The sequence below is a fragment of the Amphibalanus amphitrite genome, unplaced genomic scaffold (genome assembly GCF_019059575.1).
Source record: "Amphibalanus amphitrite isolate SeventyFive unplaced genomic scaffold, NRLGWU_Aamphi_draft 000621F_arrow, whole genome shotgun sequence".
Taxonomy (NCBI): domain Eukaryota; kingdom Metazoa; phylum Arthropoda; class Thecostraca; order Balanomorpha; family Balanidae; genus Amphibalanus; species Amphibalanus amphitrite.
In genome coordinates, this window is record NW_024882115.1 from 222,900 (window position 1) to 339,745 (window position 116,846).

Sequence of the window (116,846 nt, forward strand, 5' to 3'; positions counted from 1 at the left end):
ATCTTGTCGTATGTACAGCACATTTCGTATTAGTTATAGGCACTGCAGTTCCTTCCTCAGCGGTGTGTTGAACCAAAATCAAATACATGTGTGTATGTGTAATAAGTGTATGTTGTATTGTATATCCTACCAGCATGTCGTACACTGAAAACAATTTAACCCATGGCCGGCGAGTAAACCGGTGTTTCGCGGGTACCCCTATCCGCAACCATTTTTAACCACCCTCCCAGGAGTACAGTAAGGCCCCATTGCAGTGTAGTCGTCCCTGCTCTCAGCGGACATGTCCGCTGACAGCGGTTATATCCGCTCAGAGCAAGTACGACTACACCGAAATGGGACCTAGCACTACTCCTGGGAGGGTGGTTAAAAATGGTTGCGGATAGGGGTACCCGCGAAACACCGGTTTACTCGCCGGCCATGGGTTACATTGTTTTCAGTGTAGAGGCATAAGATGTAGCCTGACGGAGACGCTGAGCTTCACTGCCGCTGCTGATTGGTGTAGGTGCGCTGTCCAATCATTGTCACGACCTCACATGGTGCTGAGTCATGGTTAGAAGTGAATAACAAAGAAAGATCCTATCTTTTGAGACGTTTCACATCTCCCCGCTATAGCCCCATTCTACAATGCCTACAGTCAAGGAAACAAAACACAAGAAGTATGAGACGACCCCGGACCAAATATGATCAGTGTGTACATATTATCATGACTTTTTGTACTGACCAGGTGGGCAATGAACACTTACACATTCTAAGTTATTGAGACAAAGTTTCAAAAGAGACAAATGTCATTCTGAACTGGTGATGTCTCATTGTATGTAGTTAAAGGAAGTACCACCGAAACATTTAGACTCCAACAGCGGTAGGTACTTTTGGCATCTTTCAACAGGGTTATGTATGACAAGTAAATGAGCTGTATTTGGCTTTATTCCTCGCCCTATTTCCGATTTAGGCCATGCTCAATTGAAAATATGACGATACTGACACCCGCAAAGAACGGTTTTGTCATATTTTCAAGCCAAAGTCATCTTTTTTCCAAATGGTTTCAAGAGGATGACTTGGGCCTAATCAAAATTCCTTTGAAAAGGCATGGTGTGTCTGGCCCAGCCTAGACATAATTTCATTACTTTTTATTTCACTCACTAGAGAGAGCAGCCGGCAGCATATCAGTGAATCATGGCTTCTAGAAAGGCGGTCATGCTAGAATATTACATGAATTTTCCCTGAACGATCAATATATGCCATCTATTTCATTTGCTTGGTACAGCACTGGATGAATCGTTCAATAAACAGTGCCGGATGATGGCCGTTTCGCCGTCTGCAGACATAATGTGAGACACCTCTTGGTAGACACCTAACTGATTTAAAATTTATCAGTTGAAGCTAATGTGTGACACTTCAAATTGATGACAGAAAGCGACGAGAGAACGAGAGGTTCGCATCTCTCGAGTCAGCTGGTTATATAAATACTAAGATGACATTCAAGATGAGATCAAACAAAGTCAGACGTTTTTATGTCAAGCGCATCGGGTTAGGTAATCGGGAAAACTATGTATCAAGTGTATCGTTAAATACTACTTCCTGTCAGAGTAGAGAATAAGGCTAATTCATACAGTTGACCTCGGATATGGAGGTCATCTTAGACTCACATTGCTATTAGCAAGTTTTTCATTGCTAACCATCGCACAGTAGTGCCCCACCCCCAAAAAAGAGCTGAAAAATCAGTTTCACGCTTTTGACGTACCACAGTTCATAGGAATAACGTACGTGCACGTACACATCTTGGAGTAATATGGCGGAGGGTGGCCGTCGCCGACTCGTCGGCACGCTGGTGCCAAGTTGGCGGGGCCGCGCCACCGCCAGTGCGGCTACGTTCCGGGTTGAAACGGGCCGATCCGCGCAAATATCCACAAACTTCGCCGGCCCTGTCTCACACCAGCTCGGGCGACTTTTGACACGTGAAGTGAGACGGCCGAAATTCGGTCACCCGTCCACACCCCGCGCGCGTGAAAATGTTCGGCATTTGAAAATCGATATGTAGGCAAGCTGGTCCAACAACTAGTACAACTTGTCTAGGCCGGTGAAGTTGTCGCGAGGACTTGCGGGGGCAGTGGGTGCTGTCAGCGGCTGACCTGGGACCTGTCACTCGGGTGTGCTGATATGGCCCAGAGATGCCGTGTCATCCACGTGTGGCAGAGAAGTTGGCGGCAGCTGCGGTTGCATCGGCTGCTTTTGTCCAGCCATGTGTCAATCAAACATATTTTTAACGATGCCCAAGTTGTGCATTTGTAGAGCATCATCGCGGATGTAACTGATTTGTCGAGAGTTACTGAGAATTCGGGGACTAATTAAGCCGCAACATTCGAGTTGGCTTGTAAAAAGGTGATCTAAATCATTCAAAACAATAAAACTGATGGTTTATAGGGTGGCTCAGGCACCCAGTGCTCTTTGAAATATGACAAGCAGCACCGCAAATTATGCCTAAATGTCAAGAAAAAAATCTTAGGATATGACCTCTATTGAATTTTCTATTCTATGTACAGCCAACAACTAAAGCTGAAACGGTTTGACAAGCTCTGTCAGGTCGGTTACGTTTCGTTGACACTCGACATGTCCGCCTGGCACTTTTTTATAAATTTAGTCCGAACCTTTTGATGGAAAGGATTCACAAGGACAGAGCCACCGCTAAGCAAAGCTTGTTGCGATTACCCTGCCCTCACTTGACCCAGAATACGGAGCAAGTGGGAAAAGACGGTGGGGTGTAAAACACTTAGCACACTAATGGTTAGCGCCGAGTACCAGCTCAGCATACGTGTAAGCCGCTTGCATTTTGCTGAGAGGGATAAGTGCAATGTCATTGATATAAGAGTTCCTTTCAGAGGCGTTCAATATGCCCGCTATGCAGCAAGCAGAAGAGGAGCAATTGGCTTACTGTCTACTTATAGTGCTTACTGCTTAGTGCGAGGTAGAATATGAGATCGCTTTTACCTTTTTGTGTTTCCTTTGTGTTTTACATTGGCGCAGCGTCCCAAATCGATAAACATCCTTATTTCTACATTAGAAAGAAAACCAAACAACTGTTTTAAGGAAAAGTTTGCTTTCATCTGCACAGTAAGTAACTGCACAGTGAGATATCGAGAGCCGAAGAGTTTTGTGAAGTCAGAAAAACTTCTTTGGGTGCAATCCCCCCCCCCTCCTGTAGCGTCCGAGACCACCGTTCTGGATCCGTTTAAGCGCTATGGTATCGATATTTACTTCATCAATTATTATTGAATATATTTTACAATATTTATATAACAATGTCAACTAAAAGGCTTGCAGAATAAGTTTGAATAAAAGCTCGGATAGTGAGGCCCGGGTTCGATTCCCCATGCCGCCCGTGCCTCGGAATGTCGTCCCGGCTGCACCGCCAGGTTGGACCACTGCATTTGCCGTTGGGAAAGACAAGAGGATGGTATCATGGTGTAATTCACCCTCCTGTAATTCGTTTTTTGGTGATCATGACCGCATCCATGACCATGAAAAGAGGAAAGAAAAAAATCAATGGTCTCAGATGTCAGAAAATCCCACATTTTTGTCTCATTTTGTTAGGAAGCGGGGCTGAAAAAGTCCGAACCAGTAAGAAAACAAGAGTTGTAACAAATAAAAATTAGCATGGAATCTCTAAATGACAGTTATGTTCCTTACGAAATAAGTATAGGTATGCGAAATGAATCTAAAATGTCTAAAGTAACAAAACGTCCGAATGCGTTTCGAAGAAAATAATCAAGCCAACGACTGATGCATGGCCATCAATCCCAAGTTATCGGTCACAGCTGAAACTTTCCCTCTGTGTGGGCGTATATGTCGAGGGCAGCAATCGGGACATGTGCCCAAAGATGCGGATCTTGTTACATGGTGAACCAGGTGACGGTTGGTTCCACGCGGATTCAATATTTCAGAAAAGCTTACTAGGTGGCTGGTAACACCATATCCTGCAGAACAAGCGCTAGAAGTCGAGCGCTGTTCGAAGTTCGAAGCGGTATGGAAGCGACAAGGATAGGTATGCTACTGTTCCTAGTTACATACATACACAAAAGCATATATGCATACATATTAAATACATTCATAGATTAGCCGCGGGAATTTATGAGTTCAAATGCCAGTTTTACCACCAGACAAATAGCCGCCTGCCGGAATTGTTTGCCTAAACTAGTCCCCGAATTTGGCCATCCAGGCGGAAAAATGATACCGATGTGACTCATTACTAGTCAGTTGGGCTGGCTGATATAATTAGTCACATCGGTGTCATTTTTTTCCGCCTGGATGGCGAAATTCGGGGTCGACTCTAGGCAATAATTCCGGCAGGCGGTGATTTTTTTTTTCTGTTGGTAAAACTGGCCTCTGATGACTGAAATTGGCTTAAAAGGCAGGAGCCTTGTCCCTGGACTAGAATCTGTTCCCCAAAATCTGTAATCTTTAGACCCTCACTGGTCAGTTTGGGGCATCAATATCCAACTTCCCAGGCAGCAGTCTGGTCCAAAGGCTTGGAACCGCCCATCTTACGTAACGACAGGGCTCACGTGCCCCAGCCGGCGTCTAGCAGACGACCAGATCAGATGTCTCACTGGGGTTCTGCTAACTGCATCTATTGTGTGGCACACAGGCCGGGACAGACGACGGTGCCTGGCAGGCCTGGTGACGAAGTTGTCCGTTACGATCGTTCATCGGCCCGTCGCTTGCAGAGCTCTCGCACCATCCTAGTCGGAGACCATGAAACACCGACCGATCATCGAAAGTCATGCACTCGCCCACTGCTAAAGCAGGCTCATGACTCGACGTGCATTGCCTGCTGGAAAATTGAATAATAAGCTGTGATCAAAATAATGATTACAAAAATGATAAACGTTAACTGAAAAGTATTCCAAAGCCGTTAAAGGATGCTGTTTCTTTAATAAGTTACTACAGATTCGCAGTAAAGGAATGGGCGAACTCGTCGAACTCGTCGTGGGTGTTGAGCTCACGCAGCCACGCCTCAGACCTATAGGTCTGAGGCGTGGCTGCTGTTTGAGGTTTGAAACACAACTATATATGGTGGTGTTTCAAACCTCAAACACAGCCACTAGCAGACTAGCAGAGAGAGCAGGCGCGGAATTAAATAAGGTGAACAATAACAACGACAGAAATGGGGACAGCGATCCGATAATGCGGAGAAATTCGAACGGAGTCGTCTCAACGCTTCGTTTATTCGTAACTTCAAATCGGTGGAAGAACCAATAAAAGCCTCCACCATGGTACATTATCAAGGTCGTTTCTTGAACGCCGGTATGGAGGGATAAGGGCCCCTACTGAGTTTATCGCATTGAATGTGCGCCATAACTTGGTGCTGCTCGAACAAGAGTGCGGAACTTTCAAACAAAATGGAGCCACGGTCTGCCACGTTTTACGATTGCAGAAGAGCTGAACGTAAAGACTTGACTCGACCCGCCGCACGTGGCCGGCAGACGAGCGGTGACGTCACAGGCACGTGAGGTCAACTGTCTGCTTCGAAGTCTGTTCATTCACAATACAGTGAGGTACCTACTCAAAAGGCAGGCAAAAAAGAGAAAGAGAGAGAGGAGGGAGAGGGAGAGAGAGAAGGAGAGAGAGGGATGGAGAGAGAGAGAGAGAGAGAGAGAGAGAGAGAGAGAGAGAGAGAGAGAGAGAGAGAGAGAGAGAGAGAGAGAGAGAGAGAGAGAGAGAGAGAGAGAGAGAGAAGGAGAGAGAGAAGATATGTGGCACACGTGAGCTACAGCTATATATGCAAGCAGGAATAAGGGAAAGAGAAGACATTATCTATTGGCAATGGCTAAGTCTATTCATATTGCACCTATATTTGCAAGCACATAGTTTGCGTAATCTGAGACTGTTCGCATTTGAACTACATACAAGCGAATAATCAATAATTTGTAAATTACAATATGCTCAGTTATTATGCTGCAGTAGAACGTACGCGCCCGCCCGCCGGAACCGTCAAGGGGGCAACAGCAGGTGAGGCACCAACTTGTCCCATACAATAGCTAGTTTACCAAGTGACGTTATTTGAAACACATATTTAGCCAGTGCCTATTTAAAGCTTATTTTCAGATGAGCTAGGGAAGGTTTCATCAAATTGTTTATTTGATAGACCATGCGACGCCAAAACTCTGCAGTGTGTAAAAGCACTTCATCAAAATATGTAGGGGAAAGTGGGTGTATTGCGCCCTCCTAACCAATTGCGCCCACCCACATTCCCACGAATTCAATGGCATGTTCAGCATTTTGTTTTCGAAAACATTATTTTCACCACTGGATAGTTCCTTTTATGGCCAAAGCTCTCCGATGAAGCCAATCAGCAAGGCTCATTACGCCATCGAAGATATTACGGCGTTTTCTTAACTTTTTGGCAGCATTTTGAACCGTTGGCTATAAAAATAGGCGATACTTGTGTGATTTTGAGAGTGATATTTGGAAAGAAAAATCCTTTTTTCATTATATTTCACTGAAACAGTAAACATCCTTTAGCATCTTTATGGTAACTTCTACGCTTTTATTAAAAACTACCTCAATTTTAATTGCGCCCATGGCAATTGCGCCAGGGGGGCGCAAATAGAATAATGGTGTAGCTATTGTATCACGACAGTATGAATGCATCATTAACTGATTGCAATAAAGAAGGAGTTTTATGTCAGGCAGGGGAGCAACCCGCCATCGTCAGTCCAAAAATTATTTCTCTCATCGAACTTATAATGTAGCTGCCATTTGGGCTATGAACTTGTGGTGTAATTGACAAAATACGGCATTTTTTACATGGACACAGGCGTGAGAGGTGACAGCTATGATACAAAGTAAAAACTGATGTCAAAAAGGTTGTAGAAGCAATACAAAATATTAATTTTGAGAGAAACGATTGAAAATATCACCGTCTAGGCGCATACGTTCATATATATCTAGTCGGTTACATCAAACGTTTTCGTTCCACTTCACAAGCATACCGGACACAAGTAAAGTTATTTACCTGCGCAAAAAAACATCGCAATTTATATCTACATTTATTATGTATCGAGCTTGATTCACATAATACATGTTCAAGTAAGCCACAATGACATAGAATGCCGGAGTGTATGCTTTCCGTCTCCTTTGCTTAGCCATGTTAAAGGATAGGGCGCAATTGGATTCTAATTGCGCCATCCCCCTGGCGCAATTTACAGCAGTTGTTGGTAAATGCGCCCTTTTGCATGTTTCTGAAAAAGCAGCTGTCAGAAGCAAACGAAACATTCTTAATTGATCGGTAGGCCCTTAAATCGTAGCCAATGAGTTCCTCTTTAAAATGGTTACCAGTGCATGCTTACATCTCAAGTGGTTTTCTTACAATTAGCGTTTTTCCTTAAGGTGGCGCAATTCACCCTCCTTCCCCTACACGAAGTAATGAGCTCGTGTAGGATTTCGCTTGCTGCTTAACACTTTCATATCTTCGGATATTGTTGTTTTTAGTTGAAAATTTGATTAGGCAAAATAATGGAAGAAATGATTGATTTATTTAATCAAAGAAAAAAATTCTGAACAGCATGGGACAGAATAGATCGAATAGGCTCTCTGCCTAATACGATTATTCCAATTCCTTCAACATATTTAAAGGTAGTGTGCCACCTTTGAAAGATTTCCCATTTTATTTTTCCTAGGATAAGAAGCTTCTGTTTTTACCTAATATCGCAAAAAAAATCAAAAATGGGCCTGGAATAGTGCCTTTTTCGCCTAAAAGTTTTTCGGTTTTTAGATATGTATAACAACTGTAGTGGGCTCACCTGCAAACAGGCGTCGGGCAACAATCGCGAATGCGGCGCACTTGTGACAATAAGCAAAGGTCATTATAGTGTTACGACCATAACCGCAGGTTGTTTGAAAAGTCTACCTGATGGCACCGGTCGCTACTCGCTTAAAACCTCGTGGCACGTGGCACGTGCGATTCCATTTTCCCCATGTTAAGTCAACGGGGTTTTGGACACTTTTTGCGCGATCGCGAATGGCGGGAAAACGAGCCAAGGAAGAGGTGGTTTTCTTCCCAGCATTTTATGGCAAACACGTTTGGGTACACGCCAGTGTGCGCCGTATACCCCTCAGAACTTCGTAACGTGTCTTTGCACGAGGTCAAAGTTGAACTTTTTTCGCTCCCCATGTTAAGTCAATGGGCGTTTTTGCAGAGACTTTTTCATTCGCTCATTGTACAAAATTATATGATACGATTTTGTTTAAACTTTCAGGACTTGTTGAGAAAAGACCATAGAACATGTTGTTATTCTTCGTTAAGCTGTCAGAATTCGTTTGTTCTTTTTGAGCTCGTTTAAAGAAGATTTTTTTTTTAACATGCAAAGTCAATGGGAGCGTCTTTGCTGCTTAATAACTTTTTACAGTTGAGATATATTTAAGTGAAAAGTTGATAGGTTATACAACTTTTGATGCTCTTTCCAATGATATATACAACTTTATTGCACGTGTTGCTGTTTTTGAGAAATATAGTAAAAAAGCACGACATTACCGAGATTTGAGCTCAGACCTATATCGTTACGGTGTCAGGCGGACACGAGGACAGGTGGCGCCGCCGCCGCCCGCATAGCGGCGGGAATGTGAACTAACCTGTTTACCAGATCTATGGTATGGTACCATCGGGGACCGGCCGCCGTCGGCACCATTTCGGGACTTTGCATCGCAATAAAAGGCTTATTTACAATTGAAAATGGACTAGCGAGAGTCGTTATGGAATCAGAATTTGATGCTCTACAAAACTAGGCTATTTTCATTGTGATGGCATCACAGACTACACCGCTAAACCCAATAAAGCAGATTTATGTCGCGTCATCGATGATTACATATAATGTTTCTTTGATATATATGTAGTCGGGTCTTTCAGCTGCGTCCCTCCCCTCCCTCGTCGCGCCGGCGGGTCGGCCATCCGCGGCTTGCCGCCCGCCGGCTGCTGGCCGGTCAGCTGGCCGGTCAGCTGGTCGCCCGCGGCTGTCGGTGCAGTGCGGGATGCCTACTTGCGGGGGGCCGTCGTGGCGGCGGCCCGGGTGGACTGGGCGAGCAGTGAGTTGGGGAGCGCTGCGCTGTCGGTGCTCTAGTTTGTATTGCGTTCGCATGATACGGCTTGAGCCAATACAGAGTAAACTCATTGAGCTGAGCAAGTCTTTATATACATTGAAAAGTAAAGCACTTTTTACTGCATCTACGGTGAGATGCTAGATAAAATTTATGGTCTACCTAATGGTACCCATTACTTAACAATTAAGTGAATCATTTCGTCGCTAAACTCTCGTAAATTCGTATGTCCGCCTCACTATGGAGTTTGGACCGTAACGTATGGCCTTTGCTCAGACAGTATACGAACAGGTGACGGGAATACCTCCCATAGAAGGATGCGACACGATTTTACTGCTAAATAGCGGCCGGCCGCCGTGGGGACGTTTTTGTACGACTTATATCTCGGCAACCACTGGGCTGATACACGTGCGGTTTTTGTGTGGGGTAGCTTTTTCCCTTCTTTCACATAGTGTGCTACTCTCGATGCATATGGGTGACCCCTAACGCACGTTCCACGTGCAAAGCCAAGAGGTGGCTGTTTTGTAATAAGCGCAATAGCTCGCGGTAATTACTGGGCCGATTGCCCTAAAACTTGGCATGGAGGTAGACACTTTCCAGGCGATGCATTTCCATGTGTCTTGGTAGGGGTGCAACTGCACGTGCGCACGTGCAGGGCGACGCTTCCAGATCTCGAGAACGGCTGGACCGATTGTGTTCAAATTTGGCATAACGCTTGATACCGATCAGTAGGTTGCAGTCATTTAGTATGTATTTCCATGTGCCACGATTGGGGGGCAACTGCACGTGCGCACGTGCAGGGTGACGCTTCCAGATCTCGAGAACGGCCGGGCCGATTGAGTTCAAATTTGGTACACCGCTAGAGACCGATTAGTAGGGTGCCGTGCGCAAGTCAGTTTGGACCCATCTTGCACGTGCGCACGTGCAGGGTGACGCTTCCAGATCTCAAGAACGGCTGGACCGATTGCACTCAAATTCGGCAAACATCTAGAGATCGATCAGTAGGGTGCCGTGCACAAGTCAGTTAGTATGTATTTCCATGTGTCACGGTTGAGATGCAACTGCACGTGCGCACGTGGAGGGGTCGTTTCAAGATCTTGAAAACGGCTGGGCCGATTGAGCTCGAATTTGGTACACCGCTAGAGACCGGCGAATAGGGTCCCATGCACAATGCAATTGGACACAGCTTACACGTGCGCACGTGCAGGGTGACGCTTCCAGATCTCGAAAATGGCCGAGCCGATTACACTCAAATTTGGCACACCGCTATAGATCAGCGAGTAGGGTGCCGTGCACGTCAGTTTGTAGCACACCGACTCCGGTCTGCACGTGCAAGGCTCATCCTCTCGTTTGGCGGCGGGCGTTTTTGCTGCGTTTACAAAGGTGCTTGCTCAAACAACCTGCGGTCCCGCGATGCGGAGCCCAGCATCGCAGATGCTGGTAACCGCAGGTTGTTTGAAAAGACAAACACTATTCGTTAGAATTGTGTTTTTCTATTGAAAAACAACCGGAGCGGTCCTTCTCCGGGCTATGTTTTGCAAGTCTGGCAGCGAATTGGGGCAAGTTGAGCCTCTCCTAAACGAATCCCTCAATCTTCGTAAAAATTTCAGGGTATGGGCTCCCGCAGGCGATCTACCTGATGGCACCGGTCGCTACTCGCTTAAAACCTCGTGGCACGTGGCACGTGCGATTCCATTTTCCTCATGTTAAGTCAATGGGGTTTTGGACACTTTTTGCGCGATCGCGAATAGCGGAAAAATCGCGGAACAAGGTATGGTTTGTTGCACACCATTTTATGACCGACACGTTCAGGTACACGCCCGTGTGCGCCGTATACCCGTCAGAATTCGTTAACTTGAGATGCACGAGTTTGAAGTTGAACTTTTTTCGCTCCCCATGTTAAGTCAATGGGCGTTTTTGCAGAGACATTTTCATTTGTTCATTGTACAAAATTATATGATACGATTTTGTTTAAACTTCCAGGACTTGTTGAGAAAAGACCATAGAACATGTTGTTATGCTTCGTTAAGCTGTCAGAATTCGTTTGTTGTCTTTAGGCTTCTTTAAAAATAAAAAATTTTAACATGGAAAGTCAATGGGAGCGTCTTTGGTGCTTAATAACTTTGTACGTTGAAGATATATTTAAGTGAAAAGTTAATAGGATATACAACTTTTGATGCTCTTTCCAATGATATATAGAGCGTTATTGCACGTTGTGACGTTTTTGAGAAATTTAGTAAAAAAAAACACGACATTACCGAGATTTGAGCTCAGACCTATATATGGTCTTGGCTCAGGCAGTATACGAACAGGTGACGGGGATACCTCCCATTGAAGGATGCGATTTAATGCTAACTATTAGTAACCGCAGGTTGTTTGAAAAGACAAACACTATTCGTTAGAATTGTGTTTTTCTACCGCAGGTTGTTTGAAAAGACAAACACTATTCGTTAGAATTGTGTTTTTCTATTGAAAAACAACCGGAGCGGTCGTTCTCCGGGCTATGTTTTGCAAGTCTGGCAGCGAATTGGGGCAACTTGGTAGGGGCCTAAACGAATCGCTCAATCTTCGTAAAAATTCCAGGGTATGGGCTCCCGCAGGCGATCTACCTGATGGCACCGGTCGCTACTCGCTAAGAAGTCTTTTGCGCGAGGCACGTGCGATTCCATTTTCCCCATGTTAAGTCAACGGGGTTTTGGACACTTTTTGCGCGATCGCGAATGGCGGGAAAACGAGCCAAGAAGGAGGTGGTTTTCTTCCCAGCATTTTATGGCAAACACGTTTGGGTACACGCCAGTGTGCGCTGTATACCCCTCAGAATCTTGGAACGGTGCTTTGCACGAGGTCAAAGTTGGAATTTTGCTGTGTTCCATGTTAAGTCAATGGACGGCGATGCCGAGACTTTGCAGAGACATTTTCATTCGATCTTTGTACAAAATTTTAGAGATAGATTTTGCCCAAACTCTTATATCTTGTAGAGGATAGAGCATAGTACATGCCGTTATGCTTCGTTAAGCTGGCAAAACTCATTTTTTCTTATAAAGTTCATTTGAAAATTAAAATTTTTAACATGGAAAGTCAATGGGAGCGTCTTTATTCCTCTATAACTTTTATCTTTAGTAAGATATATAGGTGAAAAGTTAATATAATATACAACTTTTGATGCTCTTTCCACTGATGCATTGGACGTCACCGCACGATGTGCCGTTTTTAAGAAAAGCTGTAAAAAATCAGGGCTCGACTGTGACTTGAACCCAACCACATTAGAGTATACGAACAGGTGACGGGGATACCTCCCGTGTGCGGATGCGACACTGATTATTGCTAAATATTAGCATTCGGCCGCCTTGGGGGCGCCTTGCAAAGCTTCTATCTCCACAACTACTTGACCAATTCACTCGCGGTCTTTTGTGTGGGATAGCTTCTTCCTTTCTTACACGTAGTGTGCTATTCTCGATGCGTATGGGAGACCCCTAATGCACGTGCCACGTGCAAAACGATGAGAAGTCAGTTCAGTAACAAGTCTAATAACTCTGTAGTTAGTTTGCCGATTGCGCTGGTATTTTGCATGGATGTTGGCACGCACCCGGCAATGCATTTACATGTGTCACGGTTGGGGTGCCGCTGCACGTGCGCACGGGCAGGGTGACGCTTCCAGATCTCGAGAACGGCTGGGCCGATTGTGATCAAACTTGGCACACCGCTAGAGGCTGGTTAGTAGGGTGCCGTGCACAAGTCAGATGGGACCCGTTATGCACGTGCGCACGTGCAGGCTGACGCTTCCAGATCTCAAGAACGGCTGGGCCGACTGTGCTCAAAATTGGCATACCGCTAGAGACTGGTTAGTAGTGTGCCGTGCACAAGTCAGTTAGTATGCATTTTCATGTGCCACGGTTGGGGTGCAGCTGCACGTGCGCACGGGTAGGGGTCGTTTCCCGATCTTGGAAACGGCTGGGCCGATTCAGATTAAATTTGGTACATCGCTAGAAACCGGCGAATAGAGTGCCGTGCACAAGTCAATTGGGACCCAGGTTGCACGTGCGCACGTGCATGTAACCGCAGGTTGTTTGAAAAGACAAACACTATTCGTTAGAATTGTGTTTTTCTACGTTAGAATTGTGTTTTTCTATTGAAAAACAACCGGAGCAGTCGTTCTCCGGGCTATGTTTTGCAAGTCTGGCCGCGAATTGGGGCAACTTGAGCGGGGCCTAGACGAAATGTACAATCTTCGTAAAAAGTTCAGTGTATGGGCTCCCGGAGGCGATCTACCTTATGGCACCGGTGGCTACTCGCTTAAAACCTCGTGGCACGTGGCACGTGCGATTCCATTTTCCCCATGTTAAGTCAACGGGGTTTTGGACACTTTTTGCGCGATCGCGAATGGCGGGAAAACGAGCCAAGAAAGGGGTGGTTTTCATCCCAGCATTTTATGGCAAACACGTTTGGGTACACGCTAGTGTGCGCTGTATACCCCTCAGAATCTCGGAACGTGTCTTTGCACGAGGTCAAAGTTGGAATTTTGCTGTGTCCCATGTTAAGTCAATGGACGGCGATGTCGAGACTTTGCAGAGACATTTTCATTCGATCTTTGTACAAAATTTTAGAGATAGATTTCGCCCAAACTCTTATATCTTGTAGAGGAAAGAGCATAGTACCTGCTGGTATGCTTCGTTAAGGTGGCAAAACTCATTTTTTCTTTTAAAGTTAATTTGAAATTTAAAATTTTTAACATGGAAAGTCAATGGGAGCGTCTTTATTCCTCTATAACTTTTATCTTTAGTAAGATATATACCTAGGTGAAAACTTAATATAATATACAACTTTTGATGCTCTTTCCACTGATGCATAGGACGTCACTGCACGATGTGCCGTTTTTAAGAAAAGCTGTAAAAAATCAGGGCTCGACTGTGACTTGAACCCAACCACATTAGAGTATACGAACAGGTGACGGGGATACCTCCCGTGTGCGGATGCGACACTGATTATTGCTTATTATTGGCAGTCGGCCGTTGTGGGTGCGCCTTTGCTAAGCTTATATCTCCACAACTGCTTGACCGATTCACTCGCCGTCTTTTGTGTGGGATAGCCTCTTCCATTCTTACACGTAGTGTGCTATTCTCGATGCGTATGGGTGACCCATAATGCACGTGCCACGTGCAAAACGAAGAGGTGTCAGTTCGGTAACAAGTCTAATAACTCTGTAGTTAGTTTGCCGATTGCACTGATACTTGGCATGGATGTAGGCACCCGCCGTGCAATGCATTTCCATGTGTCACGGTTGGGGTGCCGCTGCACGTGCGCACGGGCAGGGTGACGCTTCCAGATCTCGAGAACGGCTGGGCCGATTGTGATCAAACTTGGCACACCGCTAGAGGCTGGTTAGTAGGGTGCCGTGCACAAGTCAGATGGGACCCGTTATGCACGTGCGCACGTGCAGGCTGACGCTTCCAGATCTCAAGAACGGCTGGGCCGACTGTGCTCAAAATTGGCATACCGGTAGAGACTGGTTAGTAGTGTGCCGTGCACAAGTCAGTTAGTATGTATTTTCATGTGCCACGGTTGGGGTGCAGCTGCACGTGCGCACGGGTAGGGGTCGTTTCCCGATCTTGGAAACGGCTGGGCCGATTCAGATTAAATTTGGTACATCGCTAGAAACCGGCGAATAGAGTGCCGTGCACAAGTCAATTGGGACCCAGGTTGCACGTGCGCACGTGCAGGGTGTCACATCCAGATCTCGAAAACGGCCGGGTCGATTGCACTCAAATTTGGCAAACCACTAGAGACCGGTTAGTAGAGTGCAGTGCACGTCAGTTCGTGACACACCCGCTCCGGGCTGCACGTGCAAGGCTCATCCTCTCGTTTGGCGGCGGGCGTTTTTGCAGCGTTACAGAGGTGCTTGCTCAAACAACCTGCGGTCCCGCGATGCGGAGCCCAGCATCGCAGATGCTGGTACGACGTACGGGAATGAGTTATCAGCTGTCTAATCGTAGACAACACAATGTCGAGCCTTAAATTGTAACCGCAGGTTGTTTGAAAAGACAAACACTATTCGTTAGAATTGTGTTTTTCTATTGAAAAACAACCGGAGCGGTCCTTCTCCGGGCTATGTTTTGCAAGTCTGGCCGCGAATTGGGGCAACTTGAGCGGGGCCTAGACGAAACGCTCAATTTCCGTAAAAAGTTCAGGGTATGGGCTCCCGCAGGCGATCTACCTGATGGCACCGGTCGCTACTCGCTTAAAACCTCGTGGCACGTGGCACGTGCGATTCCATTTTCCCCATGTTAAGTCAACGGGGTTTTGGACACTTTTTGCGCGATCGGGAATAGCGGAAAAAATCGCGGATCAAGGTATGGCTTGCTGCCCACCATTTTATGGCCCACACATTCAGGTACACGCCCGTGTGCGCCGTATACCCGTCAGAATTCGTTTACTTGAGTTGCACGAGTTTGAAGTTGAAGTTTTTTTGCTCCCCATGTTAAGTCTATGGGCGTTTTTGCAGAGACATTTTCATTCGCTCATTGTACAAAATTATATGATACGATTTTGTTTTAAATTTCAGGACATGTTAAGAAAAGACCATAGAACATGTTGTTATGTTTCTTTAAGCTGTCAGAATTCGTTTGTTCTTTTTAGCCTCGTTTAAAAATGAAAAATTTTAACATGGAAAGTCAATGGGAGCGTCTTTGTCGCTTAATAACTGTTTACAGTTGAGATATATTTAAGTGAAAAGTTGATAGGTTATACAACTTTTGATGCTCTTTCCAATGATATATAGAGCGTTATTGCACGTTGTGCCGTTTTCGAGGAATTTGGTAAAAAAGCACGACATTACCGAGATTTGAGCTCACACCTATATATGGTCTTGCTCAGACAGTATACGAACAGGTTACGGGGATACCTCCCATTGAAGGATGCGGCTTAATGCTGAATATTAGCGGTCGGCCTCGGTGGGGACGTTTTTGTACGACTTATATCTCCGCAAGCAGGGGACCGATACACTTGCGGTTTTTTGTGTGGGGTAGCGTATACCCTTCTTAGAAGTATTTACTATATGGATGATGCATGCCGGTGACCCCTACTGCACGTGACACGTGTAAAACGGAGAGGTGTCACTTTTGTTGTAATGACAATAACACGGTAATTACTTGGCTGATTGCACTGAAACTACACAAGGATGTAGGCACCCGCCGGACCATGCCTTTCCATGTGCTACGGTTGGGGTGCAACTGCACGTGCGCACGTGCAGAGTGACGCTTCCAGATCTCGAGAACGGCCGGGCCGATTGAGCTCAAATTTGGTACACCGCTAGAGACCGCGTAGTAGGGTGCCTTGCACAGGTCAGCTGGGCCCCAGGTTGCACGTGCGCACGTGCAGGGTGACGCTTCCAGATCTCAGGAACGGCTGGGCCGATTGCATTCAAATTCGGCACATCTTTAGAGACCGGTTAGTAGATGCCTTGCACAAGTCAGTTAGTATGTATATTCATGTGTCACGGTTGGGGTGCAACTGCACGTGCGTACGTGTAGGGGTCGCTTCCAGATCTTGGAAACGGCTGTGCCGATTGAGCTTAAATTCGGTACACCGCTAGAGACCGGCGAATAGAGTGCCGTGCACAAGTCAATTGGGACTTAGGTAGCACGTGCGCACGTGCAGGGCGTCGCTTCGAGATCTCGAAAACGGCCGGGCTGATTGCACTCAAATTTTGCACACCGCTAGAGTGGTTAGTAGAGTGTCCTGTTCGTCAGTTCGTAGCACACCCACTCCGGTCTGCACGTGCCAGGCTCATCCTCTCGTTTGGCGGCGAGTAACCGCAGGCTGTTTCTTCATTAGACAAACACTATTCGTTAGAATTGTGTTTTTCTATTGAAAAAACAACCAGAGCAGTCCTTCACCGGGCTACGTTTTGCATGGTTGGCCGCGAATCGAAATGTGTTTGTGATTGCAGTAGAAGACTAGGCCAGGAAACAATCGGTAGGTTTGCTACCAAAACACATTAACCTCCGCCCGAGTGGGGCGGGGGCGTTTTTAGCCACACCTATTAGTTTTCTTGCATTTGTTAAGAAAATTACTACGCGCATTGCTATAAAGCTTTGTATGATAGATCACTTTCAGCGGCATGGTTGGACCTCTATGTAGGTACACATTGGCGACAACGGCTGAGCCAATTGCGCTTAAATCTTCATTCATGCGGCTACATACGGAAGAGGTGGCACTGCGGCGCAACATGCTTTCAGGCGTTTGACACTTCTGCGTCATCTAGCGAGTAAAACGGAATGTTTGGCTAAAATGCCAGACGCATTTACCACAATCGGTAATCGTCCTCAAAGGCTTCAGTTTCGTGCGAGTCATCAGTTCTAAAGAGATAGTGGTTTTCCCGGATCCCTCATTACTCCGCCATTCATTTAGGCGGTTGTATACAATAGAGCCGGCATTGCGGCACAGCATACAATCAGGCGTTTGACGCTTCTGCCATCTAGCGAGTAAAAAGGAATGTAAGGTGTTTTCGGCTGATATACAGATCCGTTGAAGCATCAATATTAAACTTGATATTTGGCACAAGTCAATGCCTCTGATTCGAATGGTGACGTCGACGGCGACCGTGACGTCACCATTGCGTCAATATTGATTAACCCTCGCCGGCAGAGGGGCAGCACCCGCCTCTTCCCATAGGGTTTTTCGTGATAGCTCGGGACACGCCGGCGACAAAGTGCTGAAACTTGGCATACCTGACCTATGATTCAAGCCGGATCTTATGACACCGACCACATTTTCTGGTTAGGTAAGGTCACTGACCTATGACGTCATAAGTGAACCTCTGCACTGTCCTCAGAGGTCGCAACTTCGCACCGCCCTCAGTACCAGAGAAACTTTCACAGAAAGATGAAACTTACAGGACGTAGTAGCCTCCCAGGATGTCCAACTTGTATAACTCGTATTTTTTAAGTCACATGAGGTCAGCTCGGTCATATGACCTCACTATTATAAGTCAATGGGGAAATATGGAAAATGGTATTTTGGCGCTGGAAATGATCTAAAACTATCTCAAGCGCATGATGAAATCGTGATTCCTTGCAAGGTCCAATGTTCTATTTTTAATTGTTGACATTGCGTAACGTCATTTATGACGTCACTATAGTCATAGGAGTCTTCTGTCAATAACTCCTGCTAAAATTGAGCTAGAGAGTCGAAAAAGCTACAAATGGACTCTGAAAGACCTGCCGAATCAAATGATATGCGATATGACCTCCTTCGACCAACCTCATGACCTGAGGGACTCGCAGGTTGTTTGAAGTAGACAAACACTACGAGAACGGCCGGGCCGATTGTGCTCAGATTTGGCACACCGCCAGAGACCGCGCAGTAGGGTGCCTTGCACAGGTCAGCTGGGCCCCAGGTTGCACGTGCGCACGTGCAGGGTGACGCTTCCAGATCTCAGGAACGGCTGGGCCGATTGCATTCAAATTCGGCACACCTTTAGAGACCGTTTAGTAGGGTGCTGTGCACAAGTTAGTTAGTATGTATATTCATGTGTCACGGTTGGGGTGCAACTGCACGTGCGCACGTGTAGGGGTCGCTTCCAGATCTTGAAAACGGCTGGGCCGATTGAGCTTAAATTCGGTACACCACTAGAGACCGGCAACTAGGGTGCCGTGCACAAGTCGATTGGGACCCAGGCTGCACGTGCGCACGTGCAGGGTGTCGCTTCCAGATCTCGAAAACGGCCGGGTCGATTGCACTCAAATTTGGCACACCGCTATAGACCGGCGAATAGGGTGCCGTGCACGTCAGTTCGTAGCACACCCACACCGGTCTGCACGTGCAAGGCTCATCCTCTCGTTTGGCGGCGGGCGTTTTTGCTGCGTTTACAAAGGTGCTTGCTCAAACAACCTGCGGTCCCGCGATGCGGAGCCCAGCATCGCAGATGCTGGTAACCGCAGGTTGTTTGAAAAGACAAACACTATTCGTTAGAATTGTGTTTTTCTATTGAAATAACCGCAGGTTGTTTGAAAAGACAAACACTATTCGTTAGAATTGTGTTTTTCTATTGAAAAACAACCGGAGCGGTCCTTCTCCGGGCTATGTTTTGCATGTCTGGCCGCGAATTGGGGCAACTTGGGTCAGGCCTAAACTTGTGGCTCGATTTTCTTAAAAATTTCAGTGTATGGGCTCCCGCAGGCGATCTACCTGATGGCTTCGGTCGCTACTCGCTTAAAACCTCGTGGCACGTGGCACGTGCGATTCCATTTTCCCCATGTTAAGTCAATGGGGTTTTGGACACTTTTTGCGCGATCGCGAATAGCGGGAAAACGAGCCAAGGAAGAGGTGGTTTTCTTCCCAGCATTTTATGGCAAACACGTTTGGGTACACGCTAGTGTGCGCCGTATACCCCTCAGAACTTCGTAACGTGACTTTGCACGAGGTCAAAGTTGAACTTTTTTCGCTCCCCATGTTAAGTCAATGGGCATTTTTGCAGAGACTTTTTCATTCGCTCATTGTACAAAATTATATGATACGATTTTGTTTAAACTTCCAGGACTTGTTGAGAAAAGACCATAGAACATGTTGTTATGCTTCTTTAAGCTGTGCAAATTCGTTTGTTCTTTTTAGGCTCGTTTAAAAATGAAAAATTTTAACATGGAAAGTCAATGGGAGCGTCTTTGCTGCTTAATAACTTTTTACAGTTGAGATATATTTATGTGAAAAGTTGATAGGTTATACAACTTTTGATGCTCTTTCCAATGATATATACAACTTTATTGCACGTGGTGCCGTTTTTGAGAAATATAGTAAAAAAGCACGACATTACCGAGATTTGAGCTCAGACCTATATCGTTACGGTGTCAGGCGGACACGAGGACAGGTGGCGCCGCCGCCGCCCGCATAGCGGCGGGAATGTGAACTAACCTGTTTACCATCTATGGTATGGTACCATCGGGGGACCGGCCGCCGTCGGCACCATTTCGGGACTTTGCATCGCAATAAAAGGCTTATTTACAATTGAAAATGGACTAGCGAGAGTCGTTATGGAATCAGAATTTGATGCTCTACAAAACTAGGCTATTTTCATTGTGATGGCATCACAGACTACACCGCTAAACCCAATAAAGCAGATTTATGTCGCGTCATCGATGATTACATATAATGTATCATTCTTTGATATATATGTAGTCGGGTCTTTCAGCTGCGTCCCTCCCCTCCCTCGCCGCGCCGGCGGGTCGGCCATCCGTGGCTTGCCGCCCGCCGGCTGCTGGCCGGTCAGCTGGCCGGTCAGCTGGTCGCCCGCGGCTGTCGGTGCAGTGCGGGATGCCTACTTGCGGGGGGGGGGGGGGCCGTCGTGGCGGCGGCCCGGGTGGACTGGGCGAGCAGTGAGTTGGGGAGCGCTGCGCTGTCGGTGCTCTAGTTTGTATTGCGTTCGCATGATACGGCTTGAGCCAATACAGAGTGAACTGATTGAGCTGAGCAAGTCTTTACATACATTGAAAAGTAAAGCACTTTTTACTGCATCTACGGTGAGATGCTAGATAAAATTTATGGTCTACCTAATGGTACCCATTACTTAACAATTAAGTGAATCATTTCGTCGCTAAACTCTCGTAAATTCGTATGTCCGCCTCACTATGGAGTTTGGACCGTAACGTATGGCCTTTGCTCAGACAGTATACGAACAGGTGACGGGGATACCTCTAATAGAAGGATGCGACACGATTTTACTGCTAAATAGCGGCCGGCCGCCGTGGGGACGTTTTTGTACGACTTATATCTCGGCAACCACTGGGCTGATACACGTGCGGTTTTTTTGTGTGGGGTAGCTTTTTCCCTTCTTTCACATAGTGTGCTACTCTCGATGCATATGGGTGACCCCTAACGCACGTTCCACGTGCAAAGCCAAGAGGTGCCTGTTTTGTAATAAGCGCAATAGCTCGCGGTAATTACTGGGCCGATTGCGCTAAAACTTGGCATGGAGGTAGACACTTTCCAGGCGATGCATTTCCATGTGTCTTGGTAGGGGTGCAACTGCACGTGCGCACGTGCAGGGTGACGCTTCCAGATCTCGAGAACGGCTGGACCGATTGTGTTCAAATTTGGCATAACGCTTGATACCGATCAGTAGGTTGCAGTCATTTAGTATGTATTTCCATGTGCCACGATTGGGGTGCAACTGCACGTGCGCACGTGCAGGGTGACGCTTCCAGATCTCGAGAACGGCCGGGCCGATTGAGTTCAAATTTGGTACACCGCTAGAGACCGATTAGTAGGGTGCCGTGCGCAAGTCAGTTTGGACCCATCTTGCACGTGCGCACGTGCAGGGTGACGCTTCCAGATTTCAAGAACGGCTGGACCGATTGCACTCAAATTCGGCAAACATCTAGAGATCGATCAGTAGGGTGCCGTGCACAAGTCAGTTAGTATGTATTTCCATGTGTCACGGTTGAGATGCAACTGCACGTGCGCACGTGGAGGGGTCGTTTCAAGATCTTGAAAACGGCTGGGCCGATTGAGCTCGAATTTGGTACACCGCTAGGGACCGGCGAATAGGGTCCCATGCACAATGCAATTGGACACAGCTTGCACGTGCGCACGTGCAGGGTGACGCTTCCAGATCTCGAAAATGGCCGAGCCGATTACACTCAAATTTGGCACACCGCTATAGATCAGCGAGTAGGGTGCCGTGCACGTCAGTTTGTAACACACCGACTCCGGTCTGCACGTGCAAGGCTCATCCTCTCGTTTGGCGGCGGGCGTTTTTGCTGCGTTTACAAAGGTGCTTGCTCAAACAACCTGCGGTCCCGCGATGCGGAGCCCAGCATCGCAGATGCTGGTAACCGCAGGTTGTTTGAAAAGACAAACACTATTCGTTAGAATTGTGTTTTTCTATTGAAAAACAACCGGAGCGGTCCTTCTCCGGGCTATGTTTTGCAAGTCTGGCCGCGAATCGAGACAAGTTGAGCCTCTCCTAAACGAATCCCTCAATCTTCGTAAAAATTTCAGGGTATGGGCTCCCGCAGGCGATCTACCTGATGGCACCGGTCGCTACTCGCTTAAAACCTCGTGGCACGTGGCACGTGCGATTCCATTTTCCCCATGTTAAGTCAACGGGGTTTTGGACACTTTTTGCGCGATCGCCAATGGCGGGAAAACGAGCCAAGGAAGAGGTGGTTTTCTTCCCAGCATTTTATGGCAAACACGTTTGGGTACACGCTAGTGTGCGCCGTATACCCCTCAGAACTTCGTAACGTGTCTTTGCACGAGGTCAAAGTTGAACTTTTTTCGCTCCCCATGTTAAGTCAATGGGCGTTTTTGCAAAGACTTTTTCATTCGCTCATTGTACAAAATTATATGATACGATTTTGTTTAAACTTCCAGGACTTGTTGTGAAAAGACCATAGAACATGTTGTTATGCTTCTTTAAGCTGTGCAAATTCGTTTGTTCTTTTTAGGCTCGTTTAAAAATGAAAAATTTTAACATGGAAAGTCAATGGGAGCGTCTTTGCTGCTTAATAACTTTTTACAGTTGAGATATATTTAAGTGAAAAGTTGATAGGTTATACAACTTTTGATGCTCTTTCCAATGATATATAGAGCGTTATTGCACGTTGTGCCGTTTTTGAGAAATTTAGTAAAAAAGCACGACATTACCGAGATTTGAGCTCACACCTATATATGGTCTTGCTCAGACAGTATACGAACAGGTGACGGGGATACCTCCCATTGAAGGATGCGATTTAATGCTAAATATTAGCGACCGGCCTCCGTGGGGACGTTTTTGTACGACTTATATCTCCGCAAGCAGGGGACCGATACACTTGCGGTTTTGTGTGTGGGGTAGCGTATACCCTTCTTAGAAGTATTTACTATGGATGATGCATGCCGGTGACCCCTACTGCACGTGACACGTGTAAAACGGAGAGGTGTCACTTTTGTTGTAATGACAATAACACGGTAATTACTTGGCTGATTGCACTGAAACTACACAAGGATGTAGGCACCCGTCGGACCATGCCTTTTCATGTGCTACGGTTGGGGTGCAACTGCACGTGCGCACGTGCAGGGTGACGCTTCGAGATCTCGAGAACGGCCGGGCCGATTGAGTTCAAATTTGATACACCGCTAGAGACCAGTTAGTAGGGTGCCGTGCGCAAGTCAGTTAGGACCCATCTTGCACGTGCGCACGTGCAGGGTGACGCTTCCAGATCTCAAGAACGGCTGGACCGATTGCACTCAAATTTGGCACACCTCTAGAGACTGGTTAGTAGGGTGCTGTGCACAAGTCAGTTAGTATGTATATTCATGTGTCACGGTTGGGGTGCAACTGCACGTGCGCACGTGTAGGGGTCGCTTCCAGATCTTGAAAACGGCTGGGCCGATTGAGCTCAAATTCCGTACACCACTAGAGACCGGCAACTAGGGTGCCGTGCACAAGTCAGTTGGGACCCAGCTTGCACGTGCTCCTGTGAAGGGTGCCGCTTCAAGATCTCGAAAACGACCGGGCCGATTGCACTCAAATTTTACACACCTCTAGAGTGGTTAGTAGATTGTCCTGTTCGTCAGTTCGTAGCGCACCCACTCCGGTCTGCACGTGCCAGGCTCATCCTTTCGTTTGGCGGCGGGTAACCGCAGGTTGTTTCTTCATTAGACAAACACTATTCGTTAGAATTGTGTTTTCTATTGAAAAAAAAACAACCGGAGCAGTCCTTCACCGGGCTATGTTTTGCATGGTTGGCCGCAATCGAAATGTGTCTGTGATTGCTGTAGAAGACTAGACCAGGAAAAAATCGGTGAGTGCTACCAAAACACAATAACCTCCTCCCGATTGGGGCGGGGGCGCTTGTAGCCACACCTATTAGTTTTTTTTTGCGTTTGTTAAGAAAATTACTACGCGCATTGTTATAAAGCTTTGTATGATAGATCAATTTCAGCGGCATGGTTGGACCTCTATGTAGGCACACACCTGACACCGGCGACAACGGCTGCGCCGATTGCGCTTAAATCTTCATTCATGCGGCTACATACGGAAGAGGGGGCACTGCGGCGCAACATGCTTTCAGGCGTTTGACACTTCTGCGTCATCTAGCGAGTAAAACGGAATGTTTGGATTGAAAATGCCAGACGCATTTACCACACTCGATAATCGTCCTCAAAAGCTTCAGTTTCGTGCGAGTCATCAGTTCTAAAGAGATAGTGGTTATCCCGGATCCCTCATTACTCCGCCATTCATTTAGGCGGTTATATACAATAGAGCCAGCATTGCGGCACAGCATACATTCAGGCGTTTGACGCTTCTGCCATCTAGCGAGTAAAAAGGAATGTGAGGTGTTTTCGGCTGATATAGATCCGTTGAATCATCAATATTAAACTCGATATTCGGCACAAGTCACTGACTCTGATTCGAATGGTGACGTCGACGGCGACCGTGACGTCACCATTGCGTCAATATTGATTAACCCTCGCCCGCACATGCCATTTTCCCATCCTGGAACGCACATTGGGGGGGTTGCCAACCCCCCCCCGCGCCATTTCGTTCCTGTTGGAGATAGAGCTTAGCGGTAAAGACCAAAAAGATTCTTTGGGAAGAGACAAATCCAATGGTACCCAGTTTTACCTTCTCAGGTCAGTCATTGGCCTTCCAGGTCAGGTCAAACTAAAAAATGTTGCTGTTTTGGGTCTCCGTTGGATACCAAGTGCGCTGCTTATTATATACCGATGACGATGCCGTTTTCTGGTGCCAAGCCAGCTAGAACCTCTTTCCCACACTACCCGACCAGGTTTTTGCTGCTGAGGTCATTTCAGGTCAAGTTAGGTCAAGGTCAGTTATATGTGTTTGTATGTCTGTGTGTCTGTGTGTATACTGATGTGTGCACCGAATGTTTATGTGTCCATATTACATGAAATCATGATCTGAGAAGCTTTTACCAAAAATGCAGTCAAAAAACTTCACAAAAAGTAAATTCCGCTTGCCTAAAACGCAATTATCTTAGATGACCTAGGTTGACCTTGACCCTGACCTTGACATATGTACATCGTCGAACAACATGTTCCATGATAGGTGGGAGATAAGACTGGCAAAAAAGGCCGAAATCAAGGTGTCAAAAGCTCACAAGGCCCATAGCCAACGCAAGATGTTGGGAATTGGCCATTTGGGTCATGACATGACCTGAAAAAACAAGGCCATATCTCCAAAACCAAAAACCACAGAAACTTGAAATTTTCAGTGGACATCAAGAAAGGATAGAGGAGCAGCTATACGAAAAATCAGCCTTCTAGCTCAAACAATGTTGAGTGCAGAGCAGAAAGACTACCTGGGGGGTGGCACCCCCCCCCCCATGTGCGGTCATCTAGCGAGTAAAACGGAGTTACGGAATGTTTGACTAAAATGCCAGACGCATTAACCACACTCGGTAATCGTCCTCAAAAGCTTCAGTTTCGTGCGAGTCATTAGTTCTAAAGAGATAATGGTTTTCCCGTATCCCTCATTACTCCGCCATTGATTTAGGCGGTTATATACAATAGAGCCGGCATTGCGGCACAGCATACATTCAGGCGTTTGTCGCTTCTGCCATCTAGCGAGTAAAAAGGAATGTAAGGTGTTTTCGGCTGATATACAGATCCGTTGAAGCATCAATATTAAACTTGATATTCGGCACAAGTCAATGACTCTGATTCGAATGGTGACGTCGACGGCGACCGTGACGTCACCATTGCGTCAATATTGATAAACCCTCGCCAGCAGAGGGGCAGCACCCGCCTCTTCCCATAGGGTTTTTCGTGATAGCTTGGGACACGCCGGCGACAAAGTGCTGAAACTTGGAAAACCTGATCTATGATTCAAGCCGGATCTTATGACACCGACCGCATTTTCTGGTTAGGTAAGGTCACTGACCTAATGTGCCACGATTGGGGTGCAACTGCACGTGCCCACGTACAGGGTGACGCTTCCAGATCTCGAGAACGGCCGGGCCTATTGTGCTCAGAGTTGGCACACTACTAGAGACCGCGTAGTAGGGTGCCTTGCACAGGTCAGCTAGGCCCCAGGCTGCACGTGCGCACGTGCAGGGTGACGCTTCCAGATCTCAGGAACGGCTGGGCCGATTGCATTCAAATTCGGCAAACCTTTAGAGACCGGTTAGTAGGGTGCTGTGCACAGGTCAGTTAGTATGTACATTGTACATATATTCATGTGTCACGGTTGGGGTGCAACTGCACGTGCGCACGTGTAGGGGTCGCTTCCAGATCTTGGAAACGGCTGGGCCGATTGAGTTTAAATTCGGTACACCGCTAGAGACCGGCAACTAGGGTGCCGCGCACAAGTCAGTTTGGACCCAGCTTGCACGTGCGCACGTGAAGGGTGCCGCTTCCAGATCTCGAAAACGGCCGGGCCGATTGCACTCAAATTTGGCACACCGCTAGAGACCGGTTAGTAGAGTGCCGTGCACGTTAGCTCGTAACACACCCACACCGGTCTGCACGTGCAAGGCTCATCCTCTCGTTTGGCGGCGGGCGTTTTTGCGGCGTTACAGAGGTGCTTGCTCAAACAACCTGCGGTCCCGCGATGCGGAGCCCAGCATCGCAGATGCTGGGTAACCGCAGGTTGTTTGAAAAGACAAACACTATTCGTTAGAATTGTGTTTTTCTATTGAAAAACAACCGGAGCGGTCCTTCTCCGGGCTATGTTTTGCAAGTCTGGCAGCGAATCAGTACAACTTGGGTGGGGCCTACAGTTTTGCGTCTAGGATCGTAAAAACTTCAGGATATAGACTTTTGCAGGTGATCTACCTGATGGTACCGGTCGCTACTCGCAACAAAAATCATTGCGCGTGCCACGTGCAATTGCATTTTCCCCATGTTAAGTCAATGGGGTTTTGGACACTTTTTGCGCGATCGCCAATGGCGGGAAAACGAGCCAAGAAGGAGGTGGTTTTCTTCCCAGCATTTTATGGCAAACACGTTCTGCTACACGCCAGTGTGCGCCGTATACCCGTCAGAATTCTTTAACTTGAGTTGCACGAGTTTGAAGTTGAACTTTTTTCGCTCCCCATGTTAAGTCAATGGGCGTTTTTGCAGAGGCATTTTCATTCGCTCATTGCACAAAATTATATGATACGATTTTGTTTAAACTTTCAGGACTTGTTGAGAAAAGACCATAGAACATGTTGTTATGCTTCGTTAAGCTGTCAGAATTCGTTTGTTGTCTTTAGGCTTCGTTAAAAATGAAAAATTTTAACATGGAAAGTCAATGGGAGCGTCTTTGCTGCTTTATAACTTTTTACGTTAAAGATATGTTTAAGTCAAAAGTTGATATTTTATACAACTTTTGATGCTCTTTCCAATGATATATACAACTTTATTGCACGTGGTGCCGTTTTTTGAGAAATATAGTAAAAAAGCACGACATTACCGAGATTTGAGCTCAGACCTATATCGTTACGGTGTCGGGCGCGTATTTACAAATTGCAACCGAGCTCCGCCGTGGGGTAAGGTGGGCAGGGGTTTTCGCACTACGGCTGCGATTGAACTACCGTCTGTGGTAGAAACTTCAGGACGATGGCGCGTTTCATACGAAATGTGGCGCAATGTTTGTTTGCTTCTGAACTTGTAATGTTATTGCTGTGAATTCTTGAAGTGGGAGTGTTTCAATGACAATTTGTGGATTATTTGAGTTTCTTTATATAAACATAGAATAGTATTATGAAACATTGTGTGGAAACTGCAAATACTGATATGATCAATTACTTTGTTTGGGAATTGATACACATTTTGTAGAGATCAAGATTTGTCTGGCAAATGGTGTAACAAACCTCAAGCCTATCACAATCATGATCTGAAGCTGTTGTAACAAATCAAAATTGCTTTGATGTTACATAGTGCCTTGTTGGAAAGACTGGAGCATGGTTCAAGATGATGTGTAAAAATTCAAGATTTGTGGGAAAGCTTGTGACTGAAGAACGAAAACAGTTCTATTGATGGCTCAATCAAACATGGAAATGGACGACAAAAGTAGAGTTTCAACATTCCAGCATGTGAGAATAACTTCAGAAATTCATAATTCTTGTAGTATTGCATTCTTCTTATGTACAGTTATAGGTTTTGTTAGGGTATTTGAAATTCATTGTGTCAGTTGAGATATAGATGGATTGCGGACAAATTTTAGAATCATTGCATTGGTAGCTAGGTATAAGGCACTTGTTCGGTAAAAAGGTATGTGATGAATGCCATGAGAAGGTTTTTTTATTATTTAATATATGGTCAGTGTTGTACCTACAAAAATGCAAGCTTACTAGCAACTAGTTTCTGAATCAAATCGAAAGTATTTGCCATGAATGTAAATATGTACCTGCAAAGTATGTCAATACATTTGTGTGATGTTGAACAGAGAGCTTTATCATCTGGGCATTTATGTCGCTTCTTACATTAGGTGTTAGCATAGTAATTGCGGATGAACTTTGTGCCAATATCTTCCATGCACAATGTATGTAGCATGTCTACAACCCTCACTGATCCTGCTATAGCTATAGGCATTTGGCACCAGCAAGACCAAGGGCATGAACTTCACAATTGCTCAACCTTTTGTCATGTACCACCAGTCACTTTTTTACTTAAGGTGCACATAGCAGTGCACACAACAATGTGCAGAGGGCCTACACAAAAACAACATGATTAGTGTGCACTATGCACAGGATTGTACCCTGATTATTTGAATATTTTGATCACTCAACAGTCAACAGTCAGGAAATAATTATTAAATATCACATTTATTATACATCACTTGTCAAACAAGAGCATGATGACACACATTTTGACAAGCAATCATGGTAGTATTCCAATAAGTTGGACAGTCATCTCCCTGGGCGTCATTTTTCCAGGAAGGTACCTCTGCAGGTGTTGTGGTAGGCTAGGTTGAATTGGGTCAAGTTAGGCGAAATAAGGTCAGGTGGTTAGGACCCTGTCAGACTGTAAGGGCTGGTCAGGTTGATTTTAATCTTTCATTCTAATTTGACATAGATATCTATTGCCTATGTTTTTGCTCCAGCCTGAATTTCATTAGGTAATGAGTTAATTTTGCTTTGTTTTTATCTGTCTTGTTTTGTGTTTTTGTCCCTTATATTTTGCCCCATAGGCAAGGGTGGAGCTTTTCCAGGGAAGGTGGTGGAGCATGATTGGAGGCGCTCAACCAGACGGCATAGGAGGGCACGGTTTCTGAACGCGCACTGATCTATAGATGGCCTTGGCACTGATGCCTGATTCAAGCCACGCTGTCTTCATGCGTGGCGGCGCGCTACTTAAAAGTCCTTAAAAGAACGGGAAGTGATGTCGATAGAACCTTCAATCATTCTGGGCTAACGCTTATGACTTGGAAAAAGTCGCGATCCCAATTCAATCGAAAACCTGTGGGCTCTTGTTCAGCAGGAGGTGTATGAAGAGCCACCCGCCATAAGCACCGCTCAACCGCAGGCACAGGTTTAGACGGCGTTGGTCCGCATCAAAGCCAGTGTGTTGGAGAATCCATTGGCTGAAATGCTCCAGAACATTCGCCACTGTGTTGGTTCCTCATTTCCTCTCTGACTGTCCTTTGAAACCACTCCAAAGATATGCAGAAAGCAACGAGGTGAGTAAACTGTGTTTTTTATGAAAGGTGGCTACAAGCTCAGTTAAAAGAAAAAGTACCAGATTGCTTTGTTTTTACAGCGGGAAGAAAGGTGTCCGGATAATTTCATTACACCCCCTGTGATGTTCAAATGGTTGCTAAATTCGAAATCAGCTCCAAAAACTAGCCTAGAAACATGTAAAACTTGAAAAAGTGAACCGAGGTCATCAAAGGTCATTGAGCTGACCTGACCTTCAGGTGACCTTGACACCCACCCTAATGCATGGGACCAGCATCATATCACATGTTTCAACGTTTGAAACCACGTGAAGACTGCAACCGCGCGGCTAATGCGAGCCGACATACGCCGAATCGCGATTCGGGCCAAACATGGTCTCGAGAAATAGGTCACAGGTCAAAGATCATTTGGGTCAAGGTCATGAAAGTTTCAGGGTAGGTGTAAAATTGATAAAATCGGGGGTATTAAAAGTTTCGTCGCGATCGGACGGTTTTTACGCGAGTTACTCACGAAAAACCGATAAAGCGCACCCAAAAAGGCAGAAATATGCACATGCGATATCCTATACTGCGAAAAAAGTGCATCATTTTTGAACGTCGCCGACAAATTGTAATTACCCTAAGCTCAGGCAGATGTATGGTAGAAAATCCCCCAAGTGAAATACACTACGGCGGAAATAAAATACCCTACGGCGGAGCTCGGTTGCAATTTGTAAATACGCGTGTCGGGCGGACACGAGGACAGGTGGCGCCGCCGCCGCCCGCATAGCGGCGGGAATGTGAACTAACCTGTTTACCATCTATGGTATGGTACCATCGGGGGACCGGCCGCCGTCGGCACCATTTCGGGACTTTGCATCGTAATAAAAGGCTTATTTACAATTGAAAATGGACTAGCGAGAGTCGTTATGGAATCAGAATTTGATGCTCTACAAAACTAGGCTATTTTCATTGTGATGGCATCACAGACTACACCGCTAACCCCAATAAAGCAGATTTATGTCGCGTCATCGATGATTACATATAATGTTTCTTTGATACATATATATGTAGTCGGGTCTTTCAGCTGCGTCACTCCCCTCCCTCGCCGCGCCGGCGGGTCGGCCATCCGCGGCTTGCCGCCCGCCGGCTGCTGGCCGGTCAGCTGGCCGGTCAGCTGGTCGCCCGCGGCTGTCGGTGCAGTGCGGGATGCCTACTTGCGGGGGGCCGTCGCGTCGTGGCGGCGGCCCGGGTGGACTGGGCGAGCAGTGAGTTGGGGAGCGCTGCGCTGTCTGGTGCTCTAGTTTGTATTGCGTTCGCATGATACGGCTTGAGCCAATACAGAGTGAACTGATTGAGCTGAGCAAGTCTTTATATACATTGAAAAGTAAAGCACTTTTTACTGCATCTACGGTGAGATGCTAGATAAAATTTATGGTCTACCTAATGGTACCCATTACTTAACAATTAAGTGAATCATTTCGTCGCTAAACTCTCGTAAATTCGTATGTCCGCCTCACTATGGAGTTTGGACCGTAACGTATGGCCTTTGCTCAGACAGTATACGAACAGGTGACGGGGATACCTCCCATAGAAGGATGCGACACGATTTTACTGCTAAATAGCGGCCGGCCGCCGTGGGGACGTTTTTGTACGACTTATATCTCGGCAACCACTGGGCTGATACACGTGCGGTTTTTGTGTGGGGTAGCTTTTTCCCTTCTTTCACATAGTGTGCTACTCTCGATGCATATGGGTGACCCCTAACGCACGTTCCACGTGCAAAGCCAAGAGGTGCCTGTTTTGTAATAAGCGCAATAGCTCGCGGTAATTACTGAACCGATTGCGCTAAAACTTGGCATGGAGGTAGACACTTTCCAGGCGATGCATTTCCATCTGTCTTGGTAGGGGTGCAACTGCACGTGCGCACGTACAGGGTGACGCTTCCAGATCTCGAAAACGGCTGGACCGATTGTGTTCAAATTTGGCATAACGCTTGATACCGATCAGTAGGTTGCAGTCATTTAGTATGTATTTCCATGTGCCACGATTGGGGTGCAACTGCACGTGCGCACGTGCAGGGTGACGCTTCCAGATCTCGAGAACGGCCGGGCCAATTGTGCTCAGATTTGGCACACCGCTAGAGATCGCGTAGTAGGGTGTCTTGCACAGGTCTGCTGGGCCCCAGGTTGCACGTGCGCACGTGCAGGGTGACGCTTCCAGATCTCAGGAACGGCTGGGCCGATTGCATTAAAATTCGGCACACCTTTAGAGACCGGTTAGTAGGATGCTGTGCACAAGTCAGTTAGTATGTATACTCATGTGTCTCGGTTGGGGTGCAACTGCACGTGCGCACGTGTAGGGGTCGCTTCCAGATCTTGAAAACGGCTGGGCCGATTGAGCTTAAATTCGGTACACCGCTAGAGACCGGCAACTAGGGTGCCGTCCACAAGTCATTTGGGACCCAGCTTGCACGTGCGCACGTGCAGGGTGTAGCACACCGACTCCGGTCTGCACGTGCAAGGCTCATCCTCTCGTTTGGCGGCGGGCGTTTTTGCTGCGTTTACAAAGGTGCTTGCTCAAACAACCTGCGGTCCCGCGATGCGGAGCCCAGCATCGCAGATGCTGGTAAGCCCGTATTGGTATTGTTTCTTTTATTTGGCTGTCAAACATTATTTATGGTTTGAAATATGATTTTATGTAAAATAATTGATATGAAAAAGCCGTCTTATAAGTTATGACCCCATTTCACAACACGCAAGTGGCAGAAATGACAATGATCAGCTGACGCATTTTTCTTGGCCGAAGTCAGAGCGCGCGGCCCGACGCACCACGCGTATTTGGAAATTCCGACCTCGACGAGCATCAGAAGCCACCTAACAGGCGTGTTCGAAACCGCAGGAGATGATGATGAACGGGTTTATCGAAACTTGATTGGATGAGCATATCGGTAATAGCGATTTCAGTGTGTGCATTTATTGTTCATAGTGGTGTGAAATGTGATTGGGGTACGACCGACAACCCGTCGGGGCGAATTTCGCACTGGGGTACTCAAAATTTGAAGAATTTAAGACGTTTCCATGAGTTTTGAAGGTATGGATAAGTTCTAAAAATCCGGTTCTCCTTATCTGGGCCATTAACTCCATACGGTCCAAGAAAGCTGGCACACTACCTTTAAGATGAGTTTTTCATGAAAAAATAAACCTTTATGTGGAAAACTATTAAAAACATTTTAAGGTAGGAAAAGATACCAAATGTTCAAGAGCGACACCCTACTCTGACGCACGGCTGACCTAAACGTTCAAACGTACGCAGAATTGTGTGCTGCATAGTCGCCAGTTTTGACCCGAGAAACAGGTGCATTTTCCAGCTCCGACTGATGACGCACTCAGTTTGAGGTAAAACCGCAAGCGACAGGTTATATATAACTTAACGGCGACTGTTTTAGTGTTACTGTGTACGGCAAGGCAATTAACGGAAGTAGAAATAAACTATTTGTTATTTTCGAATCAAATACCTTCCTTAATCCCCGCCCAGTAAGGGGGGGGGGGAAACGTTTAGGACCACTCCGGGCATCAATTTTACACCCAGTTGCCATTTTTTTCAGATGCTAGATAGGTTGGCCACAAATACCGTCATGTTCTGCCATTTTTTTACCCCAAAAAGTTTGCGGGAAGAGCTGTCATGCCTACAGCTTTGAAGATACAAAACGTTCGGAGACTGAGCTCTGCTACCCTGGTCGACCCGCGTCCATTGTATAAGAATAGAGGAAGCGTGGGTTGGGTGCCGAATATCCTAGGGTGTGTGGGGTTACAGGCTGCCGGCCACTGCCACCTCCAAGTATCCATTTCAGAGCACAATGGGTCGCCAATGGCGAGTTGTGCTAATTAAATTACACCTCATTTCAAAGTGTCTGGAACTGTGAGCCGAATACAGCTGCATTTCCATTGATGACACCGCGCGTGGGCGGAGGCATAGTAAACCCGAAAGGTCGGTGGAGCCGGGACATTTTGCAGGTGGCAGATATGGATTAGGCGTCGAGACTCGAGTGGAATTGGACAAGCGGGAACAGTCAAACGCAGTGCTGATTTGAGACCAGAGATAATAGAGGAATCCACGTCAGGAGCCCTCCCACGCCACACACACTTCGCAAACTCGCTAAGTGGTTAACCAATTCGCATAATTACTTTTCCCGGAAGCAACCACTTTCAAGGCATGCAGGCTGCTAAAATGTCCCTTTTTTATTCGTTTTTTTATTCATAATTATGTTGATTTTAATGACAAAGAAGGATATATGGCACATCCGCTGTCAGAATATTAAAACTACATGATGGTATGAACAACTGCGGTCGTGGCTACTCACTGGTCAATGGTCATCACACTGTGCCATGGGATCAAGGTTCGATGGGGGAAAGCATTAACTTTTTGGGCTCAACTCGAGTTCATTGAAGAATAGAGATAGCCAATTCTGCCACGCTAAGTATGACAACTTACGATGACGCAGGAACGGTTTGAAGTGCAGAAGGCGCGTTTCAATGTGACCTGAGTTGCCTTGAATTGAGCTGATGTTCGTCGTTTTGGTATAGGAAGTAAAAAGTCAGCCGCTGCAGCTAAATTGTCGAAAAAGTCAGGTAAATCTACATATATGTAAAAATATTTTGAGCCCGAAATTCTGCAGTACAATCCAAAGTACGAGGAAAATTTTCAGGCAGAGCTTTCATGTGCAGTCACTTGGCGATATGAAGTTTGCGAGCGGGCATTTAGCTTGCGGACCATTTCATTGGCAGGCCAGCGGCCAATGAAAAAAAACCTCGTGAGATAAACAGACAAATGACTAAGTAGTCCCCTACTTCACCCTAAAAAACACAGCACATACCAGACCCCTGTGTATCCAGGACCCACAGCAGCAGAGTGGGGACCCACAGCGGCAAAGCCGGGACCCCGACCGGCCGGGTGGTCGGTCCGGTCCAGGCAGATCCGGCACTGAGGTCTCCCGGCGCGGCGGAGGGCGCCCGTTCCCCGAACTGGCCCTGTTGACAGCTGGGGGTCGCGGTCAGCCCTGAGGCGAGTTGGCCGTCAGCAGCGGCTCCGTAGGTCACCGGAGCAGTCGAGAGAAGTTCCCTGACGCCAGACCAGCGCGACGCGCTCGCCCGGGTGGCGACAGAGACGACGCCGCTTCTGGAAATTGGTGAGAAATCCATGGCATTGAGGCTACGTGCTCCAGCGGGCAGTTGTTTGTTCTGAAGTCAGTTGTGCTGATGATGTAATAGGGAGTAAGTGTGAGTCATGCAGGGGTAATTAATGTGCGATGCTCATACTTATATGTGAATTGCTCCGTCTCTAGAAAGGGAGTAAGTATGGCTTCTTCTGCTTCAAAGGAAGAGACCTGAGACACGACGTTGTAACGAGTGAAGCAACGCGCGCAACTGATGTGGAAACTCAGCGTGATGCCCATCTCGCAAAGAAATACTGACCCCGATCGACTTGCCATAACCTGACTGACTCAGTTGATACATACCTGTAGCGACTCATTAGCGTTTGGCTCTTGGTGTATGATACGCACCACTTCATAACTTCATTATAACTGAGCTCTATCAAACAGGCGACTGGGATGATGTCAATCTCCGATAGCAATTATCAACATATCAAAATGCTGGAATCATTTATCAGCCTAGGCAACACCAACCGCAGATTAATCACCATTCTGCAAATCCAGCGTGTGTGCGTGCTTACACTTATCCAAAAACGCAAGATGCAGCATTTCGGCACCGTTGCCGCCCGGACCCGGGCCGATGTTGCATAAGCTGACCGCTCCAAGGGGCGCGAGGTCCGGCTCTGTAGCCCCCCCCCCTCCACCCCCCCCCCCGAGACGGACCCGGCAGACGGCTGGACGGCAGCGGTGCAGCGGTCCGGCCACCAATTTGTCTAATGGTCGCGGCGCGACGGGTATGTATGGCGCGACAGTTACAAGGCTCGCGATCTCTTCACGGCCAGTTCACGGCGCATTTCAGCGCCGCCGAACGACCCAGCGCGCCCCGTGGTGAGAATAAACGCGTCGTAACCGATCACCGATAGAGGCGCTAACCGCTGTCCGAACTGGTTACAGACATGTCTTCATTTGTGGACGATTGGGTGGTAGGCGGCCTAACCATGGCCGTACTTAAAGTGACATCAATGACAGCTATAAGAGACATCATTTGGTAGATTCGCTTGATATACTAACGCAATTCTAAATCTACATCTGAACATTTAATCTTCTGATCTATCGCACTAAAATCTCCTGACTTGCCCTTTCGAGCTGAAATCGGTAACATCGAAATTTCGAAACACAGACAGATGACTTTTGGCGAAAAGGCCTGAAAAACGACCAATCGAATGATATGCCGCTATGCTGTAGTTCTGTTGATCAAGAAATGTGAGCCAATTTGCCCAAAAGGTCAAGATCAGGAAAATATTGGCGCTAGTGACCTGACCTAGAATCCAGTAAAAAAATGTCGTAGACACTATTGTTGTAATTTTAACAAACTTTCCAACGCGTTTTAAAGGCACCCTCCCACCATCAAAAAAAGTTACCGTGGTTCAGAAAGATCAAAAATGAATTTCTACCAAAGTTCACAAAAAAATCACTGGTTTTCAAAATCTTAGATTTTAACTTTTGTTTACTTTTTGGGACCTCTGCTGTTCCTGCGACGTCATTTGGAAGCAATAATTTGCCATCCAAAAAGTGCGGCAGATGTTTCGCGCAAAACACTATATACCACTACGTTTTGACTATGGTTTTAGTATAAGATTTAAAAATCGTTAGATCTCCGTTAACGTACAGATTCTAAGGGGCATTCAAGTCCATTAGCCCATTAGAGTCTAAAAACTGCAAGTTTGAAATTAAATACCTCCGAATTAAAGCAATTCTCGATGTTGAGTGCGCAAACCGGTAAGTGTAAGCCAGGGACCCCAGCTTGGCTATCTCAACTCAAAACTAATGTTAAGGTAGGATGGTCACTTTATTAACCCGCGCCCCGCTGGGCTATTCAGCCATACGCGCCCTGCTGGGGGGGGGGGCAGATTCTGCCCCCCCCCCCTGTCTAACTTCCGAACCGATGGTCGTAGAAAGACGGGGAAAACGGCAATCGAAAGCTCTCAACAAGGCGGATCTTAAGAGCCCAAATTTTTTTGCTTAAGTAGGTCAGAGGTCAGGTCAAGGTCAGGTCAAGGGTACAAAATGCAAGTTTCGACAGTATCGGCCTTGCACCGTAGTTGCCGAAGAATGGACTGAGAATGATTGCCCAAAACGTGTTCTTAGACTACCAAGACAATATTCGTTGCACACAATGTCATTCAAAGGTCAAGGTCAAGGTCAGGTCAGGTCAGGTCAGGTCACCAAAAACAAAATATAGAAAAGGGCATGTGCGACACATATTTTATGGGTCATTTTACTCATGGAATTCAATAGGCACACTCAATAAGTGATATGGACCACCTCTGGATGAATTTCAGGTCGAGGTCAGGTCAAGGTCAGGTCAAGTGAGGTCAAATTTTGAAGTTGGTTGTTAAGGCCTAAAAAGGTGTCTATCCGATGCAGTTTTTCACGGCGAATCGAATGGTGCAATTTTTGTTTCCGTGCAAGGTCTAGAACTTCCAAAAAAATCATTTTTCAAAAATTTTGTGTTTCGTGACGTCATAAAATTTTGAATAACTCCCACATTTTTGAACCGATTCTTCTAAAAATTGATATGTAGGTGCACATAGACCACTTCTTTGACATATATTCTGTTTTTTTTGATAAACTCAAAAATTTGGATTTTATAAATATTTTCCCCAAAAAGTAAGTTTTTTGGAAAATTTTCTGGCCAAAATCCAAAATTTTCAAAAAAAGAGATAGCCATTTGATAGACAAAGTAGAATCACGTATAACCTTTTTTGTTACGTCTTGATTCCTTTAAAAATGAAGATGTTAGCGGCGTTTGAAATTTTGCCGTTTTTGAGGCGAAAATGGCGAACATGACGTCACTAAAACGTCAATTTCTCAAAAATTTTCCGACGGATTTCGCTCAAATTTTCAGGGAACGTGTCAAATTGATGTATGATAAGGTACTGAAAGTTTGACGTCGCTGCCGTAACGCGTTTAGAAGTTATTGGCGAAAAACGGGAGGGGGGGCAGATTCTGCCCCCCCCCCAGCGGGGCGCGGGTTAAAGCCGCGGCTATACGAGCCAAGTCAGAACGGGGAAAATTCCTTCATCTGTTATTTTTTTTTTTGTGCGGACCACCTCTTCGACGCGGGTTAAAAAAGATATCGCAGTGAACCAAAACTTTCCGTGATTTTTGCCATTCATACACTCTAAGTTCACTTAACCCGACAAAATGAAATAAATGAATTCAAAGGCATGAACACTTTGGAATGCCATGCAAGCGGGTCATATCGTTTCGGGCTTTAAGACTGAATGAATTGCTGATAACAGGTCATTGTGGCCATGTAACATGGCCAAGATTGATGGCTATGTGTAGAGGTGCATTTTGCTAAGCATTCCCTATTTGGAAGTGGTGAACCATTTCCGGAAAAGAGCTCGTTCAACTCTCTATTCATGGAACAAAGTCAGTGCTAGGTGTATCCAATATGAATGCAAGCCCATGCTGATGTGCTCCAAAATAAGCGGCACAAATCACACCTTCACTGCAATCAGCACTGAGCACGTGCATGTCCTGGGGTCATGAAATGTGGCCACTGGTCTCAATGAAACTTAGCGTGGGCTGCTCCTCGTGGGTAACCGAGTGGCAATGACTGTGCATTGTGTAGGGGAGAGTGGGGCAAAGCGGCAACCCTAACGCTTCTCACGATCATGGGCGTCGCCACCACTACGGACACTACGGACAGTGTCCGTACAAGTTTTGGAAGGCCCGAAAACTTGTACGGAATGTCCGTACAAGTTTCGACGACTGCAAAACAGTCTTTGCACATGATTTGAAGTAGCTTAACGCTCATCAGTCCCCTATTTGTGGGTAAAGTTACGATCCAAGGCAGCCCCAAAGTCAATGTCACGCAAGAGTATTTAGCATTTAGGGTGTAACGAAATTATCCGGACATATATTTGTTAGTCATATCTGTTCGCACAGTTTCTTTTCTGATGTTAGAAGCGGGAATACTGGCTGTATAAGTGCCTTCGGTATCGGCTCTCAACTCAGCAAAGACCTACCTTTGCCAGATGACTCTTGCTCTGAGTAATTAGTCGAGTCACCGACGGGTTCATTTGATAACTTGTTTTCGTCAAAGGCAATGGACAGAAAGGAGCACACTCTCTCCTTTTGTATTAGGAAGCATGTTTGTGGCATTGCGGCAATGAGCCTGAAGCTGGTCTGCCAGCAACTCCATGGACATCAGCAGCAGCCAACTGCACATCTGCCTGAGGCGTAATAGGCTGGGACTTGATTGGTGAACTCAGCCCGGCTGCGACCGCAAAAGCCACCCTTTGCCAACGTAGATTGACTTGAATTCAAGACCGATGATAAGAGGGCCCACATCATGACCCACCGCTATCCGCCCCTTACCTTGGTTCTTCTGCTCATCAAACTGAAAAAGACAACGAAATTGACGGGAAAATAGCCGGTGCACCACCTTAAGCCTCACGCCAAGACGCATCCACTGGTCGAAGGAACACATAAGCAAGGCATGGTGTGGTGAAATGGGCAGCTATTTGCGCTGTATTGTCCTTTGAACCGTCAAAGCGGCCTTGTGTTGGCTGCCCTGCCAGTAACTCAAACGTCCCAGCCGTCACCGGCGTTAAACATGCGGCCGAGATCCAGATCTGGAGCATATTCAGCTGCTGTGCGATGTTCCAGCTGTGCAGTGTGCATTGACCAACCCATTGACAGAAAGCAGAGTCCACCATCAGTGACAACTGACGAGTATTACCGGAGCAACATCCTGTCAGACAAATTAGTCCGTAGGGGAATGAGAAGTGACTCCGGGAGAAGCTCTTATCCTTCTGGACTAACGGACTACGGCTTGGAAATAGTTTTCATCCTTATTCCATCGAGATCTTATGGACTTTTGTCCAGCAAGAGGTGAATAAGGGGACACCCGGCAGGACAGAGCAACTGGTAGGCACATGCTAATACGACGTCGGTCCACATCAAACCCATGCTGTGCTTAAAAACCCAGGAGCTGGAATGTTCTAGGCATTTCTAAATATGATCTTATGAAAGGTGGCTATATCATCATCAAAGGGAAACAACCTCAGGTTGTTTGTTTCTTAATTACAGCGGAAAAAAGGCGTGCGGATAATTTCGTTACACTCTGTATCATTCTATAGACTGATATTCACTGATACGTCAGCCATAATAATTCTGTGACTTTTGTAATCCTGAGGCTCTAACTAAACTAAATGAATGCTTAGAGCAAAAGAAAATGACAAAATCGTGACCAGCGACTTCAAATCAGCAAATGAGACTGATCATGTGCAAAGGTTAACCAAAGGCCATTCGAGGTCACATGAGGTCAACATAAGACTTGACCGTTTCAAACAACCTAACTATATGTCATTCGACGCATCTTGATATAATGCGTTGGCACCACCTTCTTTGCTGAAGAACTCTGCAAAAAAAAGCCGCAGCTCGGGGTCGCTGACCTGCCATCTACCCTAATGTAGGTATAAAAAATGTGTTTGCATTTTTTCCGAAGCCCCTAGGCATTCGGGGGCTATCGCAACTATTCGTCCGGGGTGGGGGGAGGAGGACGAAAAATGCCCTCCACGGGCCCGCGTGGGTTTATACCTCTGACGAGTGTTACGGCTGACAGAATGTGTCCGTACAAGTTGGGGAGCCGTGGCGACGCCCCTGCTCACGATGCCAACGCTTGATTTTTAAACTTGGAAAGATTCTTTCTATACCAATGTGATCCCTATTAAGTTGCCCTTTATTTCAACTGCGTTTTATTTCCAAAGGCGTTCACATATGAAAGATATTGACAAAACTTTAAACCTATGCATATTGGCCACTTTGCCCCATACCCTGGGGCAAAGCGGCCACCGGCGTCTTATCAAGTCCCGATATGAGAAACAAAATAATTGCCTCGTGTACGACTAGGGTATTTGATGGTGACAAGGCTAAGCGAGGATGGATGTTTACTTTATCATCTTCCACCTGTAGGTAAACAAAGAAAGGATTTTCATGAAAATAAACATTTAATTGCATTATTTGGTAACTCATCCAACTGAAAAGTGGCCAAGATGAATGCATGACGACACATTTGAATATAAATAATGTTTTTATCCAGATGGAAGCAACTTATGGCCAATTGGGGGGGGGGGTGGCCACTTTGCCCCGGCCACTTTGCCCCGCGCATACCGTCCGAGACAAAAATATTCCAGCTTAGCTATTAGTGGGGTAAAAAACATTAAAATTGGTAGAATACATGTACGATAACCATGCAATGCATGGACAAGAACGCTTATAAAAATTCGGAACGGTTATGGAATAACATAACATTTAAAAATTGTAAACATAGTTGGAAACCTGGCAAAAAATGCTTTTCCGTGTTTCACAGAACAATGGTGATGGGCCTGAGACCCCGGTCTGGCTCATTCGAACGACGGTGAAGAGAAGTATAATTGGAAACCAAAAATTGGAACTGACGCCAGCTATGAAGGGCTAAAACGATGGGTGACCGCTTTGCCCCGGGTGGCCGCTTTGCCCCACTCTCCCTAATTGTTTTTCGGGCATACATTTTGACAGCATATACTGGAGTGCAAGTGTGCAATGTGGCATGCCGGTAACATGCTTCCATACCAACGCTAAATGAGTCCCATGTACTGCATAATGTAGCCACATAACTACATAGCATGCTTTATACATGCATGTTTGCACATTCGCAGACGCTTCGAGGGACATTCCTGTGACAATGCAATAACATTTACATTGTCCAACTGAAACGATATAGGCTAATAGAGCGGCCATGGCAACATCATTTTTCCTATAGTGCGGCGCAGAGGAAATCACACAGCACGCAAAATGAGTTAGCTCCCTGTAAAAACATAGGAATCTTGGTAAAAACCATATCCGTTGGAAGTGCCCTGGTCGGAAGCCTTGTAGCACGACCGCGGAATGCTGGCGAACTCCGGGAGCGCTCATTTCTCGGCGTCCCGTCCGGACTCCGGACTCCGGACCGCCGGACGTCGTTTGGGCTGGTCAGTGGTCAGGGAGGGGGGGGGGGGGGGCTGCGCAGGAAATACCACGACAGGTAACAGGCACCGCGGCGCACACTTCGTGATCACGAGATATTGGATACAGGAACGTCCGACGGCATTACTGAGATAATTAACTGCCGATTGCATAGCTCGAGACTTAGATCAATCAAAAATGTAGCAGTGGGATTCTGCTGGAGATGATCTGATTCATTCAAAGTATGGTATCATGAAATACCAATTTCTTATTTCGAAGATAACATCTTCGTTCAAGGGGAGGTAGGAGACCCTGGCGCCTTTCACAGTTCAGCGTGAGGTCAAGTGAATGGGTAAATCAAAACACCAACTGGTTGGCTTGATGGTAGCAAACGGATCGGTACCTTCATATGCGGAGGATCATTCGGGGAATGAATTTATTGCAGTTTTGTATGAACGAAAAGTTTGACAGTTTGTTTCGCTTGACGTACGGACCATAGCACAAGGCATGGTCAGAAAAGTTTCAAATGCACAGTTGGCCCCATGACATGGCCTGTGGTACCCATTCAACACTAGGGCAGGAAGAACTAGATTGATATCGGGAATCTAGCTTCGTCATAATACAGTGAATAAGCCGGGGATGTTGACCCTTCCGCCAGCATCGGATCGCCATTGAACAGGGTCGGCACTAAAATCCGACAGTTCACGGAATCGAATGGCATCCGTGACCAGCGGACGGAACTATGTCAACAGCGGTGAAATGCGCAGCGAAATTTTCCATTGAGGGAGTGGAAACCGCCACACGCTGATTCGTCGGCAAGACGATGTCAGGAAGGGCTACCGAGAGGCATCGAAATAGATAGATGGGCAGATTAGCAATTATCATTTTGTGCAAAGCGCGCATATAATATGCACAAGTCGACCAAGGAAGCCAGAGTTTTGGCTGCATTCACATTTGTCGTTGAGAAGAAAACAAGTGGCTGGTTGTATGCAATAATTAAGTATTATTCTCAATATCCAAATTCATGCACATTGGATAGGTTAGCTATCCGTAGGCGTATTTAAAGTATCCAACGAATTTCCAGCCCCGGCGCAGAGTCCCCACGAAGTCGCAAAGTCCCCCAGTTACCAGCTTATGAGATGAGTCCACGCGAGTCAAGAACAATGGTCGGAATATAAAATACAGGGTGGACCAAAAAGGATGGAAACATTTCGAACTCGCATAAAACATGCACTATTGCATGCATGTGACTGGAAATGGTACCAAACGAGAGTACATTTCGTGGAAATTCATAACGGCAGCACTCTCATCTGCTTTCTCTCGTTTTCAGTCTCTCACAGCAAATGTTCGAAGAGACCACCTTCGCGAGACAGGCACAGAGCGGCCGGTCTGGTGGCTGACGCGATAGCCCGACGACACATGTTCGCTGGTATGGCTGACACATTCTTGGTGATCGCTCTCTTCAGGTCACAGAGACCTTCCTTGTAGACCTGGCCCTTGAGATGAGATGATCAAGAAGTCACTGCACAGCAGCAAGGTCACCGAAATGATGTGCCCCCAGCGGAAAAGGAATCGTGGGTCCACTTTGGTTCGAGGAAGGGAGCGCGGCAACACCGTGACCGCCAATCGACAGCGTATACCAGGCGGCGCTTAGGAAGTTCTGAGAGAGAGTCCAAACGAAGCATGGCAGCCCCACCATAGACCTTATGTGGTTCCAGCAAGACGGTGCGCCTCCTCACATCGCAAAAACAACGCTCAAGTGCATCGAAAACCACGTCGGTGACCGGCTGATATCCCGCGGTGCCAGTCGGAACTGGCCTACCTGCTCATCCGACCTGACCCCTATGGATGTTTTACTGTGGGGTCATTTCAAGGGCCAGGTCTACAAGGAAGGTCTAGAAAGCCTCTGAACTCAAGAGAGCGATCAGCAAGGCTGTGTGAGCCATACAAGCGGGCTATCGTGTCAGCCGCCAGGCTGGTCGCTCTGTGCCTATCTCGCGAAGGTGGTCACTTCGAACATCTGCTGTGAGAGACTGAAAACGGGAGAAAGCTTAAGAGAGTGATGCCATTATAAATTTCCACGAAATGTACTCTTGTTTGGTATCATTCCCAGCCACATGCATGCAATTATGCATGTTTTATACGAGTTTTAAATGTTTCCATCCTTTTTGGTCCACCCTGTATGTGAAAGACTACAAAGCTTAACACTTCAAGTGCACCACTTGACATCAATCACCGTGGTGCAATGAATGTTTCAGAACTCAATTTCGCCGTTTACGGTTAAAACTCGACACACGTTCTCAACGAGATAATCGACACATTTTTAGCATTTTGATTGTTTTTGCTTCTATACTCAGATTATACACATTTTTTAAATAATTTTAATCGGTGAGGCATCTATGTTAAACTTTTATTTAAGCAAAATGCCGAAATAAATAAACGAGTGAACAAACGCACGACGCACAACATTGAGGGCTAGGCCAGAAGGATCTCCACTTAAATTTGACTTGAAGGACATTGAGCTGACCTAAACTTGTTTTGCATTCTCCGTATCCCATCATAACCTCATCTCAGCGAAGGTCTTCAAGTTCAGTCCACAACCTCATTATCTGACTCAGCGCAAAGTCCAACACCCACGCCTGTATCACATCCCTCCAGTCCAGTTGTTTTCACGCAGATCCTCGCGGTGCTGTCACCTTTACCAGGCGGCTGACCCAACGCACCCCATGCGAACCAGGACAGATGGGCAGCGTGATGTGGCTGACCCTCAGAGCACAGATTACTATCGAGTCGAAAGGCTGGCTGGCCGTACCGTGTGCTCAATTAACCGACTGATTGATGGAACTTCGTGTCCACCGGAGACGGACGGAACACGACGAGATGAGAGGGTTTCGGACAGCCGGACGGAGGGGGACGGGAAGGATGTTTGTAGGAGGTACAGGACGGACTGCCTGGACTCGCAGGACCGGGAGGGGAGGTCGGGAGTCCTCCCTCCTCCCTGCCGACCGGCGGCGCCGGCCAGGGCTGCTGTCCCGGCCGAGCGTCTGCCGGGCGGCGGCTCGCGCCCGGGCACGCGGCGCCACGGCTCATTTGAATGCGTCCCTGCCGGTCGTGGGTCGTCACTGACGGACGGGTGACATCCACTGGTTGGTCGGCATCGACAGGGGCCCGGCCGACCAACCAGGGCCGATCGAGAGGGTTTCTGGCCAGCAGGACCCGAGCGACGGGCGCGACATCTATACAGAGGTTCGTGGAAGCACAACGACGGCGAGCCAGGTGTCCATGTCGAGAACTGGTTACTCGGAGTGGCCTGCTGGCGAGTCGAGCGGTAATTGCGTGTGGAGGCGTGTCTCAGATCTGTCGCCGACCAGCCGAGTGCAAGCCACTTTACAGCAGCGACAGGAAATGTCAGCGTCTGCCGCACGCGGACAAACTTTGCTGGAGCGGGTGGGCGAACGGAGCGAGCGCGCTGACGCCGCGATACATCTGGTAATGTTTGATACAACGCGTCCCGCCAAGTGTCAAAGTGCGATTGAATGCAGCCGTCCGTATTCCGTCCATCAACGACGCCGCCCCCGCTGCCGGAAGCTCGTCAGAATCTCTGAGAGAGGCCGGCCATTCAGGCTGCGAACTCCCAGCAACAAGTGTGATCGGGGGCGAGACAATACGAATAGACATATTGCATTGGTCACAGAAATGCATTTATTTGCCGACAGAAAGCATCAGACAATGACAATCCATCCGCGAAGGCGGAATGAAACTACCCACGCTGCAGAACGGGTATTGGTCTGTTGCACATCAATATACAAAAAGGTATTTACTTACAGTGCATATTCCTGCCGTGATCAATCATCTCGCTCCAAAAGTGTATCGCAGTCTTTCAGAACGGTACATTACTAGCTGCAGTCATACGCTATGAACAAGACGGATATTGTTTACGCCAAAGAGAGACAGAGAGAAAAACATGATACTGAAACGTGATACTACTGCAACTATTCCGGTGATGAATTATTCACGCGTCTCTCAAGCCTCGCGCTTCAAGTCAAGTATGCATGTCTTCTACAAACTTCCATCAAACCTTCTCAACCACCCAAACAAGCACGCCATCACAGGTTTCGGATGGATGGAGACCACTTGGGAACAACTGGGATAGTTCTCCAAACAACCGCTTCAAAAACGTTCGACACACCCAGCAGGTAAGAACCGATCCTTGCATGACATCATCTTGCTCGACACAGTTTTTAACCTTTTCCAGACGCCAGGCCTTCCCAGCTCGAGTGGTTCCCCTGGTATCGCGCACCCCCATTGTCGATCGGTCATCAAAACATGGCGGTATTACGTGAGCACCGGTTAGCCGGCTCAAAGAACTAAGCAAACAACGTTACGTAGAGCGTCACAGGGTCGAATAAAACGGAACGTTCCTGGAATATCGCGACGGTACGAGAGAGCTCTATGCCAACCGCTGGTCACAGAATACCGACTTCAAGAAGCAGTTTACTGGTAGCCGAGACAAGATCCCCTTCAGCAACCGTTTATACGGGAGACCGACCCATGGAACGACAATCTCACGGGGCTGTTCGCCCAGTCCCAGGTCGCATGTCCCCTAGTCGGAACTGTTTTCCCAGGTCGTGTCACCGCCTTCTCGGATGTGAATGTACTAGAGCTGCTTCCACTGAGCAGGGTTAGCCGTGTTTTCCGCCGACACCCAGGTCCTTGGACTGTCCGTTCAGGTCCTTCTGGGCACTCGAAGGTGGCCTGGAGGGAAACAGGCGGCACATCAATATACGGAATTAATACAAAACGTAAAAGCACCGCTGCTATATATGCACTAATTCCACCAGTGGCAATGGCTGAGGAAAAGTCATAACGGCCATTGCGTCGGAAAGACAATACAAATTATATGGCGCACCGTCTAATAAATCAATACATAAGAGATGCAAGAACAATTGGCATTCAATGTCAGTTGAATAGCATTCAAGGGGATAATGCTCGCCAAAATCTCGTGTATTTTAACAAGTTTGCATGAAAATATTCGTTCATAATATTATAAGTAAAACAAATGAGTCAAATTACTCCACCCCGCCATAAGCTTGTGCCGAATACTGCTGCATACCCTTGGGACACCTAGTTACCTGGAGGGCTGCGTCTTGGGCTTGGGCATCTTCTGGAGCAGCGCCTGGATCTCCTTCTTCTCGTCATAGCCGCGCCACAGTTGGTAGAGTGCCAGCAGGTGCCGCGAGATCTCCATCACCTTCTCCAGGTTGACATGCAGCTCGGCGAACCACTGTTTGTTGTCCTTGTTGAGGATCACACAGGCCATGTGCAGACACGCTACCGGGCAGGGAGGGGGGAGTTTACCCGACGGGGTCGTGGGGTACGACGGTTTTCGTAGTATCTCCAGTATGAACTCGGACGGCGTCAGTCGTAATGACCTGAGACGGATAATAACCTCGGCAAATTAGCCCGGGTTTCACCCAGGACCGTAAAACTAATCGTTGAATGATCTCTCGGCGGCGTAATGCGGCTGACCCCACAGCTGGCATCGGTTTATGAACAGCGTATTAGGAGCGTGACGACTGTCTGCGGTCCATACAGGCATCGGTTATATGGCCGTTAAATGATTTTACGACTGTGAACGCTAATGAGCTGCTCAAGTCAGCGGGGGAAGTCATGACGGTACTACAAGAGGCGGACCAAGGACGTTACTGTGACATAACTTCACGGAATGCAATGTGAAAAGGGTTGATATTCATCACTGAACACTTGTTTCTTCCGATATAACATCGGCGATCACACAATTGAAGTAATTGCAAATCGGCAACGCACCTCAACCATAAAATATTGCCAATTTCAGCACCATGCGCCACTCTTTCAGTTCAAGTGGCGTTCGATAAAGTGATTGCAGTAAAATACCTTGTCCTCGGTAAATATCTATGACACAAACAAGTAGAACGTCAATGTCAAACACATTTCAAAAATAGATCCCAACAAAGAGTGCCGCTAACCCTTCCCCGCCTATGAAAAGGGTCAAATACGTCTAATCACTGACGAAATTATTAGCGGCCTAGGACAATAAATAAAACAGCAACATAATACGTGATCGTTACCGACATTCAGTACCGGCCAATGACATTATGAGGCAAAGCAGACAGCAGGCATCAATATATGTACGTGTAAGTAAGGCGTAGGTTAAATATCCTACCGTACCATAACTTTGAGTGCGCAAGGGTTCGACTTTTGAAGTGGGGTACCGCTAATGGACTCACCAATTCATAAATCACGATTCAACCCATTGAGTCCCGAGAGTTTGCCAAGTTTCTCATTCATCCACAGTCGGTCATACAAATATCAAGTAGTGGGTGGAGCTGCAACGTTTCATTCAACACTCAAGCTGAACGAGCACACTTCTATGTACCTAAGCAGGTTCTGTAAGAAAAAGTCGACACAAAATCGACGCTATGCGTTGAAAATCATTACAGCATTATGACCAATGAACCTAAATCATGCAAGAGAAATGTCTGCGCGAAAGAACAGTTTGAGCAGTGCCAGTGTGGCTTGCTCAGATAAAAGCAGTAACAGTAACTTGCGTCTTTTATGTGCTATTCCACTCCGAAAAACGACCCCATTCCACTTTACGCAAACAATGAAATAATATATATATATATATATATATATATATATATATATATATAAAAGTTACGCTAGAGTTACAACATCCGCGGAAATGCAGCCTCGGTGATCTCCGTTATAAAGCGTTTCCTATAAGTTTTTGACAGCAGCTGCGCTTTCATCTATTTCCGCTCTCCAATGTTGCTAAACTTGGCGAGAGCGATTGGTTTTTGTCATGGTGGCCGTTCTACTATTGAGCTGCGCTGTGGCCGCCGATGGATAGTGCCACAGCGGGACGGGACGGGGAGGGCGGGACGAGGGGTGACGGGGGTGGGGGGCTGTCTGCGCCTCACACGGCCCCGTCCAGCCCATCGCCGACCAATCTCTATCACCTCCAGGGCCACTTCCGGCGGCGGCCGGCTCTTTTTCCGCCGCCGTGCCGGCCCAACTGGAGCCGTGTGGGTGAAAGATGAGCGGCGCGCCCTGTGGTCAGCCACCAGGGCCATTTCCCCGGCAGCGAACGATACCAATCCATCATCGAGCGGGGGCGTCGGACGGCAGCCGGCACCTGGCCCGGCCCATCCAACATCTCCGAACGGGCGCAGATATCCCTCGGACGATCGTGAGCCGCGCGACAAAAGCGGCACATGGACGCCACGCGAAATGTCAGGTGTGACGTCAAGCAAGCGCCATTCAGCCGCGAACGATGCCGCGTCTCGGCGGCGGGCCTGGTCGGGTTATGAGACGCAGGGGTGGTGTCCGAACGGCCCCCAGGGCGGTATGAGGCCGTGACGAGCTGACGTCCCCGCGGGAGGGTAGTTCGTCGCCGTCATAGTGTTTGTTCTGGCCACCCAGGCCCACGCTTGCCACGACACAATTGGCCGCTATCGGTGTTAGGACACCCACGCGTCAGCCACTATTTCGGTGGTGCGAAACTGGTCAACACATCTCGGTCGTCAGCGGCGCGCCGGCGGACGGCGGACACCCCAGGGGGCGTGCGATACGCCGCCCCCGCAGCGGGTCGCCGGAACTGGCCCCTCGCCGCCCCGCCCGCCCCTGCTCGGTCGGCCAGGTCGCAGGCGACAGGGCGCGATTCGCTTCCGGGCGCCCGACTGTCACAGCGCTCCCGGCGACCCGGCAGCCACAATGCGGTGGCACGGACCGAAATGGGCCATCGCCACCGGTCTCCGTGCTGGCCGGGCGGTAAATCGGTGCGCGGGTGGCGGCCGCCGCCCCGCCCCGGCCGCCCGCTACGGGGGGAGGTTTACGGTGACAGACAGACGGCGCCTGGGGCCGCAGCCGCCGCCGCCGCCGCCGCCGCCGCCGCCGCCGCCGCCGCAGCCGCCGCCACCATTCAGATCTGGCGGCCAGAGCTGCGCCGGTTACCGGCGGAGTGGCCGGGCGCACACCATTCACCGGCTCCATTCACCAGAACAGTCGAGATACGCGGCTGGCGGCCGGAAGCCATGGCAATGTTCCACCGTCGCAGACGTGCCAGAAGGATATGTGAGGTAGCCGCTGGACAGAAAACCATACAATGCAATTGTACCTGAACATTTCCCGGCTTAAAGAACATCCGTTGGAAAGAGAGCTCAGCGCATATTGCAGCGGGGAAACAATGTTCCGCAGTCCCATCAGAAAATGAACAGAGTCCGTTGAAGTCAATCGACCGTGGTCAGCGGACGCGGATACTGAATCCAAAAGAATGTGAAAATTCAAAGAAAAAGATATTGCCCAGTTAGCACCAGCAACGCACAGTATTTTCAGTGGATGGCCGTTAAAGGTGTTATCTATAAAGGCAATGCCTCGGAAAATTAAATATTGCATTGCTCCCAACCGGAAGGCATTCGAACATATAATCAAAAACTGGCTCAATACCAGGATATTGGCATAGAATGATGAACGCAAATATCCGAGGGGGATGAAAAACGTCAGAGGAATCTCACTCTGTCGCATCACAGTAAGGCAGTTCGCAGTACTCAGCATTGCATTTCGAATTGAAGGCAATTATGCGATTTGCCAGGCAGGCTCCAAACAACAGACAAAGTAAGCTGTGAAGAGTTTCAAGCACAATTTCTGTGTTCTGCTTGCGGCCGAGGTAGCTCTAACTAATAGAAGTATCGATCGTATCAATGATGCCTGAACACACTCAGCCCAATCACTCATTAGAGACTGATGGTTGGAACATGTAAAAGAAGATTCGAACTTCGTGCCCCGGACGACGATCGACTTAAGTAGAAAGGTAGCTGATCTGTTCACGGAGAGTTGTCCTAAACGATATGAACTAGGAAGGATGCCGCGGCATTTGTTTGCCTGATTTGCAAAATGATGACGTTTTGTTGTTCTCGAATGTCTACTTTGATGAGAAGAACCGCTGACACTGAATTTTAAGGGCACACACTAATAATTGTTGTTTGTTAGAGGGCGGCTGAAAGTGGTTTCTTTCGGCATTCTTCCTTCATAACACAAATAAACAAATACGAGACAAATAATCACAGCGAATGATTTGCATGCATACCACCTGTCATTAGGGGGGTCCGAAATGTATTAAAGTTGTCCGAAACCACGGGAACCGGGTTTTTCCCATAGGCCCTTTCAATACCTTTCCAAAATGGTGCGGCAATCGAAATTTTAAAGAACTTTCACCTTGCCTCAAATCGATTGAAAGTTTATCAAATTTAGCCAATTTAGTACTTTATGAACGTTCCCTTATAACTATGGCCCTCAGTTTTATGGGCAATAGGCTGTGCTGGCGACCTTATTTGCGAAGAAAAAAATTGCAGCGAACATCACAAAATGTATTATAAATTATAATCTATTTCAAGAACGAAACGAAAAGATCACATCATGACTTTGTACCGTATGGATTGCAATATATCACGTAAAGTATCACATGTCATATTCCCAGGATAGGAACCGTTCTGGTCTATGTTTGCCCACATGTGCCCTGGAACGCTAGGTCTAGAACGCAGATGCTATGGTCTTCCTCTGGAAGTCTGGAAACTTGCGTCGGTGGAGCTCCACCCCCTGCAGCAGGAACTCCCTGGTCGTGTCGTCCTTCGTCAGGATCTCCATATAGTCGGTGACGAGTTTGACCCCGCGCTCGGCCACGTCGTTGGTCACCTTCACCGTGGTGACGAAGGCGACAGTCTCCTGATAATCCGGGTCCTCTGACCACGTCTCGGGTCCGCTCTGCAGCCAGCTGGTCCCGGTTTCGAGCAGCATGAACAGGGTCCAGCTGTTAGGCCAGAGCAGGTCCACCAGTTCAGTGCCCTCATCTACGTCGGGGAAGTCCGGGACTCCCAGCTCGAAGTCATCCGGGACGCGGAACGTCTGCAGTCGCGCCGCCAGCCGCGACTTTTCGTCGACATCCACCTTGTCGCTGAACAGCGAGAAGACCACCAGCCCCTGGGTCAGGTACCAGCCGTGCCTCCGGAGGACCTTCAGCGCTGTGTCAGCCACGTCACGGTCCACCGCCCTGTATCGCAGTAGCTGTTTCACGAAGTGGAGGTCGTTGACTGGAGCATCTGCCCCGATAGCCGCCTTCAGGAACTGCGGGACGTACAGCAGGCAGTTGAGCTGGACGACCCTGCGCAGGGCGGCGATGGTGGCCTTGTCGTACCCCAGGGAGGCATGGAAGGCGTACAATATACGCCTTCCAGGAACGTCCCACAGTTCCTGAAGGCGGCTATCGGGGCAGATGCTCCAGTCAACGACCTCCACTTCGTGAAACAGCTATTGCGATACAGGGCGGTGGACCGTGACGTGGCTGACACAGCGCTGAAGGTCCTCCGGAGGCACGGCTGGTACCTGACCCAGGGGCTGGTGGTCTTCTCGCTGTTCAGCGACAAGGTGGATGTCGACGAAAAGTCGCGGCTGGCGGCGCGACTGCAGACGTTCCGCGTCCCGGATGACTTCGAGCTGGGAGTCCCGGACTTCCCCGACGTAGATGAGGGCACTGAACTGGTGGACCTGCTCTGGCCTAACAGCTGGACCCTGTTCATGCTGCTCGAAACCGGGACCAGCTGGCTGCAGAGCGGACCCGAGACGTGGTCAGAGGACCCGGATTATCAGGAGACTGTCGCCTTCGTCACCACGGTGAAGGTGACCAACGACATGGCCGAGCGCGGGGTCAAACTCGTCACCGACTATATGGAGATCCTGACGAAGGACGACACGACCAGGGAGTTCCTGCTGCAGGGGGTGGAGCTCCACCGACGCAAGTTTCCAGACTTCCAGAAGAAGACCATAGCATCTGCGTTCTAGACCTAGCGTTCCAGGGCACATGTGGGCAAACATAGACCAGAACGGTTCCTATCCTGGGAATATGACATGTGATACTTTACGTGATATATTGCAATCCATACGGTACAAAGTCATGATGTGATCTTTTCGTTTCGTTCTTGAAATAGATTATAATTTATAATACATTTTGTGATGTTCGCTGCAATTTTTTTCTTCGCAAATAAGGTCGCCAGCACAGCCTATTGCCCATAAAACTGAGGGCCATAGTTATAAGGGAACGTTCATTAAGTACTAAATTGGCTAAATTTGATAAACTTTCAATCGATTTGAGGCAAGGTGAAAGTTCTTTAAAATTTCGATTGCCGCACCATTTTGGAAAGGTATTGAAAGGACCTATGGGAAAAACCCGGTTCCCGTGGTTTCGGACAACTTTAATACATTTCGGACCCCCCTAACCTGTCATAAAGGTGATTAAATCAGAGCGCTAGGGAGACAGCGTTACCATTATCACTATGTAAAGATCCAACAAAATCAATCTTAATCAGCTTATAAAAGTTGATAAGTTATTTCTGGTACACAAATCGGCTTAGCGTATTATGTGCCCTCCCTTGATCACAAAGATGACTGATAAGTAAAAACAAAAACGCAATGTGTGCGCTTAGCATTGAATACCGACTACTATTTATCACGAGCAAACTGCAGAACAGCAATTGTTCCGATCAACTGAAAAAATAAGTATACCTTAGTCTTTGAAAAAGAGTTTGGGGTCAGCAGCATCCAAAAAGACCAAGCCAAAGTATGCGCTCATGCCCAATCGCAGATGGCTCGAGATGCAACTAGTAATTGGATTTGAGGCCCCCTGTCCGCTACCGAAAGTGTTACCGAAAGTCCAATATAACTTAGCTGTAAGAGAAGCATGAATATAATGACAACAGCGTACCGTGCAGCCTGTTGACCTATTTTGCCCCGTTCACCGTCGCTTGCTGGTAGTCGCGTTTCTTTTTCTTACCCTCAGCAGTTGACACTGTATGACTGCCCAAATGAGGCTTTTCAGTACAGATGTATCCTAAGCAATGACGCTTCTGCCTTCTGTCAGAAGTAAAGAAATGGCAGTCAAATAGAGCGGGTAAAGTAAAGAGACCTCGGTCCATTGGAGCAGTACTCACCCAAGGCGATCATGTAGGGCGGGTAGAGCAGGCAGACCTCCGTTCGCAGACTGTCGTTGATGAGTCGCCACGCCACAGAGACCGTATTATCGTCGGCGTTCAGGTCCTGTGTGTACTGCAGCAGAGGCCTGCAACAGTGCACGTTTTCAGGTACTGCAGCAGAGGTTTGAAACAGTGCACCTATACAGAAATACAAACGACTGTGAACGTGATAAAGATGCAGTGCTGCTGCTGGTGCTACTGCTGCTTCTGCTGCTGATGCTTGAGAACTCGAGCTGCGTTTGCCATCGGCATACCATATGCATATCAACATGCAAATGACCACAAATTAATCCACCGACGCATACGCAATGTTACCAAAAACAGCAGTTAATGTGAATTGTCACCCCCATGTAGTTCGTCGCCTGCGCTCACGGTTACCCTGAGTGGCCACTCGGGCGGCGTCGGTCGGCCGCCGCCGGGCAGACCGGCCCCACCAGGTTCCGGGGATCGCCGCTATTGTTCTGCTGAATATCTGATTTGACTTGGCGTTACCGTTCGATTTGGTTTGGTCCGACCATAATCCATTCAGTCTGGCCCTAGAGCCGATCCAAAGCCGAGGATTTTCGGTGACGCAAACGAATCCTATCTATCCTGGTTTGAAATGATGCGATGCCGCATTTAGACACAATGGTTGTTTCTTGTGTCGTGGCTTCAGAAAAGCCATGTCTATTATTATTGCAATATGGTGGTGCTCCTTTGAAACGCAGCGAAGCGATTGAGAAAAGCCTTTAAGAACATGAAGTAAAATGCTGGGAGCACTATTGAAAAGTTTAAATATACCCATTGCCTTGACAGAAATAAGTTCTGACCACAATTTATTTCCAGGGGGGGGGGGGGGGGGGGCGCCCGGACTACAGTGGTCATCGGCGTATTTCCATGAATATGATATAAAATATCATAATGATGTTAATGGTTTACTACTATCATTTCTTTGTTATTGAGCACCCCAAGTTTAGTTTGAGGGAACTTGCCATTGTATGGCAACTTTACACCCGCCCAAATGCAATTAAGGCGGATAACTGCGCTAAGCACACAGCACTGTCGAGCCTCCGCATACGTGCCAATGTTTGTTTTTTCTTCTAAGTCTGCCGAATGATCACAAAAACAAAATACAGAAAAGCTCTTGCAAAATATCAATGGATAGAGTCGCTGGCATGTCGAGTTGCCATTTCTTTGGAGCTTAAAATACCTGTCCAGTATTCCATCTCGTGGCCAAGTCCGTCTTTTCACATAAGAGCAGCATATAGCTACCGAGCACGCGAGATTGGCCCAGAGAAATCTGACGATGTCCGTTTAGAGAAGCTCACTATTGGCGATCTCTCCCAGTCACTCGGCGTTCCCCCTACCAGACTGGGACCATGCACGAATGGGGCTGCGGTGTCGCCACCTACGTATAGAGAATTGTTCAACTTGAAACCACAAGGGGGCTAGCTGCTAGTGTGCACTGTGTGTGGTCATTCATCCCTGCTTTTATCTTAGTATGCTACCGATGTCGGTTTACATCGGCTTGGAATTTGGAAAAACACCTGACTGGTGAAATCATAGACTAGTTTCACAAATGAATACAGAAATATATATAATGGTAAACTTCGTGAACCACTATGATTGCATCAGGTGGCTTTGACTATTTCTCGGACAATTTACAGCAAATTAAGTTAGCATGCAACGATAAGTTCACCACAAATATATGCTGATTGAGAATAACGACCTTAGCTGGGTCTCTCCCAAACGCCTTAGGTGGGTCGCCCACTCAACAATTGGATATTGCTTTTGAACGATGCACCTTATAACAGAGTAAGCCTGAGCAAGATCAGGTACCCAATCTCCACCGCTAGTGACAAAAGATAAACATAGATTGCCAAGGTGTGATGCGGAGCATGTCAATGATTTCCAAAAAAAATCGTGTAGCACGTCAAAAGGTTGCTCGGTAAATAAAGAATATCATGCACGCAGTAGAACAGTATCACATAGCCACACACCCGTGGGTCGTAAGGCTGATACGCGGCCGAACAGTCACACAGCTAATAGGTTCGTCACACATGTGAAGCAGCCAGTCACACAGTCACCTGTCACGGAGTCTCTCACCTGTAAGGCTGGTACACTACCAGGCAGCAGTCGAGGTTCTCCAGCAGGTAAAACTCGCACTCCAGAATGTGGTTGTTCCGGTACGGAAACTCAGCGGCATATGCGTACGCCAGCTTGTTCTTCACTGAAAGAAAATAAATAACAGCACGCATTAGCATCCCGGGAGTATGCATACTGAACGGCGATTTCGGTACGCGACGACAAATTCAGTACAATGATAATTTGAAAGTATGATAATTTGAAAGTATTTCTGGGCATCCGGACTGCAGAGGCCACTGGCTCCCAAAGATTCGGTATAACCGCATACACGTTAATTCCCTATTCCCTATGTTCATTCTAGTTTCTTCGCATCAGTTAAAATCAAGCCTGAACTTGGTCTTCTTATCCTGAGCCTGAGAGCCCAAACTTAAAACAAGCGTTAATCAGACACTCACCAACCGTCTGGCACGTGTTGATGAGGCGACTGTTGGAGATGACTCCAAACTCCTCCACTTTGGAGGCGAGGAACACACAGGTGGGCGCCAGCAGCAGCGGGTCCACACACCGAAGCGAGTTGTGTGAGTAGAACCGCTTCAGGTACACGGTGGCCGTGGCTATCACCTGCTGGCGCAGCTTCAGCTGTTCGCCCAGCACCTGGATGACTGGAGGCAGAGAGACGCGACGGTACCGGTGGGTAAGCTGGAGTGACTGGTAGGTAAGTGGTAACGGACACAGAGACGTAGAACGGTGGTTGGTTATCGAGATGGCTGGCTAAGAACACATAACATGGCAGTAGCTGAACACATACGACGGTGGTAACTGGTAAGTGGGCAGTGAACACAAAGGAGGTAGGTGAATTACACATGTATCACAATGTGCAAGGTCCTGTTTTCCGTTCTGCGACACGAAAGCCGATGTAGCTAGAGTTTCGACCGCTTAATTTGCGATTATAGGCCGGGAACGATTTAGCGGCGGAAAATCGGGATAAGCGACTAGGTTAGTAAAACATACATTCCAATGAGAGGAGCAAAAGGTGAACTGCACATAGGTGAGCTGTGCGAGTGTGCCTTTAGCCACTGATTACTGTATCGATCTCCAGGCATCATAATAAGCATTACTACTTACAGTTGGCAAAGAAGATCATGACCTTCTGGTACTCATCTTCTGTTATCACTTGTAAGTCTGCCTGGCGGTTGCTGGTTAATTCCTGTTTGTCCAGGACCCATTCTTGACTGAAACGGACAAAAAAAAAATGACTGTTCAAAGGCATTTCTGGGACCGAGTAGAAGCTATTATACATCTCTAGTAAGTATACATCTCTAGTAAGTAGAAGTACACATCTCTATCCCCCAGAAAAAAAGTTAAAAATAGTGATACAGGAACATAGACAATGGAGGATATCCTCCACCCAGGTAGGGGAGGGGCGTATTTGTTACACCAGTCAGTTTTGTGCGTGTGTAGAAAAGCGGCCGTGCGCAGTGCTACAAAACTTGGTATAGCTTATGAGCGCATTGTGTGTAAAAGTTTAGACCCTAGTGTGTCTCATCTCTCTTACCCTGTATCTCTTAGTTCACCAGGTCAAGATATGTGACCATGCCTCTAAAAAAGTTTGTGATTCTGAAAAAGTTTGGAAGGTGGCCGGGAGGCCCACCACCTGCCGGGTTAACCAAGAGAAATATGACGTCCATAACATCAATGAAAATTGGATCAAAAGCTTAGTGTCAAAAAGTTATTGCAGAAAAACGCGCTCAGAAAACGTAAACTTTTGGGAGTTTTTGCCCTCTCAAGGCTAAAGGTTAAACCACTAACCCTATATCCAGACTGGAAAACATCCATACACTACGCCGGACGCCCGTGAGACCCTCTTGCGCCGAAATTCGGCGCAAACGATTTTGTGCTGAAATTCCTGCATGATCTGCGCCGAAAATTGGGTGCCTATGTGTGTCAAAATTAAGCCACTTTTATGTAATGAACATGTGCACATCAACCGATCAAGGCTATACATCAACCACACAGGGCGTTCCTCCCCGGGGCCTTGGACGCTCTCCCAGGTTTGAGCGTCCGAACAAGTTTTTTTTCCACGGAAACCCAATGCCTCAATACGCTTAGCGCACTGTAGCGTCGTGCCATGAAACAAGGTCGGAGTCGGAAGTTCCGGGGCCACGAAAATCTACGCAGAGGCGTGTTTGAGACTGGCGGGAGTCAGCGAGGCCCGAAGGCCGGGCAGCTGAGCAGCACGTGCTCCGGCACATCAGCCTCTTCTCGGCACACGGCACAGAGCGCCGCGGGGCACCGCTTGTGTGGGCACTGCTGGCATGCCGTGGAGTGGAGACAACCGATTCGGTGCACACCGCACGTACTGGAGCGAGCGGCCCCAATGGCCCGCCCTAATCTGGTGCGGCGTCATGAAATGGCGTCCTCTCGGTCCTCTCTGGGGATAGGGAGCGGCGGCGTGCTCCCGAGGAGTGGCTTGAATAGTAACTCGGACCAGTTGTCGCGCCATTGCTGCGAGGCCGCACGGCCGCACAATGAACAGCCGGTCAGTGAGCATGTGTTTGAGGTGTTTGAGGTGGCAGGGCGGCTGCTTGTTTCGCCAGGTCGTCCTCGCTCTTATTCCCCTTAATACCGTAGGGCAGGAGCCCACTGCAGTACCTATTATTTATCAACGCTCGGCGATGTTCAGCAAGGTCTTCCATACCTATCTCCGTGCCGAGGGTTGAGGCCTCACCGGGGCGGGAAAGGCTCGAGGCAGCTTGCCAGCTTGGGCACGCGATGACCAGGGTGGGGACATCTCATCCTGACACCTCTCCAAGGATGCCTGCAAGCCGCAAGGTGAATCTGCTGCTGCTAGATTGACCTGCATGCTGAATAAAATCAGTAACCATCTTTCGACAAAAATTATGTGGCCGCCCTGCACTGAAAAATTCAGCTGCTGACATGAGCTGAATTTGGCAAATGCAAAGTTACGGCAGACGTGCACGGAAATTTTTGGTGCAATGCTGCCACTGCGCCGGACATATTCGGCATAACATGCATTTTTTTCCAGTCTGGCCCAATTGGTCGAATCTGAGAGGCGAGAGCACTTTTCAGAAATAACTTTGAAAGAAAAATAGATAGGATAGCAGGGACATCATTCCTGAGGTAGGTAGGTAGGAAGGTAGCTAGATACCTACCTACCAATCCTCGAGCAACAAACCCCATTTTCTACTTTGACTTCAGCCATGACAATGATGCGCTACAAAACAAAATATCTGGAATCCAACTTACTAGTGGGAGCTTTGCCAGAAATTGCCCGCCATTTCACCGCCTCGTCCAGCTTTTTTTTAATAACAATGGATCCAGTTGTTGTTGTTTTGGGTTAGGGAGCGTAGCAGCTTGGCTTTCGCGTCCAATGCAATGGATCCACCTCTTATACGGCCTTGGGATCCACTTGGGGGATCCACTGCATGACTGCATCCCTCTCAGCAACAGCAAAAGTAAATAGAAAACAAACGCTAGGGTTGCTGGAAACCACTAGAAATTTTTATCTAATCGCATATCTTGCGTCATCAAAGTTAACAACTTCAAGCTAAGAAATTAATTTTTACAGTGAAAATTCTGCTAAAAATACATTTGGTCAATTGAATGTGGCAAAATTAGTCGTATAAAATTTTCGGAACATACGATGAATGTTGAGAACCTATTTTGCAGAGAAAAGTAACACGAATTCTCAAAGAGCCTGTGACGTCATTTAAGATATCAAATTATTAAGTTGTGCTAGTCGTATTTGCCGTATTTGCCTTTCATTAGCGGAGGGAGCGGAGGTGGCTCGCGGTGTGTAGGTGCGGTTGAATAATTTCTTTTATTTGGAATTTCAGGTGGCTAGAGTGGGAATTATGCGTTAATGGCCTGTTTCTGACTTTGAGGAATTTTATACATTTGACATCCATCACTAATTTAAGTGTGGGATTGCAAGATACTACTTTAAACTGTTTTTTCTTTGTTTTTAAAGGTGAAACTGGTTCAAGTTCCAGTTCTTGAGTATCAGATGAGATTACTGATTTGTTTGATGCTGCACGAGGCATGATTTATTTTTTGCCTCAACTTGTGATCAATTTCTTATAATTGTGAAAGGTACTTGGGAGTTATAAAACACTTTTTTAAAAGAAATTTTGTCCGAATGGATGAATGGGTGGCTATGGGCCCGGGTGCCCCGCTAGGCGCTAGGCAGTGCTTGTTGCGAATGACACCACGGACCCACCACCCCACCTTGCCCGAGCCCGGTTCACCGGTGATAATTTAAATCGAAAGTTTAACGTGCCGCAGGTCAGTTGGGCAAACTAGACCTTTGGAATCAAAATATGGAGGCATCAAAAGATTGATTCCTTATGACCATATTTGGGCATAAATGCAGACCATATCTAACTTACCAATCACATAAAAATAAGAGAGTGTTTCAAGAAGGAGCATGCCTGATCTTGAACAGAAAAGCTGGAACTATCTCCCAAGCAAAATAATATTGCTCCTATCATAACAATTTGAATTATGTAGGTAGTGAAAGGCAATCAAGGAATTGATTCACTTTAAACAGATAATCATAATATTGATTCCCCATCAGCTGGCTAATCATTATTTTGATTCACAGGTAATGTTAAGAGATAGGCAACAATGACTTGCAGGAATACATCATTTATCTTGCTATTATTCTCATTTAGTGGTATCCTCAGCACCACAACAGATACCTATAGCATTGTAGTACTTAACCTTCACTACATTTGATAACAATTCACAATTCAAATTTTTAAATGTCAAGAATACGAAAACTGAAGCAACAGGTAAAAACCATATAATAAATATAAAAGCACTACAACAATGATAATTAGGAGTTTGAAAATTTCATTTTGCCATTTTACACAAATACTGATTGCTTAGTATGTGATTCATGATACAGAAATAGCATACAGTGTGATTTCCTCAAAACAGCTTTTACGTGATGGACAGTGGCTCTGTCTTTTTCCCATTCACAAGGCCAAAGGGACAATTTCTTAGTTTTGAGGTAACACTTTTTGGAAACCTACCACATTTTTCTACCTTTTTAAAGAAAAATCTCACCGTCATGGGCCTTTTTTCAACCGTAACGATACATTTGAAGTCAAAAGTGTACCCAAATGAATCAAAAAATTGATTCCATGCCCATATTTGGTCATGGCTCCTCCCACCAGAATCAAATTATTGATGCCTCCATATTTTGATTCCAAAAGTCTAGTTTGCCCAACTGAGGTAGATGGCGGCACGGTCCTCCCGGGTCTAGCGTCTAGCACTTAAAGCAGGTGTCGCACTAGTTTTTTTTTGTAACCAAGGAGAGGTGCTATACCCAGAGAAATGTGACGCCTGCTTGACTACTACTAGTAAATTGAAATTAACTATCATGGTTGAAGTTGGGCATTATGATTAGTAGAGCAGACGTCACATGAAGGTTTTCCAACTGAGGAGAGGTGCTGTAGGTTTGTAGGTTGTAGGGTAGGTTTGCAGGTTTGTAGGTTGAAGGTTGTAGGTTTTTGGGTTGTAGGTTTGTAGGTTGTTGGTTAGGCTAGGTTAGGTCAGGTTTGTTAAGGGTTTTGTTAGAAAGAAGCACCTTCGGGCATGGTGCGGCGGTGCCTCTCCTTGTTTGGAAGACCTTCCTGTAACGTCTGCTCCATTGATACCTGAAATTGTAAATCATTTAATTTTTATTTACAATTTCAAGGCTTCAGCTCATGCCTTCTTCAGTCCTGGGAGCTGAAGCAATTTTCGAAGGTGATGTTGTAAAGTAATTTGATTTCAAATTTTCATTGATGGCTCCTTCTGTGCCCGGATTCAATATTTGGTGACCTAAATAGGTAAATGAAGTAGGTAGGTAGGTATATATTTGATTAAACACTTTTTTAAAAGCACCTAGTTGTAGGAAAGAAGCAGTACAACATTTTTTTGTGGCAACAGCTCAATATTTAGGATTGCCTCAGTATAGATGAGAGAAAGAAAGCGCATAATTAATTTTGCCTGAATATTAAAAATGATCATTTTCGAACGAAAAATCTTTTAAATCTTTACTTTCAACAGGTATTTCATAGAAAATACAAATGGGTTTTAAGAAATACTTAAGAAATTAGGAACAACACATTCTCCCTTCAACACTTGATGACTCAGTATGTTGATGTCCATTTCAGATCACAGATGTCATCACCTCTGGATTGAACATTGACTCACAGTCATTGGTCATACTCTATTCAGATGTTAATACTTAATTGGCATGGTGATTTGATCTGATTTTATGGCCATTATCATTGCTTAGGTAATAGGTATGTATTTTCTTACTCAATTCTTCTGTTTTGTATTCCAGGAAGCAGTGTGGTGAAGGACTGGCAACATCACTGTTGGACCAATCAGCAAGCATCTGTGATAACCAGAATGGGTAACCTTTTGAGGCTGTTGGCTCGTGATGACTGCTGCTCAGTGCAAAAATATGACATCTTTCTAGACTTTGAAAGTAAGTATGATGACTTATTCAGCAAGAAGTGTTTATACCCTACTATAAAATCTTGGCTAGTTATTGACCTGTGATAGGATATTAGTTAATAGTTAGTAAGGTGTTGCAGAGCAATAGGGCAGAGGCCCAACTGCTCTTGAAACCTTTTATAATCATAAAGCACATTCAGCCACCTGTATATTGTTTGCTGCCTTGCTGCCTTTGCTGTCTGTCAGCACCTTTCTGTCCTCTCGAGCTCAACAAATCATTTTCATAAATGACAATTCCACCAATTCCAATGGACAACCAGCCAAAGTGCATTCCACCCCAGAAGCTCCTCACAGTAAGTTCTCTCAGATACACCCTGCTGCCCACTGATTCCCGTTGTGACCATATCCCGTGCGCCGGCAGACGCCGAGCCGACTGAGAGCGAGCTAGAGACATGGACCGAGGTGCGCCGTGTGCTGGACGAGTCGCGTCAGATGCTCAGCGAACTGCAGCAGTACAAGGGCGCCGCCAAGGAAATCAGAGAGGTCAGAAAAGACAGAGTGTGAGCGTCGGAACTTTGTGTATCTGTCTGTCGGTCATCACCGGCATTGGCGATTAGGCTACTCTCACCTCGACGGCATGAGAGAATAAGACAGACGACTTCCATCGTGTTTTGCCCCCAATTGAGCTATAGCAACGGTGTCATATCGACAATGAAAAAGTCAATTATTGTTTATCATCAGCAGTTTGGCAGGCGTCAGAGTGCATCTATGTACTGTCCTCATCTTTATCGCATTCCTTCTCTTTCGAGTCTTGTTTGGACTGTCATTGTGAGATGACAGAACCATGGCGCTGGCTAGCTTCTCAGCTGACACCAAGCTGTTGCCTCTCGCCTCAGGCTATCTCCAGTCCCAGTGATGACACTCAGGCGCGCGCCTGGGAGGCGGTCGTCCCGCTCGTCTTCATGCTCAAACGATTCTACCTCTTCTCACTGCAAATAGGTGAGTAGGCAAGAGATGAAGGGGGTGAGAGAGATGCGTGCAAATGAAGCAGTTTAGTCGTTCAAGTTGTTGATTCGCCACTAGCGCGGCTTTGTGTTGTCGTCATGTGTTTCGATCCAGTTTCTCCACCCTTCCTTTAAGAATCAACTGGAGTTTGCTGGTATGAAACTTTGTTGGTTTCTATTCTTTATTGTTCGTTTGGCAGATTCTGACTTGATTCTGACAGGTCATCTGTTGTTGTTTGCAAACCAAACAAGTGAAAAAATCGTTTTTTTCATGCTGTTCATGGCTTTTATCGTTTGTTTTTCGGATCAATAGGATTTTTTTAGAAGCCCGCTATTTTGTTTTCTTATTCACGCATCCGCTGCGTGTTGATCCCGTTGACAACCCCTTCCTCGCAAATATCGTTGTGCCACTCCCCCGTTCCCCGTTTGTGACATTCCTCCCTCCCCGTCTATCGCCGACAGACCGGATCGTCCCTCGGATTCTGTACGAGCTCTGCTCGGGCCCGATGACACCGGCTGTCCATCTGGAGACACAGCAGGCGCTCGTCAAACAGTTCGCAGACATTCTCGAGTTCGTGCTCAAGTTTGACGAGATGAAGGTGCGTTGTGTGTGTTAATTACGGTAATTGATTACTTTTGTTGTGATTATGCAATTTATGAATGAATCAATTTATGCAGAACTAAGAAGAATGTTAAGCTCTTCTTGACGAACTTGATCGATTTTGTTTTAAGAAAACTGACTGAATACGTTATATCTCGATGCTTGCGAAGCCAGAAGTCGCTTGTTTCAATTTCGTAAGACCAGCTTCTTATCTACCCATGTCTCTAACTTTCTTTAACTCCCTCCAGATGAACACGCCGGCGGTCCAGAACGACTTTAGCTTCTACCGGCGCACGCTCAACAGCCAGCACTACCGGCGACGTCAGGAGCAGCCGGACGACGCGGCCGGCACGCTGGACAACGATACCACCAACCGCATGTCGCTCTTCTACGCCGACCCCACGCCCATGCTGAAGACGCTCAGTGACGCCACCAGCCGCTTCGTGCGCGAGGTGAGCACCGGGAGGGAGAGAGATGGGTGGAGTGGTCCGTGGGGGTTGTGGGAAAGGACGCGTTTGGCTGGGGGGGGGGGAGGGGGGAGGTTACGATGGATGGAAGAGGTTTTTATTGCTCAGAATTTACAGTGCATACGCCTTGTGCTATTGGATAAGCTCATGGAAAAATACGTTATCACATTCGCTTGATCATCTATTTTTCAATTATTTTCTTTTGGTGATGCATGTAACCCTTGACTATATTCGAAGCTACTGTTCCGGACGCTACCTATTTGAAATTGTGCGGATCCGAGTGGTTTTCCACTGGCGGACACTGCGGGCTGCGATGATGAGTCCATTGTTTGTCAGCAGTAGCCTTTGGTGCACAGAGCTCTGCATCCTACCAACGCTGATTGCAGAGTGCCAGTACAAGGGCGAAGCCCATGACTCATATCCGTCCTCAGATATAATATCCTGCCTGGCGATAATTTTACATCAGCCTTCAGTGGCGCCGAGTTTGTTTTTTTCACCGTAGCAGCATAGATAAATACAGATAGTTATATACAGCATAGGCAGTTAGTTCTCTGATATGATGGCTATATAATTGAAGTTACCGGCCGATTGCTTTCACGCCAGTTCCTCTCTGACACTTGTTTGGCGTTTTCCCCCACCTATTTACGTCTGGGGTGTTTAATTCTGGTCGTCTTTCCGCCGCACTGTAGCGGTCTCCCGGGTTCGGTCGGTCTCGGTCCGATATATTTCTCTGGGTGAGTAGGAAACGCGTGCCAACCCGCCCCGTAGCAGTTCCGACAACCACTCGCCCGTCCACCGACTCAGACCCTGTGTGACGTCATGCTAGTCACGTGACTAACGACCCGCCCCGCCCTCCGAGTGTGTGCTCGTGTGGACCGCGTGTCGGAATTGGTCACGTGACGGCCGACTGTGGCGCTACCAATCACTGGTAAAGGTCACGTGACTGCGGTGCGTCACCCCTGTTCCCTTTGTGAGGGCGAGGATCGATGTATGGAACGTGTCGGCTCGATCGTGGTTAACAATTGGAGTCGCCGGTAATAGCGACTTAGCAGCTAGTGACGACGCTAAACTTAATTCAAAATGTGTATTGTACATACATTGTACAATTGATTGATTGACGTTAAAGATGGCTCTGCATAGATGTAGCTAACCGGTAACCGTGTAGTCTGGATCTTGTTTTATCGTGACAACATTGTTTCGTTGCCGTCTTTTAAGATTCAGATCAATAAGATAAGAATCATTGTATCAGCACATCCTGAGCAAGCATGGAAACGCCATCCTTTAAAGGTAGTGTGCCACCTTCCAATGATTTCCCATTTTATTTTTCCTAGGAGAAGAAGCTTCTGTTTTTACCTAATATCGCAAAGAAATCAAAAATGGGCCTAAAATAGTGCTTTTTTCGCCTAAAAGTTTATCGGTTTTTCGATATGTATAACAACTGTAGTGGGCTGACCTGCAAACAGGCGTCGGCAACAATCGCCAATGCGGCGCACATGTGACAATAAGCAAAGGTCATTATAGAGTTACGACGTACGGGAATGAGTTATCAGCTGTCTAATCGTAGACAACACAATGTCGAATTTAAACTGTAAGCCTGTATTGGTATTGTTTCTTTAATTTGGCTGTCGAACATTAATTTATGGTTTGAAATATTATTTTATGTAAAATAACTGATATGAAACAGCCGTCTCTAAAGTTATGACCCCATCTCACCACATGAAAGTGGCAGAAATGACCATGATCAGCTGACGCATTTTTCTTGGCCGAAGTCAGAGCGCGCGGCCCGACGCACCACCACCGCACCACAAAGTATGAGCAGAAGCCGCGCCCAAAGCCAGGGCCCCGGTAACGTGAGGTAGCCGAGTCGGGGCAGCGTGCGCTGACCCAAGCCGGGGCCGCGGCTTTGGGCGCGGTCTACCGCATCCCCGCGGGCAGCCCCGGGCTATCACATGATACCGGGAGGACGCGCGGCCCCGGCTTGGGTCAGCGCACGCTGCCCCGACTCGGCTACCTCACGTTACCGGGGCCCTGGCTTTGGGCGCGGTCTACCGCACCACCTATCAGGCGTGTTCGAAACCGCAGGAGGTGATGATGAACGGGTTTATCGAAACTTGATTGGATGAGCCTATCGGTAATAGCGATTTCAGTGTGTGCATTTATTGTTCATAGTGGTGTGAAATGTGGTTGGGGTACGACCGACAACCCGTCGGGGCGAATTTCGCACTGAGGTACTCAAAATTTGAAGAATTTAAGACGTTTCCATGAGTTTTGAAGGTATGGATAAGTTCTAAAAATCCGGTTCTCCTTATCTGGGCCATCAACTCCATACGGTCCAGGAAAGCTGGCACACTACCTTTAACGATTTGTATTTCGACTACCGATTGTCACGCAGTCAGTCCCCTCACGGTGCAGAATGGAGACAGCCGTGTTGTTTGCGAGCTGTTTTGTGGCGTCGGGATATTTCGGCGTGATATAATGATCGTGAAAGGGTGCCTGCCTATAATGTGGTTAGAGACTTTTAAATCGTTTTTAAGCCCCACGCTCTCTAGCATATCGACCCACCAGGCCACTGTAGTGTTGTGTTTTTTAGTACGTTTTGTACCCACTTAATCCCCATAGTTCACACCCTGTATATTTACTAGTGTTAACAGCAGCACCTATTTCAAAAGCTAGCGTTGATAATTGGCTATTTCATTTTGAATGCCGTACATGCGGTGATGTGATTGATTTATAGCCTGTTATCTATAGCTTCGTTTAACTAAAACTAGGACGGTGGATGGATCAAATATTATTATTGAGGTGATAAAATCCGTTGCCGACTGTTAGATGATATGTGAATTTGAACTTCTTCAAATACATATTTGAACTATTATCGTCAAACGGTTGGCCGTTCAGTGGCAGCAAGAATGTGCATCAGCACTTGAACACCCAGGACAATACAGTGTATATTTGATAAGATAAATCAATTGAGACATTCGTTTTTCAACGAGATATTGGGAAGGGTATAATCGGTCTCTTGTTGAAATTAGTGCACGTTTTATATTGGTCTTTTACCATGTCCTTTCATTGGGACGCTGCGCACTCCCAGTGTTTTGCGTCCGATGACTATTTCTAATGTTTGTCATTTTCAGCACAAGGAGGTTCCCGTTGAGAACACCACTGAGACCCTCGGCACTATGGGGAAGGTGTGCCAACGCATGCTGGAAAACCCGTGAGTGCGCGCCTTCTGGGTAGCATACCTAAACCCTCCTAGCCAGAAAGTTCCTCATGCTGAGACACGTGTTTGCCTTAGCGCAAGGGCAGGCTACAGTCGATTTATATTGGTCTGTTGTTACTCCTGAAGGAAGTTCCGAGCAACTGTGATCAATGAACTACGTGGAAATTGGTAGGTCTCCGGCTGGCAGCTGGACATATCCAGTTATTCAATTTTACCGTATTTTGTGTATAACCGAAGGTTTGTTGTCAATAGTTAAAACACTATTCTTTAGAATTGTGTTTTTCTATTGAAAAACAAATCTGAGTTCCCTGACAATTTGGCAAAAGCTGCCTGAGATCAGTACAACTTGATGCTCGAGAAAACGGCTGCTCCAAAAATTCTGATTTTTTTCAGGATTTCTTGTATGTTTTATTCGAACTTCTTGACATTTTTTTACTAGCTATCCACACGATAGTTTCATTTGTAAATGGAGTATTCACTTTTGATGGTTCGTTTTTGCGTCACACTATCGGAGAGTTTTATAGCCTCCTCTGAATTGTCACCTCGCCATTCCCTACCCGGCTGTGCCGTGCTGGTGTCGTGTCGCCGACTGAGCCCTCCCGCTCCCCTCTGTTTGCGGTGTCACAGGGCGCTGATCGCCCGCTTCCGGCACGAGGAGACCCATCTCTTCATACTGCGAGTGATGGTGGGCCTCATCATTCTGTACGATCACGTGCATCCGGCCGGCGCCTTCGTCAAAGGTGGGTCCAGTGTCCCAAAATTTGTAGATGTGGGTGGGAAACGACATCCAAATGCAAATCATTTTCCACTCTCACCTCCAGTTTTCAAGCCCAATTTTCCACTCCCAATTCCACCGAGAAGGAGCAATTGCGGGAATGATTGTTTTACATCTGTCACAATTGTAGATAGATTCATGTTTTTTATCATTTTCCCACTCTTTTTGGGCCTTACCTGACCGACAATTTTTCACTCTCATCCTTTTTTTTGGTCAGCAATTTTCTCCTCTGACACCAAGCAAAAATATGATTTTGATATACTGGGTGGGTCTCACATTCAGCGTCTCACGAGCGTCCGGTTACACAACCAGCAATAGATGTGGGAATTATAGACCGGCGGCTGGAGTGAAGATGAAGCGTTTTCTTTAGCTACGCCAATATCGCATACACGTAGACCGTTCAAATCATTTTGAATTTACTGCCAGCTTACGGCAGCCTATGCGATACCCGATTTACGTCTTTGTCGATGATATTATTTCCCTGTGTCGCTTTAGTTCCTGGTCATGTTTATCGACCGATGGTCCTGATTGTCCGCGTGACCTCAACTGATCTTATAGTGACATCCTTGTGACGTCACTGCCGTGCTCTCTCCCCAGCAACCAACCTGGACATCAAGGGCTGCATCAAAGTGCTGAAGGACCAGCCTCCAGCCAACTCGGACGCACTCCTGAACGCCCTCAGGTAAGGACAGATATTTACACACTTCATTGTCTGCTGGAATAGAGTTTAAAGTTACGATAAGTGAAACATTTTCACAGACAGAGCAGATAATTGTAAAATTCCTCCCCCTTCCTTCTTGTAAAAGCTGTTCCTGGCTTGGTGATGACTGATAGTTGTAATCGCTCTTAGAGCAGCTGTTTGCTTTAGTAGTTCGCCGTGTGATTCTCGGGTGTCGTTCTTCAGGTACACAACGAAGCACTTGAACGACGATAATACTCCGAAACAGATCAAGACTCTGCTAGCTGTCTAGCTTCGGGAATCAGTTTCGGAGATGGCTGCCAGTCTTGCGGCCGATGGGAGAGACTGAACTTGGTCAAATGTGCGCTAGATGGCAGGACGTCCGTCTGCGCTCGGCGCCACCCAAAGAGCGCGATAGCCATTCGGTGCACGTCGTGTGCATGCTTCGCTATTGTAATACTCGATTTCCAGTTTTGTACGCCGTTTGTTACGACACGCGTTGCACGTATTCGGGCAATGTGGCGCGGATGGCGTGATTTTATTTCAACGCATGTGCTAACACTTCTCTTAGAGGACTAGCAACTTTTTGAGATGTTTGTAGTGCATTTGTAGTCTAGTGATTTGCGATCGGATATTGATTAACTTGTACAGGACGCGTCCGAGTCGAATTCGTGGTACCCACCTGGCTTGCAGTGTGCTGAGGCGAACGCACAAGAGCTTACGTCAGGACTAACGACACTGTTTGTTGTGTGAAACGTTTTATCTAGATTGTAACTCCAAATTGTGTCGATTGATTTGTTATTCAGGAGAGTCATACATGGGTGACTCCGCCCCATATATGTTATGATCAGCCGTATCGTTGTGTGTAATCAATTTTTGTGTTGTCTTTCAAAACGTTTCTGAGAACTGTTAATAGTCAGCATTGTGATTATTCTGGCACCAAAGCAATCGTTGATGATTTCTCCACGTCGCTCTCTCGTCTGTTAGTTTTATACTTTTTTATCCTCCTTATGATCGGTCACTCAAATGGCGGCGTCTATATGATTTACCTTTGGTGATCTGTCAGTCTGTATCCTGTCTCGCGCTGTCCCAGGCCACTCCTGTGGCGCCGCGGCCGTCGCCATGCGCGCACAAACACACGTTGCTCGCTGCGCCGTCTTAAGCGTGTTTCCGCTCGAGAGTTGTGAGTGCTCGCCAGCGTCCCGGCACGGAACCAGTCACGCGGACCACGCTCTACCCCTCTGGCTTGCTTGGCGCACGTGTGGTGCGCCCGCCTGTTGTGTACCGGATCGTGTGCTTTATACTGCGTGCACGGCGCTGCTCACTGGACCGGTTAGTGAAGTGCACGCCGGCCGGCCGTCTGCTCAGTTCGTTATATTGCGTTACCATTGTTACCCTAAGTGTATTGTTTATCCCCGTCGTCCCTTCCCCCGTTCCCCGAGTCCAGCGAAGGATGCTGGGTTGATGGAGCGTATGTGAGCCAGCTGCCACGAACCTTGCCTGGACGCGAGTCCCCATGCGGAGGTACTGGACGGCTTTCGTCGCTCTTGGCGTGGGTCGGCTGTGCCGGCCTGTGGTCCTATTCAATGTCGCTCCATCTGTGTGGGCTAGCCTGTTCTGGTGTCCGACTCAATGTCCTGAGACGAAGGACCGCTCCTGAATCACGCACTATGCTCATGGTGGACCACGATTGCTTGTCCAAAGTGTGGAGTTCTTAATCATCTGGAAATGATTGATGACAAATGGCGAGTATCGCCGTGCACAAAGACAAATCTGGAACAAAGGATGGTTGACGGGGCACAAAGACTGGTGGTTGTGCGCAGTGGGACTCTGTGCCCGTTTTGTCGCGTGTTTTTCACATCGGTACGGAACTGTACTAGTGCGCGCAATCGCTGTGTCGGCGGTGTGAGCACGGCTTGGTGCACGACCCCTGCCCCCCCCCCCCCACCGCTCACTGTACAACGCTCGCAGTACCGACGACGACGACACAGGCCGGGTCGGCGGCGGGCGGACCGACGGCCGAACGGGTGCGCTTTACCGACACGAAACATCATTCATCGTTTTACTTCTGTGTCGTGGAAAAGATCACATTTACGCACTGTTTCTAAAAGAAGATAGGAAATGTGCGATTTTTAACATCTGTGCTGTTTTGTTTGCGACCAGACATTCACAGGAAATGTTTTTACTGTTTCAATCTTTTCCGAGCGGACGATGTCACCGCGGTGTTTTCTGTAGACTTTACGAACGTCAAGGACTGTGTGTCTGCTGTCGGTCCACCCGCTTGACCGAACCGAACTGTCAATACAGGGCGTCCGTTCTAACTAGTGTGTGTGTGTGTGTGCTTTGTAGACTTGAAGAGGGTTGAATCGAAATGGGGTGCTGTTGAAGCGCTCGTTGTGATACCGACAACCAGATGATCTGGTCGGCGATAGGCTCCAATCACTTGACCTGTTCGGTAGAGGGCGAAACGGCCCTTTATCTGCTTCTCCGATATCTGCATAAATAGAATCGATGTCGCCATCAGGCTGTTGGTGCATCTTTTCACATCTACTATAAATACACATGCTAACCGAAAGACAGGTTTGGAGCCTGGAGGTCGCAATAGGTCGACCGTAATTGATGTTGAGAAACGTCATGTTCTGGAGTTGTTGTTTTTTTTTTCATTGCTGGCGTAACATATTTGTCTGTTATACAAAAAGTTTAAAACATCAGTGAACCGATCCATGACGTCAGCGATAGCCTTGAGGTCAATAAACTCAGCCCAAATTGAAGAAAAACAGTGATGTTGATGACGTCATGGCATCATGCACCGTGGAAATTGTACATGCAATATGCCACGCTCCAGCCTCCAACGTTCCACGCTTGCTTTCTCTCAGAGTGAGTTCTAACTTCTAACGCCTGTCTGCACTCTCAGCCGCTGATCTCAAGTAGTCGCGCACTTCCGTTAATGTATTTCGAACTTGAGAAGCAATGCATTAGGCACGAGCACTGAGCAGCTGGCTCAACTGCGCATTAGTCATCGACGAGTGGATCGACGACTCTTCTCGTCAACACCGCGGTAAAGGGTATAAACAAGGCTGTAGAACTCCATATGACCGCCATCGCCGGATGCATTACCGGACTGATCGCTCGAGTGTTGAGCCACTCGAGTCGCCATGGGTGGTCTCCTGATAAGATGGCAAGTGCTCAATGTCATTGACTGAGCGCAATGACCTCACCTAGGAATCCCCTGTGCCACTGTAGATGTCTGCAGATTGGTGGATGACTATAGGTACAATTAGACGAGTTATCGTACGGCTGCTGGCAAAGATTCGGGCAAATTTTGAACTAGCCGTCGCCGATGACCGTCAGGACAGCCCATATTCAGCCTGTATTCAGCGCAGATTCGGGACGCCTCGGATCCATTTGAAACTTATACACAACATACTACATAGATGATAGAACATGACCTTCAGGTGTTCAATACGTGGCCCGAACCGCGTTCGGCGTCACTCCCAGCTGTTTGGCCTGCAGAGGTCAAGTGTCAACAAAGGTCACGCCCCCCCCCGCCCCCCATTTGCACAGCAGATTGCGGACCACCCAGTCGAGCAACAGCGCTAAAAATGGCACCAAACGTCTCGCCATGCGGGACCTGGAGCTACTTTCTCACTATCGATTACCCCTTCCCCAGCAGCTACCCCTAAAGCTCAAACGCGATGACGTTAGGTGTTCACTGGTCAGGTCGAAAAAAACTTGCGCAGCAGTTCATGACTATAATTGCGATCGAAAACACAACATTCGGTAGCCCATATACCGAATGTCCAATGTTTTTTTTTCGACCTGGCCCGTAAAAGATTGAAGGTCATCGTGACCATTAGGGGTAAAATCAGCAGTGAATAAGTAGCTCCAGATCCTGGCGAGTCCAGCGTAGGTTAACCTGAACTCTTAACTTGTCACATTTAATATCAACAAACACGTAGCATGATATTCGACGGAGATTTTATCCAGGTATTCACGAATAATTGACTGTTGCATTATCGCATAGGGTCCTACTTAATGCGCATTGCGCATAGATAGGCGCCCTCGTTCCGGTTTCGAGTGGTCATTATGCTCTCTAATTTGCTTTTAGACATCCACTTGATATTCGTAAGGAGCTGATGTACCTAACTCGACTAGGGTCTGAGAGTTATACACGAGCCCTGCTGGGGAAGGCGGGGGAAGGGGTGTTTGAACAACCCCTTCCGATTTTTTTTTGCAGATCCGCGCCGCCGTGTTTGGCACACCTCATCATAAATCTTTTCCGCACATGCTATGAAAATTTCAGACGATGTCACTCACGGTCAGGTCACCAGGTCACGTCAAGTGACCTCACCTCTTAAAAAGTTTCAATGCCTTCCATTAGCTATACCTACCGAGTGGTCGATCGCTTTGAAAATTGCATCAATTGATAGGAGCAACAGTAGCCGTTTTCAGGACGGCCATCTGGTACATATTTGGTGCACATCTGGTACAGATCAGGTGCAGATCTGGTCAAATCAGGTCCAGTGTGTCTCTCAGCAGCTATCAGCTAGATTGCTTATATGCCTGCTTTGTCATATTATCAGAGAGCATCATCGATTAAAACACTGAAATAACTTCACAAAATGAAGATATTTGCTGTAAAGGAAATTAGGTGCAGATTTGGTCAAATCGGGTGCATTCGCCGGATAGCCCATCGTGAAAACGGCTAATATGCACAAAATGTAGGTATATCTCAGAGTTTTTATATCGACGGCCTAAGGTCAGGTGAATTTTGCGCCCTCTCCATGATAATTGTCAAAGGGAGATTTATAGTGAAATACGTCTCTTTTCGACGAACGCCGTTTTAGACAATAAAACATCGGGATACAGGTGAATTGGCAAACTGAATAGGAAAATTGCACCTGTAATCCTTATGTCTCCGAGGTCATCTCAGGTCATAAAAGGTCGCTGGCAGTTTTTTTTTTAGCAATAATGTTTGATAGAGACATGCTATGAACGATGAAAACACCTAGGTGTGTATAGTGCTTAGGTTGACGATACCTACGGGTCGACTGATATGCAACATGACATTTTCGGTCAAGTCATGACCTTGAATTGAGGTCAAAATTTAAAATGACCTTAAAAGTTCAGGCTATTGTTAACCAAACGTGTCTCGACGAGAGGAACATGAAGCTCGGGCAAAATAAATGTCGTGCCCTTTTTAAGTTAAAAGTTATTACAGAAAACATTTTCGCAAAAAGTTTATTTCAAGTTAATGCCCTCTGGAGGCTAGATCGTTGGTTTTCTAAGTCAAATCTGAGAGCCTCACCCGCGCATGACTGGAATATTTTTCATAACGCGAGTGACTGCAGGGCGGGGGGCTCTCCAGAGCCCCCCCCCCCATCCTTTCTCCGAAACTACTGGGCCGATCGTCAAAATTTAAACGGTGTATGATACCCTAGGAAAAACTGTCGAATGAAACCTATTTTCATTGACTTCGAGGTCACCGATGACGTCACAGGTCAGGTCAAACTAAAAATTATCAGCATTTTTGCTTGATCACAATTTGGGCTCTCACCGCCGGCTGACAAGTCCAATCAGGCTCATTTTTGGTTTACGCACTCCTTGATATATGCCTTAGATACCCTGAGGGTACCGAACTTTTACTTCGAATTTCTCAGGTCATTCTAGATCACGAAATTGGTATATCATTTATCGGTCACGTGACGCATGCTTTATGGTCCGTTTTGCTCGTAGATTTCGAACAAATGTCGTCTGCGTCATTTGAGGTCATTTTCAGCTGGATTTACTGCAGGTCAGGTCACTTTCAGGTCAGAAAAGATCAAATTTTGAAACAACTAAGGTGCCTATCAGATGCCGTTTGAGGTCAGGAACACGATGGTGCCATTTATATTGCTGTACGATGTCAGAAACGTACTGAAAAATGGCTTTGAAAAAATATATTATTGTAAATTTTGACAATAATGCACATTTCTTTGCTATTTTTGAAGATATTCGGCTAAAACTTGCTAGAGTAGTTCATCGGTGTGTTTTTATCACACATGTTTCATTTTTTTGCGAAAAAATAAAAAACTTTTGAAAAATCAAAAAAATGTTTTTTTGTAACTGTGAATGCTTATATATTTTTGGGGAATTTTCAAACTTGCAAAAAATCGAGATAGCAGTTTGATAGCTGCGTGTATTTGTAGTCCACTCATGTACCTAAAGAAATTGGATCTAGCTTCAAAACTCAGCTCTTGAGAGCGATTGCCGTAATTCAATATTTTTTCATCAAATTCGTCCGACATGACGTCACTCTGACGTCATTTCCGGCCAAACTATGGTAGCTAGAAAGTTGAAATTTTAACACAAGGCGTCAAATCAATGCCGCTGAGGGTACCGCGCGATTAGTGTTGATCCGTCAAGTGGTTTAGAAGATATTACCGAAAAACCGGAGGGGAGGCTCTGTATAGCCCCCCCCCCCCCCAGTCATGCGCGGGTTAATCAAGAAAGACTACGAAGAGGGCTATCGAAATTCGAATGCGCTTTTTTGCGGTGCTGTAGCTCTATTGGTTCCCGAATTATGCGCCGGTTTTTCGTTAACCCGCGCACCGACTTAGAACCGCCAACTTAGAACCGATGGGGGCGGATGACCGCTGCCTCCCTCCCTGAAATCTCGAGAACGAAGCAAGATAGCGACAAGCCGCAAACAGCGTGGAGTACGCACGGACAAGGTCTACAATTTTTACACCGGTCATTTTCAGGTCAGGTCAAAGATGACGTCACAGGGGTCAAAAAGTCAAAATGGCGGCGTAAGATATGGAGTTTTTCTCGAATAACTTTCGAATTGGTCAAGCTAGGAACAAACTAAGGGCACCATCGTGATCCTCTTGTCAATCCGCATCGAACCATATATACACATGTTGACCTCGAAAGGTCAAGGTCAAAGGTTGACCTCAGGTCACGTGACCTCGAGGTCATCATGAAGGTATATCATTCGATGCGCCTTGACGAGCTGAACACAATGAGACCATCCGCGCGGCTGTATCTTGTTCCTGTAAGGAATAATTAGCAAACAACCTTTGGTGACCTTTAATGACGTCACATGACCTTACAGCTGCCCAACAGCAAAACAGGCCTCAAGGTAGTGAAGGTTGATCGTATATGAAGTCAGTTATGGTATATGGGGCCATTCTGACGCGTTTTAGTAAAAAAAAAAAATACAGGGAGCTGATTTTTCCCCAATTGACTTATAATGGGGAGGTCGAGAAATTGACCTGAACTTAGGTCATCGATATCAAAATTCCCAGATAAGCAAATTGTAGCTACCAATGACTAATAAAACATCCTCCGACTTTCAAAGGACTCCGTCATCTACTGTAGCTCTGACACGGTGACAAAGTTGCAAAAAAGTGAATTGAGGCTGGGTCATTCAAAGTGACCTGGTGACCTGACTTTAAAAGTTAGGAGGTTTAAACCTGCACACCATGTGTAAAATTGATGAGAGAATAGTCGTACCAAATTTTGTGCGCCGCGGTTTTCCCGCTATACGCGAAAAATCTCAGGGGGGCGGATAACCATCCCCCGTCGGTGCGCAGGTTAAGTGTTAAACTAGGCAGTATTTTACCTTTGATGACCTCTGGTGACCTGACCTTTGACCTGACCTAAATATTGACCAGTAGTTTCATCATGAAATTTGCCGATTTTTCGAATGCCGCCTGTACCGCGTCCCGCTACGTTGCACAGAAAGCCGTAATCGCCACGCCATATGTGGAAGGCTTTTGGTGTCAATACATACATACATACATACATACATACATACATACATGCATACATACATACATACATACATACATACATACATACAGGAGCCGAGTTAGAAAGGGTTGTTCAAACCGCTCCCCCCTCCCCCCACCCCGCGCGGTTGGCGCCGAGCACCGACCCGGCGCGGGATAAGTCTTGTCGAGCCATGTTGACCCGCGCTGTGGCGGGAAGAGAGTGGTTTTACGTTGGTTGTCGTCCTTTTTAAAATGTCTTAATAACAAAGGAGCTTACAGAGGAGCGTGTTGAGCACTACTCTGTTTGACAAAGCATATGCTGTAAAACCACATGTCCCATATTTCATTCTGTTAACTCGCACACGGCTATTTCATGAGAAACGTTGAGTGCCTCATATGCTATGAAGATGTGCATGGCAAGAGTCCATCTTGAATGGGTCATACTTCGGTACTAGGTATACGTGAGCTATATGGCGGGGACGTCGCTGAAATTTATCAAAACAGTGCTAAATCAATTCATGGAACTAGGGAAGGGCGCAGGTGCCTAATCAGCGTTGCAATCTTATCCTCGCCAATCGGTTTGAAGCCAGTGGTGCCGTTATCGGTCCTCGCACTGCTGAGGTGCACGGGCACTTCTGGACCTCAGTCGGCACCATGGGCAGTAGCGGGTATCGGTGGCGGGTGCTGCGTCAGTCCGGAGAGGAGGGACGCAGGCACCTCGGACCGTTACCCTCTCCGACTCTGCTGCTGCTGCTGCTGGGATGCTGCTCTCTAGCGATCCTCACAGGTAATTGCTGCTGGCGGCGATCCTCACAGGTAACTGCTGCTGAGCTGCTGCTGTCTGACGATCCTCAGTCCTCGCAGGTAACTGCTGCTGCTGGGCTGCTCTCTGGCGATCCTCACAGGTAACTGTTAGTAAAATTGTTCTGACTCACTGGCGGATCCAGAGGGGGGGGGGGGGGCATTCGATGATGAAACATATGTCAATATCAAGAGTATGGGCCAAAATATGTTTTGTCTCCCCTAAAACGATCATAAAAGGTCATGTGAAAGCGCTATGCAATGGTGAAAGTTACGGAGCACATCCCCCATTCAATTGATAACTTTTTCCCACCAAAGGGCGAGACTGCCTCTTTAGTCTTTAGGCCCTATGTCGGCCCTACTTTAGGCCTTACTTGCAAGTTACAATTGCCCTTAAATGAAGAAATTCGTTAACTTTTTGTACCACCGGGTAGATCATTGTACAGACACTGCTTTCCTCCAAGCTGATCTCGATCGTTTATATATGTAGGTGGTCAAAGTCCTGGGGTCTGACACTAAACCCCTCAAAGTGTAAGATTCTGACGTTGTCACTGCGCCGGTCTCCTGTAATAGGCATATATTCGATAGACGGCGCGGTGTTGGAAAGAGTGACAGTAATGCGAGATCTTGGTGTCTTGTTGGACGAAAAACTTACTTTCGGGCCTCATGTCGATTCGATCTTACTCAAGGCCAACAGAGCACTAGGACTTATAATGAGATCTTTTCAGACAGGAAAAAACGGCAGGTCCTTACGCTGTCTTAGCTGCAGCGATCGCAAGGCTATAATCAGCACTTACTGTGCGAATGTAAGGTCGGTAGTTGAATACTGTAGCGTGGTATGGGGAGGAGCAGCTCAGGCACACATGAAGCGGGTGGAGCGTATCCAGCACAAGTTTTTGATGTGGCTGTGCAGTCGCTGTTGCCTGTCAGATGTCTCGTTTGAGTATGCAGAGCTCTTACGCTACTTCGGTCTGAGTTCTCTGGCGGCGCGACGAATGCAACATGATTTGATGTTCATGCGCAATGTACAAAACCAGTCTGTAGACTCGTCTTTTCTGCTCGAATATTTTCCGCTGACAGTGCCCACTCGTGCTCTGAGAGCACGGTTACTGTTTCATGTCCCTTATGGTCGAGTCAGCACAGTTAAATCAGGAATGTTTTGTAGACTGCCGCTATTATGCAACGAGTTTTTAGATGCGTGTCGTGATGTAGATGTTTGGAACTCTAGCGCTGGCCAATTCAAGAGCTCTGTTCTGGCTTATGTCAACACTCGTAGTGTGTAGATGCTTTACCTTTACTGCTAAGATGTTTTTATATTGTGTTTTTATCTCTGTTTTTATCTTTACAGTTGCACACTTTTTTCTTAACGTAACAGTCATTTAAGCGGTATTCGCTGAACTGTATGTTATAAGTGCATGTTGTGTTTCAACTGACTTCATCTGTGATTGGGGGCATACCCCGTTGATGATCTACAAATAAACTAAACTAACTAAACTAAACTATCAAATAAATACGCAACCAAACGTTGTTCAAAAGTTGTTCATGAACAAATATACGAATAGCGAACCTTACAGATAAACATGCTTCACACCAGTTCTCTACACACCGTGCTTCACAACTCGGGTCGAACTTCTTTCGAGGACACAAAATGAAGACCAAAATTATTCAGAACATGTCACAATAATGAAGAAATTACTTCTCTAATTTTTAGGTCAGGTCAAAGGTCAGGTCACTAGAGATGAAAAGGCAAATTTGAACTATTTGAGCATTTGTTTTTACAAACATATTTATTACCTAGGATCTAATACAGCTACAGCGCTGCAGAAAGGCGCATTCGATAGCTCTTTAACACTCTTTCTTTTCTGGTCAGATTTGACCTAGAATGAAGGGTACATGGCCTCCAAAGGGCAAAAACGTAAAATAGCGTTTTAAGAACAATGCTTTTTTGTAGTAACTTTGGACTCAAGAAAGGCACGTTTGTCAGCTTCGTGTTTCTCTCGTCGAGACATGTCGAATGAACTATAATTTGACCTCGAAAGTTCATTTCAAAATTTGACGTCAAATCAAGGTATGACCTGACCGAAAAATCAAATCAACATATGACCTGACCGAAAAAGGTCATATGTTGCTTATCTGTCTATCTGCATCGCCGACCTGAACTCATCCAAGCCGTTTTCATTGCTCTAGCGTGTTTCTATCAAAAGTGATTGCCATGCTGGAGACCTTTCATGACCTCAGATAACCTCAGGGGGATAAGGAAGGTTCAAGGGTGCAATTTTCCGATTCATTGTGTCATGTTTACCTGTAACCCGATGTTTGAGAGCAGGGCTGCGGAGTCGGAGTCGGAGTCGTAGTTGGAGTCGGTCGGAGTCGACAGTTCTGCCTGGAGTCGGAGTCGGAGTCGCCAAAATCTTACCGACTCCGACTCCGGAGTCGGAGTTAACGCTGCAATGGCTCAGCGTCATGCAATGCACCTGTTTAGTTGACGATACTGCGCTCGAAATTAGGTTTTGTCGAAAAAGGTCATTTTGCAGTTTTGGACGAACGTTTTCAGCGAAAGAAGCGAAGACGGTGAATTCCCCAGGACCTGCTTTTTAATTCTGCATGTTATTTTTAGCATATTTGCAACGCAACGCCTTGGAACCCACAATGGATCGTTTCAGGCAAGATAAAAACATATCCATTATGAACTTCAATATCATGATATGTTTTTAATAGAACCGTCCGGAGTCGGAGTCGGAGTTAGAGTCGGAGTGGGAGTCGATTTTTGAAGCCGGAGTCGGAGTCAGAGTCGGAGTCACCCTAAAATCAATCGACTCTGAAGCCCTGTTTGACAGTGTTTAGAAGGATGTTCATGTATAAAAGACGGTATTGACGAAGTGTCATTTTTAATCTTCCTCAGGTAAATGATAGTAATTCGTATTCGTTTCGGGCTACACTGAGGTAAAAAATTGTTAGAAACCAAATATTTCGGCTTTATTGAGTAGCCTTGTTCACTGGTTTGAAATATGAAAATGAAAAATTTTCATATTTCAAACCAAAGACGCCTTTACTCAATAAAGCCGAAATATTTGGTTTCTAACAATTTTTTACCTCAGTGTAGCCCGAAACGAATACGAATTACTAGTATAAAAGACGCCTTTCAATTTTCTGCCGTTGACTTAGGTAATAGGTATACCATAATGGAAAGGGTGCTAAAATGTCTTGGCCTTAAGTCACAGATATTGAAATTCCGAAAGGTACGTTTTATACATACTGTTACTCTTATCAATCGCTGAAAGTTTCGAAGTGATCGCTCAGTCGATGTAGCTATGGCGAACATTCTAGCCTTTTCTGTGATAAGGTCACTCGATGTGACCTGGTGAATTCGCCTTGGGCGACCTGGGTCTGAAATTTTCACATGTGCAGAAAAGATGCATAAACAGGTGTGCCAAAAACGATATTTTATAAACGATATACCGGGTGGCCCAGAAAAAAAAAACGCTCCCAATTTTAAATCAATATTTGTCAGAAAGTGATAAAGATACAACATTGAAACTTCCAATAGTCAATGCGGCATATATTTTCAGCAAATGGTGTGATTTTTTTGTTATTCGGTCAATTACTTTTTAAACGGTTTGTGTTTCTAACATGCCATGTAAAAATCACTTTTTTGCTCAGATGTTTGCTAAAAATGTGAGTGAACGGGCCACTTCCATCTCGGCACCACGGCCTGCAGCCATGACTGCTACTGGCAACTAGCCTCATTGATGATTCAGGCCTCAGGGTGACACATTCCCTCTAGTTTTTTCCTTATTCGGTCGATTTACTATTTGATCTTCTTGAAGGGAGGGCGATCAGCAGTAGCCCATGCACCGTGCCGCTCCTTCTCTTCGAAACAGGACTTGTGTTGAATCGAATGACATCCATTAACGCAATTTTGGCTTAGTATTTGAATATTTGGCACACGGCAAAAAAAGCAAAAACGTCTTACTTAACTCAACATAAGATTGCTGGCTTGAAAATGATGGTAAAGTGTTATAATTTGGCATACCAATGCGCAAAGAAGTGACGCAAACTTGATGAAATTTTGGCTCGTTATTTGCATTCGAATTTGAGATATAGGCCTCCAAAGTTCGGAACGTTTTTTTTTGGGGCCACCCGGTATATATTTAGATATATGCGAAAAACCTCAGGGGTTGTCTAAACACCCCACCCTGGCCCGGCGCGGGTTGAGACACCAATTAACTCAAATTGGCAATGTAAGAGCATACGCTAGTAGGCGGCAAACCTTTCTCACTTCGGCCCAGTCGCCGAGTTCGTTCGAACATGACCTGGCTTATAATATCATAGCTCGGTGACCTGATCTAGCAAAAAAACAAAAATTTAGGCTATGCTCGTCCAGAAGATGAACGCAGAGCCTGCTCAATATCGTTTTGATCCATTCAAATGTTTGGGGAGATTTAATTGAAAGGTGATACGACAACGGGGTTTATATTGCTACTTGAACTGAACGTTTGGATGCTTGCGAAAAATATGACGGAGTTGCTAGTATTTAGCATTTGTAATATTATTGTTTTATTTCACCTAAAATCTTTAAACCATTTAGTTGACATCCTTCAGTGAAATGTATGGAAAGATGAAAACTTTATCGTCTTTCTTACCGCATCCACGTATAGTACTGTCTTTGTCTATGTCTATGTCTGTCTACGTTGTCTATGTACTGTCGTTGCCTTTTTCTGCAGGATCAGCAAATGGTGCGAATCAGCCGACCCTGTGTGAACGAAATATTTGCAAAAATAATGGTAAATGTTACCTCATGGAAACCAGTATACCGTATGACTGGTAAGTAAAACTTTTGTGGCCAGTACGCCAATTACCTAAAATAAAGTAGCCGGTAGGCACGACGATTACGAGGGCTAATTCTTGGTAATGTTACGCATACGATTTAATTAAAAGATAGATCTAGCGGAAGCAGACTAAAGAATTCTGAAGAAAATAAATAGTGCATCTCGGCCAAGTGACCGAGATGCACTGAAAATATGGACAATTGTTTCTACAAGTCTGCATGGACAATGGGACACGTATCCCCGTAATGTTGACAGAATGCTACCGTTGGGAAAGGATGATAGGTATATTATGATATTTGTAATAATCTAAAAATGAATTAGAAAATAAGGTCGAAGTGAAAAGTGTGGCATTGTTTAGGCATCAATTCTCGTTGTTTGATTTCTCTTGCTGTCTTTTTCAGGCCACCACCTATTACGACTACGTCGACTTATCCAACCAGCACGATGCAAACTACTACACCAACACCTAATGCACCGACAGATCCACCCACCTCGACAGAGCCAACCACGACAGAGGCACCAACCACGACACAGGCACCAACCACGACACAGGCACCAACCTCGACAGAGCCGAGCACGACAGAGCGAAGCACGACAGAGCCAACCACGTCCACGACAACACCAACCACGTCAGAGTCAACAACTTTCACATCGACTGAGGCAATGACGAGCACTTCTGACGAACCTTTCCCATACTCTTCATCGCCGTCTTATTTCTCGGGAATTAGAAGGCGCCGCAGGAGCCGCCGGCGTCGCTCAGCCCCCACGTCCACCCATTCGTCGGACGGAAGCATCCTCAAGATTATCCGCGGTCTCCTGACACCGAAGGTATGGGAGCTGGATGCGGGTGCAACAGACTATTCCTACGAAGATGACGATGACGAATTGGTGTATGAGAGCGACGGCGAGAGCATGATGGCGGAGGCTCGACCTTTGATCATGCCGCCGATGGTCTCGCAGCAGGCGGCGGGCCAGAGCTGTTACTGCGGCCAGGGATATGACGGCGAAAACTGCGCCGGCACCGAAGGTGGGTCCACAGCGGATTGACACCGCGTCGCTGTGCCAGATCCGAACTGTGAGTTTAGAGCTTAGTGAGGGATTTGCACACTGAAGTGAATATTTTGACATAGGGATGTACTCGGTGAAGTTGAGATGAGTTTCAAGCTTTCTGATACATGCTCCGAAAATGATAAATGCAGTGTAATCGGTAGACATCTAATGTTTGTTATCAGAATTGCCGTTTCCAAGGGTCAAGGTCACCAAATTCAGTGACATATTGATAGTAAAACACAGAAATATTAGTAGAAAACTGTCATCGAAGTAGACGAACCACTTACTAGAACCGTGTCGCACATACATGCAGGGAATCGAGCCCGAGCCGTGCGCACAACAAACGTTACCCATGCCCATAGGTAACGAACAAGAATACACGCTTTGTCGGGACCAGAAACTCGGAGGACAAGGCAACCAGCTTATCCTGGATTTCGCCATGCTGGGTCTGCTGCCGTGGGATATCATCGATCCTCAGGAGGGCTGCCCCTCCCCCGACGTAAAGCCCCCGGATGACTCGGACGGGTGCCTGGTGCCCTCCGGTGCGGCAACACTTCGCTATTGGTTAGTGCTTATAAACCTATCCGTATAGCTTTCCGATTCGACTTTTCATGGGTGATCTTTATATAGGAAATGTATAGCTTTTTGAAATTTTCACTCCGGTCTGATGTGTGGAAGCTCCAAAACTATGTACTTTATGTCTTTAAGGGCACATAATCTGGCGCTTCCTCACGATTATGAGGCTAAGCAACTGCAGAACACATAACCTCCTTTGCAGGTGCCAGGGTAAAACCGAGTGCAAGCCGAGTATCGCCTTTCTCAAGGACCTCGGCCCGGACTCGTGCTTATTCGCCGAGGGCGACTCGCTGCCGATGTGGCTGTACCTGCGGTACCGGGAGGACACCACCCACAGCGTCACCGAGTGCCGACAGGACGGCACCTACGACCCGTCCACTCGCACCTGTTACACAGTGACCAGCTTACCGGGCGGCTGGCACGACCAGCGCGCCGCGTGTCGCCGACAGGGCGGCGAGATGTTCTGGGACGTGCACAGCTCCGTGTTCGCCACCTTCCTCAGTCAACTAGTCGCTGACACCGGCAGGAATATCACCGAGCTGTGGGCGATGGGCGAGTCGCTTTCGGAGGCACGTCCGGTGTTGAACCTCACCTCTGAGGCGTACCCGGCCAACGTGGACTCCTGTGTGTCGCTGACTGAGCCATCCTGTTCGCGGTCGGCCAACAAACACACTGTGTGCGCGCTGCCGCCCTGGCCCAGCCAGGTCATTCCCAACTGCCCGGAGGTCACATTCGAGCAGTTCGACCTGACGTTTCCCGAGACGAAGCCCGGGAAAACGGTGAGCCAGCCGTGTGGCGCCGGCTACACGGGCTCTGCCAGCTACATGTGCGGCGTGGACGGACAGTGGAGCTCGCAGTACCCCGACCTCTCGTGAGTATCAACAGCTTTCGGCAGACCGTGCCGCTCTGATAACTGCACGATGGGTTCATTTTGCTGAGGGAAGAAACAGAACGGGAAAAACCAAAAGATGTGCCTACAGTTTCAGAACAGCAGGTGCAACTGTGATAAGCATCGTTTTCTTTATGATATTTGCAATCTTGATAACCCGCGCCGGGCCGGTGCTCTGAAATTCCGCGCCGGGCCGGGGGTGACTGAACTCTGAACACCCCCTTCTAACTCGGCTCCTGGGCCACGTAGCGATACGCGGTAAGCGGCAATCGAAAGAAAGTCCAAAATAAGGACGAAAACACTTCGGTCATTTTTTGGGTCAGGTCAAATGTCAGGTCACCAGAGGTCACCAAAGGTAAAATGTTGACCATTTCAACATTTTGGAAACTGCCGACGGCTTCTCGGGAACCGATAGAGCTACAGCGCCGCGGAAAGTGCATTCGATAGCCCTTTTACAGACCTTTCTGAGATTCGTTCTCATATTTGACCTCAGGTCAACGGTTTAGCCTCCAGAGGGCAAAAACTCAAAAAATAGTCGTTTTTACGAAAAGCGTTTTTTTCGGCAATAACTTTTGACGCAAAAGAGCCATGACATTACTTTTGCCAGAATCGTGTTCCCCCCGTCGAGACGCGTCGAATGAACTACAATTTGACCTTGAAAGGTCAACTTGAAAATTTGACCTCAGGTCAAGGTCATGACCTGACCGGAAAAGGTCATGTTGCATATCAGTCGATCCGCAACGTCGAGCCGAACACACCTAAGGTGTTTTAAGCGCTCTAGCACGCCTCTATTAGAAGTTATTAGCGAAAAACTGCTAGATTCTGTTCGTGACCTGAGATGACCTCGGGGACATAACGAGGGGTCACAAATGCCATTTTCCGGTTCAGTGTGTCAATCTTACCTACATCTCGATGTTTGAGAGCCTAGAATAGCGTTCGTGCAAAACAGACGCTTTTCAATTTTCCCCCATTGACTTATAATGGAGAGGCCGCAAAATTGACCTTACCTTTATAGGTCATCGATATCAAAATTCTGAAATATACTATACATTTGATAGATAATAGCCGTTTTCACGACGGCCATCTGGTACACATTTGGTGCACATCTGGTACAGATCAGGTGCAGATTTGGTCAAATCAGGTTCAGTGTGTATCTTAGCAGCTATAAGCTAGGGTTGCACTAACTGCTTATATGCCTGCTTTGTCATATTATCGTAGAGCATCATCGATTAAAACACTGAAATAAATTCATAAAATGAAGATATTTGCTGTAAAAGAAATTAGGTGCAGATTTGGTCGAATCAGGTGTATTCGCCGACAAGCCCGTCGTGAAAACGGCTAATGCTGCTCAGTCAGGGGCGTCGTTTTGTATAGGCCTGGGAGTGCCCGAGCACTACCAATGTTCAGCTGAGCACTACCAATGTGTTGTTGAGCACTACCAACATTTTTCTTCACTTATTGAGAAAATTGCATTCAAACATGTCATACAAATAAAATGAATGAGGTTCTTATGTTTAAATTCAACATGATAGCAAGTAACTTCAATGGTAAGTGGTAACTAACTATTGATGAAAATCTACATAGGCGTCGCCAGAGATTTTCGGTTGGGGGGGGGGGCAAAATTAACTTTTGTGTTAAATCTTACCTTTCCCCAGTCGTTACGCACTCGTTTTACATATCATTCGACGCGCAATTGTGCGAGGAATCCGATGGTGATAAAAAAAATTTCCTTCTAGCTATGGCAGGTATTCTTTTTTTTACAGAAAAATTCGAAATCTTGAAATTTCTGGACAAAAATGACCGTTGGAATTACAGTGGCTGCTGCCTGCAACTGCCGACGCACTGCAGAGGGCCCCTGTGCAGACGCTCGTCGCTCATGATCATCACCCAGAAAGAGGTGAAAAACGCTTCATCGATTTTTTGCGAATAACTCGCGTAAAAAGCGGCCGATCGCGATGAAGCAACTCGGGGGTAACCCTCGCCCGTATAGGGGGGAGTCGAACGGGTTTAATCGGATCACCCTGCTAAAACCTTCATTTTCGCATGCATGCAGAGGTTTTACCAGAGGTACTATTGGTCTCAAGATAAGGGTCCAGGCGGCCTGTAGGTTTGATGCGGTGAATACCCTCACCCTCGCCACAGCTGGAGTTGGGGTAGGGGAGGGGGTGCGTTCGGCCCGAGTCTGACAGCGCACACTGGGCCGGGGGTCCGGAAAAGTGCTAGAAATTATTTGTGATTGAGTTGTTGATCTCAGTGACAAGCAAACATGCTAAAAACGAAGTGGGGCTGCTTAACCCTCGCCGGACCTATTGTCGGACCCCCCACCCCCTCGGCCGGTCGAGGGGGGAGGGTTGGTACGACCCCTTTTTGCCGTTTCGCCCCTAATGGAGCTAGAGCCTCGCGGAAAAAACAAGCGTGTGCGCCGTTTCAAGGCGGAACGATTGATACCCGATTTTAAGGTTCCAGGTCAACCGGTAACCTCTGAGGTGATGTCAAAAAGCCCAAGGTAGGGTTTGGTTTTTGGCAAATAATTTCGCAAAAAATGGCCGCAGAGCAGCGATTTTGGCACCATCGTGTTCGTCTGGCTCAGGCGCGTCGAATGGTATACTTTTTGTTCGGGTGAGGTCAATTTAAGGTATTGACCTCGAGTCAAGGTCAGTTCAGAGCCCATCAGGCCACGAACTTAATCGAAGGAGGTCGTATCGCATATCATTCGATTTGGGAGGTCTTCCCGAGTCCATTGGTGGCTTTCCCGAGTCGCTGGCTCAATTTGATCATGAGTTATTGACGAGAAACTCATATGACCGGTGTGACGTCATAAATGACGTCACGGAAGGTCAAAAATGCAAAAGTAAAGCATCGGATCTTGCAAGGAGTGCACGAAATCACGATTCCGTGTGCTTGAGATAGTTTGAAATCATTCCATGCGCAAAAACAACAGTTTCCTTATTTCCCCATTCACTTTTAATGGTGAGGTCACGTGACCTCGAAGAGTAGCAGGCATTAGCAAAAATGGCGAGTAGGGCATGACAGAAAGATGATTGGTGGTTTGTATGGCATGACCATTTTTAACGGCTCGAAATAACATTTCTCAAAAAGTCTAACTAAAGAGCAAGTTGTTGTTGATTATCACTGACTTGTGTTTAGGGGTTAATAATGACTGAATTTTTTAGTTTGGCCCAGAAATGTTGACAGCATTGTGTGCGTTGATCAATTCTGAGTTCAGGGACATATATTTCATTTAGATTATCAGCATTTGTTTTTCACAACTTCCAGCGTTTTAAAGAGCGCCGGGCCTTCAGTAGAGCGGCGAGGTGACAATTGCCCCTACATCATGTGGTTTACTGGCGCATATCTCGAAAAGTAGCAGGGAAAAGCAGCAAAGCACCTATATGGAACAAAAGATGAGTAATCAGAGGCTAGTATGAAATGTTCATTTTTAGCTGCTCGAAATAACGTTTTTATAAAAGTCTAATTGAAAAATTGGATATGATTTTAAATTACGTCTTGCAGCTGCTTGCAAACAGCTAGCTTATCTTGCAGAAAAGCGATGCAATATGTCAGAATGATGTTGGCACAGTGAGCAACAGTTCCCTGAACTAGTCTGACAGGAAATTTTGTTCAAAACGACGATTGGTCAACTAATAAATTACCACTAAAGTTCATCATTAAAATCGGTAAATGTGGTGGCCTATAGAGAGTCTAAATTGTCTTGTGTTTGGTGACAACTGACGACCTCAATTTTGACCTTAGGGCAAAACTAGCATCGGAATCGTATTCTTCGATCAATTTGGGATTAAATGATACCTATTTTGTTCATATTGCGGACAGTCAGTTTGGGGGAATTTCTAGCGCTTTTTCAGGCTGCCGGCCTACAGTGCAGCGGGGTCGCTCGCCGCAGTGTGGTGTCCAGCGGTGCAGTCGGAATCAGGCGGAATTATGCCGGTGGCGGTAACCGGTCGAAGGGCCTGGCTCAGTCGCGTCTGGAGACGAGTTACCGAGCAGGATGTCAGCGATAGATGGGAGGGGTGTGGTCAGGGCGCTGTTTGATCACCAAAATCAGCATGCTGTCAGTTTGCTGCCGTTTCTCATCTTCTCATTGGTCGTTGATGAACCACACGTGGTGTGTGCGATTGACCAATGAGAGACTAAGCGACGCCTATAACTGGCTTCCATATATTGGAAAACCGACAGCAAGCTGAAAACACGACAGTGCATGGGGCGCACTAGCTTTGAAGGTCGCTCCGCAAAAGCATAACTTTCCATAGATGAGGGTGACGGGTGTTACCTACCCCAAACTTCTTGCGATTGCTCTCAACAAGGAAACCTGAAAGCTGAAAATAGCACACCTGACTTGATTCAAGCCGATTCTCTGGTGACACCAACGACCAATTACATTTTCAGTTCTTGTCGAGTCACTGACCTATGACGTCATAAAAGACTTCACTCGGTCCCAAAATATTGCGGCTTGGCAACTCCGCCATTGCTAGGTCAACTTCTGCAGATAAAAAAAAACTCACAGGACTTCATATTCTTCCGAGACCTTGCAACTTTTATGTCTCGTAATTTCTAGAAGTTTACGTAAAGCTAGGTCAATGACGTGACCTCCCTCACCATCATAATTCAACAAGGGAAATATTAAAATTTATGTTGATGACAAAATAAATGATTTAAGACTATCGTTTGCACATGAAGTCGTGCTCGTGTCGCTTCACTCCTTGCAAGATCGATGCTCAACTTTTGCGTTGTGAACCATATGCAACGTCATAAGCGACGTCACATAGATATTTGAGTTTTTTGTCATTATCCCGCACCGTGAACAGCGTTTACAATTGCTTCATGTGCAAAGAGAGAAAATTGTCAGATGTCGTTTACCTGATTTATTAAACGTCTAGTAGACATCTCGTCTAGCCTGAAATATGCCGTATTTTTTACATTAAATGTATTTTAACTTAAGTGACCGAAAGATGCCGGTGGTACGGGATAAAATTATTAAACCACTCGTAGGTAGAAAAATATTTTAAACGTCTCGCCTATCGGCTCGACGCTTAAACAATTTGTTCTACCTACTCGCGGTTTAATATATATATAATTACCGTTCCAACTGAAATACAAGGTGGTTATCTATTAAACCGCGAGTAGATAGAACAAATATTGTCGAGTGGTTAGGCGAGACGTTTAAAATATTTTTCTACCTACGAGCGGTTAATTAATGTTATCCCGTACCGCCGATATCTTTCGGGCTAAAGAATACATTTTATTTAAAGAAAATGCTTTAGATTCGCATTAATAATTATTCTAAGCCACACTTCGGAGTCAATCGATCGTAGTGTATTCGTTAAAAAAAGTTTTTTTTTTCCGAATACACAACGATCGATCGACTCCGAAGTGTGGCTTAGAATAATACGTTTTATATAAAAATACGACATATTTCAGACTAGACGAAATGTCTACTAGACATTTAACAGTTTGTTAATCGTCTAGACGTTAAAAAAATCAGTTACACGACACCTGATAATTTTATCTCTTTGCACGTGAAGCAATTGTAAACACTGTCTACGGTGCGGGATAATCGCATTTAAACATCCACGCGCTATCCTCTAAATAACAGGGTCATAAATAAAAGATGACATAAAGTCAGCCCCGCCAGAGGCGTAAGACTATATGATAAATCGCGAGTAGGTAGAACAAATCTTTTAAGCGTCGAGCCGATAGGCGAGACGTTTAAATGATTTTTCTACCTACGAGCGGTTTAATAATCTTATCCCGTACCGCTGATTCCTTTCGGGCACTTAAAGGTAAAAAATACATTGTATTTAAAAATACGACACCTTTCAGCAGAGCCAGAGACAAAGAGAAGCAGACTGAGCAGTAATCGCCACGCACTTTGTATGTGGATCGCTCTGAAATGTAAACAGCAATACAATAATACAAATACAATAAAGCTTTGAAAAACGGTCCAGACAATGTGCTCGGTCAGGAATTGACAGGTTCATTGAAGCTCAAGTCGCCAATACAAATAAAAAAGAAAAAGAAAATGATGTTTCATTGCGTTTCCCTGCGCATACTGGTGAAAATAACGAGACAGTCAAATGGAAAAAAATGTCTACTAGACGTTTAACAATTTGTTAATCGTCACTAGACGTTTAACACATCAGTTAAACGACATCTCTTAATTTTCTCTCTTTGCACGTGAAGCAATTGTAAACACTGTCTTCGGTGCGGGATAAATATTACATAAACAGCTCACCGTTGGAATGATAAATCTTAGACATTTTACATAGCACAAACAGAAATCAGTTGTGTCGCTCGAAGAAATCTTGCTTCTCCGTGCGGCAGACCTCGGCCAAGACCTTCGCTCCGTGCACATCCTTGTATGGAATCAACCTTTGTGGATTCTTCGGCGAAGGAGCCTGTATTATTCTTGCGGGCGCTTGCTGTAGCGCGAGTCACTTTTCGTCACTCAATATCACCCTTTCGAACTATTCTTCCGCTTCACTGAGCCGTGAGCCAAAAGGTGCACGCTTCCCAGGGGAGATGACGGTAATTAGGATCGGACGATAATATTTCCAGTTCAGTTTCTTCTTGTGGAGGATTGTCCATAATGTTATATTTAAAAATGCCTTCCAAGGTTTCTTAAGCCATTGCGAACGTGAATACTGGACAGATTACTGAAGAATTGCTAGACTCTCTTCACCTTCGAGCAACTGAACAAGATCCCAGCACCCCTGGTCGCTCTGCAGTCTGGATTTTTCCTGCTTGGACTTCACCGTTTAACCTCAAGCAACTCAAATTGCGGAGCGAACTCAAGAGTCCAAGACCCTTGATGAACTGAACGCTGCCGTGAGTCGTCGAAGGTTTCGTCTGCACGATGGCCGGCGATCATTTGGGGCTCCAGCGGGGGCTTACTTTACGTCATTCGCTAATGAACACCCTGCACTTGTGCACGTGACCTGACCTCAGAGGTCACATGTTGATCTGACACTTTTAACTTGATTGTGAATCGCTGGGTGTTGTTTTTGTTTGCAAGGCTTTTGGCTTAATAATGGGCGAAACGGCGGCGGCCCCCCCCCCCCCCCACCACACACACACTCTAGACCCCTCTCGGTATTCAGAAAGCCGATAGGTCCGACGAGGAATAACGGATACAACGACAACAAGATACGTGCACTCTTGAAATATGTTTGTTACGTGTGGATTTGATTTTTGAGAACGTTTCCTTGTCTTGTCTACAAGCTGAAATTCGCCAATCAGCGTTATGCATTACCTAGCTGCATCGCTTCGAGTCCCATCAGTGGGAATCGCTTCTACACTCTACACTATTAGTGCTTTCTTGGAATGATATCACGTTTGATAGAATTATAAAGCGAACACATAGCGAACGGGGCTAGAGTAACACCTAACATAGTGTTTAATGGTTAACCCTACCGGAGGTTTAACAATGCAGTTATTGAAATGAACTGTTCAACAATTGTTCAGCGCCATAAATGAAATTATATGAAACAGTAGGAAATTAAAAGTTATGAAGGTTGAAATATGCAATCGTTAAGATGATATAAATAGTGACGTACTCGACGGTATGCCGATCATGACAACATTAATTGCTATGTCCTAAACAAATTGCCACGTCTTGCAGTCTAAGGTGAAACTGCAATGAAACATGCGTGAGCTACATGGTCCGGCATAAGTGATATCCTTAAAAAACAAATGTTCTCTCTAAGTTACCACATAGGGGACAGCGATTCTCTTTAGCGTTCAATTTATTCCCCACGAACAGGGACTTACATACGAACGCAAATTTGCATGTGGCAGCTAGGTTGTGCAGTAACGGCTGGATTTTTTACCATGCCCGTTTGAGCTGTAACGACAAGGCGCCGAGGTTGGCCGCCGGCTTCTGTTTGTCCAGGTCCTGCTGGACGACAGCCCGAAGTTCGTCGATCAGGATGAGGTCCGGAGGGCAGCGGGCTAGCATCTCTTTCCTTCAGAAGTCTGGCACGTTCAATTCGCACCACTGCTAGGCCTTGGCAGAGCGATGAGCTGGCGCGCCGTCCTGATTGAAAATGCATGTCAACATGTCATTGACCATGCGTTGGCTTAGTATTGGGCCAAAGGTAGGTAATGAGCCTTGGAGAGCTCTTCCAATAGCGTCTCACGGTCCTGTTTGGAGATGTGATAGCGCTTCAGCGCGAGCCGCTTGGCCAATTTTGTCGCCAACTACTGGCCCCTCTTCCCGGTCGCCTTTTTCAATGCGATTTCTGTAACGTTTGAAATGGTAGGCGCTTGCCGGCGAACTGGAACGATCAGCAACACTGCCAGCAGCCGTATGCTTATCCCACCAACACCGGACTGTGCAGACAGTTCGTCTATAATTAAGACTTGCAAACAAAAACAACAGGCAGATGTCCCAACCAATCAGCAATGACACGCTGTGTCATTTCGGCCTGAAGCATGCCGACAGTCTGGTTCAGCTCCCTTGATAGAAATTTCAGACATTCACGTAGCGACGCAGCCGTTCAGGTGGACAATCTCTGTGAAACTGGCCGTAGCTCGGTGATCCGTGACCCGAGGCCCGTTCGTCACCTCATATTTTGCGGCCAATGACCGTGCAATGCAGGAGTGCAGCCTGAATCGTCATCCCTCAGGTGTAGACACGATTAGGAACAGGAAAGTGTTGTCATAGGTAGTGGACATAACTTTTGCCGAACCCTATATTGTCGTCCAGTGTTGTCTTTCATTGTTAGCGAGACGCTACATGGAGTTAAAATGGTGAGCGGCCCTCCCGCTGGAATGGCGAGCGTCCTTCTCTGTCAAACTTGGCGCTAGTTTCCGCCTAAGCTCCGCTGGCCCGCTCGACTGCTATGTCATGCGGCACAGTCTACAAGTACAGGTGACCGGTCGCGAGATCGGAGCTCCGTAGCACCAAGCGAGTGTGGCGAAGGCGGGGGTATTCACCGCATCAAACCTACAGGTCGCCTGGACCCTTATCTTGAGACCAATAGTACATGCAGAGGTACATGAAATGCACAGGGCTTATCCCAGCCGCCGATTGTAGCTAGATTGGGCATTCGGCGGAGAGTGAATGTCGGAAGTGTGAATCGGATGTAATTTATCTTTGCTCCAGTGAGAGGAAGTGTTTTGTTCACTCGAGTGTAAACAAAAAGTTTCTCGTTTTTCGTGTAAATTTACACGGGAAGGGAAACAAAAAATATTTAACGGAACCAAAAGTTACGAACGGAATAGCGGCAAGGGATCCCTTAGAGATAGGCTTGGGACTTCTAGGCCATTTCAGGTCACTCAGGGTCAGTGTGGGCTCTCAGAAGCCTGCTTAGGATCCTGGAGATCGGTGTGGGTCACCCCAAATATTTACGTGTATGTGGTGCTTTAGGGCTTTCCGAGCCCAAGGTTGGGCCCTCAGAAGCCAATGTGGGCGGCGGGCGCTAAGAGACTATAGGCCCAGGGTGACCCTGGAGCCCTCGGATAACAGTGTGAACCATCGGGGTCTGTGTCGAATCCCTAAGGACCCTACGTAGAAACATACTGAAGCATGTGTTGCGGCCCTAGGAGGGACACGTGAGTTGTGACCCCTCAGATGCCGGCTTGGGGTTAGCAAAGTCTGTCGCCTGAAAAGTTCGGCTAAACTATCAGAAGCCAGTTATGGTTGTCATAAATTTTCGAAGGCATCCTCAAAGATTCGTGTGGCCCTTCAGAGGTCTACGTATGTATAAGGTCTTCAAAGATCCCTGTATGGGCCCTCAGAGAACATGTACACCAGTGGGACTCTCAGAGGCTGGTTTGGGCCCTCTGAAAGCTTCTTAGAGCTCAGTGGAGCTCCTTAGGAGCCTGTGTGAAAAGCAAGCGCACTTGAACGGTACTTGAGCCTGTCGCAGACATTTGACGAGAGTTGAGAAAGGCCCCGAATATTTCGTGTCACGCTTTGAACGAAAATTATGTGTCAGCACTCCAAAACTTATGAAAGTCAGCCATAAAATGTAATAAAGAACCAAATAGGAACAGGGAATGAATCACAGCATTTACATTTTCGAGTTAAGAGTCCAAGTCATGAAGATTTTGGCGACTGCAACTCCGACTCTGGTTTGAACTGCACGCTCCAACCGAGTCTGACCTCACAGGCATTCTCAGAAAGGTACCCCCATTTTTTCCCGACTCCAAAATCTCATCGGATATGTATCGGTCTCAGGGGGTGCCCGGTCCGAGGTTGGGGGGGGGGCAAGCTGCCCCGCTTGCCCCCCCCCCGTGGCGACGCTAATGAAAATCTATAGACTTACTCCACAAGTAGATTGAATTTGAATTGGTTGACCAATTCAATCTTCTTGTAGCGTACCTAAGTCCATAAATTTCCATCAATACCTAGGTATCATTTTCACTTTCCACATCATGTCATTACGTCAAGTAATTTCAAGTTATGTGGTACCTACCTACCTACCTACCTACCAAGTTTCACAATAGTCAGGGGCGTCGTTTTGTATAGGCCTGGTAGGGCCCGAGCCTTAGCAATGTTTATTTGGGCCCTACCAATGTTCGCTGAGCCCTACCAATCTTTTGTCACTTATCAGTTGATAAAAAATCAAAATAAACAGATAAGCAAATATTAAATAAGCACATATGCAAGTACATAAATAAGGTTCTAGCCACAGTAGGTGCATGTAGCTGACAATGAGGTTTCACGTGTCTAGGACTCCGGTCCTTAATGGATTTTAAGAGGCTCGAAAACGCAATTGGTTATAGAGGTCCATAACTGCCTCTGAGTCCCGCATACCACGCGACCGCCCCTAATAGACCCCGATCCGTCTCCACACCAGCCGCTGGAGGCCCTACACCGACTTCGGAAGGTGCCGCGGTGCTCCAGATTAGGCCATAGGTATATTGATTTGAGTGGGTGATGCAGCCTGATTCCCCAGGGTTCAACGCCAGGTCATTACCGCATCAGACCCCGAAAACTGAAGCTCGTAACTACGAGGGGGCCAGGGGCGTTCAAAAAGTTTCGGGCCGAACAATGAAGGAGTTGGAATTTTGGCCTGCAAGGCGGTGTGTTAAATGATGTGTTATTGGGATGTCCACTTACGCAAATTAAGTAAGTGGCCATTAATTAAGTCTCTTCTGTGATTGATTCGGGCTTCTATTCGTAGCATAGTTCGCCATTTCGGATAGGATGGGCGACGCCCAGAAGAGAGCAGTGATTCGTTTCATAGTAGTTAGTGCAGAAAAGGCACCAAGCGTTAACCCTCGCCCTGGGCATTTTTCATAACAAGGCCTGGCAGGGGGAGGGGTCGATGCGACCCCCCCCCCCTTCGCTCGTCAACTTTCCAAAACAGGGGCACACAATTGATGATGTGCGTCCATTCGATAAACATCGAGGAGAGGCTATAGGGAAGCTGACGTAAAGTGTGCACCTGATCCGCGACCACGCACCTGCGTACATGGGCGGGATGACGAACAGTGAAGCGATGAGCTTCGAGTTGTTGTCGCATCCACTTTTTTCTCTCCGAACCTTGCACACTCTGGTTAGTGGTTGCCACCTCTTCCCCAACATAAGAAAATTAGCAGCGGCAACCTCGCTAACAGCAGGGAGACGAAATCAGCCGTCTTGGACGTGCAGGATGGGTCCAAAACCCACTTGGTTATGGAGGCCTTGAGGGCTCTCGCGAAGCGCTGCGCGAAATGTGTTTGTCTTAACGGTGTTTATTTGAATAAATGAACTTTTTGGTCTAATGAGTCGATGCTGTATCTCTCTGCTCCTTCATGGTCGGGCCCGTAGCTTTCTGAACGCCCCTCGTACTGTCATCCTTTTATTTTGGCAAGCAGGTCTTTCTATCGTTGTGTTTCCAGTCCTCGTTAGTTGTCGAACCCTTCAATTGGCGTGGGTCTTCAAAACCGTTCCTGGCCCCGCAGCCGTCTTTTTTAGTCGGCTTGGGCCCTCAAAGCTGTTCCTGTCCCCTTTCAGCACAGCCGTCCTTTTAAGTCGATGTGGGCCTCTTTCAGAATGGCGTGCATTCCTCCGACACTATTGCCTATATAACTGCACGTTTTGTGCATGGCGTCCGGTGTGGACCCAGATTTCCAATTTTTTTGTGTTTTTTTTTTTTAGATTTCGGTTAGTCTTGTCAATGACCAGGGCGAAAAATAAGTGGCCGAAATCCGATGAGAAAGGCAGATTTGGGGGTACCCTACCTTGTAAGCCCCGTCATATATGGCAAGCCGCCGCCTTTGGGCACTACCAATCATTTTCGGAAAACGACACCCCTGGCTGCTCTAATCAATCTCTGAAAGCTTCAAGGCAATCGATCAATCGGTGTAGCTATGACGAGCATTCTTTTATTTTTTCTGAGGTGAGGTCACTTGGCGTGACCTGGTGACCTGACCTAAGGCGACCTGGGTCTGGAATTTTCACAACTTGTGCGGAAAAGATGCACAAACAGGTGTGCCAAAAACGGTGGCGCTCCGCGCCGCCGTTTTTTAGATACCTGCGAAAAACCTCAGTGGGGGGAGGGGGTGTTCAAACACCCCCGTCCCAGGCCCGGCGCGGGAAAACACTGCCACCTCATAACGGAAGAATGTAAATCCATCATAACATTTCAAGTGCAGTTGGCCTTATCGCCAACGTCACAGGGAACGTGGAATCATAAATAATTTTGATAGGTAACAATCGTTTGAACATATCAGACGAGCATATGACAGAGCATATGCTGGCCTACTTAGTTCCCACTGCACAAGTATGCAAAGCCATTGGCCGGTGAGCGAAAACTATTGAAGTTAAAACTTGACCGAAAGAGGATTCTCCCCGACAGAGGATGTCATTCGGAAAAAATAAACACCGATGACGCCAAAAACCGTCTGGACAACGGAACCGAGCCCGTCTCGGACATCGTCTCCGACCTGGCTTCCAACGTCACTGAGCAGACGTCACAGAACAAGCCGCTGACGTCGGGTGACGTCATCAACTCTGTGCAGCTGCTGCCACAGATGGTGTCCGCTCAGCAGGCCCAGCTCAGCGGACAGGCCGACCAGGACAAGGAGGTCGTGAGCCAGTACGTAACGATCCGGCGGCGGCAGCAGCATTCGTCGACTTAAGCTTTTAAGTGTTGAAGATGCGATCGACTTGTTGGTTCACAAGCTATTAGTTTCTGAGATATAACCGGAAATGTAAAAGTGCCAAACCTATACCGCTTAATCTCGCGAGAGCCGTACCATTGCGCAGCACTGTTAGACCGCTGGTCAGGCATTGCTGCACTTACACTATATCGCGTTCGGCGTTGTCACTGTAAATCCATTCGCACAATACAAAAGTGTAATTGACCGTCTAAAAGGAACATTTGAGATATAGTTGACGTGCCCATGGTTCCTTATTCTTGGCTCCTTGGTCTATTCCAGGTATGTAAACAATATCACCTATTTGGTGGGCGAGCTGACCCGACAGGAAGAGTCGTGGCACTCGATGCCTCGCGCCAACCGATCGCTCACCTCCTCGACGCTACAGACCAATGTGGAACAGTCGGCCTACCTGCTGGCGCCCTATCTCAACGACACACACGCAGACTTTAACTACGACACAATCCGTGAGTGTTCTGTGAACGTAACTAGGCTTGCTTCATATGTTTATTTAGCGAGTAAAGGCACAATTTTACGGGATTATAATACGACATGGCATTGGCATTGACGTCTAGTATTTGAGTTACAAGTTGCACCAGCATTATAATGCTATTCAAGCAGAATGGCAGCCTAGGCACACAATTTAGCACAGAGAGGTTTTGGCATGGTCCCGATTTTGACAACGATTTTAAACGCATTTACATAAGCGGCGTGACGTCTTCGGCAGGTGTGCGCACGGGTCGGTATACATCACTGGAAGGTAACCTCGAGTACCGCACACAGCAAGGGTCCACTGTGACGCTGCCAGACGAGGTCGGCAGGTTCAACGATAGCGGCAACACCACCATCGTCTTCGTCGAGTACGGCAACATGGACTGCCTGCTTCAGAGTCAGGAGTGCAGGTCAGGAAGCCTGGGGGATGTGATAGTGCCGGCAACATATTCTTTATGTGTCATCAAGTTACAGCACATTTATAAGATTCAATCAAACAAGGGGTGTTGCAGATAAATCCGACACTTGAGAGGCAAAATACGAAATCGGCAATGAAAGCATGAATATTGCACACACAGGCCTGGCATTTTATTCAGCACCAGTTCGAGTCATATGCTGCACTTCTACTCGATGTAACCGCCGTCGGCGGCGACGACCATCTCAAGCCGAGGGCGAAATGATTCGCACGCCTTGGCGACCGTGTCCTTGTCCGTACGGCGGCGAACTCTGCCACGATGGCGGCCTTGAGAGAGTCGACGGTATTGTGTGCGTGCTTGTTGGTCTTGGCCTCGATCACGCCCCAGAAGAAATAATCGAGGGGGTTGCAGTCAGGTGAGGAGGGCGGCCACAAGTCCGGCGACCAGTGGTGAGGGACGTTGTTGAGCAGCCACGCCTGCGTCGTCCTGGCCTTGTGCGCCGGGGCGGAGTCTTGCTGGAAGACGTTCGTTGCTGAAGAAAAATTCGTTAGTTGTGTTTTGGGGGAGGCAATTGATCATAGAGATGTAACATACTGCCCAAACTTTTCATCGTGAGCAAAGCACTCGAATAAACACGTTTTTTCCAAGTGTCGGATTTACCTGCAACGCCCTGTAGTACATAATTCCCAAGCGAAATACGCGGGTTTACCCGTACCTAAACAGCTGTCGACACCAATGACTTTTGTTTCTCAGAACGTCAGACCAATGGTATGCCCAGGAGAACTTGGAGTTTCCCGAGTTTGTCAACTCTCCGATGATCAGCGCGAGTGTCGATAACGTCTCGGTGGAGTTTAATACCTCGAGTGTCACACTCCGGTTTCAAACTCGGCTCTCGGCGAGACAGTTCAACCTCTCCAACGTGCAGTGTGTGTTCTGGAACAACTCCATCAGCCGGGTGAGCTCTACATTTTACAATGATGTGATAAATTTCAGCCTAATCTGGTATGTATGTAGTTACAGATAAAACGTTTTATAAGCATAGCTTTGTACATTGAATGTCTTGAATATTGAGCGTAGCTAAATGATTTAGTAAGATTATGACAACGACATCATCTTAGAGCTGGTTCACCGCTTCTTTTCTCTTCATTGGTGAGGAGATAGGTATTAAAGCATTGAAACAGTCTTGCCAGTAAACCATAGTTTATGCGTCTTTGCATATCATCCAGAGTGTTTGTCATTTTAGTTTTTAATTAATCGCTACGCCCATTCGTACAACTGTGTGTTCTTATCTCAGTGGTCGGACAATGGGTGCCGAGTGGGTGCGGTGACCAATGACAGCGTGGAGTGTTTCTGCGACCACCTGACCAGCTTTGCCACCCTGATGGACATCAACGGCATCATCCAGGAGGGATCGGTAAGCGGCGGCCGACAGACACAGAACAGATTTCAGGCGACTGGGGCTCTAAAAAGTGTTCAGTTGCAGTGTAGGAAACGGTACGGCGTGCTTGGAAAAGTAGTTATTTTGATTTCGATAACAATAACCGCCATTGCCATTGCCGTCTTCTTCAATCCATTGAAGGAAATGAAGAACAAAACATAGAATGTTTTAACTTTTAAAAGAAACATATCCACTTGGACCCATTTACAGCTAAATGGTGAGTAAATGAGATTTAGACTTTGCATAGTACCGCAAGGCTATGTCCACATGTTTTCACAAGAGCAAAGCGCGCTGAGGCCGCCTGAATGTCTCTGTCAGCCGCTGGACCTGGTGCTGGGCTGGCTGACCACCCTCGGTTGTGTGCTGAGCCTGCTCTGCCTGGCTGCCTGCCTTCTGGTGTTCACTGCCATCCCAGCTCTCCGCCGCGACGCCTCACTGGACGGCTACCGACAGGCCATCATGAGTCAGCGGCTCGCCATCCACCGCAACCTCTGCATCTGCCTGTTCGCCGCCGAGTTCATCCTGCTCGTCGGTCAGTGGATTAGCGTGTTTTTGTGTGCGGAGGTCGGTTGGACCCCCCTTGCCGTTTGGCCCCTGATCGAGCTAGAGCTTCGCGGAAAAAACGAGCGTGTTGCCCGTGACGAGAGGAAGCCAATGATACCCAATTGGTCCTAGGTCATTGGTTGACCTTCCAGGTCAGGTCAATGACCCAAAGTCGGGAAAATCGGGACCTGTTAGAAAGTCGTGAAGTGTGGCTGCTAAGGGGTTTTTCGGGGTGCTGATCACGAATATCATGGTAGTTTTGATCACAGATGATGTCTTTAAGCATTTGGACCAGGTCGGGTCAGGTCAGGTCAGGTCAACCAGTAGGCGTCGTGACGGGTATTCGTAGTAGGTACGTGTCAACCGCCTCTGACAGCTTCGTAACATGTTACGAAGTCACCAAAACTACTTCGTAAACGTTCAAATGGTTGCTAAATTCGAATTCAGCTCCAAAACTAGCCTAGAAACATGTAAAACTCGAAAAAGTGAACCGAGGTCACCAAAGGCCAATGACCTGTCCTGACCTTCAGGTGACCTTGACACCCACCCTAATGCCCAGCCAGCAATCCCACTCCGTTCCCGATCGGGATTTTCGGACTCAGCCCGCACCACCCCGATCGGGACCGGAGTGGGACGGCATTGGGAAATGAGACACTTTGTACGGGCTGGAACGGTCCGGATATCCCAACCTACCCCGCAGGGCCGATTGGGAGATCCCGCACGTATCCGGACCGCCTTATGACGTTTTAACAAGCGCTGAACTCCGATCCCGATCGGGATTCCCCAAATCTCCCCGTACAACCGGTTCGGAAATCCCGCACGCATCCGGACCGCCTTATGGCATTTTAACAAGCGATGAACTCCGATCCCGATCGGGATGTCCCAACTCGGCCCGCACGGCCGGTTTGGGAATACCGCAGGCATCTGACATATTAACCGCAGTCTTATAACCGCAGATTGCTGTTATGCAGATGTGACCACTTTGCTTGCGCCACCGCAACCCCCTCGCCTCTTCATTATTCTCCAACTCAACCTTTATAATGCCTGCACGACAAAATGAATTACATTGGACACTGAAATATATTCACAAATTTACTGGTTGCACACAAGTCAAATTTTCACAAATTCACAGCCTGGCCAGCACATTCGTGGCGTCGGCCATCATCTTAGCGCCGCTGCAAGGCGCTGGCACAGCGGACTCACTTCCGGTGTTCACAGTCATTATAGCACGCCTGCGCCTTGTTCGTGTCGGCTCCTCTGCGGACAGTGTGTCCGTCTGCCGTCACGAGCTTCAGAGAGCCACCGCGAAACTAGACGGCTGGCATCTGGTCGGGCGGTTCACCACTGTGCGAAGAGAGCATCTGAAAATGACCAAGAGGTTATTAATCAAAGTCTGGGACACACTAAAAATCACTAAGAAATAATCCACATCTGACATTTCACATCGTACCTATGCCTGGTAATTCAGGTTTCAAACCTACAATGCAACCATTAACGACACTTGACAATGAGACCAAACATCTTCTGTCCATGATAACTGATCAAACATGCGACAGCACGAGTGTAATTCACATGCCGTACAACCACAACGAACATAACAATTTCTATTACCTATAGCTTTCCCGCTCCCTACATCACGGATGAAGTGTGCACTATACTCACCCTGTTCTCAAAGACGGACTGATTTCCCTGCAACGACAACAGTTGAACCGACCGCTTGCTAGAGCCAGTTCAAAAGCAATATCCCGATGCAGTAGCTCAAAGGAGGGATCGACACTTGACCAACGCGGCAGCTAGACTGGCCGCTGCGCTCAGAGGACGCGTCTGCCTGCACGCGGCCCATCTGATTGCTTTTCCAGACTTTCTGGGCCACCGGATATGGTGCCCGAAGCGCCTTCCCAGATCGGTTGGGATAACAACGTAAATCACAAGCCTGTCTAAACATGGGATTCGATTGGGCTATCCGTACCGCGTCCCAACCGATTAAGCATGCGGTCCGGAAATCCCGAGTCGCCCCTACCGCCGGCCATCGAGGTCCGGTATCGATTGGGACAACCCAGGCCTACCCAACCCGGTAGGGACAAGTCGGGACATCCGGAGCCTATCCCGACCGTCCCCAACCGCATCCCGGACGAATTGCTGGCTGGGTGCATGGGAGCAACATCAAATCACATGTTTGAACGTTTGAAACCACGAAAAGCTTGCAAACGCGCGGCTAATGCGAGCCGACATACGCGGAATCGCGATGCCGGCCAAACGTGGTCTCGGAAAAGAGGTCACAGGTCAAAGGTCATTTGGGTCAGGGTCATGAAACTTTCAGGGTAGGTGTAAAATTGATCAATGCGAGAGTACTGAAAGTTTCGTCGCGATCGGCCGCTTTTTACGCGAGTTATTCGCGAAAAACCATGGGAGGGGGTCCATCCGACCCTCCCCCTACACATGCGAGGGTTAATTTGCTATGCTCCATGTTAACCTTCCAGGCGGTGGGGGGGGGGGGGCATTTTTTGCCCCCCCCCTTTAGTTTTTTCGATATATCTCGAGAACCGCTGCGCCGATCGTCACCAAACTTTCAGTACCCTCCCGGGAGCAGCTAGCGCACATGGTGACCAAAATTTTTTTTTCCAAAGGCTATGATAGGTTGGCCGCTAATGACGTCAGAGTGACGTCATTTTTGCCATTTTCGACCCAAAAAAAGGTTTCGCGGGAAGAGCTGTCAGGCCTACAGCTTTAGAGATACAGAAAAATGTTTCAGACATAAAAGGTGTGGAATAAAAGGGGCTACAAAACTGCTATTTCGGTTTTTCGAATTTGTTGGATTTTGACCCCTAAAAATAAAAAAATAGATTTTTTGAATATAATAGCCAAAAAATCCAAAAAGTTTTTTGATTTTCGAAAAAAACCGGAATATATGTGATAGCCCCTACCGCGTTCTATCTACAACCAAATTTGAGATCGATACCTCTTTTTTTGGCCAAGTTATAGCGAAAAAACTGTTCAAAATTGATGACGTCAAATTTTCAAACTCAATTTTTAGCAATTCTAGACCTCGTAGCGCAAAACAAAGACCACCATTAGACTCCCCGTGACGAGCTGCATCGAATCAATACCCATTATATGCAAAAATATCAACTTTGAAATTTGACCTTTTTTGACCTGACCTTGACCTGACCTCCACCAGAAAGTGACCTAAACCGTACCTGATGGTCTTATAACCAACACCATTGAATTGGAAATGAAAAACTGGCCATAAAACATGCATCGCATAACCTTAGTAAAGTTGGGCTCATGTTGTGACCCTTGGTGACCTTTGGTAACCTGACCTGTGACCTGACCTGGTATGACCAGTGACCTCTAATAGCAACATATGTACTAGACAACTGACGCCTTATCGCTGATTTTCGACAAAATGCGTTTTACTCGGTGTTATAGCGCTTTCCCTTGAAGCCCCGTGAACGGTGAAACATTTTATCTTTGACGTGACCTGTGACGTCATCGGTGACCCCAAGGTCATTGAAATTTGGTTTCCTTCGACAAATTTGACAGGGCTATCGAACGCCGTTTGAATTTTCCGGATCTGTCCAGTAGTTTCGGAGATACTGGGGGGGGGGGGGGAAAGTGCCCCCCCCCCCCACCGCGCGGAAGGTGGCTGGTAGGCCCACCGCCTGCCGGGTTAACAGGATCATGAATTTCCCACATCATGCTCGATCAGCACGTAATACGATCATATCCAATTAATTAAAAAAATAAACTCGTTTTCCTTATTTCAGGACTGGAACCGCACGGGAATGAAACAGGATGCGCTGTGGTCGCTGTGCTTTTGCATTTCCTTTTCTTGGCGGCCTTCGTTTGGATGTGCATCGAAGGAATTCAAATATGCATACAGTTGTATCTAGTAAGTAGTAAGTGGGCTCATTTATCACGCATGGCTCTAAACATGCATAGCTGTGTAGTGTGTAAAGTATGTACGAACAGCACCGCCAGTACTTTGTTATGACATTGAAATGATGCTCAAAATGCATTCAAAACTAACATGAACATTGAACATGGACCTGAGCTGTGGTCGCAAAACTTTCGCCGTCACTGAACTTAACACAGCCTTTAAGTGTACTACATTTAAGTGTACATGCAGTAATGCTACAAGTTTACAAATTTATTACCTTTTTATGAAAACTTTTATCAATCGTTAGAAATAGCTTCATTGTTTCATTCTAAGTCCATAATTTTGTAAGCCACCATGAGCTTATGCACTTTTAACGGTAACTTTATGAACGATTCGCGGCTTTCTCACTGCTGCTTTTGCAGTGCAGCTTGTTTTTAAGCTACTAAAACTGCTGCTCTGCCACTTGCTCAAACCATTCCGTTTCTTTCAGGGTTTAAGTGTAAAAGGCTACTACATGCGGCAATACTACATGATTGGCTACGGCGTGCCTGCAGTTATTGTCATAGTCTCTCTTTCTATCACGAAAGGGGAGGGATACGGCACAGAACTTGCGTAAGTATATCGCGAGAGACTATATAGGGCGCAGAGCAAATACGAATTTGGTACGACAATGGATAACTTTTGCGGCTCTATTGTGTAGGTACATAAATTAGGCATTAACGTTTGCGACATCTTACATTCACGAGTCACGACTAAAGGCTCAATATGTTGGCGCTACAACATAAGGAATAAGGAGTGAGAAGAATGAGAATGAGGCATAAGGAATGAGGATAAGGCTTATTCGTGTACAAAAGTTGGAAAATTATGGCAGTTATGAGTTGACCTTGTTTCAAATTAATCGTAAATCAGATATCAGAAGTTGCTAGGCCATATCAATAATGCGAAACTATATAAAATGTACTGCGCTGGTACATGAGCTAATGCCTTAGCTCTAACCAGCCGAGTGCTCCGCTGTAAGCGCAGAATTAGCTCTGACCTGAGCTAAAGAGCCTGAGACCTTGAGCTGCCATCGCTTTAAGTTCCTAGTCCTTTTCCTAGGGCCTCGAACTAACCTGTCGTGCTGGTCTAACCGTAACTACTAACCCGCTGTACATAGATGCTGGCTCAGCGTCGAGAACGGACTGATCTGGGCGTTCGCTGGTCCTGTGCTGGTGGTGCTGACGGTAAGACTCGGGACTCCGATCATTTTTCCTCAAGGGACATGCAATGTCTGATAATGCGGCATAGAGTAATAGGTATTCATTTTGCTTTAATCACTTATGCCCGTTACCTCCATATCAGTTTAACATATGTAGATATTTTATAAGATCTCTATGATCGCCTCCTTTCTTATTCATTTGGATTAGCCTGAGGCATATGAGCTCAAGGGACGTGGTGTTGCCGACTTCATAACCGTTTGTACGCAACAATGCATAATACAGTAACGTAAAAATACACTTCCCTTCTGACTTTGAATTAGCTTCGTAGACTCATGACCTCCACGCTTATTATCGAAGCTTTCTCATCCCCGTTCCTCATTTTCCGTCCGTCAGGTGAACGTTGCTGCCCTCGCTTTGGCGATGCTCCAGAGGTGCACCAAGGGCAGGAGTCACGTGACGATGCAGCCCTGGATCGGCTCGGCTTCCCTAGTTGTCAACCTGGGGCTCACATGGCTGTTTGGGTTCCTCTACTTCAATAATGGTTAGCGTCTGAGTTATGTGAATATTTTGCCGTTTCCATAGATTTAAAACATTTGTTCTTCTCTCTGTCTCTGCCTCTCTCTCTCTCTCTCTCTCTCTCTCTCTCTCTCTCTCTCTCTCTCTCTCTCTCTCTCTCTCTCTCTCTCTCTCTCTCTCTCTCTCTCTCTCTCTCTCTCTCACTCTCTCTCTCTGAATTATGTATATGAAAGCCGAAACATGCATGGTGTTTATTTTCTAACAACATGTCTTTGATTCATTTTGTTTCAGGACTTTCATTCTTTGCAGTCGTCTTTACAATCTTGAACTCTCTACAAGGATTTTTCATATTCGTATTCCTTGTGCTGCTGAACGATAAGAATCGAACAGAGGCGCAGCGAGCCCTGTGGAGAGCAACGGTGCGTGATGGAGGGGAACGATTATTATTTCTAAAAAGTGTTTTTACGAGTTATTTTTATTTAGAAAAATAAATGGTTACATTGGTTGTAACCAAGATTCTTACAGATAGTTGTGACATTGGCCGATGGTTCGTTGGTGTGAGTGTGAGACACCTAACTATGTATGTCTGTTTATTTAACGATGGCGGATTGCTTTAAACGCACAAGTGAATACGGCACGAAACGAGCGGTAAGATTGAACAGAAGGCCAAAAAGTAAAATCAAGAGAAAGTTGATATTTTTATCTGGCCAGTGTTAAAGATAGGTATAGATGACTCACGTGCGCTTACTTAGCGCTCCAAGTAATCCGCCTACATAAAACAGACTATAGTTTTATCCAATTACATGCCTTGGGCGTTTACCTACCGTTGATTGATTTAGTTATTCAAATGACATGATATGTTGACTCATGAGCGCTCTTCTGTTCTCGTTCCCAGAACCGAGTGGGTATCACGGACATTGACCTGTCGGCGCGGCCGAACGTGGGCGTTCAGCGACACCGCTCCATGGATAAAGTGTCGCCGTTTCCCGACCCCAGCGAGCGAGATCAGGAGAGAGAGGAGCGGCCGGGCAGACTCGACAGGGCCGGTGACATGGTGCTGCGCGTGGTAACACGGATCAGAGGTGAGGAAGGATGAGCTGCAGACACTGCAGCGTGTCCATCAGCCCCACGAATACCTACTGGAGTAGCGTTATTCAAGAGTCAATTGTGTATATTACCACGTAGGCACGTATAGGTTATGTGCATATGAAAATTGATCGAATGATTGGCTGTGCGACGATTTCAACGTCGTTTAGCCGCAGGCAGTTGTACTAAAACATTCTTCAAATTGTAACTTAAAGGTCAGTCAACCACGATCCATGTTTGTGAATTTGATAATGAAAATAATACAACGTAGGTAATTAAGTAGCTACCAGCATGTCAGCTCCTCCTTAACCATATCAATAATGGTTCACAGCGGATGTCAGTCGCTATTCGCTGAAACGGGTCCACGAGGAAGACAATGCGACTCCGTCGCCTGGCGACCACGAGACTCTGCGTAAACTCGAGTCCACGGACCCCGCCGTCGTGGGACGAGGAGGCTGGTAGAACTCGGCTAGTAGAACTCGGAGGCTGGTAGAACACGGAGGAGGCTGGTAGAACTCGGCTACTGTGGCTGGCTGAATCCCGCTGGAGTCATCAGTGCTCAGAATGGATATAATCACAGTCACCGAAGTGAATATACTGAGAGTTAGGTGTAGTATCGAGAGATGTGAGACATGCGTGTTCTTTTTATAGACAATTGCGGTCTTCTTTGAGGCATGGTATTGTTTGGATAGGTGTCAGCTAGTATCTGTCAGCATTTTATCATGGCAGAACTTTGTAACCAATGAAATGATTTACTTACCTGACATCAAACATGCATTACACTAGCATATCACCAGACACCAATGTTAATTGTGTATGCTGTCAGTGGCGGATCCAGGGGGAGGGGGGGGCAAAATGGGCATTCCCCCCAAACGGCATAATTTTAACATTACGCCTATGGACGATGCATGGAAAGAATCGATAAATTGTTATGGTTTGCCCCCCCCCCCCAAAAAAAAAACTGAGCTGGATCCGCCCCTGTATGCTGTATGCTAGTCGGTGGTATTGGGTATACTTATAGGCATATATGAAGGTTGTATGTGAATGTAATATGTGACCGAAAAAAAAATATTCAACAGTACTGCATACCTGAGCGATGCTCTTTATAATTTTCAGCTTCAATGCTCAACGATTGCTTCATGTTAGCGTTGCTGTTCAGACTTAAGCATGAGTTATTATCCATAAAAGTTCGTTAGTTCATGATGCGGCTAAAAATTATGAAAAGTTTTAGCTGTTGAAACTGTTCCAATATTCTCTTATTTCTCTTCGTTTGTGTATTGTGTATACCAGTGTGCCGTTGTGTACAGTCGTGTACAGGTTGATGATCCCCTACTCTTTATCCACCGGGTTCCTATGGCTCAGCATTGGCAGCAGCCGCCTGGTACCGGTAGGCTGTGCCGCATGACCCGAGAGTGAAGCGGCACAGTCTACCCACGCCGTTTGACATCGGCTCGGGTCGCCGGGTGGATCGCTTTGTAGACCAGCTGTCGCGTCAGACCAGCGCGGGGGGAGGAGCTCGTCTCGGTGGTTGGCGTGGGCTGGCGAGTGGTGTGGGGCGTGTTGGTGGACCATGGGGGCTGGGCGGGTGTGTGTGGTCACTTGCTGCATTGCACATTTTGCGTCGCTTAACAATTGCATTCCTGTTTTTGCTAAGCACAATGCACGGAAGACCCAGCGAATATAATTTACTTGTGCATTGTGCAAAACGTGATTTGGCACGGTATCGAGGCAACCATAGGTCTTGTGCCACATATATGCATGATATTTATATGAAAATGGTAGATTGATCGGATTGATCCTGGATGTCAATTCGTATGCTAAATGTCGACACGTATTAAATGAACGAATGAATGAATCAATCAATCAATCGACAATCGACATGTAGATATAAAACCGTATAAATGGCTCGCAACCACTAAAATCAAACCAGATCCTAACTCGGAAAAGTAGCCGGAGCCCCGATGAGGCTCGAACCGGGACTCCACGTTGAAAGTTTTGCCAATGATCCATCATCATTCCACCAAGCTAGAGCGACCGGCACCCGCAACCACAAAAACATTGATTGACTTTGCTGCCGACCTCCCGGCCCCGCCGCCCGCCCGGCCAGACTTTGCCCCGATCACCATCCGGTGTAGCTCAGCGTAGGAGTGCTAGACTGTCAAACTGACCGGTAGTGAGAGGCCCGGTTCGAGGCGCTTCGCGTGCTGGATGTTTATTTCTATGTCCGAGGCTATGCGATTAGTCCACTTTTCAGAAAGATTATTTGGTGACAGGTCTGTTTTCTTTCTTTGCTGCAATTTATGAGGAGACCGTATGGACCCTTACCTGTCCTTCCGCACCCCACTTGGGAGATGGGTGTTTGAACCCCCCTGGGTTTTGTGAATATCTCTAAAGCGAATTTTTGGAGGGTGGATTACGATCGGTTCTATGCGACAAGTGACCACACACACCCAGCCCCAGGTCCGCTCACTCCCTCCCCACATCACCCCCGTCCCACACCACACTCCAGCCCGCCTCATCCGCCGAGCCGAGCCAAATAGACAGGCCTGACCTTTACCCCCCCCCCCTCCCCCCAGCCGCTGTAACGCAGCGTCCAGTCAAATCGCTCTACCAGGCGACCCGAGCCGGTGTCATACAGTGTGGGTAGGCTGTGCCGCTTCACTCTCGGGTCATGCGGCACAGCCTACCGGTACCAGGCGGCTGCTGCCAATGCTGAGCCATAGGAACCCGGTGGATAAAGAGTAGCGGACCATCAACCTGTACACGACTGTACGTCTCGCTTCCTATGAGGTAAGGTATATGATCAGATATGCATAGATAAATTTATAGTTACAACAGGATTGTGAATTGTGATGCATTAACACTTTAGGTAAGACAAATAAGAAGAGTTTCCTGCATAGCAGCTTTCGATAGTTTTTACATTAAATGCTGCTGTATATGAGGATCTAAATTTTAAACATTGCCGATGTCCGTGTCACATTGACTTGATGCCGTGCAAGGTGACTGGAACCTTATTGTTGAAGCATGAACTTAAAATAATTTCGAATACAGCAATGTTAAAGGCTAAGTTGAAGCTGAGAAGTGACTTCATCTCTCACCGGGTGCAATATAAGCATTCAGTGTCAAACGCATGAAGCAGCATCTCAAGCATATAGGCTAATGAGCCCGTCAGATGGTGGCAATGAAGCTGGCTGCCATTGAACATGATTCGATCTTATTTGATCTGGCAAGAAGTATCATTAATCAGACGAGCTGGTACTTGCACAGCGACTTGTACTCTGGCATGCCGTCCTTGACGACGTAGTCGATCCACTCTGCTTCCCCGGCCAGCGCCGCCACGCAGAGGTGCTTGCTGGGATCTTTGTCGGGCTTCTGCACGGGCGACTGACGCCAGTGGGAGAAGCTGACCGAGCTGCCGTCCAGCAGCCACCGGAACTGGTAGCTGCCGCTGGCCGCAGCCGTGTGCTCCAGTCCAATAAAGGCGCTGGAGCGGGACAGCACTGACTTGACATACTGGTTCTCCTCCGCTGACTGTATGGACGCCAGCTCGGCCCCCGACCGCGCGCTGCGACACAGAGCCTTGCTGGCCTCCCAGCCCATTCTGTCAGGATAGAGCCGGAAACAGGCGTCGCCGAGCCGGGTCCAGTCCGTGTCGCAGCTGAGCGGCGCGGCCTCTGTGGTGGTCGGAGCAGTGGTAGTCGTTGGGGGCGCCGTTGGGCTAGTCGTTGTAGTTTCCTCCCCCTCCGCAGCGGCCAGGAGCTGGCACGGACCGGCACCGGGGGTGGAGAAAAGAGCCACGGCCCGGCAGTCGGACCGCAGAGCGCAGAGCAGACCGCACTGGACGCGGCTGCCGGCCAGGAGGGTGGCCAGAGTGGTGCGGTTGTGGTCGCCCCAGGGAAGCATCGGCATCAGCCGGCCGGAGCCGCGGGATGATGGTAGCTCCAGCAGCACCAGTGCCAGCGCCAGCAGGAGGGGATGTCGCAGCGCCGTGGCAGGCATGCTTGTGGGGATATTTGGAGGTGGGGGCTGAAGATCGGTCCGGAGGCGGGGACGGACCGTGTCGAACCGAACAGTGCGACAATCGTGCCGCTACTGAGCTGGAGCTGGGTAAGGATGTGTGAGCCACCCCCCCCCCCCACCCCAGCCCCACGCGACGCTGGGGAACGCTGTAAGGCGGGCAGCGGGGACCGGCATTGTTAGGTACCGTAGCCAACCGTTTGGTCGGCAAGGCCTCAGGTAATAGCAGCAATATCATGACACCGCACGGAGGAGCAATAAATGAGAACAAGCTCTCAAATCAAGTTTTTTTTAGAACATTGGTGGTGTTGTAATGTTCAGTGAAACCTTATGAAGCGTGTGGGATAAAAACATCCTTTGTAAAAGCTCATAGGTGATTATTTTTGCAAGAAGGCACGCTTCGTCTAACGAATGCTTCGTTGTCCCTCATAATTGTTTGAGACCGAATTTCGCAGGCACTCGTAGCAGGCCAGCGGCCACGCAAATAGACTGCATATCCATCCGTGACTCACAAATTAAATTGGGTCGCGACCTAAGCCAGTCAACCATTGGGTGCGCTGTAGAATATTAAACCGCGAGAAGTTGGAACAAATCTTTTAAACGCCGAGCCGATAGGCGAGACGTTTTAAATATTTTTCTACCGAGCGGTTTAATACTTTTATCCCAAACCGCCGATATCTTTCGGGCGCTCAACGCGGGCCCCGCTGGGGGTTGTTGGATTTCCATGCCCTGCTGGGGGGGTGTTTGAACACCCCCTTCTAACTCGGCTCCTGGGCCACATAGCGATACGCGGAAGGCGGCGTTACAAAGAGCGCCAAAAATAATGACGAAACTACTGCGGTCACGTATTTGGTCAGGTCAAAGGTCAGGTCATCAGAGGTCATGAAGGCAAAATTTCACCGATTTTCAGGTCAAATGTCGACAATTTCCAAGAAGCCAACACAGCACTTAGGAACCAATAGAGCTCAACAGCGTTGCAGAAAAGCGCATTCTATAGCCCTATTAACGCCCTTTCTGAGTAATTCTCTCATATTTTACCTAACGTCAACAGTTTTGCCTGCAGGGGGCAAAAACTTCCAAAATAGTCGTTTTTTTAAACTGCTGTTGCAATAACTTTTGTCTGCAATAACTTTTGACTCAAGCGTTGCACGAGCTTACTTTTACCGACATTGTGTTCCTCTCGTCAAGACACATCGAATGAACTACACATAATAGCCGTTTTCACGACGGGCTATCCGGCGAATGCACCCAATTTGACCAAATCTGCACCTAATCTCTTTTACAGCAAATATCTTCATTTTATGGATTTATTTCGGTGTTTTAATCGATGATACTCTATGATAACATGATAAAGCGTAAATATATAGTAATTCGCGCGTGTTTGAATCCTTTTTCAATTTTCTCCTGATGACGACATAGGTATTAACGATACTTAACGATTAACCCTCGCCGGCACAGGCCATTTTGAGTCCTTCGACGGCACAAGGGGGGTTGGTACGACCCCCCCCCCTCGCGTTTGGCCCCTCATGAAGCTAGAGCTTCGCGGAAAAAACGAACGTTATGCCCGTCACGAGAGGAAGCCAATGATACCCAATTTTAAGGTCCTAGGTCATCGGTTGACCTTCCAGGTCAGGTCAATCACCCAAAAATCAGAAATATCAGGACCTGTTAGAAAGTCGTAAAGCGTGGCTGGTAAGGGGTTTTCCGGGGTGCTGATCACGAATATCGTGTTAGTTTTGAGCACAGATGATGTTGTTAAGCGTTTAGACCAGGTCGGGTCAGGTCAGGTCAGGTCAGGTCAGGTCAACCGGTAGGGGTCGTGACGGGTATTCGTAGTACCTGTCATCCGCCTCTGACAGCTTCGTAACATGTTACGAAGGCACCAAAACTACTTCGTAAATGTTCAAATGGTTGCTAAATTCGAATTCAGCTCCAAAAACTAGCCTAGAAGCATGTAAAACTCGAAAAAGTGAACTGAGGTCACCAAAGGTCAATGACCTGACCTGACCTTCAAGTGACCTTGACACCCACCCTAATGTATGGGAGCAACATCAAATCACATGTTTGAACGTTTGAAACCACGAAAAGCTTGCAAACGCGCGGCTAATGCGAGCCGACACACGCCGAATCGCGATTTCGGCCAAACATGGTCACGGAAAAGGGTCACAGGTCATAGGTCCTTGGGGTCAGGGTCATGAAATTTTCAGGGTAGGTGTAAAATTAATCAATGCGAAGGTACTGAAAGTTTCGTTGCAATCAACTACTTTTTACGCGAGTTATTCGCGAAAAACCTTAGGGGGGGTTGCATCAACCCCCCCCCCCTGTGCCGGCGAGGGTTAACTATACTTATTAGCGAGTTGGGGTGGACCATGTAACAAAATGATTACCTTATGGGCCAAGAGGTATAGGGGCAATAAGGAAAAAATATTGCCCTCTGTGACGCCACTATAGCCCTCGGGCGAATAACTCAACGAGCATTATTGCCCTCGGCTACGCCACAAGGAAATAGAGCATGATTCGGTCTTCAACTTCGGGCTACAGCGACGTTACATCGGGCAATCATTTTTACTAATGCTCGCTACCCCATACAGTATTCATATGCTGGTGCTTGTTTGAATAACCACCTTCAACGAACTAGCAGTTCTTTCCAGTGGCATACATTACTGGCTTTGACGTTTTCACGTGCAATACATCACAATTTCTGAGAAGGAATTCGCTAAGTCATCGGACCAGAGAGGGAGCCTGGAGCCATCTTAGCACAGTGTTTTTATATACCTTGCTTAGCACAACAGTCTGCATCCATAGAGCTAGGGAAAATGGCATTATTTCTATAAAAATAAAACAGACTCAGCAAGTTAACACGCGCTCCACTGGGGTCTGCGTATAACGCGCACTACGGGGGGGGGGCTCTTCAGTCTTCATAGCCTCCCCCCTCCTACCTCCGAAACTAATGGGCCTTTCGTCAAAATTCAAGCGGCGTCTGATAGCCCCGGAAATACTGCCGCGTTAAGCCTAATTTCATTGACCTCGACGTCACGTCACAGGTCAGGTCACGGCAAAAATTGTTAATGTTTAGCTTGTTCACATTTTGGGCTCTGGCCACCGGCTTACAAGTCAGATCAGGCTCATGTTTGGTTTACACACTCGTGAACAGATGCTTTAGATACCCTGAGGGTACCAAACTTGTACTTTGATTTTCAGGTCAGGCTTTGGTCATCACAGGTGGCAGGAATCTTATATCATGCATCGGTCACGTGACACATGTTTTATGGTCTATTTAGGCCATAGATTTCGAATTCGATGTCGTTTTTGTCATTCGAGGTCGTCATTGTGAGTTGAATTTAGCTTAGGTCAGGCCACTTTCAGGTCAAAAAGGTCCAATTTTTACAGTTAAAATTGTTCAACAATAAAGGTGTCTATCGGATACAGTTTCAGCTGAGGAACACGACGGTGCTATTTATAATGGTGTACGATGTCAAATGCGTACTGAGAAAAAAGAACTGAAAAAAAATTATCATTGTGAATTTTTTGCTATAATACGTACCTATAACTTGATCATTTTTGAAGATAATGTAAAAATCAAGTATTTCTTTATTGTCATGACCTTTCCTCCTTTTCAAAAATATGCTGAGCCAAAATTATATTGTTTTAGAATTTTCAAATATATCGGCAAAAAAAGATGCAAAAGTGTTCTTTTGGATATTTCACTGATGAAGGCCTGTGGCCGATATATTTGAAAACGCTAAAACAATATAATTTTGGCTCAGCATATTTTTGAAAAGGAGGAAAGGTCATGACAATAAAGAAATACCTACTTGATTTTTACATTAATAATGATCCTCCAACAAGCACTAAAACATATTTTTGAAGATATATCGCTTAACCCGCGCCCCACTGGGGGGGGGGCTATTTATAGCCCCCCCCTCCCGTTTTTCTGCAATAACTTCCAAACCGCTTGACGTATCGACGCCAAACTTTCAGTACCTTCGGCTGCATCAATTTGACACCTTGTGTCAAAATTTTAACTTCGTACCTACATTAGGTCGGCCGGAAATGACGTCAGAGTGACGTCATGTTCGGCCGATTTCGACGCAAAACATTGAAACACGGCAATCGCTCCAAAGAGCTCAGTTTTTAAGCTAGATCCAATTTCTTTGCATGAGAGGACTCAGAATAGACTGCGCTATCAAACTGCTATCTCGGATTTTCAAAATTTTGAAAATTTCGAAAATTTAACATAATAAAATTCAAAATTTATATTTTTACATTTTTTTCAAAAAGTTTTTGACTTTTCGAAAAAACCGGAATATATGTGATAGAACGCATTATTATGACTAACTCTAGCAAGTTTTAGCTAAATATCTTCAAAAATGGCCAAGTTATACGAATTATTGCAAAAAATTAACAATTATTAATTTTTCAAATCAATTTTTCAGCACGAATTTGACATCGTACGCCAATATAAATAGCACCATCGTGTTCCTGAGCTCAAACTGCATCCAATAGACACCTTTTTTGTTGAAAAAAAATTAACTTCAAAATTTGACCTTTTTTGACCTAAAAGTGACCTGACCTAAGCTAAATTTGACTCAAAATGACCTCGAATGACACAGACGACATCAAATTCGAAATGTTTGGCCTAAATGGACCATAAAACATGTGTCACGGGACCGACGGATGATATAATATTTTCGTGACCTGTGATGACCTGACCTTGACCTGAAAATCAAAGTACAAGTTTGGTACCCTTAGAGTATCTAGAGCATCTGTTCACGAGTGTGTGAACCAAAACTGAGCCTGATCTGACTTGTAAGACGGCGGCCAGAGCCCAAAACGTGACGAAGCCAAAATGCTAATAATTTTTACTTTGACCTGACCTGTGACGTCATCGGTGACCTCGAGGTCAATGAAATTAGGTTTCGCTCGACAGTTTTTCCGGGGCTATCAGACGCCGTTTGAATTTTGACGATCGGCCCAGTAGTTTCGGAGTTAGGAGGGGGGGCTATGAATAGCCCCCCCCCCCAGTAGGGCGTGTTATACGCAGACCCCAGTGGGGCGCGGGTTAAATTTGCTAGAGTAAGTCATAAG

General features: G+C 47.0%; 3 protein-coding genes across 6 annotated transcripts; 2 read left to right on the forward strand and 1 right to left on the reverse strand.

Annotated features, from left to right (window-relative positions):
* Positions 1 to 45,502: 45,502 nt before the first annotated feature.
* Positions 45,503 to 59,425, reverse strand: LOC122363464 (cyclin-C-like). The gene is made up of 7 exons (XM_043332759.1): positions 59,213 to 59,425; positions 57,071 to 57,177; positions 56,401 to 56,607; positions 55,967 to 56,090; positions 53,840 to 53,967; positions 46,952 to 47,150; positions 45,503 to 46,574 (listed from the first exon to the last, which is right to left on the reverse strand). Exons 1-7 carry the CDS (start codon positions 59,242 to 59,244, stop codon positions 46,502 to 46,504), a joined length of 870 nt encoding a protein of 289 aa, XP_043188694.1. The 5' UTR covers positions 59,245 to 59,425; the 3' UTR covers positions 45,503 to 46,501.
* Positions 59,426 to 59,744: 319 nt separating this feature from the next.
* Positions 59,745 to 71,483, forward strand: LOC122363463 (CYFIP-related Rac1 interactor B-like). Of its 4 annotated transcripts, none has more exons than XM_043332757.1 (10): positions 59,745 to 59,764; positions 62,304 to 62,450; positions 62,841 to 62,962; positions 63,316 to 63,418; positions 63,886 to 64,022; positions 64,273 to 64,476; positions 67,623 to 67,702; positions 68,336 to 68,448; positions 69,081 to 69,165; positions 69,388 to 71,483. In XM_043332757.1, the coding sequence occupies exons 2-10, from the start codon at positions 62,372 to 62,374 to the stop codon at positions 69,452 to 69,454; spliced, it is 990 nt and encodes a 329-aa protein (XP_043188692.1). In that variant the 5' UTR covers positions 59,745 to 59,764; positions 62,304 to 62,371; the 3' UTR covers positions 69,455 to 71,483. The 4 variants fall into 4 exon arrangements, with proteins under 4 accessions (XP_043188692.1, XP_043188691.1, XP_043188690.1 ...); XM_043332756.1 differs by having other exon boundaries at positions 59,748 to 59,758; XM_043332755.1 differs by lacking the exon at positions 59,745 to 59,764 and adding an exon at positions 59,774 to 59,802.
* Positions 71,484 to 77,569: 6,086 nt separating this feature from the next.
* On the forward strand, positions 77,570 to 108,834 carry LOC122363467 (adhesion G protein-coupled receptor L3-like). Its single transcript, XM_043332762.1, has 18 exons — positions 77,570 to 77,706; positions 82,445 to 82,544; positions 82,951 to 83,576; positions 83,962 to 84,163; positions 84,378 to 85,046; positions 97,871 to 98,110; positions 98,454 to 98,638; positions 98,899 to 99,073; positions 99,833 to 100,034; positions 100,374 to 100,493; positions 100,836 to 101,049; positions 104,828 to 104,952; positions 105,431 to 105,552; positions 106,097 to 106,163; positions 106,533 to 106,680; positions 106,947 to 107,074; positions 107,551 to 107,737; positions 108,073 to 108,834. The coding sequence occupies exons 1-18, from the start codon at positions 77,574 to 77,576 to the stop codon at positions 108,201 to 108,203; spliced, it is 3,774 nt and encodes a 1,257-aa protein (XP_043188697.1). The 5' UTR covers positions 77,570 to 77,573; the 3' UTR covers positions 108,204 to 108,834.
* Positions 108,835 to 116,846: the final 8,012 nt, after the last annotated feature.

Coding starts and splice junctions, on each gene's coding strand:
- LOC122363467 (XM_043332762.1), top strand. CDS start 77,574: ATGGGCAGTAGCGGGTATCGGTGGCGGGTGCTGCGTCAGTCCGGAGAG. Junction 84,164..84,377: donor GCGGCAACACTTCGCTATTG/GTTAGTGCTTAT, acceptor CCTCCTTTGCAG/GTGCCAGGGTAAAACCGAGT. Junction 104,953..105,430: donor TATGCATACAGTTGTATCTA/GTAAGTAGTAAG, acceptor CGTTTCTTTCAG/GGTTTAAGTGTAAAAGGCTA.
- LOC122363464 (XM_043332759.1), bottom strand. CDS start 59,244: ATGGCGGGCAATTTCTGGCAAAGCTCCCACTA. Junction 56,608..57,070: donor CATGATCTTCTTTGCCAACT/GTAAGTAGTAAT, acceptor CTCTGCCTCCAG/TCATCCAGGTGCTGGGCGAA. Junction 56,091..56,400: donor CAACACGTGCCAGACGGTTG/GTGAGTGTCTGA, acceptor ATTTTCTTTCAG/TGAAGAACAAGCTGGCGTAC.
- LOC122363463 (XM_043332757.1), top strand. CDS start 62,372: ATGGGTAACCTTTTGAGGCTGTTGGCTCGTGATGACTGCTGCTCAGTG. Junction 63,419..63,885: donor CCTCTTCTCACTGCAAATAG/GTGAGTAGGCAA, acceptor TATCGCCGACAG/ACCGGATCGTCCCTCGGATT. Junction 64,477..67,622: donor CCAGCCGCTTCGTGCGCGAG/GTGAGCACCGGG, acceptor TGTCATTTTCAG/CACAAGGAGGTTCCCGTTGA.